Genomic DNA, 110,177 nt, shown 5'->3' with positions numbered 1-110,177 from the left:
CATTTTGGACCTGTTGATCGCTGAAGGTCACACTAAGTAGTTCCTTAGCAGCTTTGTTGTTTAGGAGAAAGGCAGTTACCAAAATTTTTGGGAGGATCCATTGGGGCAGAGTTCCCAATATTTAAAAGTATTCTGCCATTATCTTGATGGTGAAAAGGATGTTGTTGATGATAGTGAGGCCTTTGGCCGTGTACCACAAGAGGAATGTCATCAGCATAAATCAATGTATGTGAAATTGTGTAACGTAAGTCACTAATATAGATCTTGAATAGTGAAAGAGCCAGCAGGGATCCTTGAGGTTATTGACGATGCATGCTTTGCTGATCTGCCTTTTCAAAAGGGATGCAATATTTACAGTTGCTCCACATTGTGGCCAGGAGTTGCACAGAACTATGGTATTTGATGACCCTTGATACCTTGAGCCATAGCCCATCTCTTCATACCATGTCATAGGCAGTGGATAAATCTATTAGTGCCGTTCTGGGATTTAGATTCTTCTGGATGTAACTTAACGGTGAGAACCTGGTCACAGCCACTTTGTCCCAGTCTGAAACTGGCCTGTTCCTTTGGCAGGATGGCCTTAAAGATAAGGGTGAGATGGGACAGTAAAACCCGCTCCATTAACTTACAGGTTGTGAAGAGGAGTGATATTGGGTGATAACTGGCACCATCATTTGGTGGTTTCCCACGTTTGAGGTGGCCAATAACTATTGCCTCATGCCAGCTTTTTGGAATCTTCTCTGTTTAAATACATGGCAATGAATAGGTCTGTCAACTATACTTGTCCCTTTGGTCCCAAATTCTTAAGGAAAAATCAGGATAAATGCCATCCTTGCCTGCAGTTTTTCCACTTTTGGAGGCCATGAAGGCCTTGTTTATTTCTTCTGCAGTATAAGGAGATGATCACAGCAAAGTGGCAGGGTTTTGTTTGATATTTGAAAAGAACTCTTTCCTCAATCTTTTGTCTAGTCACCTTGTCGGTTTTGATCTTTGAGTTACAGAGAAGGTATGCGGCAACAGAATTGTAATTTTTGTAATTGTAATTGTAACTGTAATTTCCAGTTGGTGGTGTTTCACTAAGTCAGCAGCTCCAAGCTTATGGAGGAATGCCTAGGCTTTGCAACTGAAATGAGTGAAGTCAAGATCCTCCATGGTTTCATTCAATGTCTTCAGGCGAGCAGAGTTCAATGACTCTATTCCTGTTTTTTCGGTGTCTAGATCACCACTCTTTCCATGTTCTTTGAAGAGTGCTTTTGTCTCCAGCTGCCAGCAAGAAATATAGACCTTGCAATAGTTGTGAGAAATGCGTTTAATAAGATGATGAACAAAGCGGTCAGATTTCTGGGATTGGTTTGATACGGTGTATCCAGTCTTCAACTTCTGCAGTATATGCAACCCAGTTTGTTTTGCAGAAAAATTCTTGCATGGTTTCGGTGCTGATTCAAATAAATGGAACTCCAAAGCAGATGTGCAGAATAATGCATCATTCTTGGCTGCAAGGAAATTTCTAAGGACTGTTCCTGAAGCTTACAGAGGAACACCAGTATTGTCTTTAATCAGAAAACATAGGTCGAGTATTCCATCTGGCCAAGTGAAAAGTCAATAGTTTTAGGGTCAAAAAAGATGGACATGTGCAAACAAGACCCAACCTGTGAGTTGCTAAGCAGCTGCATCGTTTCTGCTATAGCCCTACTGTGAGTGGTCGCTATTAAAATCACCAAGATACACAGCTTGGTGAGGGGGAAATGGTAATATTTGCTTCAGCTATTCAAGATTTGGAAGTCTGTAGACATTAGTTATGATCAGTTGTCTGAATCTTTGTGCAGCAATAGAGATTCCCACGGTCTTGGACTCCTCCAGGACTGAGACATCTTTAAGACTGTGCCTAATGTACATGGCCCGGCAATACGCTGTGTTGTTCATGGTGGCAATGAGCTAACAGACAGGAATTTTATCTCTTGCTCTTAATCTGCAGCTTGAGTGATGATGTTGCTCTAAAAGAAAATGTCAGTCTCCTTAAGAACTCTTGACAGGTAGTCACGCTTAGCATGTGACAGCCTACTAGAATTCAGTTGGTACACACGTGGAGCTGGCCCAACAAGGACTCAAATTTCACATTGCTAAAACCATACCTGGAGATCAACAAATGGATGTCTCATAGCCTTTTGACAACAAACAAACCACATGTAATGAGAGTACCACATGAAGGTTTTTGTCTTGCAAGAGATGAAAGCAATATAAAAAAAACTAGTAAATATTTCAAAGCAGTCAATTTTTGGCAAAGTTAAATATACTACAACTAACACTGTAGTATTGGTTCCAACTCAACTCTACTATCCTATAACTGTTTGAGGATGCTTGTTTGAAAAGACTTATTACAGCTTGTTAAATTACAGTTGGTTATTTCTTCTTTTATATAGTCATTGTATATACACATTTTCCAGTTTTCTTTGCACTTTCACAGTTTATGGTTGTTGGATCTGGGATTTTAATTTGGCCTATTAGTGTAGGTCAACACAGTCCACAGCAGCAAGCCTCTGAGCTCAGATCGACAGACTTGGGCCCACATGGTGTCCCTAGCCTCTGTTTGCCAGAAGCTGGGAATGAGCGACACTCATTCCCTGTGGGGCACCTGGCACTGGCCACTGTCAGAAAACAGGATACTGGGCTAGATGGACCTTTGGTCTGACCCATTAGGGCCATTCTTATGTTCTTATTACCACACTACAAATAGCTGTGTAGACATTTGTCAAGGTTCCTTCCCCACTCTGAACTCTAGGATACAGATGTGGGGACCTGCATGAAAGACCCCCTAAGCTTATTCTTACCAGCTTAGGTTAAAAACTTCCTCAAGGTATAAACTTTGCATTGTCCTTGAACCGTATGCTGCCACCACCAAGCATATTAAACAAAGAACAGGGAAAGAGCCCACTTGGAGACATCTTCCCCCCCAAAATATCCCCCCAAGCCCTACACCCCCTTTCCTGGGGAAGGCTTGATAAGAATCCTCACTAGTTTGTACAGGTGAACACAGACCCAAACCCTTGGATCTTAAGAACAATGTAAAATCAATCAGGTTCTTAAAAGAAGAATTTTAATTAAAGATAAAAGAATCACCTCTGTAAAATCAGGATGGTAAATACCTTGCAGGGTAATCAGATTCAAAACATAGAGAAACCCTTTAGGAAAATCCTTAAGTTACAAAAAGACACAACAACATGAATATACATTACATCCAGCACAGTTTATTTTACCAGCCATTAAACAAAAGAAAATCTAATGCATTTTCTAGCTAGATTACTTACTAACTTTCCAGGTGTTGTAAGGCTGCTTTCTTGATCTATTCCCAGCAAAAGCATCAGACAGACAGACCAAAATCTTTGTTCCCCATCCCCAGATTTGAAAGAATCTTGTCCCCTCATTGGCCATTTTGGGTCAGGTGCCAGCGGCATTACCTTAACTTCTTAACCCTTTACAGGTGAAAGGGTTTTGCCTCTGGCCAGGAGGAATTTTATAGCGTTGTATACAGTAAGGTGGTTACCCTTCCTTTTATATTTATGACAACATTGCAACTCAAGCTGGGGCTCAGGCTCTTAAACCTGGGGGAGGGGTGGGGCGGAAGATGCCAACCCACAACTTAAGCTCTGTCTATAGAGCTATTTCTAGAACAGTAGCGTGAGCTCGAGTCTATCGACTCGATCAAAAGCTCACTCCTATTGGCTGTGTAGACATACCCAAAAAGAGCATGAGATAGGGCTCTCCTTGGAGTGTGAACCTGAATTTTCAAGAAGTCCCAATACTCAGGAGTGTTCTGATCCAGGATCCAGTGAGGCATTTTGTTTTGGCCCTACCTATAAGTTAGAAGTCACTTCAATTAAAAAATAAAAAATCCTCTCAAGTTACAGAAAGTGTCATCTCGTCCAGTGATACTCAGACCTCAGTGGTTCAGGAGCCAAAGTAGCAATTGACATTATCCAAAAGAGCCACAGTAGTGTGAATTCATGGTTTCAAAACATTCAGATTTAAATAGTATGACATACAAATATATAGTTTATTATATGTAGTTCTCACAGCAAAATGACTGACCAAATGACAACTGTTATGGTTAATAACATAGTGAAAGCATCCTGATTGGTTAATAATTAAATCACACAGTTTTAATATCTAGTGCTGCAAAGAGCCGAAGCAGAAACATTAAAGAGCCACTTGTGAGCCTTAGTCTGAGTATCCCTGTTCTTGTCATTTCTAACACTCTTCAGCAACATAGCATTTAGTCACCATGTTTCTTCATACAAACATACAAATCACTTAAATCATTTAATGCTTCCTTTAGTATTTAGTTGATCACGTCCTTCCTTTTATTTGGCAAGTGTATACACAAAACACTTTGAGAACATAGTGACCAAAATGACACTTGATACTTGTAAAGCGTCATGTGTTATTTTGGTCCTTTGCCCCAAAATTAACGTTAGCAGATTGGGTAACTGTATCTTAAAGAAATAAAAAGGCGAAGAATATTAAATTGGCTGACATGCTCTCATCAAGTCACTTTTGGAATTCAGCAGCTAACCTTGAGTTACTAGTTCATAATCAAGGAATGTTCACCAATCATTTTTATTGAATATGTTTTCATAACTTAGAATGATAAAAATATAAAGCTAAATTTGCTAATTGCAGTATCTCTTCATTTAGTCTTTTTTGACATTTCTTCATCTCTTCAAAGCAATTATATTGAATGGAAATGGAGCTAAAGTTAGACCAAATCTTCCTTCCATGGCTGGTTTTGTAGCAGTCTCAGGATACAAAAAGATGAAATTTTGCATGAGATTTACAAACATCAAGAACAGCTCCATTTTTGCCAGCTGCTCTCCCATGCACACACGTTTACCTAAAGAGAGGTTAGAAAGGTAAATATTACTGATCCTTATAACATTGACTCATTCAATTTCCCTACAACCTTGTTCCAAGCAGAGAAGGACTCAGAGCTGAACTTTCTCAAGTTGGGATTCAGAGTCTTGGTTTGGATTTCACTTGCTTTTATTGCTTGACATTAGAAGCACGTACAGTCTTAACACTTTATGGCAGTAAAACCACTTTAACAGTATCACCTGATCCATCTTGGGGAAACTACTGGGAGAAGGTTGCACTTATTTAAACAGGCAGCTGGAGTTGGTAGGAACTAAATTACTAGGTTTAAAAAAAACCCATAAAAAGCTTAAGTAATCAATGTGCACCATATATGTTTAACTTTTATTTTATTTTAAAAAATGAATATTTTCTATAATGAAATGAGAAAACAGCAAATAATAAAGGCTTTTCGGAAGTGTAACTCTTACCCCAAACTTTAAACAAAAAAGCCCATTCCAACTATATCTAGATATTTTACCAATTCCAAAAGGAATGAACGTTTCTCTTTTGATTAGCCGGCCATTTTCATCCAGAAATCTTGTTGGTTGGAAGTCATCTGGTCTCTCCCATACGTTTGGATCTCTGTGCACTGACCACAAGTTGGGCACAATCACACTGCCCTTAGGAACAGTATATCCCCGTAGCACTTCAAAATAGGAAGAGACACAGAAGATTTGATAGGCGTTTGTTAGGAGCAACTGTGAGAGATTTCACGCTTAACGAAAGAGGGACTATAGTAATTAACAAGAGCCCAGATCCTCAGCTATGGACAAGGAACACCCACCACATCTCAGGACAGAGGGTGGAAGCCTGGGTGCAACAGTCCTTGTGCTCCCCTGATTCTGGGCTGGCTGTGCTCCAGCTTATTCTCTCAGCACAACTTAGAGCAGCCCCAAGTATACTAAATTATGCTAACAGTCAGGGATCAACAGGGTGTGGGAAAGTCCCAGCCATGTTATATTTCCTGAAAGTCTCATTCAACATGCCAGCAGCAGACAGGAAGATTGAACAGAAGATGTTGTCCCACCAGAGGAACCCCTTACATTGGGATGATCCTCCCATGACTAGCTAATGCTGATAAAACTAGAATTCACTGGAGATGCACTGCAAAGCAAACACTGCATGATGTGCACGAATCCCTTTAGTTTACTAAAATAATTTACCATTATCTAGAATAGCAGAGACATTTCAGATCTTCTACTGTTGCAACCATTAAGCTAACCCAAAAAGTTTCGCAGGAACACAGATAGGACCAGGCCTATACTGCCAGCATTTTGAACACAGGATTTCCTCAGAATGTATTCCACTTCAACAATATTCCCCTGCTCACAAAAATCTATCCATTCCAAAAACCTGGCCCTCTCCCCAATGTCCATTAATTTCATCTTCCCTTCCCCATCCTCACACATGTGATCCTACCCAATCTCCAGTCTAGTAAGTCTTGGCCTATCATGTTTCCCCTTTCTGGTTCCTAGTAATTCACTGAGGCTCCCCTATCTGGCAGCTGTTTATCAGAGCTGGCAGGCCATCCCACAAAATCTGACTGCAACCAGCAATTTGTCCTGCAGTCTGTCTGCAAGCTATTCGACTGGATGGGGATGATGTCCCCTCTGATATCCAGTTCAGTGGTCAGTTGGATTCTTTCTGGCTTTGTGCTGGAGGTGTCAGACCTCCAGGCCAGAGCACCCAGTGTCAGCTCGTAAGACTCTGAGGGGAAGGCAAATGTCGGCAAGGAGAGGGTCTGCCTGTAACTGCTACAGGAATCCCACTCAAAGCAGCAGTGGTTTGGCATCAGCTTTCCTCCTCTACATACACTGTTTTAGAGTCTAGCAGAAGGATGCGGTAAAGGGAACTATGTAGGTCATCTCTCCATGACCACCTTGAGACACTGCTGGCGGACGAAAGGAGGGAATTCTCCTTGAAGCAGCCAGCATCACTGTAGCAGATGTTAAAAAAAATTTAAAAAAGGATGTGCTTTTGGGTGGCTTGCAAGATGATTTTTTTGCTACACCTCCCACACAGGTTAATCCATTCCCATCTACCACCATCACACCCCTGACAATAGGGACCAGCAATAGGATTTTGGAGGAGGGTGAGATTACAGTTTTCTGTAGAAATAAAAACCAGCAGCACATTCCTTTCCATCTTAGCAATTGGTTTACATCATGTTAATATTTTCAAGACTCTTTGTGCCAGGAAAAGGGCTAAAGACTTTTTTGTTTTTGTAAAATGAAAGCGGAGATTCTCTTTACTGTTCCCAAAGGCCGAGTCTACCAACAAAGGCTCACACAATTCCTGTTCATCAGCAGACAGGACTAATTATGAAATACTTGGGCATCTTAAGTTAACCACTTTGGATGATCGGATGAACATTCCTAGCCCTTCTTTCTAAAGAGATGGCATTTTACACACTGAATTTACATCTGTACCTACATAACTGCAGTCTTCATAAAGTTCTCACCACCTGTCCCATCAGACATTTCAGCCACAAAATGTAAAAAAAAAAAAAAAAAAAACCCCAAACGAACAAACGTACAAACACTTACCAGCAGTTTCTGAGGCCATTCGAGGAACAGAAAGAGGAACAACCACAGTCATCCTCTGCACCTCCATGATGGTTGCCTCTGTGAAAGGCATATGAGCCTTGTTAGTGAGAGAAGGAGCTCTGTCACGCCCGATGACCAGTTCAATTTCTGCATGAACCTTTTCTATGCAAAAGAAGGGAGGAGTAAAGAAAGATTAAAACTATGAGCAAAGGTACTGTCGCACTTTCAGATTTACATTACACTCAATCATGATATAGTTGAGGAAAACTACGGGTATGATAATAGGCTAGCTAGAGACTTTCACTTCTAGGCAGCCAAGTGCATAGGAGTCTTCTAATGACTGTTCAGAGGTTGCTGATCCTTTAAAGGGAGTCAGTGCCCAGACTACCCATGAGGAGCTAAAATAAAGATCCCATCTGGCTAACGAGCACCTGGGCCAGTAAAAGGTCAGAGCTCAGTTATAGGTAGATGCTCACAGAGATAGAGCCTCTCCCAAAGGAAAGGAGCTTCCAGGACTGAGAACCACAGGCCCCCAGGAGGAGGGCTGTGCAAGCTCTGAGACAAGGGAAAGAGCCCTTTTAAAACCCAAAATAATCTGGAACTAAACTACAACCCCAAGAGGGGGATTGTGTTTTATACCTGGGTGGGCTGCGTGAGGTCTTAAATGTCCATCAGAGAAATGAAACCAAGGCAGGGAGTGCCTGCAGAGCCACACTAGCTCAGCGGGGGTGCTCCAGGGCAGGCATACCCCATGACATCTAGTACCAAAAGTGGGATTCTGAGACTCCCCTTCTTCCCTGGCCCTTCCATCAAGGAAGGATGACCAGGCACACTTCCTTAGCTGCAAGATGATTACCTTCCTTTACTGGCATATGGAGGGGCAGCCATAGCTGTGGGGGTTCCAGCTCTAGTATACGAGTACCTGAGTAGCAGCAATAGCCCTCTCAGATACACAGCAGACCTCTGTAGTAATGGACTGGGGTTCATTAAATCAAAAAATCAACTTGAACTAAAGTCTCTCCCTTTGGGCCTGGGGTTCTCAGTCCTGGCTCTCTAGCACTCTCCTTGGCTCAGGGATTGCACAGCCTTCCTCAGAGTTGTGGGGTAATGGTTTAACAAAACACACCACACCCATTACCAATACACAAAAATCTGTGACCAGCCACAGTGTTGGAAAGAGTTTCTACCCACTTTCTCTTTCCTCCTTGCCCCATCTCACCCAACCTACCAAAGGATAAATGAAAGCCAACTCTCTATCCTACCCAGTCATGTATATCAGGCCCAAAGTAATGGAGGAAGGTGCAAGCTCCTTCTTTCAACCTATTTATCATAGCATTGAGGGCGCCTCATATAGTATTAAGCTCACTACAGCAGCATTCACTAGGTGCTTTCCACCTAGCTATGAAGATGGAGACCCTGCCTAAAAGAACTCACAATCTAAAAAGACAAGCAAGAGATGAAGGGCCGGCCGGGGGGGTGGGGGGGTGAGAAACAAAAAACAACCAAACAACCCAGTTTGGATTTTAAGTAATAGCTAATATTAGTTATCCACAACTTCCCTGGAAACCCTGTGCCTGTAGTGGTTGTTTTGCTGGCCAGTTCTACCTTTCAGCATTAGACCTGCCATCTCCTCAGCTCCGATTTAAGGTTAATTATCTGCTCAGTCAGCATAAGAAAAAGTTCTGTGTATTATCACTAAGGCAGGGAAAGGGATTCAGCAATTGTCACTTGCTAAACAGACACGTGCTGCCATCTATGGATTTGCTAAGGAAATTTCTGCTCAAATGAGGAACACTAAGTAAAAAACTTTTTTGCAGTGATGGCAGTGGGTTACCCATTTGCCTCTTTAAAATACCACAGTTGCTTTTCACATTGACAGATTCTGATCCTTCTGGCATTTCCAGAGTGGTTCAATGGAAAACAGTTTTCAAGGGGCAGAAAATTTTATTTTGAGGATGAGCCATCTCCGGGTTGTTCACTTGTCTACACACACTATGTCACCAAAGTGTTTTATCCGCATGGCGCAGTCTGTGGGATCCTGCAGAGGTTTGTGAGACTGTAATAAAACCATCTAGATGCTTTGCTGTTTGCACTGCTGACTGCAAGGTGCAAGATTTCTTGACTTTTTAAGCTAATAGCAGGTCTAGTCTGCTACATTATCTTTGCTTAATTAAAAAAATATGTATCTATATATATATATATATATATCAGTAGTTAAAAGTCCCTCAGTTCCTGGACAAATATACTTCTCTTTGGAATCCAGATAGGACAGGAGCCCAGTTAGTTTTGATCATGCATGTCTCTTTCCTTTCCTCTCTCTCTTCCTCCTCCCCCATGTCTCTCCCTCTTTAGCTCCCACAAGAGGGAAAAGTGGGGCTCCTCCTTCCAGCAGATAGCGAGACCAACTCCTTCTCTCCACCTTGTCTCCCTTCTAGCCCAGCTTCTTCCTTAACAGGAAGAGTTTGCCCCCAGCAAGTGCTACTTCTGTGAACTGCCTGACTATGCCGCTTCCTCATAAGAGCTGAAGAAGCCTCATGGTCAGGAACAAGAGGTGGCACAGCAAGACTCCCAGGCAGGCCAAATGAAAGCAGAGAAGAATATTATGATGTATAAAGCATGAGATGGCAGATCACACTGGTGAGGAGATAGTGTAGTTATAGAAATCAATGTTGCACACTTCCCTAGAATACTATGCTCAGTTCTGGTCACCTCATCTCACAACAGAAGAAAGATGGGGTTCAGAGACAAGTGACAAAAAATGGTTCAAATCAACAGCAAGAAAAATTACTAGCATTTGTAAGTGGATAAAGAGGCTAAAGACACGAAACTCACAAAAACCTTCTACACCCCAGCCCATGAAGTGAATTTTAGAAGGTTTTTCATTCATATTATTGCTCTGTCAGCAGAAGTGGTAAAAATACCCCAACTCCTATTAGAGACACAAAGTTGGGGGAGGAAATATATTTTATTGGACAGATTTCTGTTGGTGAAAGAGCCAAGCTTTCATGAGGTACTGCTGATGATCCCCATCATACCCCTTCTCCTGCATTCCCTGAGCAATCGGCTTGCAGATGTCCACATTTCTACAGCTGGTCTGTAGCTGTGCCTGCAAAGTCTTTTCTCCCCACAGGCCCAAGAAATCCAATATCTCCTGTCTGCTCCAGGACAGAGCATGTCTAGAGCGTGCCACCGGCATGGTCAGCTGGGGAGTTGCACACAACAATGAAGAACTGCTAGGTATGCTCACCAACTTCCAAGCTGGACAATCAGGAAAATGCATTTAAAAATTTTGTAGTTTTAAAGGGGGAGGGGGGCGATTTCCACTCCCTGTGAGCCCTCGGCAGTGGAGTTCAGAATTGTGACCAGAGCAGTCAGTATCGGGCATTGTGGGACAGCTGCTGGAAGACTTAAGGTCAACACAGGTAATGCAATGGCTTGGGCAAGCCCCGGGCCATCCCGTTTTTACTTTAAGAAATATGGTCACCCTAGAAAAGAGTTTGTCCCTAGGTGATACGGTGTTTGGCTGTTCCTGTTCCAATCTAACAACAGGCAATCAAATGATGTTTTAAATTAGCACTGAGTGAACTCATTTATCTCCAAAATGCTGAACTGCTGTCCTATTGTACAATCTTTGCCTAAAGAAGATTTATTCTCCAATAAACTATTACCTTGACCTTTTTAAAGAGATTACTCTAGATTAGGAGGCACTGACAGAAGTGTTGTAGGCAACACTTACTACAGCCACGTCACAGTGCCTCGTACTTTAAACCTTCTTTGTCTAGTAGATATTGCAGCTTGGGCTGGAATTCAGGCTCTGAAACCTAGAGAGGGGGTTCCTGGCAAAAACATCAATATATCAAAGTTTGACATGTCAACTAGCTGCAATACTTGCCTTAGATACACATCTAGAAAAAACGTACATGGCAAATGCATAGTATGGCAGGGATTGCGTGGGCAACGTTAATGCCATTTGGGGCACTTATGTTTTTTTGGGAGGGGACTTGTATTTGATTTTATTACATATATAATGAAACTAGGATATTGAGGTAGTCTACTGAGTATTAGCCCTTTAAGTTACTTATACTTATTTATAACTTTAATTTCAGATTAACACAATTTTGGGTTACTTGGTCTGTTTGCCTTCCTGATAAAATACAGCACTATATAAAAACAACAACACAGTCTTGTAGTCCAGTGTAGAATAAGTACTGTTAGAAAAGTCTCATTTACCTTGTATTTCTGGGTAGAGCGACATATAGAGCAGACACCAAAGCAATGTGTTGGTAGTGGTGTCAGTGCCTGCGATGAAGAGGTCACCAATGATAAAAAACAGGTACTCTTCGTTAAAGCTGCTCTGACTGTTGCTCTCTCTCTCTTCTTCCACTTGGAGGAGATACATATCGATGAAGTCCCTGGGATTTTCTCTATCCAGGGTGTCCCTGTGCTGTGCAATTATTTTCTTTAGAAAAGCTGTGACATCCAACTCAATTTGTCTCAGTTCTCTGAAAGGGCCAAAGGGAAGATAATACAGCCAAGGACAAATATTGACCAGAAGTACACGGCTGTTTACACTAATCTCTAGCGCACGTGACATGAGATTTAGCATGGTCTTAAACTCAATGTCTTCATAGTCAAAGCGCCTGCCAAAGGCCAAAGAACAGATAACATTGGACACAGAGTTGCTGATAATGGGAAAGGGGTTAAATGGATCCTTTCCATATCTTAGCATTTCTTCCTTCACATACTTTAATTCTTCAATGATTTTGGGTTCCAGGCTATGCTTTCCTAATCCAAAATGACGAAGAGTTGAGTGAGAAAACTTCCTCTGTTGCCTCCAGACTGGACCATATGGTGCAAAAACAACACCTGAAAAAAGAAAAGGTGAATCCCAAATTGAGCAGCTATATTCTCAAGGTGACACATTTAATTCCACTTCCCCCACCCAAAAACAAAACACAGAAAAAAACCCCTCAGAACCAGATCAGGAACTTTCCAAAAATGAAGGCGAGTCATGTGATCAAGGCACAGAACTATGAGCCAGTGAAAGATGACTCTGTTCCAGCTCTAAGACTTTTTATATGGCCTTGGGCAACTCTGTACCTCAGTTTTCCAATCTGTAAATTGGATATAATGGCTACCTCAACAGGCTTAATTAATGTCTGTAATACGTTTTGAGATCCTCAGTTGGAAGGCACTACAGAACTATTATTATTGCTTACCATCTTGTAAACATTTCACAGGAATGTCAAATTTTGGACATACATTAGCAGTAACCCTTTAAACAAAAAAAAAGAGAAAAGAAAAAAGGGGGACCTACTACACAAATGCCATGAGTAAGATGGAGAAAACCAAATATTCAAACACAATTTGTTCTGCACTGTAACATTACGGGACGACTCTCTCCATGGTACACACCTCCCAGTACTGTCTGTGTGCATGCAACTCCCATCAAAGAGAAAATTCAAGTTAACCCCTAAATTTTTATGAAACAATTAAGCCACAGGATATAAAAGCTACAAACAGACTGGGAAGGTGACTATGTATTTAAAACTTCTTGGTAAAAATGCCCTTGGATTTGCATCACGAGGGAGTTTTCAAAACATTAGATACACGCTCTCCATGGGTGTTTCTTATTATGAAATCTACCCCGAGTCAATACTTTAAACTTTTTTTGTTCGTGGGCTTCTTTGGAGTCAGCTATAAATATTAATTTGCATGTAAATAGATACATCTTGTTGGATTTGACAATAGACACTGTACACATATATAGAACTAACTATATAAACCAGGGGTGGGCAAACTTTCTGGCCCGAGGGCCACATCAAGGTGCGAAACTGTATGGAGGGCTGGGTAGGGAAGGCTGTGCCCCCGGGCCCTATCCACCCCACCCACTGACTGCCCCCCTCAGAACCTCCAACTCATCTAACCTCCCCCCACTCCTTGTCCCCTGACCGCCCCCCTCCGCATGCAACTCCCTTGCTCCCTGTCCCCTATCCACACTCCCACCCCCTGACAGGCCCCCTGACCACCCCGCCCCAGAACCTCCGCCCCATCCAACCGCCTCCTGCTCCCTGTCCTCTGACTGCCCCCCGGGACCCCCTACCCAACCCCCTTCACTGCTGCACATGCACACTGCCTCTGCTGCCCCCTTAACATGACGCTCAGAGCGGCAGGAGCTCACAGCCCCACTACTCACGCAGCAGCGTAACTGCGGGGGAGGGGCCAAGGACTTGCCTCCCTGGCCAGGAGCTCAAGAGCCGGGCAGGATGGTCCCACGGGCCGGATATGGCCTGCGGGCCATAGTTTGCCCACTTCTGATATAAACAAAACAAAAAAACAACTATCTACAGTCACTTAACCAAATTAATCTAAACCTCAGAGTAACTTGGAAAAGTATTTTAAGCCACCAGAGCAAGAAGCAATATTTTAGTGCTACTTATGGTGAATTCACATTATGTTTTCTTAAAAAGAGCAGCTTGTTTCACAAAAGCTACATGATAACCACATCTCACTATTAACGTTAAGTTTCAAAGATTTTTTTTTAAGTTAATTGATTTGTGAAAGGCAGTTTGATAAGAGTTTAATACCTAATCTAACATATGGCCAGATATACAACACAAGAGAGAAACTCAGTGGCCATTAGAAATTGGTAACAGAAAGGTATGTCTTCTTGATACTGGATAGGCATCCACATTTTGATAAAAGGACCTAATAGTAGAAACTCTAAACACGAAAATGAGTTATAACCCTAAAATAAATCCAGAAAAGTTATTTAAAAGAGTGGGTATAATAATGTACCAAGAGTAGTATATGCCAAAGAGAATGTAAACTATTCAGGGTCAGGACAATCTAAGAAATATGAAAGGGCAAAATAAAGATTGGTATGTGGTCTTCATGATTAGATTTTCTGACTGAATTATCTATTAAAGTGACCATATTAGGCTGAAAAATCTGAACTCATTGTTTAGTTCCAAAGGTCTTGAACAAAGCAAGCATTATGATCAGTCCTTGATTAAGAAAAGTCACTGTACTATACCGAGTGAACAGGTGTTCAAATGAACCTCATTTTGTCTTTTATAAATATTCCTTGAAGGACAGCTTCTCAGCAATACATTCTCTGTACAGAACACTTGTTTTTGTTGGTTTTCTTAGCTTGTCAGATTACCCTCCCCAGGGCAGTGTTTCTAGGTAGCAGCAGTAACATCAATTAGGACAGGTGAAAAACTAAGGCACATCTGATACTGAAATTGACCAAGAACGTATTAATCATTCCAGTGAAACAGAACACTTCTATCTTGGCCTAAAGCAAGTACTACAACAAAACAAAACCACAGCACAATTCAGCACAACCTTTTCCTGACTCCAGAAGGGGCGAGGGGGAGGGGGGAAAGAGTAGTTTGAGGACATGAATACCATCCACAGGAGAAGACAGTCTCAATCTTTTAAGGGAGCAAACTCCCTTCAATTTATGCATTAAAAGCTGATCTGGCGAACTGAGACTGTCCCAATTTCATATTATAGTAGAACCTCAGAGTTAGGAACTGACCAGTCAACCGTACACCTCATTTGAAACTGGAAGTACGCAATCAGGCAGCAGCAGAGACAAAATAAAATAAAATAAAATAAAATAAAAAGCTAATACAGTAAACGTGCTAAACATAAGCTACTAAAAAAATGAAGGGAAAACAGCAAGTTTCAAAGCTGTATGAAGTCAATGTTCAGTTGTAAACTTTTGAAAGAATACTGTAACGTTGTGTTCAGTTACGCACAACCTCCATTCCCAAAGTATTCATAACTCTGAGGTTCTAGTGTAAAAAGTCTTTTTAGACATTGTTCCACAGAGAAGACTGTCATATGAGATCATCAAAAGTACAAAAATCCCAGCTCATTTGGGAGCAGACAACTAGCTTACTATAGGCAAAAACTTACAGAGATGGAGAAACAGATTAAAATAGCACTAGGTTAGAGCAATAACGGAGATCAGAGAAGAAACCTGAACGCATTGGCTGAGTGCCAAGTAACAATAAAAAGGAGTAATTGAGCACTTTTGTTTATTAACAGAAGATCACTGAAAAAAGCAGCTAGGGAAAACAGCACTTGCTCTGTACACGAGCTGAGAGCCAAGTGTACCCAGGAATGGGTGTTTACAAGGAAGAATTTGAAAAAGCCATAAAAATGCATCAAGCAATGAGAATTAGACAGTCTTATTAGGCTTCTATGTTCATAATGCTAGAGCTCACACCATTGCTACCTCTGTTGGAATTATATCAGTGAGAGGTTGGGTTTTTTGGCCAAAAAGCCCGAACCAAGAAACCTCCACATCTATAGGCAAGGCCTACCACTTATGACAGAAACCCACACAACCATTCAGCTATTGGCTCAGAAATCTCCCAGTATATATTTCTGAGTTATCCAAGATGTCTTCCAACAGCTACTACAACAGTGGGCAAACTACAGCCTGTGGGCCACATCTGGCCTGTGGGACCCTCCTGCCCGGCCCCTGAGTTCCTGGCCCAGAAGGCTAGCACCCTGCCCCTCCTCTACTGTTCCCCTCCCCCACAGCCTCAGCTCACTGTGCCACTGGCACAATGCTCTGGGTGGCAGGACCGGGCTGCGAGCTCTTGCCACGCAGCGCAGCTGCTGAGCCGCGGCCTGACCCAGTGCTCTGTGCTGCATGGTGGTGTGGCTGGCTCCAGCTGGGCGGCATGGCTGTCTGTCCTGGTGCTCTGGGAGGCACGGCTGTAGCACCACCAGCGCTCCAGGCAATGCGGTAAGGGGGCGGGTGGGCTGGATAGAGGGCAGGGAAATTTGAGGTGGTGGTCAGGGAGTGGGGGTGTGGATAAGGGTCAGGGCGGGGAACAGGGGGGTTGAATGCGGGCAGGGATATTGGGGGGCCACTCAGGAAGGAGAGGGGGAGTTGAATGGGGCGGCAAGGGGCAGTCAGGAGCAGGGGTTCTGGGGGCGGTCAGGGAGAAGGGGTGGTTGGATGGGGCAGGGATCCAGCGGGGCAGTCAGGAATGAGGACGGGTTGGATGGGGTTGGCAGTGTTCCCGGGGGAGGGGGTGTGTGTGTGGATGGGCCAGGAGTCCCGGGGGGGCCATTAGGGGGCAAGAAGCAGGGGGGTAACATGGGGCGGGGCTACACCTGGCTCTCTGGGGAGGCACAGTCTCCCCTAACCAGCCCTCCATACAATTTCAGAAACCCAATGTGGCCCTCAGGCCAAAAAGTTTGCCCGCTCCTGTACTACAACATGGAAGACCATATTTGATGTTGCCAATATTTCTACAGTGATGGGAGAAAGGAGAATGTAACCATACAGCGGGGGAAAATCTTCTCTCTTCTTTATACACCATAAAGCTGCAGAAAGGGGGACCCAAGCCTAACCACCCTTTGTAGTTTACACTGACAAGATAAGGTAAAAAATGGAAACAAATGGAGAAACTGTATATTTTCTCCCTTATTATTTCAATATATATGAGAAAGGTTTTTCACACAAGTTAATATCAGTGCTAGTTAGATGGGTAGGTTTAGACTCTCTGTGTGGAGCCCCAATGGCTTCAAGAGCGGTCCGCCCACGTGGGCCAGACTTCAGGGTCACGACCTTAAATTGCCTTGATTTATCTGGAGTACAGAGACTAAAGACATCATTGCAAGCTAAGAATATGTATCAAAACCTTTGTTCAGTGGGGGTCAGAATTTCAAATACTGGCACAAAGTCTGGTGACCTCCCATAAAACACAAATCTATGTACATTAAATTATGTCAACATGACTTGTGGGTTAAATCCAGTAATGAAGTAGTAAGAGTTACCACAACAAGTTTTTAGACGAGATGATAAACTTAATAAATTATTTATGGTTTCAGGATTATAATTGATCTTAGATAAAGGTATCAGTACATAGAGAAGCAGGAGAATTGTTACTTTTTGGTGGCATTTGTCTATGGGGAATGTGCATTACAAAAAACAATATATGTATCATGTTTACTTTCCAGGCAATTTGCATCATGTATTTGTTTATGAAATAAAAATGTAACTCTTTATGGTAATGTAACTAGACAAATACAGTAGTTACATTCAACTGAAAATGTAGGCTCTTTTTTAAAAAATCTGGATTGGATGAGAGGAGAAGCATGGAGAGTGGGGCGTCAGGGATGATAGCTAGGGATGTGACCCATAGAAGTATTTATTATGGGTTACCTGCCCAGATTTTCCCCAAATACACCAGCTATCCTATTGAATTAAGGTGTATGGTAGTATTAAAGAGCTACAGTCCAGCCTTCGTTTTGTAGCAGAAAAACTGTAGAGGACACAACACAGACCTCATCTCACCTTGTTGACAAAAAACTAACAGCTGTACCTCTAGGCCTTGTTTCCACTAGCATTTCTCATCAGCCTTCTCATCATTGCATAGCCATTGGTGCAGCTTCAGTGGCCACAGCAATTGTGCGAATGCTAGGATGGACTTGCTGCTGGTGCTTTTATCACCACCTTGTCTAACACTGCTCAGAGCAGGTCTGGATGATGTGGTGGTTAAAACAGAGGTTGCCAGAAGCTGCCAGTCTACATTAATGCCCCACATTGCTGCCACGGGTGTAGCTGAGCTGTGGCAGTTTACTGGTGGAAAGCATGAAGAAAAATGTTAGTGTAGTGTACATATGGGCTAACAGAAACAGTTTCATAGCTTCTATTCAGAACTTGGTGGGTTGCAGTGAAATGGTCAAAGATCACTCCATTGTCTATCTGCTGCTGCTGCTCAAGAAAGCTACAGACAGCAGCAAAGGCAGGCACTGAAGTTATTCATGAGAAGACCCAACAAACAGAGGCTGGGAAAGCAACAGACACTCTCTATCCTAACAGCAGCCAAAATTTTCCATGCGAGGGACAGTTGATAGTTTTCCCTCAAGTATTCATAGCAACCAAGAGGTCCAGAGAGGGGAAAAGATGCTACCATAGGCCTTTAACATTCTTGCCCCAATCTTTCACATCTGGTTACTAGGAGTCCAGTGAATTTTTCAGCCCTGGTTCACAAGGCATCAGAACTTAAAGTCTGATAAAAATCAACAGCTGGTTAAAAATGCAGCAACTTGCTTTCTAGCCCACACAACCACGTCACGTTGAGACGCTGCACATTTCACTGGCTCCCTCTGAAATACAGACCAAATTCAAACTTTTGGCCTTGACATTTAAAGCCCTCAGTGGGGCCACACCTGGACTACTTCAGAGATCAAGAGCCACTAAATTTATTATACTCATTAGAAACAATGAAAAACATCAATGGATGAAATTCACAAGAGATAGGGAAGAGCTCTCAGAAGCCCGCCCTCAGTCATGGAGCTCCATGTCTGGATTGGATTGCAGAACATGCCAGTCAGGACAAAATACAAGACTCCCCCTCTATAACCTAGATTTCCCAAAAGTAAGATGTGCCAAAGCCTCAGAACTCTAACACCTACTAATAGAAGGAGAGACCCCCAATGTCAGGAAACCACTTATTTAATGTAATTGCTGCACACTCAGATACCAGCATGATGGACATGGAACAGATTAGAGGTCACTGGCCCCTCAGAATGATAGTGATATTCTAGCACTGATCTAGAACTAAATATATCAAGTCTTGGACACTAGACTAATAATACAAAAGAGTCCCTGTTCTTCTCATTCATCCCCACTAAGGGCTTGTGTACAGTTTAAATGCTAGAGAGAGACAGCTGCACAGTTGCAGCCATACCACTGCAGAGCTTGCTGATGGCATAGGTAATTCATCTCCATGAGAAGCAGTAGCTAGGTCAATGGAAGAATCCTTCTGTCGACCTAGTGCTGTCTACAGGGGTACTTAGATTGGTTTAACTATGGTGCCCAGAGGTGTGGATATTTCACTCAACTAAGGTATTATAGAATATCAGGGTTGGAAGTGACCTCTGGAGGCCATCTAATCCAACCCCCAGTTCAAAGCAGGACCAATCCTCCAATTTTTGCCACAGATCCCTAAATGTCCCCTTCAAGGATTGAACTCACAACCCTGGGTTTAGCAGGCCAATGCTCAAACCACTGAGTTATCCCTCCCCCTAGTTAAACCAACCTAATTTTCTAGTATAGACCAGGCCTAAATATAACCAATTCCCATCCAACTTTTATCTATGTAGGTCCCGACCCATCATTGTCGTACCAAACATCTTGCAAAAAAGTAATGAATTTACTGTACTACCTCCCCGTTACGTACAGAAATACTGTTCTCCCAATTTTAAAGATGGGGAATAAAGAGGGAGAGAGTCTTGCCCAAGCCTTGCAGGAAGTCTGTAGTAGATCTGGTCATTGAACCCAGATATCCTAAGACCCGATTCAGTGACTTAGAGCTTGTCTGCACTTTAAACACTACAGCAGCATTGCTATAGAGCTCATTGTAGACACTCATTACAATGACAAGAGGGGTTCTCCAGTCGGCTTAGTTAATCCACCTCCCCAAGAGGCAGTAGCTAGGTCAAAAGAAGAATTCTTCCATCCAATCCATGTGGATTTTTCACAGCCCCGAGTGACGTGGCTGGGTTGACTCAACTTTGAGTGTAGATGAGGCCTCTGCGACACCATCCTTCCTCCCTGCAGGCAGGGCCTAAGACTTTTGGGAAAGGTAAGCAAGCCGGTTCTTCGGGATACACCCTACACCCCGACACATTTTGTCTTATGCGTGTTTGTACCGGAATACATGGGGGAAGGGAAGTGACAACAGCCACCACAGTCAATGGCTATTGACCCTGGCTGCCATGGGACCTTTAATAATCTGACCCATGTCGACTGACTGGGGCCAGGAAATAAAGGCCAATCTCTTCCCCGCGCTGCGTCTCAAGCCTTTTTTGTTGTGAGGATAAGGAATCCATCCGGCCGCCCCTTTAGGCTCCATTACCAGGGCTAGGGGCTTCCCTGTTTGGAGAGATGAGGTTTGCCCCTTTCTTGGCACCTCCTCCCACAAGGCCGGTTGGGAAGACCTGCCTGGAGAGCACGGTCCACCTCGAAGGGAGCCACCTGTCCACATTTCCCTCCTGCAGGGACCCCCAGGCAATGCAGGGGAGGCACCCCTGGATCTGCAGCCCCGGCTGGCCGGCCGGCGCCAGGACAGTGGCCGAGCCGGGCCGGGCCGGGCCGGGCCAGGCCAGGGGGCTCGCTCGGCTGCTCCCCCAGCCCCTGCGCTCACCCTTCTTCTTGGTGAGCATGGCCACGATGGGGATGCTGGGCCGGTCGCTGAACACCTCGGCCTGGCTGACCAGCGCCTCCCGCACCGCCTCGAAGTCGCTGAGCACGATCATGGGGCGGCTGCCCACGAAGAGGCTGAAGACGCTGCCGTAGACCTTGGCCAGGCCGGTCAGGAGCAGGTGCGGGGAGAGCGTCCGGGAGCCCCCCTGCCACTTCTGCAGCAGCGGCCCGGGCAGCAGCGCGAAGCCGAAGTTGCCCACCAGCGGCCAGGCTCTGGGGCCCGGCGGGAGCCCCCGGGGCGGGCGGCTCAGCAGCCAGTAGAGCCCCAGCAAGAGCCCGGCGGCCGCCAGCAGCGCCCAGCAGACGGGGTCCCGGGGCGGCCAGGGCCAGCCCGCCAGCCCCACCCAGGCCATCCAGCCCCGGGAGCGCGGCCGCGCGCCGCTACTCGCCCCGCCCCGCTCCGCGTCCGGGGATTGGCCGCCTCCGGCTGGGGGCGGAGCTCTGGCCGTCGCCACTCGTCCCAGAGGCCGGGGAGAGTCCCAGACTCCGCCCCCCAGCTGGCCGCGAGACGTCCCCAGCCTGCGGGGGGCGGGGGGGGGCGGTTCCCTCTCCTCGGACCCCCGCCCCCGGCCTTCTCCTTCGTCCTGCCTCCGCTCAGCGTCCCCTTGCGGCAGCAGCGGCCCCCACCCAGCCCCGCAAAGAGATCGGGGGCGGGAAGAGAGCAAGCAGAGCAGCGCAAGGCTCTGGTTGAATTGAGGTCCCCGCCCCCAAACGTTGCTTTGCAGTTCCTGCCCCGGGCGGCGGCAGGCAGAGGGGAAAGAAGGAACTTGGCACCTGTCTAATCCATTCAGCGACTCCTAGCTATTCACATACTGGGACTGTCTATAAATAGGGTCAGTAAATATCCTCTTTCATTTTTCTCTTGACCTCACCCACTCCGTGGGTGGCACCTGGGTGGGCTAATAATTAAAACCAGCATAACAGTCTGGGGGTACCTCTGCTCAGAGACCCTCGGGAACCTTAACCCAGATTAACGAAAGGCACGAATTTAAAGTGCATTAGCTAAAGTGCATCAGCCCCCTGTGTGGATGCTCTTTTTCAGAAGTAAAGAAGCCTTAGTTTCTTTTAGTTTAAATCCCTTTTAAAGGAATAAATTAAGCACATCAACCTTAAGCATGTGCCTCAGTCCATTCCTATTTACCAAAGCACTTGCATGCTGTGCTGAATCAGCGTGAAGCTCTGGTGGGCCGCCAGTGATGACTGTGTCCCAAAGACAGATATAGTTTGAGGAACAGCAAAACCAGAGGTGGGAGGAATGGGGGCTAGCGTCTCTGCAGTGGAAATATAGTGTGGGGGGGGGGAGGGGGAGGGACTAATCTATATTTCTGCCCCTCTGTCACTGCCTATGAACTGCGCACAGTTGTGCAAGGTGGGATGGAGGCAAGAGCAGGACCCTAAGGGGCGGGACTGGTTATCACGTCTGGGATGGGGATGGGGAATAGGTTGCAATATCTCTCCCCCATGCTGAGTGTCTTTAATGCCCCTCACTGAGCACCACCCCTTCCCTCTTCTATCCCCAACACCCCAACCTTCCCCTCTGCTCCTACTCCCCATCTAGAGCACCATCCTGCATCCACAACAAGCTTCCATTGGCACCGGATCTGTGCATTTCTGGGCCTATCCTACACTGTCGTCTATGATGCCATAAACTATAAATATCAGCCAGTCATGACAAGATTTGTCATGCACAGGTGCAACATTTCACCAAGGAATATCACTGGTTAACTTTTTTGTATATTTCAAGTATGATTTACAAAATTCCTCCCCACGCGCACACACCCTCTGGTGTGTTTGATGCCAAAAGCCACAAGTAATATGAGATGGGCCAAAACCACAATTTGAAGTCCAACCTATTTCAAATTTCAGGAGGAGGTTTTGATTCAACTTCCCAGGTGTGAACCTGTCCCTGCTGTTTTGGTTCTGGGTTGGATCTACAACTAAAAGCGTATGTTCCCACTCTAGTTCACATGTGACCAAAATCTCATAAGAACTTCCATTTTCATGAGATTCTGGCACAGAACTGAAATCTTGTGAGAACTGCTGGACTTCAACTAGGTTGCATTATTCATGAGTATAGAATTCTCATTAAATCAGCTGAATTGGTGAGTTTTCCATCATTTAGGGGCAAAATCTCACAAGAACAGTTTGCAAGTTTGCAGTAACATTAGACCTTCAAACTCGAGCTATAACTCCCAAACCATATTGGGGTGTAGAAACAGGAAAGAAGATCTAGTATGTTGTTAATGAAGAAGAGGCCAGGATGCCTGAGCAGTGGTTAGGACAATGTCCAAACCTCAGCCAAGACCACCATGGTTCTCCTGTTTTTATTATGAATAATTTGCACAACTCAGAATGCCGCCAAACTATTAAAAAGGAAAAAGTCCTTCTTTCCTGCTCAGTTTCACTAATTGTTCAATAAGAATTGATCCTCTTTTTCATTTCATTGGTCAATCTGATAGCATGGAGTCTGTCTTAAGCCATTGCTTTTCTCTTCACCCCCAAATTATTCACCTTCGATGCCACCAATGTAGACAAGAATGTAGGAATGATGGAGAAGAGGAGGGGTGAATTCCTAGTTAGCAATGACAAATGTGTATTTTTTTTATAGAACTTTGACCAATTTCTTATCTTAATTATTGACCAGGGTGTACCTACTATCATCTGGAATCAGCCTGGATTTATTCATTTGCAATGACTGTAACTATGTTATAGATGCTTTTCAAAGCCTTCAGGAGGACAGTCCTTGTTTTGGGGAGATTCCACTCTAAGCTTGTAATTGGAGCCAAAGAAGTTCTGATGAACAGAAGTGTATCTTTCTTTTCAGAAATATTTTCCATTTCACCTATCTTTTTAATTTGTGATGCTCTAAGACCCTGCTGTTATAATGGCCTGCTCTCTGAGAAGGAGGGCTTGATGTGGATCTTCCATGACTGGTCATCACAATTCTGAGCTTCACATGCAAAAAGGCCCTCTTGCACCTCCCATAACACCCACTGTGTGTTTTGCCCATCCTTGGACACTGTGCTGGAAGACATGTTACTGCACAACCTCATTATGTTATGAAATTGACACATTATTTTTTAAGGCAGAATATCAGTAGCATTTACTAAACAAGGTTATTGATAAAGGGAATATATACACTAGCACTGTAGCCTTAATTCTCCAATAAAGCAGCTGTAAAGGAGGAAGTGGGTTGCTGACGACCCCAAATAGTTTATTTTTTCAGTATTAGAATGTCTCTAACTCTACAGCAATTTACCACAAAAAGCTCCATGACATTAGCTGAGCTATATTTAAAAACAATTTATGGTGATTATAAAGGAGTCTATTGAAGTGGGCATAGTTGAAATTTCAAATAGTCAAGGCCAATTTTTCTTCAAACAAATATGAAACTGTTAGATACAGTCTCTCTCTAATCTGCTTCATATAAGGGGCTGATATATTTTATTAGCTGCTGCCATACAATGCAATATAAAAGAAATGAAGTTCACAAAGACAAATTAGATTGAAAAAGAAGCCTAATGCAGCCTTTTTCATTGGATTTGCCTGAAACTCTCAGTACTTTAATGAGAACAGTCAGCAGAAAATATGTTTCTATACATAGGGAAGTAACATTTAAAAAAATGCAGATAGCTTGGAACAATATGAAGAAAACATAGCATTAGACAGTGTGGGCATGCAGCAGTTTAGCTGAACCAGGCATTTTATCAGAATAAGGAAAAATTACAGTATATTTTGCAGTCTTTATTCAGAAAGAGAGAGACTAAAGCATTAAGAACCAATAAATAAAGTACTGAAGAATTCTTCTGTTTTTATGGGGGGGAAACAGTATCAGAGGAATGTGCCCCCTCTCCTAACCTCTTTCCTCTCCACTCATTGTAGTGGCATTCACTATTTAAATTAAACTTTTCCACCATAGAAATTAGAGATGAAAGGTATATAGCACATAGCATAGTAAGATTATCCCTATATAGCCCCATATTTATAGGGCTCCCATTATGTTAAAATCAGAGTATCTCCCATGTCTTTAAAAATAGGAATAACCTCTCTTCTTCCTTCTTTCATAATCTGGTGGAGAAGTAGCTTGAGCAGTTTATAGGCTTATTTATTTATTTTTCTGTGGGGGTGAGTGTGAGAAAAATTTATTGATGAAAAAATTATTTACAATGAGTTTTGCATTTCTTCTGAACAGGATCTGTCCTTCATTTTTCATGATTTCATTTTAGGTGACTGTGAATAAAATAGGGTTTTCACATTAAAAAAAAGCTAAAATTCAAATTATGACAACATTAAAGTTTACAATTTTGAAATCTTGATGCCTTTCCCCCCCTGAGGAGTGAAAGAGCTGCTAAGCTCTCCAGTTTCAGAGGACCAGGCACCAGACATGCACTTGCATAGATTCCAGTAATTGGCTCCTTTCTGTCACAAGTAAATGTGGTAGTAAGTTATTTCCCTCTTCATTTTCTTGTCTCCATCTAATCTGCCCCACTCCCACTCCAAGCACAACAGATTAGGATGTCTTTGAGTTTAGAGCACACTAGCAAGGGAACAACTGAATGAGGAGGGTGACTGCATCAGTCACTGGCAGCAGAGCCTCACCAGAACTCACAAGAGGGAGCGGGGCACCAGCTTCATTGAAGGGAAGGCACAAAAATCACAAAATCTTAGGGAAGCTTAGGTGGACAGGAATTAGAGGTAGAGAGGCTGGCAGAGAGTCTAGAAGGCTTGGGGAATGGAGATTGGAAATGTGATGGCAGAAATTAGGGTGTCAGTCATAGCACTGGAAAAATAGAATGGCTAAAACAGGCCTGAACTTCCCTTCTATTCACTTTCCTGCAGATGTAACCCTTTCAATACTAGTGTTAATGTATTGGCATCAGCTTCCCATTTACTTCTTAGCTGGTATAACCCCTACAATAGCACAGACAATACCTCTTCCTTTCATTCTCTCACTTACAGAAGTGTTTCCCTTTCAATGCCAGAGCACTGGCACCAAACCCATTCCCAACACTCTCCCCAGCCTCTAGAACCCTTTCAGTGGCATAGCACATGCACAATTTACCTGCTCCCCCTACTCTGGGCAGACAAAAATAGAAGTGCATTAGCATCATAATGATCCATACACAGTTTTTAAAATAAGGAAACATCCAATACATTCAGAACAGTCACTTATTCTGTACTTATAAAAAGCAACTGAGAACAGTTACAAAATTAAACTTGCAAAACTTTTGAAATTCTATTAATTAGTAAAAAATAATTCTTAACTTACTGGTAAATTTACTATCAAACTCTTTTAAACTATCCAGATCTTGGTCTTTTTCTGTTTCAGAACTATAGTACCATTGTAGTTTATGGATACAAAGGACTTCTTAGGTTCCAATTCAGTTAATGTTACCACTTTTTGCATTATTGACTAATGTAAAAAGTGTTTGAGTTAGATTGTAGACTTTTCTAAGCAAGGATCTTCTCTTTTTATTTGCTTTATAAAGTTCATTTCAAATTGTTGACAACCATTTGCATCTTTGCTTTCACAGGCACTTTATTTGGAAAAAAAAAAAAAAAAGCTGTTCTAGTGTTACATGTCCTTTCAAAATATTACACATTTCTCAGAATAAAACCTTACCATAGATAAACATAACATCTTCCATAAGTTACAGAATAGTTTAAAGCCTGACATCTGTGATCCATTAAGCATGAAAGTACTGAAGTGTACACCAGTAACTTGGACAGGTAGCATGTATTTATAAATACAATGATGTATTCCTGTTAAGTGAACTTTTATCTAGGAAATAAAAAAAACTAAATCTACTTTTTCATTTACCATACATGTAGTTAAAGACAAGTTGTAAGGGCAAAATTCTGCTTTTGGCTCTGCACTGTGGCTTAATAACAGTGTGGATCTATATTATGTAATTTTCAACTGGACTCTTGTGCAAATCTCTCACTGATGTCAATAAGAGTTCCATACAAGAATGGCTAGACAGGTGGTGAGCTGAGACTACTGCTACTAATCAGAAGTATTTGTTTCCATTAACTAAAAAGACCCCACTTCTTCACCTGGAAAATGTGCGCACTATCCAATGCAAAAACACACTTCCCCTCACTCATTTTTCAACCGTTACCTTGTCTTTTTTACTATGATTGTAAACATACAATAAAATATCTATGCCCAAGTAAAAAGATCTATAACATGACCTGTAAGGGGAGTTTTGCCTAGCTGATTCACAAGGGCAGCATCTTACAACACTATGTAAATGCCCAACAGAATACTCAGATGTTTGTGTAAGATTTTAAGAGTTTTCTAAAATGTATGGCAAAACAAGTATGCAGCCTGACTCAGTATATGTTTGTGCACACATTCCATCAGCAAACTATGCACCTGTGTCCATAATCAGAATGCGTTCTAGAACTGTAAGATTTTTGAAAATAATTGCTTGAATCAAAGTTCACTATACCAGGATTTCAATACATATAACTGACATTTTATTTTATATATAAGCTTTTGTGCAAATACAAGATGAGGGATTTTTAAACAGTGAAACTCTTACTTAAATATCGGCCTTGCATCCTCCAGGAGATGAGTAGTATTGCCTTGAGAGTTTCCCTACTTTGCTCAGCCAGAGCAGCACGACTTTAATCTGCAGGAACTACTTTTCTCAAAGCTGGACTCGCTGGCCAACTTCCTCATGTTTTTAGTCTTGAATAGAGTATTGCCCTAGATTACATAATGTGTGACTGAAAAAAATACTTTTCCTCCTCAGGTCTAGCAGAAGGCACAGAATCCATTTTTCTGGTAGACGTTTGTGCTTGTGGAACTTAAGCATTAGTAGAACAGGAAATTGAAGTTTTTGGTTGATAATCCAAGCAATCATAATGTAAGCTTCCTTAAAACAAAACAACTTTCTTATATTCAAGGCAGTGACACATATCTTGACATGGAAGACCCAGCTCAAGAGAGATTAACTACAGTTAGGCCACAGACAAATTAGCTCCTCGGTAGGCCTCTCTTGAGACTAGATGGTCAGATATGCCAAGTATGTTATCATGTGACCATATTTCTGATTCTGCTTTTTAATGGGAGCTAAAAGGCCAGAGATTTTACTCAGTAGTTTTCCTCCTCCAAAAATCTACATTTTAAAACTAGAAAAGAACAAAAGAATGATGTCCAATGTCTCTCTCTTTTTAAACAGGCTTTTATCTATTCCTTGATATCATTACTGAAGCATTATTATATACAGATGAAACCGAATAATTTTTTTTTAAACTCAGCCATTAGTCCATACCATAAACCTACCTAGTGGCATTCTTACATTTTTAGATCAAGTTATATCTAAGATTTTCTAAACCAGCTCCTCTTTCCTACCTCATACCATGATTTCCTGTATACCATCTCACAGAAGTATGGTTTGTTTAAAATTTATTTAAAATTCATGAACTATCCCTATTTCCTCTTGCAGCACCCTATACATAATATTTTTTCTTTTTGTTATACTTAAATATAAAGCTGCAAATTAACAGTAAAATTGAGAAACTAAAAGCTTTATTTACAAACAAAAATATTCTAACAGTTTTCAAAAGAACAAAATTTGTTCCCGATTTATTTTTAAAGTTGTGATACTTATGGTCACAAAGTCAATGGCGGTTCTGCATGGAGCTCCAAGGCAAATATGTGGTCCCTAACTTGCAAATTTCAACATGACACATGGGCAAAGTAGGGATTTGGAATTAGACTCTACCTTATTTTACAGCTGTAGGTGTGCAGACCCACGCACACATCTGTGCCGTATACTATGGCTATTTAGCCTTCACATTGCACGTTGAAGAGTTTCAGCTTACGTATGTGTTTCAACTCATAGGATGGCCTTCTTAGGCTATGTCTACACTTATGGTGGTGTACAGAATACACACTGCCTAGCATGAGTATAAATAGCAGTGTAGAAGGTGAGGCACTGATTAGGCGAGGACAACACCCCATGAAATGTGTAACCAGGAAATGCTACTGATTATTGCCCTGATTCTTATTTTCAAAGCACCAATATTACAATAATTTGATCATGTATATTCTGCAACACTTTGTAGTAGAGGATGCAACATTTCATAGCACGACAGGCCACAAAGCAGCAAAAAGGGGGCGTTTATTATATGGTTCACTTTACTGAGAGATCTGCCACAAACAGCTACAGCCCCCTTACACATTTTGCATTCTGTGGACCAAATTCTGGCCCATTATGTTAATGGTTGGACACAAAATAAGAATCCTGCATACATTTAGTAATAGGCATAGCACTTACTAATGGGAGCAGTCTCACTGACTTCAGTGGGACTCTTCATGATCGTAGCGCTATGCCAAGCGGTCAGTGTTCAGCTAGGTACTTAAGCATGTATTTAATATTAAGCATGAGAATAGTCCCACTGACTTCAATAGAACTACTCACACGCTTTAAGTCCGTACATACTCAAATACCTTGCTGAATCAGGACATAGGTGCCTAATAACAACAGCTCTTTCGAGAGAAACAGAATTATGAACTCAATTAGTGAATAGCAAAATACTTAGTTTTCTTTTAAAATGAATCTGTACTTTAGGGCTACTCACAGTTTTTTAGAACCTCATCCTGCAGAGGGATGTGCCCACATATAGCACGGACTTCTGTACAGCCTTTCATAGGGCTCTTAATGATTTGATTTTAAAAAGAGTTTATAAAGAAGCAATTCAAGTTCATCTTTTAACATTTTCTACTCACTGAACGTTTTTTCTTTGAAAAATTTTATAAAGGTAATTAAAAACAAAATTAACATCAGCTAAATACATATTCAGGCAATTGTAAGATCTATCCAGAAAAAGTAGTGTTTTGGTATGAGGGCTAATTTTGACACTATAGATTGCTGATGTTAATCCCTGCAGCCTTACAGAAGTTAACCTCTCAGAGCCCTTATTTTGCATTGGACAAATACAAAATACAGGCCCTGAATTAACCAATAGTACATTTGTATGGCTTGGAACTAGACATTTTTTGATTTTTCTAGAATCAAGCCCATATACAGGCACTTTAAGAAGTTGAGTTTCCATTCTACAATAGTGACTGTGCATTATGTCTAGCTTTACAATATTTTAATTTACTAAAAACAAACCAGATTGTGACTGACCCTGTGCAAGTGCATAAGGGAAGGGGAGGAGGTTCAACGCCCCTCCACTACACACAGACTCTGTACAGTGGCTGGAAAGTGCACCTGGGAGCAAACTGACCATACAGGGTTAGCAGCAACACTTATCCCAAAAGTGAAGTGAAAAGCATGTCAGCTGTGGAGGTGAACATGTGCTGCACCTTCTCCTAGGGTGGAATGCCAGGCTAGCATGTACTGAATCAAACAGTCAGCTAAAATTCCTCCTGGTGGTTCTGGGTGCAGTGCCTTATACTGTGTCCTCAACTGTAGGCGCAAGTTAGCCCAAAGCACGCATCCACTGAAGACTGCTATAAAAATCGTGTATATGATTCATTTAGATTTAAAGTGTTCCCACTGAAAGCAAATTCAGCCATCTCCCACCCAAAGGCACATAAAATCTCACGAAAGCTTATGCTCAAATAAATTTGTTAGTCGCTAAGGTGCCACAAGTACTCCTTTTCTTTTTGCAGATACAGACTAACACGGCTGCTACTCTGAAACCTGACATTAGAAGCCAACATCCTCAACCTTTGAGCTTAAAAATGAAGCAGAAGGATTTTTTTGGCAGGGGGCTGGCGGGGGAGGAGAGGTTGTTATAAGAGATTAATAAACAAACATTTACTGTAATATAACTAACTTAAACAGAACCCCCCCGCCCCGCCCTCAGGGCTGTCCTTAGGATTTATGGGGCCCTATGCAGTATGATTAAACTGGTGCCCCTTATGCCTGATGGCAGTCTGGGCTTGCATGTGTATTTTAGTAAGAGTGATCTTTTGAAGGATTTATTTAAAAAACTATATGTCTGAAGAGCCAAGCATTTAAAGCTAAAGATGAATACTCAGATTATGCATCTAAAAATCTATGCAAGGATTTTTTTAGAGATGTGATTTTATAATCTTCAGCAACACACTAGTGAAATATTTTTAAAGCAAATTTTAAATTAAGGTTCTGTAGACTAATATGTTTGAGTAAATATTACAGTAGTGCACAACTGTTTGTCAGTAAATTCAGAAACTGGCAAATACCTGGGGGTTGGCAAATGCCTGTTAAATGGCTTCATGACCACTTGAATGGCTCTTTAACAGTTTCAATGTTGTGCTAGGTCTGGCAGGCTCCTTCGCTTTTAAGTACTAGATCCCCTCTGGAGGAAGACTCACCAGGGTGCAGCAGTCAGCTGTGGTGGGAGCCTGCAGGAAGGGTCAGAACATGGATAGGAAGAGGCAGAAGGGTGGACACTAAGACCCAGGGTGCCCCAAATTTTCAGGTGCCCTACACAGCCTTGTATGCCTAAGGATGGCTCTCTCCCTCCCCGCGCGCGCACACACACACACACACACACACACACACACACACACACACTTTTGTTGAAGTATTTGCACTTGGCCTGAAACCCTCACCTGCTACATTTCAGCCTGGCATGAAGTTAACTCAGGAGCTTTTGAGCCAAAGTGCTAATGCACCCTTAGAATAGGAGCACACAAGTATAGAAGCACAAACAGTGTTTCTGTAAGGTGCTGCTCTGTTATATGGTGCTGTTAATGGCAGTTTGAAAAGGAGTGGTTAGTGTGTGAAATAAAGAAAGATTTTAAGTTACATTAAGATTTGATTAAAACCTGCAAGCTTATCCGAATACAACTATAACTTAAAATAGCATACACTGTGTGCATCTATCTTATAGCAGAAACTATTGAAAAAACATTTCACAGTATAATACATATAGATGTAAAACTGAACAATAAGGCACTTAACATGTTAAAATAGTATACTTATAAAAATACAACTGGCTACCTTTGAACCACTAATACATTTTCTGCAACGCACTCTCATGTTATGTAGCATTAGCAATTATATAAGAACGTTGATTTAATTTGTGTTTATGGTTTCTTCTAGTCTCTCCTTTTGGAAATCAACAATACAATCATCACATGCTATACTAAAGGTTTACTCTTTATTCCTGGATTCATTTCTAACCCTGATGGATGCTATTCAGCTAACCGAAGCTGACAGACTATATAAGCAATTTGTAGGGATGTGTGGAAGTGTATATTTGCACGAAATACAAGACTAGATTATTTTGACTTTGTTCCCAAGGGTTGTTAAAAAATTCTGCATCACTGCTTTGCAGCATCCATATTACTGGCATTTATTTTATAACAATGAAATGGCATTAATACTGTGCTGGGAAGTTATTTTCAAATGCAATTAAACAGCAATATTGATTTGGCTGACTATCAAATTCAGCCACTGAAAAAGGTGGGTTAAAAGCTGGTTTTACAGTGGTTTTTACAGTGCCTGGTGCAGCCATGTAAGGGCTTGTCTACATTGGCAATTTACAGTGCTGCAACTTGCTGTGCTCAGGGGGGTGTTTTTTTTCACCTGCCCCCGAGCGAGAAAGTTTCAGTGCTCTAAAGCACTAGTGTAAGACAGTGCACTAGTGCTGGGAGCTACGACTCTTCTGGAGGTGGTGTGGTGTTCTTTAAAAAAGGAAAAAGAAAGAAAGAAAGAGCCACACAAGCCATGTTAAAGCGCTGCCATGGCAGCACTTTAGTCTTGCCAGTGTAGACTAGTCCTAACTCTCAAAACATACCTCACATGACTTAGTTTTAAAGGAGTGGTTTACAAAAAATAAGATAGTTGCACTTGTATAGCACCTTCCATCCAATCATCTAGAAGTTCTTTGCAAACACTAAGCCTCAGTAGGGTTAGAAGATAGGAAAGCAAAGCAGTCTCTCTCTTTTACAGATGGTGAAACAGACACAGAATTTTCAGAGGTACTGAGCTCTCAACTCCTAGCAAAAACAAATGGAACTGTGGTGGCTCTGATAATCAGGAAGAAAAAGTTATGGCTTCCCATATCCACACAAATCAGTAGCAGAGCTGGGAGCAGAATCTGAACCTGCAGTTTCCCAGCCCTTTCCTAAAGGGCTCGTCCTTTGCAATAAATGGGAAGACTCCCCACTTCAGTGAGAGATGGATCAGATCGTTAAGCACTAGACCTTGTTTCATATCTAGCATAGTAAGAAACAGATCTTGATTGGCACTATGTGTACTTTAAACAAACAGGACAAGTCACCTGGTGATGAAAACTCTAGCAATGGGTGAAACTCAAAGTTTGGAGGATTGATTCGATTTGAGATGATGATCCCACAGTATCCAAATATCTTGTCTGCAAGTCTCATGAATTTTTTTTCCCCCGCCATTTCTTAGTTCTCGCTGAGTTGCTGATAATGCAAGACCACCACCACTTCATATTAGCATATGTTATTTCTGGGTCCTGGCCAGAACTAGGTAATGTAGAAACATGTACAAATAAATAAAAACAGTCAACCTAACCACATTCATTGGAATATTAAAAAAAATCAGTTCTAGTGTTGGGGAATGTTTTATTTTCTCTGGACTGGCTGCCCAACTCATAATAATTACCCTAAAAATACCATTTTTACAAGTCAGTGAGTGATATTGAACACATACCATTTATAGTCACAAGGGGGCATTAAGGACACACCATGGAGATAAAATCTAAAGTGGTTGAACAAGGCCAAGTTTATTTGCTAATGTGACCGATCTGTTGCAAACCAGCAGTACAATGAGCAGAACACTATCATATTACCCTTTTAAGTAATGACTATGGCTGAGTTTTTTGTTGTTGTTGTTGTTTTTTTTTTATAATATGGGTGCCTAATTTAGGCTTCTAAATCCAGTTAGACAAGTAGATGAGACACCTGGATTTCAGAAGTGCCAAGGACCTAGCAGCTCCTATGTTTTCAGTGATGTGGCAGATGCACATAAGGAACTTCCACTGATTTCAGAAGGGCCCATCCAGGCTCTCTTCAAAAGACAGAAATTGCAGCTCAACTATGATTCTCTGTCTCATGGCATAGCAGCAGATACAGACAGTATTTAAATCAAAGAAAAGTTTCAGGAAAAATTACATAACATAAAGGTATATAAAAAGGCATCAGAAATAGGATGACCAGATAGCAAGTGTGAAAAATCAGGATGGGGGCATGTGTGTGGGGGTAATAGGCACCTATTTAAGACAAAGCCCCAAATATTGGGACAGTCCCTATAAAATTGGGACATCTGGTCACCCTAATCAGGAATAAAATCCTGCACTCAACCCTGTGAAGGTTTATGAACGAATTCCAGATAAGCTGTTTTACTTTTGGATTGTATCCACTTTACTCCATTTCTTCCCATCTTGAAATTTTGTGGAACTGCTTTATATTCCAACATTTATCACAATCGCTGTCAATTCTTTAAGCTCATTTTCATATATACTGACTGTAGCCTATACCCGATTTGTTAGTGCAGTGTGGTAAAAGAATAGGCTAGAATTATATTGTGTGAAAATTCTACATTCTTGCATAGACTTAAGCTTAAAATGTTTCTGAATGAGATGAGCACTTTTAAAAAATTGCTACAATAAATTTACTAATTTCTTTGTACCAATAAGAACAACTTTTGAGATACTCCGTCTCTATTGTTTAAAGGCAAAGTATGCAAGTAACTTGAGTACCCTCAATTTCTGTTGACATATATGGGAATGGAGGGAATTTGAGCACATAGCAGGCCTAATCCAAAACTACAACTGATTTTGTTTTGTTTTTTAAAAAAAACAACCAACACTACTCACTCAATTTTAATTCTCTCCCCTCTAAACAAAATGGGACCTAAAAAAAAATTGTAAAGAATAAGGATATTGGTTTTGAGCAGAGCACTTGATATATACTATAGGTCAGTCATTAGCTAGATACCCTTCTAAATATCTCGGTGGAACTTTGTTGTAATCTATTTAGGCTATCAACAGATGTGTTATTCAGTAACCTAACAGGCTGACAAGTGAAAAGCATAGTTTCTGATCCTTCCTAGAATGCTCTGACCAGTGCTTATCTTGAAGCAGGTTTACTAATGAAATTCACCCACATTTCCCTCCATAGACTTTGCTATTAGAAGTGGTTCAACTAAAAATAACTAACATGTTAGTTAGGAGATTAACCATACTAGTCTGGTTTAACTTCAAAGACATTGTGGTCCACGTAGATGAACTCAAACAAGAAATAAAACAAACAACCACCACCAACAACAACTTTGGGGATCTGCAAAGGCTGATATTGTACTAATAGGATTGGTTAGCTAATAACTGAAGGAACAGTTCTTAAAATGTATGTCCTTGGTTTCAGTTTGTGAGCCACAAAAGTTCTGCCAAGAACAAGACATTAACCTTGTGTCCATAGGCACAACATCAGACCCGCAGTCAGTGAGGAGAATTTTTTTTATTTAAAAAGAGCTTGGATATCATTACTTTGCTATGTTTTACCAGGATGTCCTGTAAGAAATGCAGTTTGTTGTATTCTGCTTTGATAATGCACAAAAATCTTCTGAAATGCAAGTTAAAAAGATTTTTCTGGAGTACAATTTTATAGTCATTGACCCTGTGAACTGAAAAAGAAATCAGATCTGGGTACTGTATATTGCATTTTATTTGTAGTAATTTTTCTAACTGGATATTTTTAAAATGAGAATGTCATTATTTAATTTTCTTTTCAGTGTTCACACTTGTCAAGACATTCTAAAAATTAGAGCAATTTTTTCCACTCAAGTTGCAGGTTAATTTAACTATTAATGCAATTACCTCCTCTGTAATCAGCTTTTAATAAAGGTTTCAAAATAAAATACTTGAGTAGCTGAGGAAATGAATACAGAACAAATAAACTGTTAGACTCTGGGCTGCCCAGTATCAATTTAGCTTCCCCAAGAACAACGTTGACCAGGTAAGCTGCTGATCTGCAGTTCTGTTGTACACTAACTAAGTTGTGTATTCCCACATACTAAACCAACATACTTGTTTGTCCAACCAAAGTATCTACACAAGTCCCGATAGGAAGGAATAGCAGTTCAGTCATGACAGTACTATTTAATAATAAATATTGTTAGTTAACAGTGGAAGAAGTGTTGCTGTTGGAGTGTATTCGCCTTGCACCTTTTTACGAGTCACTGAGATTTGTGCCAACTATTTATAAGGGAAAAAAAACCCCCAAAACCTCTAAATACATAACATCAGGCTCTCAAGCACAATAGTGTCAAGATATAGTAACTAAAAATTTAAAATGTTTGATTTTTACATTTCCCATTTGGGGACTGACTTTGCAATCTTGAAGCAGGTGAAGGAAATCAGTGGGAGTTTTGCTTACAACATATTATACACAGCTTTCTCTTCATTTATCTAATATTGGTTAGTGTGTGTGAATACACAAAAGTATGTATATATAGCTATGTAATGCATATAGGTATATATACATAATACATACAGACCCAGGCTAACTTGCCATTAAATGTTTAGACTTTGAAATAATTTTCTTCTTGTTATATAGATATAGGTTTTAAAAATAAAAATACTTCCATGCTTGTAGAGCTCCAATGATGTTAGCAGGTATTATTTCTAATTTGCAATGTCATCACATCACAACAGCTTTCCTTTTCCTTTTTTTAAGTTTTTTTTTTAAAAAATATAAAATTACCAATACAAAATGTAAAAACTGGTATATCAGAGTACATGGGCAGTGGGAGTACTTCAGGGTCATAGTAGATTCATTCCCATAGAGCATAAAATGTCAAGGCTCACTTCCGGCTTCACCAGTCATATATCATAAGTCTTACCTTCATTAGCAAGAAGAATACAGTAAACCACTTCCCACCATTGTAGACAGATATTGTAACTTTAAATTTTAGTATGCGTTTGCCCTCAAACTCCAGAACTCTAAAGATGATATTTTGTGGATGAGTGATAATTAATAAACGAAAGGTGTGGTGTGTTCTTTGGCACCTCAATCTCATAAGTAAACCAAACTACGGCTTCTTTTCTTTCTCAGGGAAAAATCCTATCTGTGGTGGACTCTTAGTACTGACGAGTAGAATAGCTCTGTAGAATGTGATGAATAGAAAACATATCAAGGGGAGTTATATTTTGTCTACAATTGTCTTGTATAATTGCACAAGAATTTGGTCCACTTATTCTCTTACAATTTAGTCCTTTTAAGAACTTTGGTTATCGCATTAATGTTTTGGTAAAATAAAGAGCAGATGCTTTCTTTCCTTTCTTCATCTTTCTTTCAGGTGGATTTTTCATTGTCCTCTCCTGTCTTCTGAACCCGTGAATATTTTTTGCATGAAGACTTGAAGCAGCTGGGAGGCCAAGATATTGGCCATGAGAAGCAGCAAGGAACTGAGCCTTGTATATTCTTCTCAAAGAAATAAAATATCGGATACCACCATGCTCGAGAGAGAAAATTAGTCTGGGAAGAGACCTTCAAATTCTATATTGGGGAGAAAAAGAGTAGAACAAACAATTTAGACAGTAGAACCAATCACATTAGCTGGATCATAAAGAAGTGTATGACAATTACAGTATATTTGAATGAAATTCTGCAAATAGTAAGTTTATTTAACCTGGAAAGGAAAACAGTTTGATGTGACTTGGGTATTCCATATTACAAATGGCAAAGTGAGAACTGAACACTTCTTTCTAACGTGTCACACAATAAAAGAATAAAGACTCAAATTGAAAAGAAGTATATTTAAAGCCAACAGAAGATTTAAAAAAAAAAACAAAACAAAACACACAACACACACACAGGATATAGCCAACCTTTGTCCAATTTACTGTAGGAAATGTAACTGGAAATTTTAAAAAGGATGGGTAATTTAAGATCTCTAATAATGTTAGTAGCTACTATCAATCAATTAAGATATGGTGTAGCCTATCCTAGCTACCTAAAACAGTGATAAAATATTCATGTTTAGAAAGAAGTAAGATCTTAAAAACATATGCATGCCAGAAGTGACAGACTACTACTTCTTAACATAGGCACCCATTCAGGAAAGCACATAAACATCTGCTTAACTTTAAACTTGTGCTTCAATTTCTGGGGAAAAATTCTATTTTTGCCCCAGATCTAATCTACTAATTTTAAGGCCATTATGACCTTTTTTTGTGGAATTTGCACGGAGAGGCCATTATTGGGTTTACAGCAGTTTACATATACATACATATTACATATACATACATATCCTTTGCACTCACCTTTTCATTAGCCATTGAGTGGTACCACCAGAAGAGCCTTGTGGTGATATAATAAGCAACAACAACATCCACAGTGTAGTGTTCATGGGCGACGAGAATGCAGATTATACCAGCGGCACTCATCAACCAGCAGATCAAATGATACCACCAAAAACAACGAGGTGAGTCTGTCAAAAGGAGAGAATATGTTTCTATAAATATCCAAGATTAACTTTAGGAGTTTAATTTGAATCTGTGTGATGTGCGTGGGTATTTTATACATATATATTAATGGAGAGAGAGAGAAAATCTCTGCTGTAGTAAAAATGCTCTTTGAACAAGTAAGAAAGCTTACTGATGCAAAGGTATCATCTGCTGAAATATGGCCATTAGGGCCCATAGACCTTCAGCTGAGGGACCTATGAAGGCTAAGACTAATCCAAGTTTTCATTTTTAAAATGGTTTTTGTTTATATTACCAAAGAAAGGACAAAAGTTGACCACTAAGACTCAAAAGTGTGTCACTGTAATTTTGACCTAAAAATCATGGTCAATTCAGAGTCCTTCTATTATTTTGTGGACAGAGGACCAAGGCAAATTCACAGCTCAGGATGGTTGGTGCTGTCCAATCTCCTGTTTTGGATGTTAATTGCAAGATGCCTCCCAGCCAGCTACCTTTAACTGAAACTGCTCTTCTGCTTAACATCCAAAAGGGCTTCTGGCCACAAGAGGTATAAGCTCAATAGGAGTTAGAGGCAATCTATTCTAATGAGTTAGACGTGGAACTGGGAGCAAGGAACTTCAGGCTTCTAATTCCAGCTCTGACACTATCTGTGGTTTTAGTCAAGTCACATAACCTTTTTTCTAACTTAGTATCCTGGTCTGTGAAATGGGGCTTGTATGCCACATATCGGAGTACATTGTGATGATTAATTTGTTAAATGTTTGTGAAGCAGTATGCAAGTGCTAAAGTCATCCAGAATGCCGACAACTCTCCAGCAACTGGCAGTCTTGCAGTTTAGCTGGAAATTTTTCCTTGAAAAATGTTTTTGATGTTGGCAACTATGGACATCATGACAGGCAGCTGGGCTCCACTTCCCCTGTAGTCGGAGGCTGGTGGTGGATCCCCTAAAAAGTGGGGTGGGATGCTTATGTAAAATGAGTCTGTTAGGTTTGGGATATCGTAAATACTATATCAGTGATCTTACCCAAAAAGGCTGGCCCTGTGCATAGTGTTATCTAGTTACTGTAGTCAGGACTCAGTTATATTCTGGAGGAAGGTGGGGGAAACTGAAAAACTACATCATAGAATCCCCCCAAAATGCTAAGGCTGAGTCCACTCCACTGATTTATGGACCAGGATTTGGAGTCCTATCCTGTTATTTAGTCGAGGAAGCAGGCTCCAGACAGAAGTGATACTCCACACTAGTATATCTTCCCCTGTTCTGAGAGAAAGAAGCATGGGGAAAGCCCCTGAGTAAAATGCACTGACAATACCCAAAAGATGGGAGGGTAGGGAGCAGCGGGGGGGGGGCGGGGGGGTGGAAGGGAAACTACACGAAGGGTACATCTACACTACGAAATTAGGTTGATTTTATAGAAGTCGATTTTTTGGAAGCTGTTTTATACAGTCGATAGCATGCGTCCCCACTAAGTGCAGTAAGTCAGCGGAATGCATCCACAGTACCATGGCTAGCGTCGACTTTCTGAGCGGTGCACTGTGAGTAGCTATCCCACAGTCTCCACTGCCCATTGGAATTCTGGGTTGAGCTCCCAATGCCTGATGGGGCAAAAACATTGTCGCAGGTGGTTTTGGGTACATCATCAGTCGCCCTTCCCTCCCTCTGTGAAAGCAATGGCAGACAATAGTTTTGCGGCTTTTTTCCTGGGTTAACTGCACAGACGCCTTAGCACTGCAAGCAGGAGCCTGCTCAGCTCACTGTCACCACTGCTGTTGCAGGCAAGTCTACTGTGGGGGCTGCTGTGATCCAAATAGCTATTGCAATCATTGACGTTCTGTTACCAAGGGTAATGACTCTGGGAAACATGCAAGCCTTTTTAGATTTTAGGTGTATCATATTCCTGTCCTTTGTCGCTGGTGAAGAAATCTTGCAGCCGTACAGTCCACATGTAACAGCTCCAGGGCTCTTGCTCTTTTGCCTGGGCCACACAGTAGCAGCTCCTGGGTGCCTTTGCGTCAATGGTGAATGGCTCCATCCACTTCTGCTGCAACTCTGCTATCCTGATCTGGGCAACTCTGCAGGAGATGGTGCAGTAGGACTGCTAGCCGTCCTCTTCAATGGTGTTTTGCTTGCTCCACCACTTCAGCTGCAATTCTGCTATTGTGATCTCCTGCGAGTTGGAGGCTTCTGCCTCAGGCCGCTCTCCCAGCCGGCTGCACCACGTGGTTACACTTACCCCAGCCTACCCCTTGCTCCCATGGCTCATGAAGCCTGGACAGTAGTAAGGAGCAGTTCAACTACAGGCTGAGCAAATACAGAATGGTGGTAGAATGTGCCTTTGGACGTTTAAAAGGTCTCTGGTGCTGTTAGTCAGACCTCAGCACAACCAACATTCCCATTGTTATTGCTGCTTGCTGTGTGCTCCATAATATCTGAGAGAGAGTAAGGGTGAGACATTTATGGCGGGGTAGGAGATTGAGGCAAATCGCCTGATGTCCAATTTTGAGCAGCCAGACACCGATTAGAAGAGCACAGCAAGGCACGCTGTGCATCACAGAGACTTTGAAAACCAGTTTCATGACTGGCCAGGCTATGGTGTGACGGTTGTTAGTTTCTCCTTGATACAAACCCACCCCCTTTGTTGATTTTAATTCTTTTTAAGCCAACCACCCTCCCCCCCTTCAAAATAAAGTAACTATTGTTTTGAAACCATGCATTCTTTCTTATTAAAAAAATTGAGAACGGACAAGGTAGCTGCGGGTGGTTTTGGGTACATGTCAGTGACCATTTCTTCCCTCCCTCCCTCTATGAAAGCAATGGCAGACAATCATTTCTCACCCTTTTTCCTGGATCGCCCGCGCATACGCCACAGCACTGCAAGCGGGAGCCCGTTCCAATCACCGCTTCAGTTGTGAACATTGTAAACACCTCGCATTTGACCTTGGAGATTTGGCATATATATTGGCATTATGTCTTTTGGAATGGAGTTCTGTTAGCACGGATTCGTCTCCCCATACAGCGATCAGATCCAGTTCCTCCCGTTCAGTCCATTCTGGAGCTCTTTTGCGATTCTTGGACTGCATGGTCACCTGTGCTGATGAGCTCGCCACACAGGCCAAACAGAAAATGAAATTCAAAAGCTCCCGGGGCTTTTCCTGTGTACCTGACTAGTGCATCTGAAAGTGCTGTCCAGAGTGGTCACAATGGAGCACTCTGGCATAGCTCCCAGAGGCCAATACCGTCGAATTGTGTCCACATTACCCCAAATTCAACCCAGCGATGTTGATTTTAGTGCTAATCCCCTTGTCGGGGAGGAGTACAAAAATAGATTTTAAGAGTCCTTTAAGTTGACAAAAATGGCTTTGTCATGTGGACGGGTGCAGGGTTAAATCAACCTAACGCTGCTAAATTCGACCTAAACTCGTAGTGTAGACCAGGGCCTAGAAATAAACAATGTCTCTCACACAAGAAAAATGCCTGATCAAAGAGACCAGAAGAGCATATTTTAAGTAACCTCTAATTCAAAACAATGATATACTATATGCTTTTGCTTAGAAAACTACATTTTCCTAATTACACAGGAAATAGAAATGGGTAAATTATGCACTTCTGATGTACACAGCACTTTGACTACAAAGCAGAGGAATTCAGATGGGATACACTGCCAATTCTTAGGCAGCATTTACAAAGCTTATTATATGTACAGTCTGTTGTTATTCTCCCCCACCCTTATCCTGCTATTTAAAGACATCTGAATTATGCTACTGTATGAAAAAAATCTTTAAAAAGAAGAGTTAAATATATCTTGCCTGTGGCATATATTACAGATAAGATTTAAATGACCACTGTTAAGCTGTAATAACAAACATACATGCAAAATTAATAAAAACAGAAAGCAGGAAATCCTGTTGCCACCTACTCATGGAACATTAGGCTGACTGCCATCTGTTCTTCTAGCAGGTTTGATTTATTAATTACACACAATACAATGCCAGAAAATTTTGTAGTACAAAGACTTAGACTTAATGGTCACCATGCTATACTCCTTTGTTGTTTAAAGAAATAAAGGTCTTATGTCCACATGGAAGTTCTCCGTCTCTCTTTACACCGTCAAGTAACTGTTTGCCTCACCAAGTAATGGGACTTTTTTGTTACAAAAAAGAATGTTTTAAGTTATCCTGTGTGCTGAAGTTAGATAAATAATTTAATGAAGTCCAACGCCTCAGTCAAAGTGCTCAGGAAATCAGCAATGAAACAGGGACAGATTCTAATTTTAGATACATGCCATGCTGTGAATTTAAAAGAAAAATGCTGCTGCACTAACATATGGCCAAACAAGTAACCAAATTATTGAGGTCCGAGTGGTGCATGCTGCATATTACATCTTACTGTCTGGTCCTCAGTTACATAATCTTGAAACTCATACTGAGAGACTCCAGAAGCCACAGAGTTCCCTACTTCCCTCAAGAACTGGATTTTTGACAGACCATTGTAAAATGAGGTTATAAAAAAGTATCCTCCATTGTGCAAGCCAAACTCAGCACCAAATTCAGCATTGGTATAAGTGGGCATAATTCCCATTGATGCAAGGGGAGTCATCTCTCTTTCTCTCAAATCATTAACTAGAGGATTATTTGCTGATTACGTCAAACAGAAGTTATAAGACAGATAATCATTTTGTGCACTGAGCTGATTCAGCCCCTCTCTCAACCTTACCACACCCCCCTCCCACATCAGTCTCCCAAAACACACAGATGTTTTCTAAAAACTCTGAAGCTCCACACCATGTACTAGGATATTATTGTACTTGCATACTATGTATAAGCATGGCAGATTCATTCCAGAAGCCACCCACTGGGGGGGGGGGGGGGGGTCAAGGGCATTTTGTCAAACTGTGTATTGCAATTTTGCCATTTATTTTATGCTGTAAAAAATAAAACGCGTATGAATGCAACAAAGTGGTTTTAGCTTAAGTGCTCTTCTTGTAACACAGGCATCAGCAACACAACTATATTTAAATACTGTAACTTACATTCCTTGATAAACAGGTAGGTGAGTGTTAGCACTACTGTGTGACCGCTGAACAGGAAGTCTCCACATAGGATGTGAGATCCAGTTATGGATAGACCACCACCAGAAATCAATCGTAGGATCCTCTGCACCTTAGCCTGAGAATCTCCATTCAACTGCAAAATGAGAAAAAATTCAAGATGATGAAGAATATATGTTTGGACAAGAAGTTTAAGTTAACTTGTGCTTAAAAAATAATAAAATTTAAAACTCTCTCCTAAACCTCTGAATCTTCTTTGTCTATTGTCTATGTATTTCTCAAAGATAATAGCATATTTACCAGGAAAATTTGTCAACAACCAAGGCTAGGCATTACAGGATTAGACTAGCGTAAGTGTTGCTGGATTTTAGACCTTTTTGTTTCTTGTTTTCCAATCAAAATGTGCAGGTCCTTCATAAAAATAACTGCAAAGCTTTCTGTATGCATTATATAATATTGATCAGGATGAGGTACAGTATATTTCAAAAGGGTGGACATATTAAGAATTGTGTAAGTGCATATTACATATTTGTCACTTGTGGCACGTACCACAGAACTCTCTTTCAATAATGGTGTGACAGATATGACAGTATCCTGCAATTTCCTGGGACAGCCTTATGGAGTTAAGTTAAACCTTATTGAATGTTTAGGAGGAACAAAGAGATAACATGAACTTTAAAAGACAATGTTAAACAATATAGCAGACGTGGCAAAGAGTCCCATGGCACCTTATACACTAACAGACGTACTAGAGCATGAGCTTTCGTGGGTGAATACCCACTTCGTCAGATGCAGATCCAGACTAACACGGCTACCCCTCTGAATATAGCAGACGTGATTGATCTTTTGGGACAATGTACGTGAAGTAGAATTTCGAGGACAGGAGCGGGCAAGCTTTTTGGCCTGAGGGCTGCATCGGGTTTCTGAAATCGTACGGAGGGCCAGTTTGAGGAGGCTGTGCCTCCTCAAACAGCCAGGCATGGCACAGTCCCCGCCCCCTACCTGACCCCTGCCCCATCCACCCCCCCTCTGTCTCTCCTGGACCCCCCACCCCATTCACCCCCCACTGCTCTGTCCTCCCTGACCGCCCCTGGACCCCCTGCCTCTAACTGCCACCCACCACCCCATCCAACTCCCCCCCTCCTTCCTGACTGCCCCCCAGGACCCCGTCCCATCCAACCACCCTGTCTCGTTGACCGCCCCGGACCTCCTGCCCCTCACTACTCCCCGCTGCCCCCATCCAACCCCCTCTCTCCTTCCTGATGCCCCTCCACCCCGGGGGACCCCTGCCACATCCAGCCACCCCTTCTCCCTGTCCCCAGACCACCCCTGGAATCCCTGCCCACTCCCGGCTTCCCCATCCAATCCCCTTCTCCTTCCGGACTGCCCCCCTGGGACCACTGCCCCCATTCAACCACCCTGTTCCTTGCCCTCTGACTGCCCCTTCCCCATCCACACCCTCACCCCAACCACCAGCTCCGAACTCCCCTGCCTGCTATCAAACCCCCAGCTCCCTGCCTCCTTACCGCGCTGTCTGGAGCGCCGGTGGCTGGCAGCGCAGCTGCACCAGGCAGGCAGCCATGCCACGCAGCACAGAGCACCGGGTCAGGCTGGGCTCTGCAGCTGTGCTGCCCCAGGAGCTCGTCGCTCTGCTGCCCAGAACATTGTGCCAGCAGTGGAGCGAGCTGAGGCTGCGGGGGAGGAGGGGGAACTGCAGGGGAGGGGCCCGGGGCTAGCCTCCCAGACTAGGAGCTCTGGAGTCGGGCAAGATGGTCCTGCGGGCCAAATGTGGCCCGCGGGCCGTAGTTTGCCCACATCTGTTCTAGGAATTACCTATGAACTCGGCCTTAGAAGCTTCATTCTGAGCAGGAGACTGTCTGCTGATCACCTGTTGCTCTGAGGACAGTTCAAAGACCCAGTTTGGATTCTCCAGGGAGCAGCAAAGAAAGGACTTTTGGATAACTAGCCTGAGTTTAAGCTGACTCACGGCTTTCTTCCTGATCCAGCAAACAAGACAAGAACTCTGGTCCATGGAGGGCCCAAATCCTTAGGGAAGGGTTGGTAGTACTTGGACTACTGAGGCCTCATAAGACTGCGTACTAGTTCTCAGCTAAAGCTGTTATGAACTTGCGACCACAAAAGAGAACCCTTTGGTAGGTTTGAAGGACCGATCTGCCAGAGCCCATGTTGGAGGCAGTTGGAGTGATCTCTGGTAAGCTTATTAGCATGTGTGTAGTTTCTTTTATTATTTTAATAGGTTTTCTCTGTTATGCTTTTACCCTAAGAATAAAATGCTTTCATAGGAAGCGTTATGTGGTAACTTACAACTGTTGGCAATTACTCTGTTAGTAGTCTCTGACGAGAAGTCAGGAGAAGCCTGCTTAGGCAGCTTATCTTTTGCTGGGGATATCACAGCATAGTCAAGGGACTGTGCAGCCTGGAAATGCCCTGGTCAGGACGGAGAGAGACTCAGGTCTCTATCCAAGAGATGCAATGGCTAGGGGTCTGGAAGCTTGAGAGCAGGGGCCCTTGCTGGACCACTATGGGGAAATACAAGTACAGTTGCCCTGAACTGTGAGAAATGGTTCTAAAAGAACCAATATAAATTGTGTGAGGTGTTACATGCAAGTCACTCACTCTTTGTGCAGAGCCAAGTAAAATGTTCACAAATAAAAACTTAAAACTACACGAAATTTGCCTAATTTGGGGCTTAGTTGAATAGTCAGAAGTCAGCCTAGGTTTGTTGACATGTTTGTAGACTTTTTAAATACACTTGGGCTGATTGCACAGTATCAGTAAGAAATTTTCAAACTCTCAGTCAGTTTCATAACAGTTTTCACCAAGATTAACTTGTTGGGAGCTTGCGGGGTGGGGGAAAACGAGGGACAAGTTCATCCCTGGTTTAACTCCAAGTAAGAAAGACAAAGCAATTACATCAAGAATGAATATGCCCCCCCCATCTCTAGAGTAGCCCTGAAATATTAATTCATTGAACCGAGTTGCTAGGGAGAAATTCTGTTCCTCCGAAGCTGTCTCCTGAGTGGCTCCAACGTTTGTTCTGTGATACTTGGTAGGTAAAGACTGTTTTTAATTGCAGCATTCAGGGATGGGATGAATATTGAAAGCAAAAATCAGAAATATGCAATTTAAAATACAAAAAGTCTACTGTAGGTGCTGCAACGTGCCAATGTTAGTATTAGAAAAAATTCCAAAAAGCAACAATTCAACCGTCCTTAACATGTCAGTAAATAAATCTTTTTAAAATGGCTATGGAATCTTAGTTTGGCGACCTGGAGCAATCATATCAGAAACCTAAGCCAATTCTTCACCATCACCACACACGCAATTGGACTGACATTTAGAGCACTCTATCATTTAGTTCTGCAGTACCACTGGCAAATACAATAAAATTTCCACAAGTATTTGCTCAATTTTTTTTGGGGGGGGAGAATTTGCTTTTCCCATGTTTACATACATCTTTTGCCATGAGTGTCAGCTGCCCAAACTGGATTTAAAAGCCCCAGACAGCCCTGGCCAAAACAGCATCATTGGCAAACGTGCTTACAGCAGGCCACCATTCCCTCTCAAAAAATCTAACTGCAATGCAAGGCTTCACTAGCTTGTCCTCCAAGTAGCTGTATGTCAGCTGACAAACTACAGGAAGGTATATTTATTATGTAGGTCTCAGCTGAAAAAAAAAAACCTCTGAAGATATGAACCTAGAGGGCTTTTAAAAAAAATAAAAATAAAAATAAAAGTCTAGTCTGGCATAATCCTGACGTATCTATATGTACATAAAACCAAGAACAAAATGGGCAAACAATCAATCTGCTGTAGTACTACTCCCTTGTACTCTCTACTCCTAAAAGATGCTCACTGTTCACAAAATCCTGCCTTACTAACAGCAATATACCAAAATAAAATGAAAAACTTATCAATCACCTGCCAGGAGCCACACTTCTCTCTGAAGAGTATCATATAGTATGTGGAGAAAACATTAACTTTATTAAAATAAATGAATGTACCAAGATGTCTTTTTCAGACTCCGTATTTGGTGTAATACTTTGGCCAATACCAAGATTTCTTACCTTTGGAGCACACTGAAAATGCATTCCAGGAACAGGTAGGGTGGTAACATACATGGTAATACAGCGATACAGGTACAAAGTTCCAATTATAAAAAAGAACCTGCGTCCCACTATTGATCTGAAAACAAGAAGGGAGGGAGAGAGAAGAAAGTAAGCGTAAACTGAAAGGGAGGATATATTTACTTGTCACGAGGAGAGAGGGTGGTACGGTGCCTCCAGCGTAGCTGTAGCCTCATTAAATGGTTAACACCCTAAATTTTAAAAAGTTATTAGAGCTTTTAAATTGTGATCTAACCAATATGAAAACAAAGTTTCAAAAGGTACTACTTCCATGTGAGATTTGAGAGAGAGACAATATTTGATGTCTGGACACATCTTGCTGGGTCATGTCACAGACAGAGAGACAGGGTCACAGACAGAAACTGAAACATGAATGTGCTGCAGTTAGAGAGATAAAGAAATTGCTGCAAATGTAATGGTTTTGTTTCATTTAACCAATAGATGGTAAGTAAAAATTCAGGCCTATTTAATAGCACTAGTGTTCTCCTAGTGTTTTTATTTTGCTTGTAATTATTTTGTAATTTCATTTTCAATCCCATGTCAAATAAAGTTTGTTTTCCTTTAAAGCATCTGTAGAGATTGTTTCTTGAGGAAACAGGAGATGATCTGGAGGGAAAGATAGGCTGATGTTCTCAGAGATGTGACTAGCTCAAGCATCCAGTCTAATGTTAGTGAACTGTCTAGTGCCTTGTCAGAAATTTAAAAAAAAAAAAAAAAAAGTTTAATTGAAAACTTTTCAATAAGGTCTACTTAGGGCTACTAAGGTCTCACAGCACTTTCTGTCAAAGACTGCAGTTTAGTCAAAACTGATACGTTTTGGGGAATGGTATCACTAATGAAAATTTCATCTATAAGGTCTCAAATCCACAATGGAATTTCTAGCCAGAGTTTTCATCTCAGAATAGACAATCGCCTGGTGGTTAAATTGCTCTGTGGGGATGAGAGAGACTGAGGTTCAGGTCCTGCTCTGAAAAGGTCTTGTTTTTATTCTGCATCAGAATGAAAACAAAAAATTTTGAAACCTCAACATTTTTCATGAAATGTAATTGTGGTTTTCAAGACAACTCTACTCCAATGTATGGGTGCAGAGTCTAGCTGCAAATTTCCTTTAAACATTCTATTACCTGTACTCATTTTGGGAAATCCCTGTAACTACTCATGGAGAAAAGTGCTACTCAACATGAATAAAGGTGGCAGAAGCAAATTCTGTTACTAAATAGAAGCAGAGATAAATATAGCTACTTACTTGTATCTGAGAAATAACCACTGGATTAGCCATAATCCAACTAGTATCATTCCATTTATTTCTGATACAGAAAAAGCCCATTTCACACGATCAAAATAATCAAAAAATTTATCTGGCAATGGAGGACTGAGCTCCTTGGGAGGTACCCTCTCATGAACCACGGTGATCATGACAGTTGTTAGAATTAAATTGAAGAGAGCATACACAAAGGCAATGCCTGTTTTCCACCATTCCAAAGGAAATTTGCTCCTAGATTCAGCAGGCATAGAAATTTGAATATAGTCCGGATATTTCTTTGTGCCTTTTCGCAAACCATTAGGTAAACCCTTAGGTTTGCCATTGCCATTTTCACTCTCTTCACTGACAGATAGGGTAGGTCGAACGTAACCATTTGAGGTGTCATTGTTTTGACTTTCCATGTGCTCTTCAAGCTTTGCAGTCTCAATGGTATCCATTATCCCAAGACCTTGAGCCAAAACAGGGAATTACCAGTTTCTGGATGCTTTTTAAAATTCTTTACTCCTTTAAGTCCACCTTGTATGTTTCCAATTGATTTTTGTTCTCTAATACAATTTTCAGAAGTTGTCCATTCTGCTTTCTCTTTTCAGTTGTTCTGCAACAGATCTTTGAGACAAAACTCAGTTTTTTTCCCCAAAAGCTCTTACTGTATCATCTGTAAAACAACAAAATCATATTCAGAAACTGTACAGCTGGCAACATGACAACGCACAAATGAAATACCAAAATAGCTTAGGGAAATCTGCATTCTAAATAGCAACACAGTTTGCTTCACGTGGAAGTTGTGGAAACAAAGCAGACAAGTATTAGGTAGTATTAAAAATGCTTACTAGTTTAATCCAAGTAGATGGTGTTAACTTTTAAATTAAAGTGGAATAACTTTATTTTGATCTGGAATCAATCAATCAGTTTAGTGGGTGGTATCAACCTAGGCCTTAAAAAAAAAAAAAAAAAAAAAAAAAAGAGGCCAGTATTAAATGGCTTCAACAGCAGCTGACATTACAGTGTTGATTTTCTGAATTGTCAACAGCAGAATTACAATGAGTCAAGATTTTCTCAGACATTGATCATATTAAATCTAAAACACTCTGAACAGAATTCCATGCTGGCTTACACCCCACAGCAACCCTACTAAATTCAACACAACTGCATGGAGATTACACCAGGAATTAGTCAGTTATGTCCACAAAATCGACAAATGGCCTACTTAGCCCTGGGGATGGGCCAGAAACTCAGAGCAAAACATCCACTATTTGGGCATGATCCTGGCAAGGTGCTGACCATGCAGTACCAAACTAGCAAGCACATAAAACCAAGTGTAAGTTTAAGCATGTGAGTAGTCTCATTTACAGTTCGATTTTGCATTTAAAATCATAGGTATAGTTTGATTTCTATATTTGGGGGGAAGGCAGCTCCAGTGAGGCCAACTGGGCCACATGTTGCGGGGGAGCAACAAATTCTGCACTTGCCCAAGGCTTGCAGTTTGTGGAGGACATCCCCCCACAATCCCATCTGCTGCCCCCCAAATATGACCCTGCTTAAAATGAGAATTCAACGTGTGTTTATGAAAAAAAATAGTGTAGCCACACCAATTTTTCAGCAGCAAATCTGTTAATTAGCTTCTGATATGTGTTCACATTTTGAGAATTTCCTCAGCAGAGCAGAAGCAGGCATTGACTCTGTATTGAGAAAATACAAAAGGAGTTCAATATTTACTCCTAGGTTTATGCAAGCTTTTTGCTAGTATGATTGTAACGCAAGTACCGGAAGCATATTTTGGTACTATTGTAAAAATGTTTCTGGCTGCATTTAAAAAAAAAAAAAACTTCAGTAAAACTCCTACCGTTTATACCTTCATTACACAAGTATGGGCTTTTATAAGGAACTTTTACAAAAAGAAAAAAGGAATGCTACTCACATCTATCTCCAGGACAGTAGTGCTCAAACGGCTGAAAATTTCCTATGGATTTGAAAATCCTATGCTACTGTATGCTCATATCATAGCTATGGCACATAAATTTGTATGACTCTTAATTTGGCTCAGATGAAGCTATGAATAATAGCCCACTTATCTGCAAAATGTTTACCTTCAACTAACAGTGTGAGTAGGTCATAATGCTCACCCTTTCTGGCTTCTTTATGGGCAGAGGCACAGCACTCATCACCTCGTGTTCCATCATACTGAGATAGTAGCCACAGCTTGGATGGGTAGCATACTTTTTGTACTATATCATGATGGAAGTAGAGTTGCCAGTCTGTCCCACTGTTATATCATCACCTGGCTCTTCTATAGCCCTTTACATCAGTAGATCAATATGCCAGAGTTCTGTTATGTCAGAGTTTGATAAAGAAAAACTACTTAAAAATAACTTCAGGGGGATTATTGAGCTTTTGAAATATGATGAAAGACTTGAATGTGTTGGACTTCTTAAAGGACTGAAGAGTTTCCAACACCTCATATGAGGATTAAAGCGTCTTAACCTGGGAGAAACCTATGCTGTCATATCCCCAAAGCTACCCTCCCCACAAAGTCATACCCATTTAATTATATTGTCACATCTTAACTCCCCACCAAAAACAAACATCTCTGACAGATTGTCTCCCTCCAATAAATCCATTTAACCAATTAATTCTGGCCACCACTGCTACCACAATCGACTCAATTAATGATTCCCCACATCAAACCAACAACAGATGCTGGTTCCTACCACTTTGCAGAGCTCCTCTGCAACTACTGCCCATACTGCTCTTTTGGATGCACAGAAGGGCCTTGGCTTTCAATCCAGTTGGATCCTCTGCTCCTTTTCGTTTCCTCTTAAAGGAGTAGTTCTTAGAGGCAACACTGCTCCTTTCATTCTCCCTACCTTAGAAAGGCCCACCTAGTCTAAATTTCCTCCAGTCAAGTGTATGAACAGAACAACTGGGCATATTCATTGCCTAACTAGGAGATGAGGCCCGTAGGTAATGAATGCCTCCTCAGAGATACTCGGCATATGGACTGTTGGGATTGGGCTCTAGATAACTTTCATGATACAATCTTGTAGTATTTGTAGCAAAGCGCAAAATCATTTTGCACAATTTCATTACAAACCTAAAACCTGGGATAGGTTGTTTATGCAGTCTGAGGAATAGTGTTTGTAAGTTAGCAAAATAAAAAAGTGTGCTTTACTTATGTCAAAACAACATTTCTATTTTTCTTCCTGCTTCACTGACAGAATGGTGGTTTAAAAAAAAAAAAGTCATACTGTGAATCTCCAGTCTAAAAATTGTATAAATACAGCAAATTTTATGGACAAGCAAAGCATCTGTTTTTTAAAAATGAACCAATTAAATTTTCCTTCTTCTGAAAATAGGCTCACAGGGGAATATTTAACATAGGCAGTTTTAAGTCCCATCATCCACCCACCACTTTCTCTTGTCAGAGCTGGGTCTGAGAAGTGGGCAAGGCCTCCAAAACACACAGCAGACTGAGATCCGTGGGAATAAGCACAAAATACATCATGAAAATCCACTCTACTTGATGCTCCCATCTAGGCCTCTCTCACAGTAACTGCAGTACATCTAGCAAACTTGGCATGCTGCCATTGGCTGGCTTTCCCCCACAGTATTCTTCTGGCAATGTCTGAAAGCCACAGAGAAAAAATGAGGGCAGCAGTAACTTCTGAGGCTTTATTTTGAATTGTAAGTTCTGTTGCCATAAGAGGCTTCACAGAGCAGCTGCTCATCTGACTTCTCTCAGCTATGCCTCCTACAGCAGATGAGAATGCATCTGCATAGCAGCTGCAAAAGGGAGAGGATGAGCTATGCAGTAGTGTTATAAGAACATTCCTCTTCTCACCCCAAGTACTCTTCTGTGGGACTTGGACTGTTCTGCCCCTCTTTATGTCATAATAATGGAGGCGAGTCTATGGCCTTAAGTTAGAAGGCAAATGAATACACATACAAATGCTTCTGATTTAATTTACATTAAAAACAACAGACTAAGAAAAAAAGGAGAAAGATCTAAAATTATGTCAGTATAATAATTGGGTGAATTTAATCAAGAAAGGAAAAAAATTACAATCTGTACTATTAGATTATTCTCTTAGGTTTGAAGACTGCTTACTTTCTCATAAATTTAATTGAATTACTAGCAATGAACAGTATTATAGGTGGGGCTGAAAGTAAGATTTCCTTACACTTTCCATAGTAAGACCCTGTTTTCAGTAGCTTATAACTAAGGCTAAGATTTTGTCAGTTATTTTTAGTAAAAAAAAAAAAAAAAAAAAAAAAAAAGTCACAGATGGGCACTGTGAATTTTTGTTTATTCCTAGTGACCTATGACCTGTCCGTGACTTGACTCAAAATAACCGGGGCCAGGGCTAAGTAAGTGAGGGAATGGAGTCCCATGGGGAGGAGGGGACTGACAGGCAGAGACAGCTCTGGGAAGCCACGAAGGGGGCACATGGCTGCCACTGCAGCCACCAGGCAGGGAAACACGGCCCCAGCATAGTCCCCATTCTGGAGCTGGCCGCAGCTATGGAACAGGGGTGCACAGCCCGGCTGCAGTCCCGGCTTCAGCTGCTGACAGCTTAAGTGGAAGAAGTCACTGAGGTCTCACAGTAAAGTCACAGAATCCATGACTGCTGTGACTAAATCATAACTTATTTATAACTTTGCAAAACTAACCATTTGAGCCACAACTGCATCTGCCTCAGGCTGTTCTGAGGTTTTTTGGGAGGGGGGGCATGGAGGGGGAAGAAAGGACTTTTCAGCCAAAACGAGTTAAGCCGTTTCCAAGAACGAGGCAAGGGGCAAAAATATATTTTTCCATGTTAAAAAAATTCTTGAGACTTTCTTTGAAATGCTTTAGCTCCCATATGCTTTAAGGAGGGACTTGAAGTTTGGCAGAGGGTGGACTTGGTGTCCAGCAATACGCTTTTTGCCTTCACCATGAAAATCCGCCCAAGAATTGGCCAAGCAATAAGGTTTTTAAAAGACTCACCTATGTACAGTAGAGACCTCTTATTTTAACAGCTAAAATCTCCAGATAATCCCTCCGCAAGAAGCATGCTCCAGCCTCTCACAATTTCTATGTGTGACTTAATTGTACATGGGGGATCAGAAAAAACTTTCCTTGTAATTACTGCTCCTAGCTGCTCTGGGTCGGACACTGGAACCGAAAACAGGAAACCTGTCTCTTTTATGACCCTTCTCCTGGCATCCAGCAGCCAGGGAGGAAGAAGCCATCCAATTTGAATACAGAAGAGATAAAAGTTGAATTAGGGGTGAGGGGAGGGAAAAGAGCAGTTTGGGACAAGAGGTTTGGGGAGACTTGGAGTTGGTGAGAAGGGGAGACCGGAGAAATAGAAAAAGCCAGTGAGGGAAATGGGAAGCGGGGGAGGGAGAAGTAAATAAACCCTGGAACACATTGAACAATGGAGGAGAAAAGAAAATATTAAATAGCAGGTCCTTAAGTGAGCACCATTTTTCCTGTGCTCTGAAGGAGACAGGGGTCCCGTAGAAAAAAAGATTAATTTATGATCATGAAATTAAGGTCTGTACCATAATGCATAAACACTGCACAGGCAAGCTTAATTCTTGCCTTATCTAAGGCTGTCTACATTACTACGGTAAGTCGACCGACACTACACAACTAACTCGATGTACCTTAGGTCGAGTTACCGCAGGGTCTACACTGCCGGGGTAGGAGGGGTGTCGATGGGAGAAACTCTCCTGTCGACTTGTCTTACCCTTCTGGTTGGGGGTAGAATACAGGGGTCATCTGGAGAGTGATCTGCTGTCAATTTGGCAGGTCTTCCTTACACCCGTTAAATCGACCACTGGTGGATTGATCTCAGAGCGTCGGTCCCGGATGCAGCGTAGATGTAGCCTAATGTTTGAATGCTTGACTTTGCAACCTTAATAATGCCCTTTTAATGTAATGGTGTGTATAATGATATTCAGGTTAGGGCAGTAATAGGCTCTTTGTGGTAGCTCCCTACTAGCAACAAACATTAGCAAACTTCTTGCGTACGTTCTCTAAAAACCTCACAAGAACACTCTATATATAATGTATTTGCACAGATCCTTCCTGAACAAACTATCACCATAACACAGAAACTAGTCATACAGCATTACTCAAAGTGTTTTTTTTAATTAAAAAAAAAAACAAAACAAAAAAAAACTTCGCAAGGGACACTTCCACCTTTTAACTTTTGATCCAGTTAAGACCCAATCCTGAACACACAGTAGTCCTCTCTATAGAGTCTTAGCATTGAAATCAGTGAGAGCAGGATCAAGCCTTTATAGTTTTAAGCATATACTAATGGCATATACTAATGCCATTGTATATTTCAGTATTAATAATCTGATTTGATATGTTGCTTTTGAAATCAGTATGTTTTAAAAATCAAAAGCTAGTTTTCAAGAAAGATTTTATTGTTCCACGTTTTGTACACTCCCAGTATTATGTGAGAAATTCTAAGTTCCAGTAGAAATGTCAAACGTGTCATCATATAGTAGATTCATTTATGCCATTCTTACATACTAGTCTGACTCACAGGACACCTTTGTTATCAGTAGTTTAGATATAACACACAGTGTTAAATTTCCTATGGCAAGTATCCACAGATTAGCAATGGAAAGCAAATTGTTTAACAAACTGATGTTAATACTGCTACTCCAAGAATAAATCCAAGAAAGAACCAGTATCTAAACAAAATGCAACAGAAAACAGACATTGTATGACAACCTGGATGTTTGCTATTAGCTGCCACTTACAGCAGATGAATCCAGAAACAGGTTATATTTAATATATATTAATTATTCTCTATTAAAAACTATAGGTCAGATTGTACCTCTCCCCCACCCCCCATGCAGATACAAGGAGAAGAGAAGTATGTAGCTGTTACACCACCAGACCAGAGTGTTATTTTAAACTAAAGAATTTTATTAAAACTTGTCAGAATCCAACACATCACAGCTTGCATGAGAGCTTTCCAGGAACACCCAACTCTTTTGTCCACATCTTGCTCCCCAGACTTTCCCCCCCTCATTGGCACAGTTCCAAACGTTAAAAGAGATAGGGCACTGGAAGATATAGCCTTGGCTGGCATTCCACTAAGTTCTTGCATCAAAAGAGTTACACTTAAATTACAAAATGTATGTTAGTGTGAGTGCTACACTCAAAGCATTATTGCCCCTTAGTGGGGTCTCTGTAAAAGCCAGACAACTCAAGGAAGCAGTGAGACTACATACTACCCAGAGGTGCACAGTGTCCCTACGAAGGCAGAGGCATGGACTTGCTCCATCCACCAAGCTGCTGAGTAAGCCTGCAGATTGCAGAGCTAGAACAATATAGAGGTAGAGTAGGTTGGAATGTGATGCACTCTATAAAAGGCTACAGCAACAGGTGTCCTCCTACCATGCACCAAAGAGCTAAGGGAGGAATCCCTTACTATGAGCTATGCCTAAATGGTACGACTGAATTATTGATAGGACACAATACTGTACTCAGGAAAATGCATTAGATTGTCTGTAACAGGGTGGCTTGTTCCAATGACTGCGGGAGGGCCTGGAGTTAGTCAATCCAGATTATTAAAGTGGCAGAGACTGCAGAGAGAGCATGGAAAGGCTTCTGCAGGAAAGACCTTGAGACCAGGGAGATTCATGTCCTAGCTAGGAGGACTGTGAATAACCTAAGCCAAGCCAGGAGAATTTGGAAGTCAGAGCCTGAAGGCTGAGGTCCAGCCAGTCATGTAAAGAACTGAGAGCTGGTGAACCAAGACCCTGCTCTAGGTAGGAAGGCTGTGGACTCCCTACCTAGGGAAGAGGGAGACACTAAACTGGGAATGGGGCCTGGAGGGCCAGTGTGTGTAAAGATTAAATAAACTGGACCCCAGAAGGGGAAAGAGTTTTAATTACCTTTCGGATGGTGATGTGGAGTTACTGAACAGCTAAGAGGGGAAACTGAGGCAGGGGCTACAGCATGACCTCTAGCCACGAGGCAGTGATCAGTTGGAGGACAACCCTGTTACATGGTCTTATAAGCTGGTGAGGAATTTTTCAACAAAATGACGTTCTCAAAAAATTATGGTGTGTCAAAATGAAACTTTTTTCAGGAAAGATTTCTCAGGTCCAGGATGGAATTTCTGGTGATGGCCACAGAACAAGACCCACTCTAGAAGAGCTACTAGCTCAGTGAGTAAGGTACTCACCTGCGACGTGGGAAATGCAGGTTCAAGTCTGAATCAGGCAGAACAGGGACTAGAACCTGGGTCCACACATTCAAAGCGAGTGCCCTACCCCCTAGTTTATTGGTTATTCTCTGGTTTTTTGTTCCCCCCTCAAAAAAGTGCCAAAAGGCCTCAGGTTCATCCCAGAGCAGAACATGAAAATTTTCAAATCTTAAAAATTTTCATAGATGGGAAAATAATTTCCTGTCCAACTCTACCCAATACATTTCTACATCTGTGAACCTATAAACCTATGAAAACTAAATGTTTCTCTCCATTCCAACTCCCAAAAGTAGAACACATCTTTTAAAGTGAATTTGGTGTTAGGAAAGATACCATGCAACCAACCATGCTTATTCACAGAACAGATACTGAACAAAGAGCAGCAAGGCAAGCTTCCTATACGTAGGCCCACTAGAGTTACCAGACTTTTAGGGGCATTGTTTTATATATTCAATTATACCCCACCCCCCCCAAAAAAGTAGTGTCCTAATTTTTCCCACTTGCTATCTGGTCACCCTATGCCCCACTAACTCATCTGTTTCAGAGTAGCAGCTGTGTTAGTCTGTATTCACAAAAAGAAAAGCAGTACTTGTGGCACCTTAGAGACTAACAAATTTATTAGAGCATAAGCTTTCGTGAGCTACAGCTCACTTCATCGGATGCATCATGGATGTAGCTCACGAAAGCTTATGCTCTAATAAATTTGTTAGTCTCAAAGGTGCCACAAGTACTACTTTTCTTTTAACTCATCTTTGTTCTGCAGAAACCAGTCAAGACCTACCGGGACTGCTAACTGGTTTTATGATGCACTTATTTATCTTAGCTATTTATACGACCCCCCGCCCTTATTGTTGCGTCCGAGTACCTCACAATTTTTAATGTGTTGATCCTGACAATACTCCTGTGAGGAAGGGAAGTGCTATTATTCCCATTCTACAGATAGGGAACCGAAGTACAGAGATACTGATCTGTAGAAGCTCATACGGTGTGTGGCAAAGGAAGGTTTTGCACCTGAATCAGCCCAGGCTAGCATTCTAATCACTAGACTGTCCCTCTCCTTTAAGGGCATCACCAAAACAACAATCATAATGACATGGACACAAATCCAATGACAACTACATTACATCAACAACTTATTTAAAATATCTTGTAGAACTATTAAAGAGAGACTAAGTTTATAGTCTCATTGAATTTTTTCCCCCCCCACTTGATTTTCATATTTACCTAATATGTGCACACAAAATGGAACAATTTACATAGCTGAATTTCTTAAAATGAAGCAAAAGCCTTCTGTTTAAATACAGACTCTTCCTTAGAAAAATTTGTTCCAAGATACTTAAAAACTACACTTTAGCCACCTCCTTCATGCACACACTCTCAAAATGTTTAGTTAGCAATGATTATTATGAACAGAAAAGTATAAATATAATTGTGTACAAATTACAGCAGAAAATCATATGTAAACATTTCCTATGAAATTAAGAAATATAAATTGTAAAATACCATAAAACTAAAGGAATTCTAAAATTTCTACCAATGCTTCCTTTGAAAGCTGGCAAGAAAATAAGTAGCACCTAAATATTATAAGTTAGTAAGTTGCCTTTTAATTTTTCTTTAATGATATCTGCATTGACAAATTTAATGAAGTACAGTGTAACAGTGAATTTACATCTATACAAGGACAGAGTATTTAAAAATCTAATTAAGGGCCTAATCCTACAAACACTTATTACCAGGTACTCTTACTACTGCCACGAGTACCTCATTTTAAATGAATGGTCATTGTCAATCACTAAGGATCTAAGCTGAAGTCCACTGAAATCAACACAAAGACATCCATTCACTTTAATAAGCTTTGGATCAGATTCTAGGCCCCTAAATTTGCAGGTCAATATTTATTAAGTAAAATATTTTACTATATCTTAAATATTTTGGACAAAGATTTTTCCAGTATGTATTGCATTATTTTGGTTCTGATTTGTTAATCTAGATATTGACAGATAAGAACCAGATTAAGTGATATATATTTGTCATGCAACTAAACAGTGGATAACATCTCATTTGGAAGAGTTCCTGCCCTTTCTCTTTCTGATTTTTTATAATAAAGATTAGTGGGTTTGAAACTAATCCCCAACATGTTAGGGTATACAAAAAACTTGATACATTTGGAGATAGTCTCGCAATCTATAGAGAAAGGCTTAATAGACATGGATATAGGAAACGTGAAAGGAAGCCAGTGAGTTAGACTGGTTTCCTTCCGAGTTTTGCCAATTTCTTATGAATTGGCAAGTGCTCTATACTTCAAGCCAACAAAGCTGGCTGCCCTCAAGGCCTGGGCTGAAAACCAGAACTTGTTGCACCTCCCTGACCTTGTGGCACTTTTCTACAAGCTGCCTAGGACCTATGCACAAATTACACCCAAACTCAGGAAAAAAGCAACCACAGATTTCTACTTATGCGCAGTTGGCTGCTGTGTCTTTCATGCACAGAAAGGCTGGCTTCTATTTTGTGTACCAAATGGAACTTTGTGAAACATTTAATATAATAATGAACACCTGGCAAAAATAAACTGCTTTTGGGGTCATCTTACCAACTTGAAACTCAGGCCAACACTGTAAGGTGTTCAGCGAATCTGACCAGTTACCATTTTGAATTGAAACTATGAAAAGCTAGGCCATCTCACGATATTTACCCCAAACTAGGTAAAAGTTGGTGGTTCTGTTTGAGTTTTGATTTCTGTTTTTAGGTTCAATAATTAGTACCACAAAAGACAGAGTGAAAATCAGGGAATATAAATCCACATGAACAGAAAACAGAAACAAAAAAAGGTCTGTACAAATTTCTATGACCCAAAACTGCCAAGTTTCAGAGTTCAAATACTTAGTCGCACGGTTACCAAGAGATTTAATAGTGAATAAACTTCTGGAAAGTGTTCTAATTAGTCTCAAAAAAATAGCAAAGCACCTAGATCAGAAAAGGGAGGAGACTCTGAAGTAGATTCACCACCCTGGACATTTATCCTAAAAAGGTGATGTCATAAGGTTAGTGGTGATCCAGCAGCATTGTGTCACAATGCTATGAGAGATGCAAAGGGATTTTCTTACCCAAATTCAATTTGTGATTTTTATGTCTGTGTGATGTGGGACAGACCAAGGCTGTAGTTAGTATGCTTGAAGGATACAATTAAGAACCATAGCTACGTTGCCTGATGGAACGATGTTTTTACCATGACAGGGGACAACTATGTTTTAACCAAGTCCCCTGACATGGTTGTTTTTACAGTGCATATAAACACAGTTAAGACTGGGTAATCAATTAAGAGCAGGTAGCAATCTTGATTGAAGGAAACCCAGTACATCTGAGGAAAATCTGCTTATGAAGAGGAAGATGCAGAGTCCTCCAAAGCAACTAGTCCCACGTTCTGCCCATAGTATCCCCTTTCACACTCCTTCCTTTCCATTTAACTGTGTACAAAGTACATAGATTAAACAATATACCATATTTCTAACAGTTCAAAATCCTCCTTCCCTTTAAAAAAAGGCAATAGTGTTTCTTACTGTGGGAAGCAGAGATTATGAGCAGAAGATTTGTACAACAGCAGAAGCAACAGACCCCTCCCAACAACATAAAACTATAGCACTGTGAAATTTATTACACCCAGCCTCCGAGGCTGTTGAAGAGATTCACCTCTTTTTGAAAAGCAGCTAGTGAAAGAAATTCGGAACAAAAAAAAAAAAAAAAAGGCACTCTTGGGTAAAATACTGCTTTCCTAAATGAAAGACTAGCCATCTGAATGGCTCATGCCTACAAATGATTGCTCCTCTGTAACTGTAGTGAAAAGATGCATAATTTTGTCCTTCAATAAAATCCATAATTTTCCTTTTAAAGGAGACTCAAATTAGGGTACAAACAATCTACGTGGCCCATTCTCCCTGCCACAAATGCTGTATAATTCCACTGAAACCACGGGATATACATCAGCAAAGAATCGTGCATCAGTCTTACAGTGGTTTACAGTGTGATGGGAAATATCTGTAAATATCAAATCAAAGTCTGTCTTTCCCAAATACATTATAACAGCTATTGAGATCACAAAAGAGCCTTTCCATACATCTCAAAAGTGTTTAAAAAAAAAAAAAAGGAAAGAACCATTATCCCCATTTTACCAATGGGGAAAATGGAGGCACAGTGCTTTAGAAAATTCATTTGAAGCAGAATTAGACCAAAGCTGAGCACTTTTGAAAATTCCACACAGACAGGTGAAGCGACTTACTCAAGGTGATACAGCAGGTTAACGGCAGAGCCATATTAGAACCCAGGACGATACTCGAGCCACTGAACCACAGTGTTTCTCCCACTCCTTTTTGGATTTGTTTATCTATAAATAGAACTTTTTTGAAACAATCCTCTCTTGTTCCCCTTGTATGGATTCTCTATCCAACAAGTACTGCTCCCAGAGCTGTACCTGATGGACGTCACTAAGGATGACAGAGCCCTTTTTTTTAAATGTATACAAAATGTAGCAGAAGCACTCTGTTTTTATGGTGATATTGTATATGTATATTAATAAAGACCAGCATAAACAACAGAGTGAGCTGCTGCAGCATTACAAACAAAGGAAAAGACAAATAGAAGAAGGACAATTGTCAGTGAATGGGATTATTCTATAACCTTCTAAAAGGCATGTAGAGTAAAAAAAGATGCACAGATATTATTTAAGTAGCTGACAGTATAGTTCAAGATGGCATATTAAAAAGGGCATTGCCAGGTTGTTTAGGCACATGTTTTACATGTGTATCATGTCAGTAAAGGTTCCACTTCCATCTGTTTTAACTTTATCTCTGAGACACTGATTATATCAAAAAAGCAAAATGTTTTTATTACATAAAGGCAATTGCTCCTACCATGATAATGTATATCGCAAAATAGAAGAGCTATTGCTGCACAGAAAGTAGACTGATATCATGCATAGATGGAGAAAATTGATTTTTCCACCTCTAACTCCATTTTGTAACAATGAGAAAAATCTGTTTCCAAAAGTTGAAGATTAGCTGTCAAAAGTAACAAATTTTCCTCAAAATGTGAAGGAAATTGAAAAAAAAAAAAAAAACATTTTTTCAGTTGAAGAAATGACTGTTCTGAAATTTTTGAAGTTTCTAGCATTTTCTTGTTATCAAGCTAAAGATTTAGGCCTTGAACTTGCATTGTGTGGGGGGCATAGGGATCTGCTCACGAAGAATAGATTGCAGGATCAAGACCTTCCTTTGTAAATAATCTTCTATATAACCTTGTACACAGGATTGTTTTCAAGCAATAAATAAGCAGTATTTTTAGCAGCATATTTTTCTCTCCAGTCCACTTCAATGAAGCGACTCACGTAGTTAGAATTTTCATATCTACAATTTTAAGAAAAACTATGAACTGTAAGGGTATTGCAATATTTATCCTGGTTTCCTTAATTGATCATTTCCATACTTTTTATTCCATAGGTCCTATTAACAGGAATGTTTCTGGTATTTTTGCAAGGTGCACATTACTGTAGCAACTAACTAATAATTTTTTTGTCTGGAAATACGTGGCACCTAAGTGTATTGGTTTTAATTTATTTTTAAATATAAAGCCAAAAGGCAGCCAGCAGCAGCACATATATATATATTCCCCAAATTTTTCATATTTTGTATTTTAGGTTACAAGATTATTTGTTTACAAACTGTTACATTCAATCACATACTGAAATAAAGAATGGTGCCTGGAAATTACTCCAGAAGAGTCAAATGGATCAGTGGAATACAGCTCAGAAACTGCCATTATATTACCATCTCATATAAAATATTTTGGAATCACAGAACTGCTGGGCTGTAAGGAACCTCAAGAAGTCATCTAGCCCCAGCCCTCTTCACTAGGGCAGGACCAAATAAATCTAGATCGTCCCTGGCAGGTGTTTTATCATCCATCCAGCCTGTGCTTAAAAGCCACCAATGACGGGGATTCCACAACCTCCCTGGGAGCCCTATTCCAGCGCTTAACTACTCTTATAGTTAGAAAGCCTTTCCTAATATCTAACCGAAATCTCCCTTGATGCAGCCCATTACTTCTTGTCCTACCTTCTGTGGCCATGGAAAACAATTGATCACCATCCTTTTTATAACAGCTCATAACATATTTGAAGACTTATCAGTTTATTCTGATCTTCTAAATCTGTAGGGCCCTGATCCTACAAACATTTAAGCATGTGCATAACTTTATTCATAGGAGTATTTCTATTGACTTGAACAAGACTTCTCATACACATAAAAGTTAAGCATGTGTGCAAGTATTAACAGGATTTGGGCATAAGTGGGTATTATATATATATATAAAATGCACATTCACCTATACAATCAGCCACCTAAGCTCTGTTTGTGCTGTACTCAAATTGTACACGGATAATAAAAGATTAACTCTGTTCTCTACAAAAGCCCTTCAGGACATGGCTGCTAAGGCTCCAGAAGTAAAGCAAGACTGTACTCTAACACTGTCGGAAATTATATATTCAGACTTTGATATATTAGCAAGATTAAAAAATATAACTGCTTGAAAGGTTTACTGTCCTACTCAAGAAAAATATTACCAAATTTAACAATAAGGATAATATCTTTTTGTCATTTTAGCCTCAGGAAAATTAGCTGTCTTGAGCCCATAATGTTTATTCTAGGATAAATGTGCTTCCACTTACCTGAATGTTCTCCTTGCTCTTTATATAAGCAGATCCACAGATCCGCCAGTAGATCTTTAGTCTACTTGCAACTCTGAAAGTAATTCTGGGCCCCTCAGTCAGTAAGAGGCCAAATCTTTCCCTTTGAATAGCTTTCCACAGATTCATAGATATTAAGGTCAGAAGGGACCATTATGATCATCTAGTCTGACCTCCTGCACAACGCAGGCCACAGAATCTCACCCACCCACTCCTGCGAAAAACCTCTCATCCATGTCTGAGCTATCCTGAGCTAAGTCCTCAAATCATGGATTAAAGACTTCAAGAGCAGAGAATCCTCCAGCAAGTGACCCGTGCCCCCAGCTACAGAGGAAGGTGAAAAAACTCCAGGGCTTCTTCCAATCTGCCCTGGAGGAAAATTCCTTCCCGACCCCAAATATGGCAATCATACAAGAAGAGGAAAGATGGTTCAGTGGTGAGGACACTAGCTTAGGTAATGGGAGACTATAGTTTGTCAGATAATGTAATGAGAAATTGTGCTACTGCAGAGTGACAACTCTCCATGAGTCCCAAATTGATCTTGGGTGGATCAGATTTGTGGACCTGCTGATTTGAAGAAAAACAATTTTAGGTTAAAAAAAAAATTTTCTATTCTTCATGATAAGAAAGTCCACAGATTTTCACTGTAGGATTTTTAGGAGATGTGTACAACTGTGGAAGGAAAAATTGAAAGTTTGATCAAAATATACACAGTTAAAAAAAATAATTCCTCAGGCATGCAATATCCTTCACCCAAATGAACCATTTGCTCAGGACTTCCTTGGTATACAGTTTTCACAAAATACTGCATACCAAGGATCACCTTGTCACTTAACATATTTCTCCCTTGAATCACCCTCATCCTGTTTCATTGACTTTCTCCTCTTTTCGTATTTCCTTGAGGAATGAATACGTTCAAAAAGATTACTTAATTTTGTAATATTATACTATTCCCGGTATTACCAAGTGTGTAGGAGAAATCTTTTAGTTTCTTAGCCTTGTCTAATAGATCCTCAAAAAGTTTATCTCCCAATAATTTTGAAGCATCCAATAGCTGCTTTCCACTTCCAGACCCACATGTGCTTGCGAGAGAAGTTATTGACCAGTCAGGAATGTAGTGTATCCGGGGAATGTGTCAAAAATAAAGAAGCCCAGAGATCTCTAAATTTGCCCCTAGGCTTGTGTTTTCTTGATTTTACATGGCAGGGATACTGATGAGGTCACCTCTCCATGTCAGAATAGCTCTTGCAAAACAAGTTGGAGCTGCTGAAGGCATTTTAGTTTTACTAGGGAGTCCCATTCTGACTCAGTTACATAATTTCTTAAGCATAAAGATATAGCATAGAGCCCGGGGGAAAATATTTTTGCATGATTTCTCTGCCTTTCCTTTCTTCCTACTTCTAACTCTTGAGTGATTTATCAGTAAGAGAAAGAGTCAAGAGCAGCTACTGCCCTTAATAGTTTCAAAATATTCCTAGGGAAGAAGCCTGTCTTGTCTCGATTGAGTGCGTAAAGAATCCTATTTATCTTAATAATTTTGGTCATTTCCTTGTGTGATTTTGCTTCTATATTCTGGAGTTGACAAAGAAAGAGGAAGCAAAAAGAGAAGGGCGTTTCCAGTTTTTGCTGGGCTTCCCTTTCTTTGAAAAGGCCCTATGCAAAAACTATTTATAAATCCTCTTTTATTCAAGCTTTTGAGCTATACAGAGCTCTTCTTCAGGTCTGGGTCCTTTCCCATTTTGTTTTATATTGTACGTATTTAGGCACGCATTGTATTAACATGTAAGCAGAGTCAGGATGAGCTCTACCCCAATATCTGGTGGCTAGTCATGGTGGGTTGTGGAAAAGAACTTCAGGGGTTGATCTCATTTGCATAGGTACACCCACCCTGCCTAGATGGTCACTTTGGCTACTGTAGGAGCCCCAGTTTCTGTTAGTTATTGGGGCAGGAATAAACTGTTATTACCCTGATTATGTGAATCAAGGAGAGTGGAACTGTACTTGGCCTTTTGCTATGATGGAGGGACTCGCCATCAACTAAGCAGCACTTGCTAGGCAAGGGTCATGGGTTCCAAAACCCAGTGAATAAAGAGAGGCTGGGGACAGGTATTAATACTTGGTGGTATAGGCCCCCTGGTGAGGATCTTACATGTTAATTGCACTTCCTCTTCTCTCCACTGTGGAATATCAGAGCTAATTTTTATTCTATTAGGAGTCTATTTACAGGCTGCTGAGCTGAATTCATTTTGGGCTAATGGTGCACTAGCACTGAGGCTCCCCTACTACAAGCTGAAATCACAAAAGAGTTAAACTTACTAAGAGCTGAAATCACTGCGTGTTGTGTTAAGTAGTAGGGGAGCCTGAAGATATATTGCAGAGCAGTTTGCGGGATGGCTGGCAGAGCAGAGCCCCATGGAGAGGTTGGGGCAATGAGCTTTGGACCATGTAAGGTGCCCCTTAAACCCCCACCCTCCAATCTCTACCCAGGTTGGAGGTAAAACTCTGCAGATAAACTTTCAAACTCTGGGGCTACCCTGACCAGGTACAGAGACTTTTGGATTGTTGGACTTTTGGGACTTGGTGATTTTGGGTTGCTGGACTCAAGAATCAAAGGGAAAGGACACACCACAATTTGCTTGAGGTGGGTTTTTTGCTCATGGGCTGTGTTATGAATCCTGTTTCCCCAACATAATACCACACCGATTGTAGCAAAAAGCCTTTTAATAACAGAGAGAAACAGACTCTGTGCTTGCGAGAGTGGAAGTATTGCCTCTTTGGAGGCGTACAGCGGGGGTGGTATATATTTGTCCCAGGTCACTGGGTGGGGGCTCGAGCCGCTTTTGCATTGTTATTGGAATGGAACCCCTAGATACTGAACCCGGCCCTTGTTGCTTACAACTCTGATGGCCTGAAGGGTTACAAACCTATGTGGACAAGATATGTAAGTAAACTTTTAAAAGTTCTATCTAAAGATGCTCCTGTGACTGAGATCCAAGCAAAATGTAGCAATCTGAAAAAACCTCTAAGCAGTCAGTTCACTTTAACATGGATACATAATGGGTATTTTTATCAGGAAGCTACATGAGTAGCTCTATACTTAATTTCGTTTGTATTAACTGAAACACTCATACTAAGGAAGAATGCACATAAAGATCGCTGTGTTATCTAATATTGAACCTAAAAATCTATTTTTTCCCAGGATTTAACGGTCTCTTTCCCAGTTAGTGACATTTTAAGAATGTATTCCACATCCTGCCTTGTTACACATAGCAGTACCACCTCAGATTACCAGACATATGGTGACTGAAATTCACCCTCAACTGAAGTTTTTTTATGTCCTCTGGTATTGTTTTGGAGGAGATTGTACATGGTCCTTTCAAGCTAGCCAGACAACTATAATACACTCTGGGTGGAGGACCCCAAGTGTAGCCTTCTCAAATCCCCTTACCATTCTTCTGAAAGTCTTGCATGTCCTTTTGATAATACTCTGAAGAGCAAAGGTCCTAACCTTTTAAGTTGTCCATACAGAGAACACCCACTGACTTCAAAGGTGGCCAAGCAGGACTGAATTTAGACAACAGATTTCATTGAACTATAAAAGTATCTTAGAAGGGAACACTCATCTCTCCCCTTCTCCCCCAAGCTAAATCCAACTCCTAATTAAGAAGAGGAGTTTCTGATTACCAGAGTAGATTGGGGACAGATAGCTAATGGGCTGATTAGTCCCTTAACTAGGAGACTGGAAAAGAGCACAGGAAGGAAGTGCAAGGGGAGAAAAGCAGGAGAGAGAGAGAGAGGCTAGTTGGGCCTGACAAAAGGGCATTCTCTGAGAGGAGACACATTTTCTCCCCACCCTTCGGAGAAGAGATAGTAAAACTAAAAGACATCAAATACTGTGACTGCACTTGTATGTAGAAGGTGGTAGAGTGTAACACTGTAAATAAACTGCATGGTGGAATCTACACAAAAGAAGGTCTCTGAGCAGTCTGTGCAAGGCAAAGAGAAAGGGAACTGAAGGTTCCCCATCACAGAGCCATGCACTACTGCAATCCCACTGAAGTCAATGGCTTTGCACAGGTATGATTGAGGGTGGAATTTAGGTCCTTGTATTTTTTTTAATTTAAATATACCCTACATATGAAGACCTGAATGCATTCCTAGAAAATTATAATTTTACTACCAGTAAAATGACTATTTAAACTAGTTCTTCTGGAACAGTCCAAGACATTTATAATTAACCTGGTTAACCAGTAGATAAAGAGAGAAAAACTGTACTTGAAAACAGCACCTATATCTCCTCCTCACATTGCCTATCAAGGTCATCTATAAAATATTTGTTCTTAAAGACACAGTCAACTATGGGCTCCAATATGTAGTTTGAGAGTTCAATAGACTACTTACATAATAAATCCCCATACTTATTAGCTTTGGGCATTGTCCTATATAAAACCAAACAAACTGGTCAATGACTAACCCAGAGACCCCACCCCCCCCAATCAAAATTCTCTCTCAAATATATCTATCCCTTATGATACTACAAGCATTCAACAAGGATTAGAGGACGATATCTGACCTGATGAACACATCTAGTGGAGCTATCCAAGAACTCCATTTTCTAGGTCTTCATATGAAGCAATATAAGGAAAATTACCAGCTTTAGCCTGCCCTTGATTCCCAAAAATATTTTTACTTAGAATCTACCTACATATTCACCTGAGAGGATATTATAAAGACCTCTATTCGCATCAAATTACATCCACAAGATTTGGGGAGGGGGGGGGCCGCGCGCGAAGAGCTCTCTTCTATACCCAGAATGGTCCCAGAGAAGCGGAGAAGTTTTAGTTATGAAAAATTACATAAGTGAATGTCCATCATATACTAGAAGGTCCAGACAGCAGTTTTTCCTTTCTTCCCTCACCTCCACATTACAATTTAGTTTAAAAAAAAAAAAAAAGGTCATCAATGATGTGATGACGATGCTTTGGCCCCAATGATATTTGATTTTTCAGGACACTTGATGATTTCGAAGTGTAGCTTCCAGGACATAGAAGATCACCATCAAAATAAAGGATAACCCTAACTCAAACCAAACTTATGGGACAGTCAGGCACATTTACTAACTGCATATTTAAAACAAAAGTTACTCAAAGTTTATGGGAGAAGTGCTGGTTTCTTGAAACTTTACTGGGGAAGTTAAAGTATATTGATCTTCCATTTCTCTTGCTTCATGTATAGCAAGATCATTTGAAGCAAAGCATGCTTTGTGGTCAAGGTTTAATTTAAAGCAACAGCCACTTTAGGTAGACTGATAATGGTAAGGGCTCAAGAACCCCAATTATCTTGTTTGAAATCTCTTTTAATTCTCTTCTTTGCCCTATTTCATGCCATTATCATTGTCACAGAGTCTGCTGCCCAGTATCTGTAGCCCAAACAAGAATCCTGAGATTTTGGAGGCAGTTTTGATGGCCTAAGAAATCCCCCCAAACCCTGTATTTATGCAAGTATGGCAATATTGCTTTTTAACTAGTTATCTCAGATGTGTAAAGTAGAGGAAAAGATTATAAATATCTCATCTCTATTAATATTACACTGGACTATTTCAGCTATAACATCACAAGATTTAGACAAAGTCTTTATATTTTTTAAAATCTATAGGCTATTAATGGAAACCATGAGAAATGCACTTTGTGCTCCCCGATACTCACCATAGGGCAAACTCAACTAATGACAATGACAGCTTTAGACTTATACCGCAGGGATGCTTACACCTTCTAAGAGACAGGTAAATGGAACAGTGAATCAGTAAGCAGTTACTCTGTATATTTAGTACTGCTGAAGATTAATTGACAGCTGACAATCCATTACAGAATATAAACTATCGCATTCTTTCAGAATTGCTTGTTTTCAGAATTTCAGCTTGCTTCTTAGAACAATACAAATATTTTTCCAGTTGTGTGAAGGATCGGTACAATGTCTGTATCAAACTAACTTTTAATTGTTAGTTGCACCATTTTTTAGAATGTGACCTACATTATAATTACTTACCGGTCAAGGACAGACCAACAACAGTTTACTGTAATGCCCGACAATGCTCTGAACGGCTACACAAGAGTAATCAACTTTGATTGTCTTCCAAACAAAGATATCCACCCCTAGATCAATGGTTTTGCTACAGAAAGTGGCCAGACCAAAGGAAACTGGTTTTCCCAGTTTGGAGTTGGGATAAGGGGGGCCAGCACTTGCCAGTTAGCCACCTGATTGGGGTTCTGAAGCTGATCAGGTGGTCACATGAGAGAGGTAACTAAAACCTTATTTAAGAGCAGAATCTGCTCCAGGCTCTCTCTCTCTGTCTGGCTGACCATTCCCAGACAACAGAAGGACTCAAGAAAGTTCTATTCCCCTAACCTAGGACTCACAAGAAGAGGTCAGGGAGCCCCAGGGAAAGAGTATATGGTTTTCATAGTTTTTCCTCAAATATCTGTAACTTCCATAGGCTTTAAAAGGTAAAAGTTAAAGGTTTAGTCTGTATTCCTTACCTTACCTACCATGTAGTTCCCAAGAGTTAAACTGTTACTTGGTGAGATGAAACTCTGGGCAAGTGTTTATAAATGACTGGGGAGATTTGGGAAGTCTCAAAATTGGTTTCAGGGTCTTGGGCAGTTGGAATGCAAAGTCCCACATCCCAACAGAGGGCAGCAGACAGGTAATCTACACCTGGGACAGTTCCTTAGAAATCCAGAGCTAGAAACAGAGTCTGGACTCTGCCCTGACCAGCTGGCTTGAAAGCATGTGGGATACAGCATGTTGAATCCAATTACAACAGACTGAGGACTGTCCACTAGGGGGATGCAGCCAGGTCATAACAAATGATCTTTGTTAATCAGCATTCATATAAACCTAAATTGCACTACTGGGATAAGGCGACCCCCACCTGATGTGCATTCCTGCTTCAAGCTGCAGCATGATAGGTTCACCTGCCTCAGTTTCCCACCTCCTTCTGCCCATGAAAGGGCTAGTCTTTCAGCATTTGACAAAGCCCACCTGTGGGTATAATACATTCACATACACCAGTGCAGTATTCCCCCCAAACCCTGTAGTAAAATTTTCCAATTTCCACAATTAAACATACAGCAGGTGTTTCCCATTCCCCTTTCCAGGGACATCAACAGCAAGTCACGCACCCAAGAGTCAATAGCAGCACTTCAGTCTCGGTTCCTTTGGCCCCTGAGCCAGGCATCTGCCTTCTCAAGCCTGAGAGAGTGACCAGTCTTCCCACACCCCTTCACTCAGGTCTTCATCCCAACAGCTCCCCATCTTGCAGCGTTCCACTCCTCCATGGCTCCCACCCTTTGAGTCATACCCCTGTGCAGAGGCTCTACCCTTCTTCAGCAACCCTCTTGTTTCTGGGCTCAGTTTCCCTTGATCAAGCTGGATCTTCTCCCTTTCCTAGGGGCCATTGTCCATGCCTTCTGCTTGTCAGGGGACCCCAGCTTCAGTCAGCTCTCACCCAACAGCTCTCTTCCAAGCTCCTCAATGGCAGCTCACAGTTACTGTTTTCCTTCCAAACTCAGCTCTCCTCCAAGCAACTCCCACCACCATTTCCTTGCTAATTCTCTCTCATCTGGGTCTCAGGCATCTCTCACCTACCTCTCTCAGGCAGCCTCATCTGCCTCTTCCTGACCCCTCTCAGGCTCACACTCACCAAATCTTTTCCCCTCTAGGGCTCAGTGTCCTCTTTTAAGCCCAATTGAGTCACATGTGCACTGGCCCAACTGTTCCCTCTTAAAAGGAACTGGTCAGCCTGTGACAACTACCCACTAAAGACAGGTTTCAGAGTAGCAGCCGTGTTAGTCTGTATTCGCAAAAAGAAAAGGAGTACTTGTGGCACCTTAGAGACTAACAAATTTATTAGAGCATAAGCTTTCGTGAGCTACAGCTCACTTCATAGTAGCTCACGAAAGCTTATGCTCTAATAAATTTGTTAGTCTCTAAGGTGCCACAAGTACTCCTTTTCTTTCTACCCACTAAAGTTATCTAGCTGGCCAAACTTTAGTTTTGTTTTATTAATAGACTGCACTGCAGGAAGACTGAAATGGAAAGGTTCCATTGTATCTATAGCAACACTGGAAGAAGCCCAAGAAAAAGCAGAACTATATCATCTTTGCATCATTTTGGGATCCAGTCCTTCAGACTTATGCTTCGTATCTATAAGAACATATCACTGTGGTATGTTGCCTTCTACAATATGGCTGATGAGATTTTAGTTTCCCTAAATGAGCCACTTAGGATTGAGTTGCAAAGAATGAAGTAAACAGAATGACATTCCTGTTAATTTTAAAAACCCCATCCTTTTCAAGAAGCAGAGTTGCTTAGCCAGTGATGTTGTCTTAAGAATAGGAATTACTAATGCAATTAACGTGTTTCAAAGACGACAAATTTGGAGGAAAAAAGCAAGTATAAAACAAAAAGGTAAATGGCTGTAATAAACTACAAGCAGTTTCTAAATGTGTGGTAGCAGAATGTTCTGACCATTCTTGGCAAACAGTCCTCTCTTGACTGTTACAGGCAAGAAGTCTTCTCTGGGCTGTATAACCAATCAATTATTTTATTTTAAGAAAGGTTTGGTGTGAAGAGGTAAGTGCATAAGACCATATGCAATTTATTCAACTTCTTTGTCAATCTCAAGATTTTCATGCAAGGTTCATTCTCTCTTTGTGCTAGTTATTTCCAAGATTTGAAACATTTACACTGATTTTTAAATATTTAACCAACATGCATTTCTTAAAATACATACAATAATCCTAAAATTTGTATATCAGATTCTTTACTGCAGAAGCTTAGAACACCTGCACAGAATTTCTGAATTTACAAATTTCTTTTAAATTTTTAATTATACTACCGTAAGCTAGGATAATCAGGTATTCCTGTTACAATGATAAAAATGCCCTTGGAGAGGATTTTAAAACAATTACTACTATTATGGACATCTTTTCATTAGTTTCCATGTTAAATATGTGCTGTTCTATAAATTTAGATTTAAATTTAAAATCAATTTCCCAATAATTTTATTTTCAAAGCAAAATTGCTTTATTAGGGCTTGTGCATAATTATGAAAACAATTCTAAATAATGTGTGTGTGTGTTTTATATTTGGTGGTTGGAGTGTATTGAAAGGAATGCCAGAGACAGATCAATATATGTACTGTTTGGAGATAGTTAAGAAATAGCTAAGCTACTTTACTCTGAGAGATCAGGTATAGCACCAATAACCATCTTTTATATAATGTTTTCTGATCTTCGATCATACAAAACATGTGTCAAACTGTTTGTTAGTTTCTCAAATATTTTTAAATGTTTACTTATCAATACATTATAAATCATACTTCCCTACAATGAATATGATCTAGGATGCAGCTGGGATCAGAACACAAGTAGTACTGCGTGCCCCCCACTCCCACTGAAGGCAATGGAAGAGGACAGTGCTCAGCACATTGCCGGACAGGGCCCTTGAAAGTTTTCAGATCTGCAGTGCTGCCATTCATGTCTAGTCTAGAACTCATGTCTGTGAAAATAAAATGGTCAGACTTGACTTGAGCCAAGATCATAACAAAACATTAAGTGTGGACAAATTTATTTGCAAAATTCTCAAATATTTTCATAGATTTACTTATTACATAAAATACTATCCAACAGTGAATATGCTCATCAGTACTTCACTTGAAAACTTTCAGAACTGCAGTACTGATGCTTGTACCCACACCTGTATAAACATATGTCTATGAGAATAAACTGATGTCTTAACAGAACTGTTTAGGAATTGAGAGAAATTCCTTGATACCCTGCCTGTTCAGCTGTTGCACCCAAACTAAAGCTCAATAAGAGACTTAAGATTATATTGCAATGGTGCACAGTTTCCCTGGAACGTAACAATGGTTTTCTTCAGAATAGAAGATTGTTTTTCAGTGCTCCTTTCCTTAACGAAGGCCCAGTCCAGCAGCTACGGAAGTCAGTGGAAAGATTCCTGTTGATTATAGTGGGAGTGGGACTGAGCTCTTACGAGGCCAGAACAGCACTATCCATAAATGGATATAGTCTTTGAACTTGACCCTGCATTTATTGTGCATTTCAGAATAATAATAAGTTCTGACATGCACACAGATGCAGAACCTCATTATCATGGGTACATTCCTAAAGAGTTATTTCACTGTGAAACATGACTTTGCGAAAAAGATAGTTGGAATTCTACATTTGTCCCTCAATGATTCACAGAACAAATGCTGTCAGTTTATATAAGTTGGATAATTTCTTTCCCTGCTCCCATCTAGTTTTATACTCTCAATCTGGGATTCAGTCTAGCTGGGTTCTTTTGTTCTTATGCATCATCACTAGGTAGTAGCTCTGCAGCACTGGGAAGTGTCTTGCAACTTCGGTGACCCTCTTATTTGGCAGCCACATCATACTTGCCCATGTTCCAGCTGTGATCTTCCTTCTTACATTGGGTTGTGGGTAGATACTGCAGCTGCTCCTCCTGCCTACCATGGAACTCTGAGGTCCCTGTCTTCAAGCAACTAGGAGGACTTTATGCCTCTCCCTTGTGGAGACACCAGGAAGAAAGGGAGCAACAGGGAACAGGAACCTCCTTCCCCCCTAAACACCATCAAATATCAAAAGACTCAGTCCTTGGCAATGGGGTTTGCACTTCTGTAGACCCCACTGGGAAAGAGGCAACAGGGCTGGAAGTAGCGATCACCTGTGTTCTTACATGAGCTCTGATAGTTGCAAAGGGAATAACTGTTCGGTCTCTGCCTAGTTTCCTTGTCTATAAAATAGGGACAGATCTCTACCACCCTGCCAATGCTTCTACAGCTCTCCAAAGATGATCAGCACTATCAATAGTAAGTGTTACCTCTCCTCATCCTTTCAGAGGATGAAAAAAAGAGGTTAGCTTCCAAAATTTGGCCAAAATCATAGGTTCATTTATAATATCTTTTTGCATACAGAGCACTGTCTAAGAGCTTGCCAGATATTGGTAACTTTGTACTCAGGACTTTAAAGGATAATAACAATGCCCTCAAAACTGCTATTAACAAAACTTTTGCACTTTTGTTATCTAGCCACAAATTCCCTGGTCATATAAAAGCTACTAAAAGCATTTAATCCCACATCCTAAAGAATCTATCCTTTACTGGGGTCAAAGGAATTTCAATATGGTTAGATCTAAACAGAAAAATGCAATAAGTTAAATTTAAAAACTGCAGAGGCAAAGTTATGACTCACTCAATTAACCTCTTAATCCAGAGGACTTTCAATCAATGCAAAAATAAATAAGGATTCTACACTACAGAGAAATATTACAGTTATCTTGCCACTCACAGAAGCATAGATCTTACTCCAACTAGCCTTATAGACTTATGGTGGTGAGGTAATTTTACTCTGCCTGAAAAGATTTTAAAAAGTCAAACAAAACAAGGAATTACAGCCACAAGAAAGTCCAGTAATCTTGATTTGAAATGGCTTTTGTTTTGAGGTACTGAAGAAAGTTTGTACATAATATATGTATTTTGACTAAACTTCTTCCATGGATGGTACTGAGAATGGCTTTATAGGGGCTTTTTTCCCCCCCTCCCTTTTCTGAAAAAAAAAAAAAAAAAAAAAAGAGTGTGGAGGCTGAAGTTTGCACATAGGCAAGTTTATCTCTAGGAGGATCCAGCTAGCTGGCAAGCCTCCCTGGCATAAAATGCTGAGGAGGAATATCTGGCATAATGAGAAGAGAAAAAAAATCACTATTTTTTTTAAAATAAAAAGGAAAAAAAAAATCTCTATGACTAGTCCAATGGGTCCCACTTTTTATAGGGGTCTGCTGTTTCATCAACATAGTCATGTTTTCTGACTCAGATTTTCTACTGCTGCTGCTGCACTGGACAGTGTCAGTGCAGTATTATACAACAAGAGATTATCCTGTGAAAAACAGAATAGTTGTCAAGGTTTCTTGGCAACCCAAGCACCACAAACGCTTACCCAAATGCCCACTCTCTCCCTCAAATAAAATGAAGAAAAACAAACAGTGATCCAGGAGAGAAGAAATTCCATGTAAAAGGGACTGAACATTAATAAGAACATAAAACGGCCATACTGGGTGAGACCAAAGGTCCAGTCAAGCCCAGTATCCTGTCCTCTGACAGTGGCCAATGGCAGGTGCCCCAAAGGGAATGAACAGACAGGTTATCATCAAGTGATCCATGCCCTGTCACACAATCCCAGCTTCTGGCAAACAGAGGCTAGGGACACCATTCCTGCCCATCCTGGTTAATAGCCATTGATGGACCTATTTAGCTCCCTTTTGAACCCCATTATAGTACTGGCCTTCACAACATCCTCTGGCAAAGAGTTCCAGAGGTTGACAGTGCGTTGCATGAAAACAAAAACCACCACCACTACCTTACTTGTGTTTGTTTTAAACCTGCTACCTATTAACTTTATTAGTGGCCCCTTGTTCTTGTATTATGAGGAGTAAACAACACCTCCTTATTTACTTCCTCTATACCACTCATGATTTTATATACCTCTATCATATCCCCCCTTAGTCGCTTCTTTTCCAAGCTGAGAAGTCCCAGTCTTATTACTCTCTCCTCATATGGAAGCCGTTCTATGCTCCCAATAATTTTTGTTGCCCTTTTCTGAACCTTCTCTAATTCCAAATCTATCTTTTTTGAGATGGGACGACCACATCTGCATGCAGTATTCAAGATGTGGGCGTACCACAGATTTATATAGAGGCAATATGATATTTTCTGTCTTATTATCTATCCCTTTCTTGAGATTCCCAACATTGTTCCCTTTTTTGACTGCTGCTGCACATTGAGTGGATGATTTCCGAGAACTATCCACAATGACGCCAAGATCTCTTTCTTGAGTGGTAACAGCTAATTTAGACCCCATCATTGTATATGTATAGTTGGGATTATGTTTTCCAATGTGCATTACTTTGCATTTATCAACATTGAATTTAATCTGCCATTTTGTTGCCCAGTCACCCAGTTTTGTGAGATCCTTTTGTAGCTCTTCGCAGTCTGCCTGGGACTTAACTATCTTGAGTAGTTTTGTATCATCTGCAAATGTTGCCATCTCACTGTTTACCCCTTTTTCCAGATCATTTATGAATGTTAAATAGTACTGGGCCCATTACAGATCCCTGGGGGACACCACTATTTACCTCTCTCCATTCTGAAAACTGACCATTTATTCCTACCCTTTGTTTCCTTTCTTTTAACCAGTTACCAATCCACGAGAGAACCTTCCCTTTTATCTCATGACTGCTTATTTTGCTTAAAAGCCTTTGGTGAGGGACCTCGTCAAAGGCTTTCTGAAAAAAATCTAGATACACTATATCCACTGGATCTCCTTTGTGCACATACTTGTTGACCCCCCTCAAAGAATTCTAGTAGATTGGTGAGGCATGATTTCCCTTTACAAAAAGCATGTTGACTATTTCCCAACAAATTATGTGTCTGACAATTTTGTTCTTTACGATGGTTTCAACCAATTTGCCCAGTACTGAAGTGAGGCTTACTGGCCTGTAGTTGCCAGGGTCATGTCTGGAGCTCTTTTTAAAAATTAGCTTCACATTAGCTATCCTTCAGTCATTTGGTACAGAAGCCGATTTAAATGATAGGTTACAGATGACAGTTAGTAGTCCTGCAATTTTACATTTGAGTTCCTTCAGAACTCTTGGGTGAATACCATCAGGTCCTGGAGACTTATTAGTGTTTAGTTTATCATTTTTTTCCAAAACCTCCTCTAATGACACCTCAATTTGGGACAGTTCCTAAGATCTGTCACCCAAAAAGAATGGCTCAGGTTTGGGAATCTCCCTCACATCCTCAACAGTGAAGACTGAAGCAAAGAATTCATTTAGTTTCTCCACAGTGGCCTTATTGTCTTCGAGTGCTCCTTTAGCATCTCAGTCATCCAGTGGCCCCACTGGTTGTTTAGCAGGCTTTCTGCTTCTGTGTATTTAAAAATATTTTGCTATTATTGGAGCATTTTGCTAGCTGTTCTTCAAATTCTTTTTTGGTCTTTCTAATGATATTTTTACACTTCATTTGCCAGAGTTTATGCTCTTTTCTATTTTCCTCATTAGGATTTATCTTCCACTTTTTAAAAGGATGCCTTTTTGCCTCACTGCTTCTTTTACTTTGTTTAACCACAGTGGCTCTTTTTTTGGCTCTCTCACTATGTTTTTTAAATTGGGGTATACATTTAAGTTGAGCCTCTATTATGGTGTCTTTAAAAAGTTTCCACGCAGCTTGCAGGGATTTTACTTCCATGTTAAAGTTGTCACATGTAACACTTACTCTTTTCTTTCCAATTCAAAATCTTTCCCCTAGTTGTAGAGGGGTAAAGGTTGAAAAGAGTGTCTCAGTATGTAAAGAGAGAGTAAGAGTTTAGTCACTGTGTCTAAAGGGTGGAGACTGTATTGAGTAAAGTGCCTCCGTTACAGAGTGTGCCAATGGGCAGTTAATTAAAAAAAAAAAAAAAAAAAGTCATGCACTTCCTGATAACAGTTCACCCTGTGCGTGAGACATCCTGAAAATATGCAGTGTAGTTATAACTGTGCTGGTCCCAGGATAGAAGAGAGATAAGGTGGGTGAGGTAACACTCTGTATTTAGCTGTATGCTCAGAGTACCTTTCCCAGACCTGAAGAAGAGTTCTGTGTGGCTCGAAAGCTTGTCTCTCGCCAACAGAAAGTGGTCCAATAAAATTTATTACCTCAGCCACTGCATCTAATCCTGAAAATATTTCAGTAAAATATATTTCAATAAAAGCTACCCACCTAAAACTTCAAGAGTGATGGACAAAGAACGAATATGTAGCCTCTTTGATCCCAAAAGAGTCCGAAGTGCTTCAACAGCAGAGTCCATCTTTTGCACCACTGGAATCCCTTTGCCTACCACTGACGCATACTTCACCTCCGAGGTTGAACGTGGCAGCTCCAACAGTTCACAGTAACAATATACAAGGTAGGACAAATGTAATAATTCAAAATGGAATTTGATCAGAACATCAGGAACAACATCCATACTCTTGCAAAAAGTGTCTTTAATAGTCAAAGCCACAAATAATCAGGACCTCCATTTCATATTTTACCTGCAAGTCAGAATTTCCAACTGCACCTCTTAGCACTATACTAAGAGCTTGTCTACTCAGCAGCTCTCAGGGAAACTAAACAATTAGCAAAAGGTGCAAATTTAAAGTGAATCAGTTCCAGCACATTACACCTGCTGTCTGAACTCTCTCTTTCAGAAGTAAAATGGCTTACTTTGTTTTACCTTATTCAGTGAATTAACAGATACAGAATTGGATAAAATTAAACCAAACTCAGGCCATTTCACTTCTGAACAATAGGTTTCAGAGTAGCAGCCATGTTAGTCTGTATTCGCAAAAAGAAAAGGAGTACTTGTGGCACCTTAGAGACTAACAAATTTATTAGAGCATAAGCTTTCGTGAGCTACAGCTCACTTCATCGGATGCATTCCGATGAATAACCGAATTTGTTAGTCTCTAAGGTGCCACAAGTACTCCTTTTCTTTTTCTGAACAATAGTATCCACACAGGGGTTTAAATGTGCTTTCATTAACACACTTTAAATTCACAGCTTTTGTTGATTTGGCATATCCTTCCTGAGCATTACCTGTATAGAGAAGCCCTAAAGATTCCTGTTCATTATTTATTTGGAGGAGTTCCATTTACTGAGGGCAAGTCTACACTACAGCGCTACATCGGCACAGCTGCACTTATGGTTAAGATGCACTATGCCGATAGGAGTGCGCGCTTCCATTGGCATAATTACACCACCTTGTCAAGAAACAGAATCCATGTCGGTGGGAGAGCATCTCCTGCCAATGTAGCAAGGGTGCTTACAGCATGAAACTTGCGTTGTTCGGGGAAGGGCAGTTTTTTCACAACCCTGAGTGACAAATTATGTCGACTTAGGCTGTTGTGTACACCTGCCCTGAATCATTAACTCCATTCTCCATTACTAAAAAGAGTATAGCAGTAGGTATACACTACTGACTACCTGACCAGGATGGTGGTGGTGATTGTGAAATGCTCGGAGAGACTGGAGAGGCTACAAAGGCTGAAAATGCAATAATAATGGGGATTTATACTATCCTCATATTGAGTAGGTATGTGTCACCTCAGGAAGGGATGCAGAGATAAAATTTGTAGACACCCTAAATAACTGCTTCTTGGACCAGCTTTTCCTGAAACCCACAAGGGGAGAGAGAATTCGTACGTTCTTAGGAAGATCTTTGGAAGTCTTTCATCCAAGTACTGAGTCACCACCACGTGCCTTAGTTAGTAAGATTCAATGAAAAAAAGAAAAGGAGTACTTGTGACACCTTAGAAACTAACAAATTTATTTGAGCATAAGCTTTTGTGAGCTACAGCTCACTTCATCGGATGCATTTGGTGGAAAATACAGTGGGGAGATTTATATATATACACACAGAGACCATGAAACAATGGGTTTTATCATACACACTGTAAGGAGAGTGATCACTTCAGAAGAGCTATTACCAGCAGGAAGGAAGGGTGGGGAAGGTGATAATCAAGGTGGGCCATTTCCAGCAGTTAACAAGAACGTCTGAGGAACAGTGGGGGGTGGGGTGGGGGGAGAAACAACATAGGAAAATAGTTTTTAACTTTATGTAATGACCCATCCACTCCCAGTCTCTATTCAAGCCTAAGTTAATTGGATCCAGCTTGCAAATTAATTCCAATCATCAGTCTCTCATTGGAGTCTGTTTTTGATTCCTCACTGTATTTTCCACCGAATGCATCCGAAGAAGTGAGCCGTAGCTCACGAAAGCTTATGCTCAAATAAATTTGTTACTCTCTAAGGTGCCACAAGGACTCCTTTTCTTTTTTGCGAATACAGATTAACACAGCTGCTACTCTGACACCTCAGATTTAATGGCATCACTGCTGATCTCAATCAAGAGAATGAAGGGCTGGATACTTGAGAATGCCACATTAAAATGGCACCGACACAGGAAAATAAGTTTTCCTTCTCCCAAAAGCCACCCCATAGTTACTACAGCCACTCCCCATTATGTCTGACCTGCTACCAATGCAGGTTACTTCACTCCACATCTTTTTGAAAGTGATGTCAGAGCTTCATGAAGCAGTGTGCAGAAGTGAAAGACTTACGAGCAATCTTAACTACCATCTAATCCATGTTCTTCCTATATACACATGCCTGAGTGGGAAGTGTAAAAAAAAAAAAAAACAACGAAACAACTTACATACAAGGAATGAACTCAAAGGCAATATAAAAGGATTCCAACAACATCCTGAGAACAAAGCTGGAGGGGTTTGTGACATCACCAGAACTTGTATGAAAACCCTTATTCAGAGTTCTTTTGTTGTTTTTCATAGATTTGGTGGGTGGTATTTTACATGAAAAAAACAATTTTTTAAATCATCTAGTCAAATAGTTTTGTAACTTCCTACTTGTCAAGTTTTGCTATTAACAGGAGAACAGTCTTCTCCTTTCTCTCAACCAGGTGTGAAGAATTCATTTCCTCTTTTCATTCAAACTTGTAACAATGTGTTCTCCTCTCTACTGATACCTTTTCATCCGATGAAGTGAGCTGTAGCTCACGAAAGCTTATGCTCTAATAAATTTGTTAGTCTCTAAGGTGCCACGGGTACTCCTTTTCTTTTCCTTCCTTGTCCCCTACAATTCTTTCTGACACAACAGTTCCCTTAAGACAACCTGTTCTCCTATCCTTTGTGTTGTCTTCCCTAGACAACCCTAGACATTACTGTCATTATCTATAATTAGCTTGCCTCGGGTACATTCCACAGTCCTCTAAAGTCTGCCACTGTTAAGTGTGTTTTAAATCCTGATACTAAGTTACTGACTTATTTCCAAAATTATCTTTGTCAGCAAAGTCCTTGAGAAAGTTATTGTGTCTCACTCTTCTGTCACTACTGAAGAAACATCCTTCACCATTTTCTATTGAGTTTTGTGCTGGCCATAGCATAAAAGTCATTCATCTCCATCTTCAGCTAGCCATTCTCTGTGTTGATAAAGGTCCATTCTACATCCTTATTCTCTTTAATCTCAAGACAGCCTTTGACACTAGTATAGATCAGATACTCCTATCTGATATCCTCTTGTCATTTCTGCTCCTACAGTACACTGTGTTTCTTCCTCTGTGCCAATACCTCCTTTATGGAAGCAGTTTAAAATTACTATAGGACACTTCAATCCCTCTTAACTAGCATTTTGATTAGCTAACATGACATGGCAACTATAGCCATTTTAGAGGGCACCTAAGCTGAATACTTTTTTTGTATTTTCAATTTCTTTGATGAAAAGTTTAATCCAGAAAAAGAACAGAAGTAGTATTTGTGGCACCTTAGAGACTAATTTATTATGGTATTGACATCACTTTTTCTTTTGCAAAGTGAACGTATTGACTCCATAGTTAAATTATAACTTGCTTTCAATTTTAAGCCTGGTTTTCATCTGCACCTGTGGAAAAAAAACCCACTTTTTAGACAGGGCAAAGTGTTTTTGGGAAAGTTTGATCAACTAAGGAGTTTCAGAAATGAGATTTTCAGGAAGCAGAATTTGTTTTGGAAAAATATCTGGTTTTGTTTTCCCTTTAAAATGGCTAGATCTAGGAACTTCACATTTATTTTATTCTTGAATCCTAGATGTCTAAGATCAAGTGCACAGGAATATTTTCAAAGGATAGGCTGTACACATTAATCATTCTTTCCTAAAAATATTTGAACCTTAAAACTCTCCATTAGTTCCCCACAGACTTCAATAATCTGGGGGAATTTAGAAGCCCCACACAGCCCCATCAGCTGAAATTCCCTGCTTCAGGTTGGTTACATCCAGATGAATTTGTAAATTCTACAAGCATGAGTTTAGAGAGAGTTACAGATTTTGCTGGTGCATCAATCAAAATGTTAAGGTTCTGACTCTGCTGGCAGCACATTTGATATGCATACACCTTTGCAAGCTTTGCCACATCTACAACATTTTCCTCACTGTTTTTAAAAAAATTCTTTTATGTTCTAAAGAAGTTAAATTGAAGACAACAGAACATTTTGGTTATAAAATATGAGTCTAAAAAGTCAAAGCTAAGGTAACAAAAAACAATGCTCTTAAAATTCCTACCCTCTTTTACAACAAGGCCTAGACCCTCAAAGGTATTTAGGCACTTAACTCCCATTGATTTCAATGGGAGTTGGGGCCAGATCCTCAAGGCAATTAGGTGTCCAAGAGTCCTGGTACACTAAGCCACTGTACAATTAAACTACTCTTCCCATATGGATCTCATATGGATATTTACAGTAGGGTATCTGTGAAGAACCAGAGCTATTGCGTTACTTTAACTTTGGAGTTACTGTACAATATTTTGACTCCACTTAGTATCACCAACACCATAATACAGTTTTAAGTATACAACTTGTCCAACCTGTGGACATTATAATGGGTGTAACAAAGTCCGCTAGAGAATAAATATTAGTATGCAAAGTGCTTTTAAAATCCTGTTATCTATCAAAAGTGATGAATCTAGGTTAACAGTTCTCATACAACATTTCTGCCCGATACAAATAAGTGTTGAATTTTTAAATCCCCTTCAAAATAAAGGATTTTGAACAGAAACATCATCACTTACAGCAGAATTACTGAGTCGATCCTTTGGTAATTCAACAGATAGTCATGTATTTTACAAAACAAGCAACTTCTTTTTTAAAAAGAAAACCACAATGAAAAAGTAGAAAATCCCAATTTTCTGCATTAGACTTCATGGCAAACATGAGACAGCTGTGGGGCTTCTCTCTGTTCCCTTATATTGCAAAGTTACAACAGAAAGTTTAAAAACTTCAAACTTACATTTATAGACATGGAAAGAGAGACAGGCAATTCAACGTGGCTCTTTCTGAACTGATGTACGGTAGAAGATTATTCCCTGATAGGTCTGTAAAAAGAAGAAAATATGATTCAGTTCACTCTTAAGTCCTCCACAGTTTTGTTTAACCCCCCCCCCCCCAAAAAAAACACAAAAAAACAAAAAAAAAAAAACCAAAACACACTACTATAGGATACCATATTAACTAAGGCATTTGTCTATGCTTTTGGAGTTGTTCTTTTGAGTTGTCTTTTATAGGAGAATTTTCATTTAAATTATATTATTTTGATATCCTGACTCCGATTTAAACAACTGGCCCTCCTCTCTAGAGGTACTTTTTGCATTTTCTGTATAGAGAAATAAGTGTAGGCCCATGGCTTATTTTTTTCCCTGAACTTGTCCATTTTGCTGCATTCCATGAAGGTGATGTTTTGGGTTTTTAAAAAAATATTTTCTTTCCCCCTTGAATGTTGGCCCTCCAATGCTGCTTCCGAGTGTGGTAAAGAAACTGGGCTTAGGGAGTACAACAGAAAAGTTTCAGTTTAATCAGGACTGTTCCTGCCCTTTAATACGGTGGGCTTATCTCCCCTGTCACTCAGGGAGGGGGTCATTCTGGGTCTCTCAAAGAGTGGGATGTGATTCAAGAATGGACTCTCCACAAGACTGATGAATCTGCATTTCCCCTGAAGGCCCTACCCTGGAACATCAGCAGAAAAGCCCTGGAAGACTTGTTATAGAAGTGATAGGGCTTGATGACCTTTTAATGCACTTAACTAGCAGCATCCATGCCAAGTTCAGTAACCTTCAACTATGCCCTGACTAGGGGAAGTGGCTGAGCTCTGTAATCAGGAGCATGGCTGCTGCTATGGGTTCTAGGGATTTAGATGCAACCTTCTACCTGGCATGCTGCCCTTCATGGGGATGGGGAGCCACTTGTCCATGCAGCCAGCTTTTCCACACCTGCCTGCTTGCCTTGTTTTCTGCCTAGATTGAGGGGAGTTTGAGGACAGCAAGCAAGGTAGGTGACCCTACTGGGACTGCATCTCCTCTCTCCAAACCTGCCCAGCGTCTTTCCTGCCTGGCTGGGGAAGGGGCACTGTCCAGGCTTGGGCTCCGAGGAGGATGTTGTCCACAGAGATGGTCAAGCTTCCTAACAAGACACTTGATAAGAGGGAGGTGGAGCTGGAGACACAGACCTTTCCTTTACCCTTTTGCTAATTAACAGTTGTCAGCATGGTCCATTGAACCAACAAAAAAGTGCTTTAAAAATCCCTTCCCAAGTTTAATCTTTCCACACAATACAGAATTGATAACAGCAATAACAAAAAAAGATGTAGTACAGTTGTCTATCCAAGAATTAGCTGATCTGTGACAAATGGAGTTTGGGGAGAAAACGAGAGAAATGAAAAGAATATCTGTAATATGGATGAAACATATTAGTCATGACTGACATGAAAGGGAGATGACTGGTGTACACAAGTAAAATTTTTCTGTCCACAACTAAAAGCAAAATTATGGGTCTCAATTTACTGAGCCACATCGTTACACAGAGGCATCACCACAAATACAATCCCCTGCTATTTACAAGATGTTGGCCTTTTTGATGAAGACAACAAATGAACAAACTTCTGAAATGGACATTTTACTTGAAGAGGGACTTTCACACTGACAGTTTCTATCTCTGAAGAAATATTGTAGTACTTTTGTACTTTACTTACAGTGTCATAACTGTGTTAACAATTGCAAGAGCTCCCTAGCTGGTAGGCCAACTTTTCCTTCAGCTTGATACCCCAGTGAAGTCACACTTGTGTTTATGTCTTCATAAGACAGTCTGTTTTTCCTGGAAAGACTTGTGATACCAAAAGACCAGCTTTATGACTTGAGTGTAGGATGAAATAAGATTAGGATGAATCTGTGGAAAGCACACACTGTTTAATCTGTTGACCCCAGATGGGTACAGCTCTGTAAACAGAGGAGTGCAGCACATGGCCCTCCTTCCCCTCAAGAACTTCCTGCCCAACACCCAGTTTCACCCTGCACATGAGCAATAATTCAAATATATTCATTGGTGAAGGAGTAAAATACAAAGTTAGCTTCCAACTAACCAATATATTAAAAAATGTCATGTATAACAGCATTTGAGAGGCAGGTGGATTTTTGTATGCTTAAATGTTCCCTTTAGCATGAGAGAACTATATTTTAGTATGTCCATATATTCAAATTGAAAGACTACAGAAACCAGTTACGAAAAATATCCATGCTGCAATGCAAGTTAATTTCCTAAAATTGCTGATTACTCTATGCTTGTTTATAAAGTCTTACAACCATAATAGTATAAACCAGCTGTAATTCGACAGATTACTCTAGTCCTTGCAAAACATCTTCTCAACATGGGGAAGGGCCTAAATGTTAGAGGAAAATTTTCCTACAGAATTTTCAAATAGAAGTGTGATCATTTCAAAACTATTACTCCTGTAGCTAAAATGATAAGCAAACACAAAAGTTCTCTATTTAAATCTTATTTAGTTTGTACATTTGACAGCACTTTGTGTGAAATCTATGCATAGTACCACATCAAAAACTAAATGGTTCTTAGTATGCCATCTTAATTTTAATTAGCGTAATTTAAACCAATTCTTATTCTGATACTAGATTTTAGTAATACTGATTGCAGCCTACAAGCAAGAGTTTAAGACTGCTGAAATAGTCAGTCAGTCTGATAGTCTAATTTCCTCAGTTCGGAGGGGTCTTTCATACAAAAGGGAGGTGAAAAAAAACATTGAGCAGGAAGAAGTTACTGTAAAACCACAATCACTGGCAGGAGCAATCTGAATCTACTTTTAACTCATTTAAAAAAATTGAGTAGATTTCAAGCTAATGTTCTCTCTAAGATTAAAACTAATTACCAGTTTTAAAGGTAACTCAGAACAGTGTGCTTGCAGGTGAAAGATATTTGACATGAAACCTCATCTGAAGTTGAATAAATTGACTTTAAGTTGGGTGCACCTTATAAAATAGCAACAGAAATGGAAAAAGACTTATTATTGAGCACAACTGCCTACAAATATAGGATATAATCTCAACAGAGGACATCTTTGAAAAAACACATCATACATTTTGTCAATGATTCTTCAGTAAATGGTCTTGTGACATAATATCTAAGAGCGTCTGAGAATCTTGAAGGAAGAAATTCCTTGAAGCAATTCATTATATTTCAAAAGGTAAGGGACTTACTTTGGGTTTGTTTGTTGTTGAGACTGCAGTCGAATGCGAAAGCCCAAAGTCCTTCTAAATTGACCTGGAAAAATATATTTTTTATTTTTCCAAGTAATCCTGCATTAAAAACAGAAAAGCAAGATTCAAAACAATGCGTCAGCCTTAGGCTCTTTTTCAGGCCGTGAAAGAAAGAACTGACTGACTATTTTCCTAGCTGTGTTCTAATTTCTATCTTATTTTGAAGAAAAATACCAACATGGTAGTTACGACATCTTATTTTTCATTTGAAATCTTTTCTTAATTTTGTATCACATTGCAAAATGTTGTAATTGATTTTACTTTCCAAATCACACCTCAAAGCTCCATGCAAAGCACACCTACACCTAAAAACAAAACCACTCTGTGCGGACTGCAGACCCTACAGCATCTGCACTTCAGTAACTTTAACAGCGCAACTGCATCTTTATTTGGCCTTGTTACCTAATAAGCTTGTAAGAGCCAAATTCAATCCTCATATACAACCCCTGTTAAAGTCAATAGAAGTTGCATGGGTATGCTGGAGGACAGGAATGGGCTCTTATGGTCACATTATGCGGTTGGATTTGAGTGCAAGCGCGTAGTGAAGTCACCAGGAACCATGCTCATGCTTCCAAAAATAGAATTTAACTTTACTCATCCACAGTCATTTAAATAGCATTCTTAGTGTATGCTTAGGGTACTGGCCCAAGCCCCGTGAGCCAGAATTGGTTGACATGGGACAGGTTTGTAGTTGCTGTGTAGACATACCCTTACAGTCTGATCCAATTCCCATTGAAGTCAATGGAAAGACTCCAGTGGGAACTGGATCAGGTCCTCAATACACAGCACCACAAAAGAAAAGTTATATGGGCACATTTTTAAAAGTTGATGTAGTTGGTTAGAAGTAAAATCTAAATCAACATCCCTCAGAATGAGCCCTACAATGCTAACAAATTATCAGCAAATCTGAACATATGTATGTATTAAGCCAATTAAAACTGTTGCACTTCATGTTTCTCGATGTTAAATTTAGAACTAGAAAACTTGTATCTTTTAAAGTTACTTTAATTCTTTAAAATTAAATATTTGTATGGTATTTAAATGGGAATAATGAGAAGAGATCAAACTACATAATTGAACAATATTACATTCAGCATGTTTTTTTTTAGCACTGCCAAGGCAAGAATGTGGTATTGCAATTTTAACATGTTCTTTTGAGGCTGTGGTGATGGGAACACTTTGCTTCAATACTGCCTGTGTTCAGACTAAGACGGACACTGGCTGCAGCATTTGGCATCCTAATAAAGCATCTTCAAACAGCAAGTGCTGTTTCCCTATTTAGGAAGTGGATGTGGGGGAGGGGCAAAAGCAAGCTGGAATTGCTGTGACAGGAAATATACAGAGCCACCTACCAGGTGTTTGACTTTTATTGTGCCCTCCCTAAGTAAAAAAATTACCATGGGAGCACGACCTTTGTCCCTGTTGTCATTCCACTTTCACAGCTATTATGTTCCTTAAGATAATACAGGAAGTCTGTAGAATTGCTCCACTTCTCAGCACCATTGAACTTCAATGTGTCAATGTAAGCAGGATCTTGGAGTGTGGGTAAGCCAACAATTTGTCACTGGTTTATGTAAATTAAATGCAACTGAAACTGAGAAACAATTCAGTATTCCTTGCTCTCTCTGTTAATTAATTGGTTGGCAGTTCAAGGTACTTTGAGTCTTAACAAAAATAAATAAGTTAAGTTTTCTTAAAGCACTCAACACCTGAAAATCTGGGTAAACATTTCATGTGGGAAACATACAAGAAGAGCAGGTGAACAATAAATAAATAACTCTACCTGTATTGAAGTATAGGGAAAGATGATCTTATATACTTAGGTGACTAAACTGAGAGTCAGGAAATCTCAGTTCTATATTGTTGCTCCTGCCAGAGATCTCCTGTTTGACCTCGGACTAATCACTTAAACTTCTCTATCCCTAATAATACCTCCCTGATGTTGTCAGGATAAATTCGTGGTTTTGTGGTGTTCAGATACAATGGTGATGTATACCAAAGAAATGTATAAAAAAACAAAACAACACACAAATAACCTTAAATAATATTTTGGGTATGTAAATTGCTTTTAGTTTTGAGGGAACACAGCTTCACACTATGGCCTAAAATGTATTCTACTTTCAGGCTTTCTATACCTAGTTAGTTCAGCAATAGCAGAAAAATCAGACATCAACACCAAGCTGATGATGTATGTAGATAAGTTTACAAATTACCAATTTTGGAAAGCAAAGGGGTCAAATTTAAAGTGTTCCAATAGCAACAAGATGATATATCTTACCTGGAAATAAGGTATCACTAAACTACGCTAAATGAAAGGAGTTTTTTCCACTTGAAAATCACCAGAATTTGTAAAATAACCTTTTACCATTTTCAGCAGCGATACATTGGCACATTGATGGGAATGACAACTGAACCATTAACTATGGAGTTAGCTACCTTGCTAAAGTGTTACACTTGTCTAGGCAAGTTCCTTCTGACAGCTATCACTCATTCAGTTAATCAGAAAATAATTCTGAACTGTTTCAGGCAGTTTTGCACAGACACAATGAAAATGAAGTGATCCGAAATTAGATCATGGATTGAGAAATAAATTTACTTTGGCTATGTCTACACTGCAATATAAGCCCAGGGTTAATGGAACTCAAGTCAGTTGACCCTTGTCAAGGAATCCTGGGGCTTGAGCATCTACGCTGTATTTTAACCCTATGTTAAGAGACTTTTCTCATCTATGCTCAAACCTAGGGCTCTGATGTCCACTCTGCAGTGCACAAAACTGAGTCTAAGTAACCATATCCCAGAGTCCATAGCACCCCCTACTCCCAAAATGTGGATGCTCTAGCACTAGGACCATGGTGCACTGTGGAAAAACTTTTCTGCCCACCGGGCACATTGCCAGGAAGCAACTCATTTTGCAAAATGCTTGATCGGTTTGCTCTCCATTGGAAACCCAGGAGGCTCTCCAACAGTGTGCTTGCAGATTAGTGATCAGAAGAAAATGGGTAATGCTGAACTGAGTTGCTCACAGAAGTGCCCTTAATCAGAGTAAGTCTGAACCTATGAGGATCTATTATGTGGAGACTGAAAGACTGATGAGGACTTGAGTGGAGCGGGAGACTGACTTAGCAATACATGGGTAAAACAGGGCAGCAATATTTTGGTTTGTGATACAATAGTGTCCAGAGGCCTCATACAGGCTTGAAGTTCCATTATGTTTGTACAGTGCCCCACATAATATTAAAAAACAATTCCATGCCACAAAGAGATTACAATCTAAATAGGTACAAGATGCAACAGGTGCATAGTGGGGAGTAGGTAGGAACAAGGGCAACAGTTCCAGGAATGCAAAGCTGCACATATTAGTTAAGTGTACACTTTGGAAGTTTCATAGTTCACCTGAGAGTGATTCATTAACTTCTCGTTTACCAATTTAAAAAAAAAAAATATCCTAGTTGGGAGGTCCTTGACATTCACATGCGCTTTAAGACAGCCTCTTGTCAATTTCAATGGCTCAACTGGCCAGAGTGAAGAATATGTAGTCACCTGAACAACCACTTTTTTTTAAAATAAAGTGACTGGGACAGGCCCTGAGAACTGTGACATCTCCCATTTTCATGAGCACATGGGTCACCATACCTGGTAAAGGCAGTTTCACTAAAACTAGATTGAAATAATTACTGTAATAGCAAGAAAGCATGGCAGTAGCTCTATCGTCTCCTGCCTGGTCATAAAAAAAGGGGCATGTAGTGATCATACCTACACTTTTGCAAAAGGGAAAATCAAATACAAGGAATCCCCAAAACTCAAAAATTGTCATGGGTCCTAAAACTGTTGAGCTAAAAAAAAAAAAAAAACAAAACAAAAAAACCCTTGCAAACAAAATGTAGCATTTACAGGATTTCTCTAAGAAAACTGCCCTTTGGGAATTTTTAAAAACTGAATACATTTTCAGCATTGATACTGGGGGACCGTTCTGCAATCCAACAACACATACTATAAAAATTATGGAGAGGATCTATACATTACTTTGTATCTAGTGTGAGGAGGCAGGAATCTGTCAAGACCACAGGCATCCCCAGGGTGAGAAGCCATAATGAATGACTGCATGGCCCTTTGAGCATCCTAGAACCTTTGGCAATACAAATATCCATCTTCCAACAAAATTAATACAAAAGGACTTACTAATGAACTTGGGTAAAGGACACTTTATTTCACTACAATGAGGCTTAGTTCCACTGAGCTTTGTAACAGTGACCATAAGGATTTGTTAATATAGGTATTTCCCCCCCACCCCATCCCCGCCCATTAGCTACACTATTTTCTATTAGTGTGAATGTTAGACATACTAACAATCTGCAACAGTGATAGTGCAAAAAAGATGTGCACTTTTATGGGACAGTGGGGCCTGCTGTCATTAAAATATCATAGCATCTGCTGGAACAGTAATGCCCAGTATGGTTAAGCAGCTCTCTCAGCAGATACAGATCCGAGAAGACAGTAGTATCTGTGTTACATAAACTTTCCCATGAATGCCTGTTTTAGCTCCTGAAGTCTCACAGCATCTTCTGGGACAGTAGTGTCCATGGTACAATAATTCTCCCAGCAGACACAGATCTATGAAGACAGTAGTGTCTGTTATATTAATCTTCCCAGCATCTGTTAGGAGTACTGTAGTATTGTATCCACGCTAAATAAAGCATCATACCATCTGCATCGTCTATCCTGTTTTAATATTGTGAAACTATCTTGTGAGCTGATAGCTTATAGAAGTATAAAACAAACAAAAATATGTATTGGTTACTAATAATTTCAGCTTCACAGTAAAGTCTTGTATTAGATAAGAAAATTTAGAAGACTAATGCTCCAGAACACTGTTCCTTAAGAAAAATCCTGACTTGTGTCAATGACTAGGAAGAATCTAAAAATATAATTGTTTCCTACTTTTTTCTGTTTGTGTACTTTATGTACGTTTCGCAGCACAGATAATGAACACAGGATTAGTCACTTCCTTTGTGCAGAAATTACTTGGCAAAATAGAATAAAGTTCTAGAAATAAAAATTGGGTTTATAGTTGTGGACCCACTCCTGCACTTCCTTCTCAGGTAACTCAACTTGACTTTTGTCCAAGTAATAAGTTTATACTAGCCAAGACGACAGGCTCCTTACAAGGTGTGACTATATAGTTTTAATGCCCAAGGGTGTCAATTGCCTCATAATAAATCATAGCCTATTAACATGTCTTCCTATTGTAAGAGAACTTTATTGATGGGGAAATGGTTTTATGTTCACAGATATCAAAGCTGAGAGTTTAGGCATTGTTTAACCTTTGCAGTTTGAGGTGGCAAATAGCTGGTGGTATGGTAGATCGTCTGTGACACATCAGTGTACACTGTCAAAGCAAATTCCTCCTAAAACCTCATAACATTTGCAAACCTAAGCGTAAGTGTGTGGCCTCACAGACTGCCTCTAAATACATCTATTTAGACAAAAAAAGTTACAAATTACAGTATTCCTGGTATATAATTTGGGTCTCCAGAGAAATATTCTATTCTGTGACTGATAAGAGAACAGTCTTTCAGGAAACTGTGTTCACATGATTGTCTGCTGTTAAATTTTACTTAATACAGGCACTCTTAAAATCTGAGGCATCTGGCAAAATTCAGAAAAGAAATAATTTCTGTGAAAGTATATTGATACGTAATTACTGTGCCCAATCAGCAATCATTTTGCACACAGAACTCCCCTCGAAGTCGATGGAAAATTTCAATCAGTGGCGATTGATTACAGGGTGAGTCCTAAAATAGTGCACAAGTGATTTTATATAAATTATTGTTTTTTCAGGACAGCAAACAAAATGACAGGAGATGCTGATGGAGAATACAGTGTATGCAGAAATCCAAACTGGCAATGCAGAATGTAATTTCGAAGTCTTGTAATGAGGGCCACAGTAGAATTACATTGTTGAATATGTTCAGAGTAGCAGCCGTGTTAGTGTGTATTCGCAAAAAGAAAATGAGTACTTGTGGCACCTTAGAGACTAACAAATTTATTTGAGCATAAGCTTTCGTGAGCTACAGCTCACTTCATCGGTAATACCTTGGTTGAAATTCTATTCTCAGTAGTGCTGGTGGAAACAAGGAATAACTCCATTGTAGACAATTGTTATCAGTGCAACCTAAACTAGCATTTGGCCCTTAATTGTGAGAACTAGCTTGTTTGTAAGGTTAAACAATAACGTTAACCAGAAGGAGGTGTTATGGCCTGGAAAGGGACATTTGCAAGTCAACTCCTCAACCAAAGCTCAAAAATGGGAGTTCTTTCAGAAAGCCTGTGAAAACTCAAGTTGCGTACAGACTAACTAACGTTTTTATTTTGAAATGTTACCGAGTGTCACAGTCCTGTTTTCCAGTCATACTTTTCCTCGCAATTCTTCGTGCCCTAACTACTGTCCTCTCTGCTCTGTGAGCTCATTTGGAAGATTTTATTTAGTAACCAATTAAGAAAACCAGAGTATTGCTATCTAGAGACCATCATACTCCCTAGATGCCCACCAGGACACGAAAGCCTGGAAGACTTGGTTGTTTCTTCATTCTGCAATTCTTGGGCCAACATCATAAAAAACTTACTGAATACAGTTGGGAAAAGCCCCATCTCCATTAAAATGTTACAGGTTTTTCCAAATGCCATCGCTTACTAAGCCTACCTTGTATGGAACATTTTTAAAATGTCCTTGGGAAGAACACAAACATCTCCATATATATTTCTTAGGTATCAAGGGTCTTGCCCAACAGCACTAAGGACCCTATACCATGCCCACTGTAACCAATGGAAAGGAAAGACTCCCATTGACTTTAATTGGCAATGGATCAGGCTCTAGATCAGCTTTTATTTAACTTACATATCTAAACCTTATCCTAATTTTATAAAGGTAAATGAAAATAAAAATTACACAGATATATAATAATTCCTAAAAAATATACTAAAATAATCTCTCAACAGCACCTCTAACACCATAACTACACTATAATGCTTAATATCTAGCTCTTACACAGAGCTACCACCTTCTATAAATACAAGGTCCAAGAGGGAGAATGAAAACACATAATACTTTCTATCACAACTCATTCTTTAATTTAACTCAAATATGAGGACTACATTTTAATTTAAATGTGACCGCTAATGCTACTGTAGGCCCCAATCCAGCAAATTTCAAGCACTTGGTTAAATTTTACACCAGTAGTAGTCCCACTAAGATATTATAATATTAACATTTCAAATTTATAAAATCTATTTATAGGGTTATTATCTGATAGGAAACTTTCGTTCAAACAAAATTTGACAGACATTTTTAGAATAGAATTTTCTTTCCAATATCAAAAACAAACTGTTCACTGGTTCTTGAGTCCTGAATATAAAAAAAGTTGGCTGGCTTGAGAAGTTTGGGTTGTTTTATTTGATTTTATAAAGCTCAAAGCATTAAGAAAGACAGTTTCATTTGCAAAAGAATTGAAAAACAACTAGTCCATAGTACGATCTAATCACTTGGGTTTTGGGAAAAAAAAAAAAAAAAGAGTTACCAAGATTCTGCATTTCAATCAATTTCTCCTGTGCTGTAACTAAATTCATAAGGATTTTTAAATTTTATTTTACTCTGCAAAGGGTGCATCTTAAGCATGCATTAATCTAGAAGGCAAGTTCATAAAGATTTATAGACAGACTCTGCTCCCACTGAAGCCAATGGCAAGACTCCCATGAGCATCAATAGGAGCAAGAAGCTGACCTTTACAAAGCCACTGTGGTCTAGAATGTACAAACATTTTAAAAAGTTCAAACATTTAAAAGTTCTTACAAACCATTGCTCAAATACGCATGTAGCTCAGCTCCAGAGGGTCCCATTATAACTCTTGGGTAACGAATGTACATTTTAAAAGAGACATAAATATGTTCCCCATATTAAATAGGTATTTACTAGAGAAACAAAAGCAGCCTATGCATCTGATGAAGTGAGCTGTAGCTCACAAAAGCTTATGCTGAATAAATTTGTTAGTCTCTAAGGTGCCACAAGTACTCCTTTTCTTTTGCGGATACAGACTAAACAGCTGCTACTCTGAAAGCAGTCTATAGTATCACATACACTTCTTTAACAGAGGAAAAATAATGTAACAGGTTTTTTTTTAAGTAAAAATTATTTGGCAGAGGCAAAGCAGGGAAGCAAACAGTCTGTAAAAGAAATAATACATCATGTTAGAAATGGAAAAGACCTATTGGATTACCTTGCCAATGCAGGATCGTTCTACAGTTGCATTTCTAGTACTTGTCCATCTAATTTTAGACATCTTATGTGAAATACTCAGGCTGTCGTGGTACATGTCGGTACAAGCCAATTCCATCATTAACCTCTACTCTGAATACAAAGTTGTATTGATTTGTGTCTCAACGTACCACTCTATGCAGAATACAAGTTGTATTGATTTGTGTCATTCAACGTACCCACTGGTTGTATATGGAAACATGGAGCTGAAGGTAGTTCCGCCCCAAAGGCAGCAGGGAAGTCTCCTTTGCAGCCTCAGGACTCTTTGACATTTGGGCTTTGCAGCTTTATGGCCAAAGACACAGACACTCCCACTTCTGGGGTGGTAGCTGAAGCAAAAGCAGCTAGAAAGTTTGTCCACACTTTATCTTTCCCTGCAATTCTCGTCTCTCACAGCTTCTTACTCCTCTCTTCTCCTTCCAGGCAACAGGGACTGGCCTTAAGGGCGATGCGGAGGGCTACACTTCTTAGTAAGGTTTCCTTGAAATGATTGCCAGATCCGTATGCTCTGTTACCTCAGCAGTGCTACAGCTGGAGAAGCTCTCCTGATTGAGGGCGGCTCCAGGCAGAAGAGAGGGCGGGGTAAACTCCAGGCAGCTTTTCTGCGTGCTACGGCTGTGTTTACACTCAGTTTCATGCTCTTTGCTCCCCCCGCGAGCCTGGATCTTGCCTGACATCATTCATTCTCACACACTCACACACGCCCGCCCACTCCATTTCCAAATAGTGACTCACCCCAATGCTGCTGGTATTCAAAGGCAAGGCTAGAAAAACTGGACACGCCGGTAAAGGACCCCCCCCCCCCACTAAGGTGGAGAGAGAGCTTGGCACCGAAATAAGGAATGAGTTTGCTCAGTGCCTGCCTGCTTATTTGCTACTGTGGTTACAAGCTCTTGAGGTACAGAGCTGTCGGGCAGGGACAATGTGAATGGGTGAAATTGCATTTGTCTGACTAAAAACGCACCGCAAAGCTCTTCCGAACGTGTATAAGCTGCCTTAAAATTAATACCCAACAAATGAGCTCAGTGTGTGAGCTTTTGGCAGACCTCCTTGCTTTCTCCCTATGCTGAAGTCCACTCCCTATCCCAACCCTCCATGCCCACGCCCTCTCCTGATTAAAACAGTTTTCTTCCAGGAGTCATCTAAACCCGCCCCCTCAAAACCATATTCAACTGGCTGACAAAAATACATATATATTAAAAAAAATCCAAACCACAGAATATCCAAGACTACAGAACTATAACAAGATGTGTGTTAAACTTCATTGCTCAGTCACGTTGGCCCTGATCCTGCAGAGGTGCTTAACTTTAGGCATGTGAAAAGTTCCACTGACCTCCAAGAGACTGTTCATGTGTGCAAAGCTAAGCTTATGCCTGTTTGCAAATTGAAGCCACAGACTCTCGGGGCAGGCACCTGAGGATAAAATTTCAAAAGTGCTAATGCGAGTAGTAAACCTAAGTCTCATTTTCAAAAGGGAGTCCAACACTCACTTAAAGTCATTGGGATTAGGCACTTTTTAAAGTTTCACCTGGGGCAGCTTTAGCTTGGGTCCATGCTGTGGGTGCAACTGCACCCACAGAAATCAGGCCTGGATTAACAATGTGCACTTGTACAGGGCCCCTAGCTCAGGTTTGGCCCATGTCTTCTTATATTGTGGCCTTATCTACAGTAGCATTTTTCTTAAAATGTCCTGAGATTGCACTAGCAGTAGTAGCAACAGCAGAAATGCTAGTATACACAGGTTGCTGGTGGCCATCAAAGTTGTAAGTACTGCATCTTCTAAAGTCAGAGCTAGTATGGGCAGCACTGGATGAGAATGCTTTATGCAATGGCAACTGATCTATACTAATGCTCCTCTTGGTGCTATCACTAATGGGGTCCATTCCTGCAACAGTGAGAAATATGTTTATATTTCCATCTGTAAAGTGCAAAATGGTCTTTTGGTGCTGTAAAAATGATCTATTATTTTATAGCATCCAAAGTTTGTTAGTTCCTTTACAGGAATGGAACAATTAAAACAAATGCGATTCAAATGTAACAAATTGAGGTTACAGGGACAAACCATCCCGATGTGCAGAAAGAATAGTAAATATGACAGGTGACCAGCTTGGCTGAACAGTGAAATCTTTGCTGATCTTAAACACAAGAAGTGGAAGATTGAAGAGTATAAAAATATTGCTCAGGCATGCAGGAGTGAAATCAGGAAGGCCAAATCACACTTGGAGTTGCAGCTAGCAAGAGATGTTAAGAGTAACAAGAAGGGTTTCTTCAGGTATGTTAGCAACAAGAAGAAAGTCAAGGAAAGCATGGGCCCTTTACTAAATGAGGGAGGCAACCTAGTGACAGAGGATGTGGAAAAAGCTAATGTACTCAAAACTTTTTTTGCCTCTGTCTTCACGAAGAAGGTCAGTTCCCAGACTACTGCACTGGGCAGCAGAGCATGGGGAGGAGGTGACCAGCTCTCTGTGAAGAAAGAAGTGGTTCGGGACTATTTAGAAAAGCTGGACGAGCACAAATCTATGGGGCCGAATGCGCTGCATCTGAGAGTGCTAAAGGAGTTGGTGAATGTGATTGCAGAGCCATTGGCCATTATCTTTGAAAACTCATGGCAATTAGGGGAGGTCCCAGATTTCTGAAAAAGGCTAATGTAGTGCCCACCTTTAAAAAAGGGAAGGAGGAGGATCCTGGGAACTACAGGCCAGTCAGCCTCACCTCAGTCCCTGGAAAAATCATGGAGCAGGTCCTCAAGGAATCAATTCTGAAGCACTTAGAGGAGAGGAAAGTGATCAGGAACAGTCAGCATGGATTCACCAAGGGCAAGTCATGCCTGACTAATCTAATTGCCTTCTATGATGAGATAATTGGCTCTGTGGATGAGGTGAAAGCAGTGGACGTGTTGTTCCTTGACTTTAGTAAAGCTTTTGACCCAGTCTCCCACAGTATGCTTGCCAGCAAGTTAAAGAAGTATGGGCTGGATGAATGGACTATAAGGTGGATAGAAAGCTGGCTAGATTGTCAGGCTCAACGGGTAGTGATCCATGTCTAGTTGGCAGCCGGTATCAAATGGAGTGCTCCAAGGGTCGGTCCTCGGGCCGGTTTTGTTCAATATCTTCATTAATGATCTGGAGGATGGCGTGGATTGCACCCTCAGCAAGTTTGCAGATGACACTAAACTGGGAGGAGAGGTAGATACACTGGAGGGTAGGGATAGGATACAGAGGGACCTAGACAAATTAGAGGATTGGGCCAAAAGAAATCTGATGAAGTTCAACAAGGACAAGTGCAGAGTCCTGCACTTAGGATGGAAGAATCCCATGCACCGCTACAGACTAGGGACCGAATGACTAGGCAGCGGTTCTGCAGAAAAGGACCTAGGGGTTATAGTGGACGAGAAGTTGGATCTGAGTCAACAGTGTGCCGTTGTTGCCAAGAAGGCCAATGGCATTTTGGACTGTATAAGTAAGGGCATTGCCAGCAGATCGAGGGATGTGATCGTTCCCCTCTATTCAACATTGGTGAGGCCTCATCTGGAGTACTGTGTCCAGTTTTGGGCCCCACAAAGGGGCCACTACAAGAAGGATGTGGAAAAACTGGAAAACGTCCAGCAGAGGGCAACAAAAATGATTAGGTAACTGGAACATGTGACTTATGAGGAGAGGCTGAGGGAACTGGTATTGTTTAGTCTGTGGAAGAGAAGAATGAGGGGGGATTTGATAGCTGCTTTCAACTACCTGAAAGAGGGTTCCAAAGAGGATGGATCTAGACTGTTCTCAGTGGTAGCAGATGACAGAATGAGGAGTAATGGTCTCAAGTTGCAGTGGGGGAGGTTTAGGTTGGATATTAGGAAAAACTTTTTCACTAGGAGGGTGGTGAAACACTGGAATGCGTTAACTAGGGAGGTGGTGGAATCTCCTTCCTTAGAAGTTTTTAGGTTCAGGTTTGACAAAGCCATGTCAAGGTGGACGTTTGTGTCAGTGTGGAACCCCTGAAATCACTGAGGCTCCGTGTGAGCACAAAGATCCATCCATGCAGATCAGCTTGCAGGATCTGGGCTGTAGTTGCTTTTCTCTGATTTGCAGGTGTCTTTCACACAACAAGAAAGGAGAGGAAAAACATTTTAAAAATAAGTAAATAACTGTGAAGTTACAAAAATTGGCAGGGGGACTCAGGGACAGTAGAGATCTGAAACGACCCTAAATTTGTTACTTGAAACTTATTAGATTTTAAGATGAGACTGTCCCTTTAAAATAACTATAGGAGAATGTGGCCCTTTAAGATCTTCAAAGGATATTATCATTTTAAGGAAAAAAACTGTTCTCCAAAGTGTTGGTCTCTCCAACATGGGCAGATCAGAGTATATCATTTTTCCCTAAGCATTTTTGAGGGTGGGGAGGAGAGAAAAAGAAAGATCAGAGAGAACTTACTGTTCATGTCAGCTGAAGCGAACCCAAGCATCTTTTTCATTACTGTTTTTTCTTCCATGAGATCAATAGGGATATTATTGGAAACAGTAATACTATAAATGGACAAAGCCATCTTGTGCATTAAAATTGTAATTACAGTATTTCCAAAAAGATGCCAGGCAATTTTCAAAGGCAACACCGCAGCTAGAATGCTGCACATGGCCCATGGGACAGAACTAACGCTGTATCTGTGATGGAGGTGTGGGGGGGGAAGCATCAGAATACTGAATACGTTTATAGGAATTTCTCATTCAAACTGATCTTACAGTTTATAGTCAAGGTAAACAGGAGTACAAACTATGGCCTGCAATAAGATACAGGCAGGCAGACTTTGGCAGGTATGTGGAAGTCAGTGGGGCTCTGCATGGACACAGGGGGCCACCATTTCAGAGAATATTTCAGGATGCAGACCTAATGGGCAGATCCTACAAACATGCATGAACATGTTTAACTTTTTGTTTAACCTATTTGTTCAGTCCCATTGAAGTTTTACAACCATTGGCCTCCCAAGCGCCACACATGCTACACTCCTGCTGTGTAGCTGCACCAGTGGGAGATTTAAAGACAAGGGTTTTTTTGTAGCATAAACCCATCCTTGGAGCAGAGCTCCTCTTTCATCTGACAATCTCTAGGTGCTTTAAAAACTAAGATCCTGATCCAGCAATGCGCCACACAAACTGGAGCTAGTTCTCACAACAGCCCTATGTACAGTAGGTACACATTATTTGTTATTCCCAATTTAAAGATGGGTAAACTGAGTCAAAGGGAAGCTAATTTTCTCTGGTCATGAAGCAAAGAGTTTAGAATGGAATTGACGTGTACTAGACCATATTTATATAAAAAACCAGCACATTAGTAGATTCCAGCTCAAGTTGGTATGTGTGAAATGCCCATTTTCTACAAACCTAAGTAAATGGTAAAATTTTAGAATCAGATATATAATGAACAGGAATGCTATTTATTCAACACAATTTCAGCTTCATCTCTCTAACTGTTATCCCTTCCATAGAACAAGGCTCTTATAGTTTCTTCACACTCTAGATATCTCAAAACATTTTACAAAAAAGTCAGCCTAATTGATTTACCAGTAAATGAAATCTTATCCTCTAAAAAGGGCTAGAGTAGCCTAATGAATATAGCATTTAAGAAAAGATACTCAGAACAAACATTCTAATTTAATCAAATGTTTCACTATCGGTCTGTAAACTATAGTTGTGATTTGCACCATACAAACATTACATTGCTACGCGGATTGGAAAAACTGTAAGAAACAGAGATGCTTATCTGCTATAGTAATCAGTACAGGTCCTGGCTTGTCTAAACTGTTTTGATGGAAAGCCTGACTTTGCATTTCCAGAAGCTGGGACACAAACAAACATTCAATAAATCATTGTTACTGCATGGCAACATATTAAGAGAACAGCTAGGATGGGTTGTGCAAAAAGGAAGTATGCAGAGAATAAAGATGAACTATTTGTTCAGGAGAGTTCATTCAGATACTGTTGTGACGTTGCACCCCATAATGCTTTATGGGAATATGCTTATGAATGTATATATGATATAACTGGAACATGTTTTATGCAACACATGCCATGTAACATATTTCTGTAAAGGTTATGATCTACTGAATACATTCCTCCTATTTGTATGCATGTATCATTTTTGTACTTGAAGTTATGAATATTGGCTGTATACTTGTTTGATTTTAAGTAGGTTTTAGTAAGGTATTTGGTCAGCTTCTTTAGAGGGTAATGTGCAAGCTAAGTGCCCAATCAAGAAACACTTAATGGACAACGGATCTTGGAAGGCTCCAATCCACATAAGAAGTCTACCTGAGGACGTTCAAAGTAGAATGTGAACAATGAATGCTGCCTGTAAAAACTGAGTCATGCATGGACATTTGACTTGCCCATGTGACTCCAAAACTCCATCTTGGAGCTGGACTTTGCATAGGAGAGAGGAGGGGGTCTCCACCCACAAGAGAAAGTCTATTTAAGCCCCTGGGAGACCCCTCCATTTTGTCTTCAGCTGGCTCAGGAGGTACCCCAAAGGATACCTGAAAGAAACTGGAACAAAGGACAGTAACCACATAGGGTGTGAGTGATTGCTGGACCCAGACTAGAAGGAGACTAGTCTGTAAAAGGAAGCTTATTGGAACATTTCTGAGAGTGAGATTTTATCTGTATTCAATTTCTTAATGTATTAGGCATAGACCTGCGTGTTTTATTTTATTTTGTTTGGTAATTTACTTTGTTCTGTCTGCTATTACTTGGAACCACTTAAATCCTACTTTCTGTATTTAATAAAATCACTTTTTACTTATTATTTAACATAAGAGTATGTATTAATACCTGGGGGGAGAGGGGCAAACAGCTGTGCATATATCTCTATCATTGTTAGAGAGGGCAAACAATTTATGAGTTTAACCTGTATAAGCTTTATATAGGATAAAATGGATTTATTTGGGGTTTGGACCCCATTGGGAATTGGGCATCTGAGTGTTAAAGACAGGAACACTTCTTAAGCTGCTTTCAGTTAAGCCTGCAGTTTGTGGGACGTGGTTCAGACCTGGGTCTGTGTTTGTGATTGGCAAGCGTGTCTAGCACAATCAGGCAGGGTTCTGGAGTCCCAAGCTATCAGGGAAGGCAGGGGCAGAAGTAGTCTTGGCCCATCAGTTGGCAGCCCCGGGGGTTTCTGTGATCCAACCCATCACAACAGTATCTAGTTATGAAGATTTTTTTAAACCTAACTTCACTTCTAAGACTGATAGACACAAGGAGTCTAATTCTCAAAGATGATGAACATCCAGATATTCCATCTGATGTCAGCTGGAGATGGTCAGCACTTCTGAAATTCAAGCCAAAACTAATTGCCTAAAGCCAGAGAATGAATTAATGAGTTCAATCAGAATCTGAACCCAGGTTCCTAATCATTTGATGCACATGAAAACACTTTTGCTCTGAATTTGACAGTGTTTCTACATAACTGTCAAAACTTCAGCTAGTAGTGATGACCCATAGCACAATTACCAATAAGTAACTATTCCTGCCGGAGTCAATTTTCATAAAAAGCCAAGGGTCTGGGTACTACTAGCTCCCCATTTGTAACTGTGTGTACTCATTCTAGTGAATGTTAGGATTTTTCTTTTTAGAAGGTTGAGAGGAAAAAAAGCCTACCCCACCAGAATAAACTAAATGCCCTCCCCCTACTGTTTATTTCACAAGCTATCCCTCCAGGGAAGGAAGGCACATTCCCATTCTACCACCAGCACTAATCTCACCTCTTTGCCTGCATTCCGCACAAACTCCTAAACTGGTCCTCTGAACTGGCTGCCTCATCTTCTGCCTACAACAGGGGGTGGAGCTGGCAGATAGCTTCCTGCAGGTTTACTATGAGGAAGGAAGCTAGCCATGGGGGGTGGGGAGATTGAGTAGGTGGGACGGGTACTGGCTGTGCTAAGAATGCAGAAGCCCAGATTCTTCTATTGCAATCAATGAAAGTTAGGAACCTAAATACGTCCAAGGCTCTGGGCCACAACGGCTTGTCACACCACACATACTCCATTCACAGTATTTCTTATGTAAGCTTTTAACCTTTTAGCTACCCCATCCTCTCCACTCCCCACCCGCCCACACAAACACACACAACCAGTAGACAAGAAGCTGCTAATTGTTTTCCTGGAGGTAGGGTAGAAGCAGAGTACGGAGGATAACTGTTGCTACTGTCCCCGGCCATTGGTAATAACACCGGTTCAGCTAGAAAAGTAGTTTTACTTTGTGTAATGACCCATCCACTCCCCCCAGGCTCTATTCCAGCCTAAGTTAATTGTATCCAGTTTGCAAATTAATTCCAATTCAGCAGTCTCTCGTTAGAGTCAGTTTTAGAAGCTTTTTTGTTGAAGAATAGCCACTCTCAGGTCTGTAATCGTGTTACCAGAGAGATTGAAGTGTTCTCCGATTGGTTTTTGAATGTTATAATTCTTGACGTCTGATTTGTGTCCATTTATTCTTTTACGTAGAGACTGTCCAGTTTGACCAATGTAATGGCAGAGGGGCATTGCTGGCACATGATGGCATATATCACATTGGTAGATGCGCAGTCGGAGAACACTTCAATCTCTCTGGTTACTCGATTACAGACCTGAGAGTGGCTATTCTTCAACAGAAAAACTTCAAAAACAGACTCCAAGGAGAGACTGCTGAATTGGAATTAATTTGCAAACTGGATACAATTAACTTAGGCTTGAATAGAGACTGGGAGTGGATGGGTCATTAAACAAAGTAAAACTATTTCCCCATGTTATTTCCTCCCCTCATCCCCCACTGTTCCTCAGATGTTCTTGTCAACTGCTGGAAATGGCCTACCTTGATTATCACCACAAAAGGTTTCTTCCTCCCCCCTCATTCCTGCTGATAATAGCTCATCTTAAGTGATCACTCTCCTTATAGTATGTATGATAAAACCCATTGTTTCATGTTGTCTGTGTGTGTATATAAATCTCCGCACTGTATTTTCCACTGAATGCATCCAACGAAGTGAGCTGTAGATCACGAAAGCTTAGCCTCAAATAAATTTGTTAGTCTCTAAGGTGCCACAAGTACTCCTTTTCTTTTTGCAAATACAGACTAACACGGCTGCTACTCTGAAACCTAAAAAAGTAGTGAAAGCAGTCCTGGCCAAACTGGGACTGCTGGAAGTAAAGTGTATGGTTAACATGAGAGTTCCTTCATTTGCTTTTTAACAGAAGTGGGTTTTTTTCATTCATATCTGATACTTAGCAGATCTGTTGTCATTCTTCCCTTCTAATAATCATAGTGTTGTATAGTATATGTTTGTCCATTGGATGTTCTTCAGAGATTGGGATATTAGTCACTTGCATTATCAGGAGTGTCTTAACAGGGGATATCAGAATTCTCCCAATGCCCTTCAAGTCTAAAGAGATACATGTTGAATTACTGAGGATATTCCTCTTGGATAATTATTGGTAAAAGTTGCTGACGCTTCACTAAACCTGCATTGCTCAATACGACCCATGAATAATTGTGAAAAAATGGCCTGATATTGACAGCTATGAAGGATTAAAACAAAAAATACAGTTCTCAAAAACAAACATCCCATTTTCTTCTTCAAATTGCAATTAGATAAGTAACAGGAGACAACAGAAACTACAACCCATTTCAGATGGCTTTTGTATTCTCTGCCTGAAAACTCTCCTCCTCCCCACTTTTTGTGTTATACCTTTATTTGCTTAAAAATAAAAATGCTTTCCCCAAACCTCCCTTATATTGGGAGCAACACAAACTTTTTTGAAGCTTGGCTTGTTTAATCCCTGCAAATATACTCTTTTTGGTCTGTTACATTTAGCCAGATTTACAAGAATTATTGACTCCAGCTTTGTAGTTCTTTTAGGTATAGAAACATCTCTTGAAAAAATGCTTTGGCTTCACATGCGGGACCACAAGGTTTTGTAGTGCTATTAAATCTCAGCTATGACATTTTGAAAGGAAAACAAATCCTAATAGCAAGAGCCCTGGCTGAAAGGTTTGAGAATAGGAAATGAAGGGGCAACACGGGATCAATTCTAAACTTATTCTCTGCATTGAGAAGTTTAAAGATAGACATCCCCACAGAAAACAGTTTAAAGAAAAAGGTCTAGGGGAAATTCTCACCCTCTTTGAGAAAAATAAAAAACTATTTTTGGAAATAACTAGTAAATCAAAAGGATGATGTCAGGCATCAGAAAGCAGACTATGAAGGTGATTCCACAGCACTCACAATCATCTTCTAGAAATGACATGAAATACACCAGAAACAAGAGAAGACTACTGAGCTGTGAACAAACCTTCCAACAGCTGGAGTAATTAGCTCACCTTCTCCTACTTTTATCCACTCCTTCCCACCCTTTTCTTGTCCCCATGCTCCAAGATAGTCCCCACCCAAACAGAATTCATCCTCAATTCCTTCTGAGGCCAGACCTCCCTGTGATGTTGAACCCCATAATGCTTTATAGAAATATGCTTATGAGTGTAAATATGACGTAACTGGAATATGTTTTATGCTAGATATGCCATGTAACATATCTTTGCAAAGGTTATGTTCTACTGCATGTATTTATCCTTTCCATGTGTATGTATCATTTTTATATCTGAAGTTATAAGCGTTGGCTCTATGATTGTATTTAAAGTGTTTGCTGTAAGAAGCACATAAGGCAGATTTGGTCAACATAGTGTGAAGGGGAGTACTCAGTGAATAATGAACCTTGAGACACCAGTTCACATCTGAGCTTTCCTGGGAACGTTCAAACTAACATGTAAACAATAGCTTCGGCCTGCAAAAAGCTGAATCATTCATAGACATGTGACTTTCCCAGGTGACTGCAAAACTCCACCTCGTTGAGGGGATTTTACACAGGAGAGGAGTTGAGTTCCACCCACAAGAGAAAGACCATATAAGCCCCTGGAAACCCTTCAATTTTGTCTTCAGCTGGCTCAAGAGATAGCCTCTCCACCCTAAAGAGATGTGGAAAGAAGCTGCCTTAGTCTAGGCACGTATCCCATGCGTAAACCGCAGTGGGACCCTCAAACTATGCATTCCCTTGTGGGACCTGATCAAGTAGGCATTTTCAAAATAGCCAGAGGAAGAGAGGTTGCTATCCACGCCCCTGTTTAGCCCAATAGTTAGGGCATTCACCCAGGAGGGATTTTAACTTGGTCATCCTCCATTCTAGGTGTGTGTCCAAACTACTAGGCTACAGAGTATTTTGGGGCAGGTCTCTCTGTCTCTGCCATTGATTCTTAATGAAACATTCATTGGAGCAGGGTGTCTGTACCCTGAGTAGTTGATCAGTGGGGCCACCGGTGGGAGGTAAGTGCCCTAACCCTGGGCTAAAGAGTCATTCTCTCTCTCTGGCCCAATTTTGGCAAAATTTGTGATATTGATTTAATTGTGTGCAGAAATGTAACTAGGTTAAATCTTTACCTTCTCTCTTATCAAAATGGCTTAAAGAAACATCAATTTGTTTTTTTCCCCCCCAACCAGGCAAATCTTGATTACTGTATTATATTGTAACTGATGGGTAGAGAACTCTCCACGTATGCAGTCTGCCATAAGTTTCTGAGGTTTAAATAGAAAGCCGCACAACTAAAACCATTAATTCTGGGTGTGTTGTATATGTAATACATTTTCAGAACATGTTGCTATTTGCAGATACTAACCACTCTAGTTCTGTCATCATCCTCACATTGGGATGTTCTGGTATTAAACACATGTCATTTAGAGTAGACAGTAAACTTCAATTCAAAGCTTTATTTACACACTGATGACTCACAGTACTTATGGAACAAATTTAGATATGTTCTTCATTCTGTTGCATATATTGATTGCTTATGTTCCCTCACTTATGGGTCTCAGCCTTAGAAAAGAACTTCTGAATCTGGCCCAAATGATCTAAGACAGGACTGCATAGCCCCATTCATACTAATGCTGATTTTGGAGTCTATTTACGACAATAAAAGGGCTGATTTTATTTTTTAAATTTGTTTTACAAACCCCCCACACTCCCCCCCAAAAAACCCAGATGCTCCCTCAAATGCATTTATGTGCAATTACCCAAGCTGCATGTCTATCTCTGAATAGAAGGGCAAGCGAATGGACAGTAGGGCACCTAACTATTTGCACTAATAATATCCAATTTTCAAATGCACTTCTGGGTATTTAGCACACAAATGTGTTGCTATGGTATTGCACATGTAAAACACCAAGCAACCTGCATTTTGAAAAATCAGGCTCTAACTGTCAACATTGTTACCATTTTATTACTGATCTTTTAGGCAGAAACATGGAGCTCTCTAGGATTATGGGCGTAGCTAGAAAAAGTGAATGGCTCTTCAGAAGAGCATATACCTTTTTTTTGTCTAATCTGAACATTGATAAGAAACATCTTTCTTCTTTCTTGTTACCTGGCAGTATAATTAGTAGAAATGCATAAGAACTAACAGTCTTTACATTCACTACTAGCTCATCTGATGTATGTGTGGGTAGCCCTTTCCACAGAACTGTCATGAATTTCAGTTAGGGATTGCATAATTTAAGGAAAACCAAAAATCCACATTATTGTTTGTAGTTCATTCTGGGAAAAGAACAGCATGACATTTTGCAATTGCTGTTGTTTAGGAATTTACAAGAGTTGATATATTTTATATATGCATTGATCCTTGATGGTGTTTTGTAAACAGTCTATAAATTATGCACATCTAAGATAAATGAGGTACTTGAAGAGAACTCTACTGCAATCCATGTAAGAGCAACAGAACTGTAAAATCAGCTGGCTTTTCTATAGTGATTTCTGACAACCATTCAGTTACTAATAATATTCCACCAATTATATGAAAAGCTATTCTCAAACATTGAAAAATAAAGCTATTGATGCATAATGAGTACAACTGGCCAAGTAGTGAGAATTTTTTCCTGAATATTTTTGTGATTTGTGAATCATTTTCCAGTTTGCCATGTTTGCACTCCTTTATGTTCACATTACCAAAAATATTTGTGTGGGAGGATTTTTGCTCACATTAATGTTGAGGAAAGCCTGTTTGTGCAAATGCCTATATTTACATACATAGGTATTTGTGTGCATATATGGGTATTCTCTATTTGTGCCAAAAGTGCTGGCCCTCTTTCTGTCTCAGGGACCAGAAACAATACCATGTTGGCATGTGACTTAAATAAATTAATCACATGGGGCCTGATTCTGTCACTCTTAATCACATTGAATAGTAAGTACCTCACTACGTAGCAGTCTTACAGAATGGGACTATGGGCCTAATCAACCTTCAAGGGGAATTGGATTAGACCCTGACTTTGTAGTAAGATACTATGCAGTGTAAGTAAGGGTGGCAGAACTGAGCCAGCATTGAATAACTAGTAGCAAATACAGGTTTCATAGTAGCAGCCGTGTTAGTCTGTATTTGCAAAAAGAAAAGGAGTACTTGTGGCACCTTAGAGACTAATGCTCTAAAAATGTGTTAGTCTCTAAGGTGCCACAAGTACTCCTTTCTTAGTAGCAAATAGTTTCAAAAGTGACTAGTGATTTGGGGTAAGGGTTATCAGATTTCCCATTTTATAGGGACAGTCCCAATATTTGGGGCTTTGTCTTATATAGGCCTATTTCACCCTCCTCCCCCAGCCCCGTCCCGATTTTTCACACTTGCTGTCTGGTCACCCTATTTGGGGTTCCTCAGTTTTTGGGTATCCAGCTTGAGACACTTTAAAGAGCCCTGATTTTCAGAGGGTTTATGCTGAGCACTTGTTGAAAATCTGGGCTCTTTAAATTGTCTTAAACTCGGCACACAAAAATGGAGGCAGCCAAAATCACTTGTCACTTTTGCAAGTCTTGATGGAATTCAAAAGTTCACATACGTTGAATAATGCATAGGTTGAAATAAGTTTACATTGTACTAAATCCAAATATTTGTCTTTACTCACCCTTCATTTTAGTGCAGCAGGTCTGGAAAAACCTGTAAAAAGAGAGGAAATCAGTAAAATGCTGTTAACGTTTTCTTTTACCCATTATGGAATTATCCTTTCTAATTATTTAGAATTAGAAATTGTCATCAAAAAATTATTAATTATTACCCTGCCCCTCAGATCATCACATCATTTGTCATTCATTCAAATGGGCCTCTCCACATATCAGTTCATCATGTTTGCTTAAATGCACTTCTGTAAACTTCCTTTGGCAGCCTGATCCTGCAGTCACTGTGAACACAACCCCACTGTTTATTTCAGTGGGAGATTTGTGCATGTGGACAAGTGTTGCAGGATCAAGCTCCTCTTGGTGCTCTGGGAATGCAAGGCATGGATCCAATAATGTGTAGCAATAAAAAGTATAAAGTACTTCCTATTCAGAAAATGAAGTGGACAGATATTTTTGTGATAAGTAGTGATAGCTTGAAATTGGTAGCTACAAATATATCTTGTCTTCAGGCTATTTGCTCCAGAAATCTGAGCTGGATCCTGTAATCTAAAGAGATGACAGGTAGCTATCATTTGCTTTTTCCATTTTGAAAGGATGGTTATTGAGGTATTACTTAAAGTTAAAATAACTCAGTGGTAGCTGGAAAATCTCTCCTTTTAATTTACTCCAACTGGCTTTCCCTTCAATCTGCACACACTTAAATGTTGGCATAGGGTGGGGTTTCTTAGGAATTCTGGATTGCAGCCATTGACTTGGTGATTCTTGGGAGTGGGGGGAAGGTCAAAGCATGTGTCTTGAATATTTGTAACTGGCATAGTGTGCAGCTATGCCACTTTGTGTTATGATCCCATTGGATCTTAAGCCAAGCAGATGGACTGGCTGAACAGAACCAACAACAGGCCACTGGATTCCTGTTCACATTGGGGCGAAATTATCATAGATTATATCACTTCACGTAGACCTGAGCTAAAGACCTCATTGAAAGCATTGTAATCCCTGGTACAATCTACAGTTGTAAATAATGGTGATTACATTTGTGTGTGGTCACATGCGATTGTATAGCATTGCAGGCTCAAGGTATTCCAATTAATGGTTTGTTTCAGTTGCTTTTTACAGCATTTAAATTGGACTTTCCACTTATGATTAAGAATCACCATACTTTCCTGAAAGGTC

General features: G+C 40.5%; 2 protein-coding genes across 13 annotated transcripts; both read right to left on the bottom strand.

Annotated features, from left to right (window-relative positions):
* Positions 1-3,225: 3,225 nt before the first annotated feature.
* LOC119854634 (cytochrome P450 2U1) lies at positions 3,226-21,111 on the bottom strand. Of its 4 annotated transcripts, none has more exons than XR_006280995.1 (6): positions 20,642-21,109; positions 11,685-12,320; positions 7,455-7,616; positions 5,387-5,554; positions 4,637-4,888; positions 3,226-3,851 (listed from the first exon to the last, which is right to left on the bottom strand). XR_006280995.1 is itself a non-coding variant. In XM_043513639.1 (6 exons), exons 1-6 carry the CDS (start codon positions 21,051-21,053, stop codon positions 3,848-3,850), a joined length of 1,539 nt encoding a protein of 512 aa, XP_043369574.1. In that variant the 5' UTR covers positions 21,054-21,111; the 3' UTR covers positions 3,226-3,847. The 4 variants fall into 4 exon arrangements, 3 of the variants coding, with proteins under 3 accessions (XP_043369574.1, XP_043369573.1, XP_038255347.1); XM_043513639.1 differs by having other exon boundaries at positions 4,637-4,793; positions 20,642-21,111; XM_043513638.1 differs by having other exon boundaries at positions 3,226-4,793; positions 20,642-21,111.
* A 13,367-nt stretch (positions 21,112-34,478) lies between these two features.
* Positions 34,479-96,182, bottom strand: SGMS2 (sphingomyelin synthase 2). 9 transcript variants are annotated; one of them, XM_038400464.2, is made up of 12 exons: positions 95,198-95,756; positions 95,029-95,154; positions 86,699-86,797; positions 85,183-85,376; positions 83,449-83,533; positions 78,355-78,511; positions 49,400-49,503; positions 48,552-49,224; positions 47,246-47,363; positions 43,140-43,293; positions 37,948-38,114; positions 34,479-37,180 (listed from the first exon to the last, which is right to left on the bottom strand). In XM_038400464.2, exons 8-12 carry the CDS (start codon positions 49,004-49,006, stop codon positions 36,977-36,979), a joined length of 1,098 nt encoding a protein of 365 aa, XP_038256392.1. In that variant the 5' UTR covers positions 49,007-49,224; positions 49,400-49,503; positions 78,355-78,511; positions 83,449-83,533; positions 85,183-85,376; positions 86,699-86,797; positions 95,029-95,154; positions 95,198-95,756; the 3' UTR covers positions 34,479-36,976. The 9 variants fall into 9 exon arrangements, with proteins under 9 accessions (XP_038256392.1, XP_038256391.1, XP_038256390.1 ...); XM_038400463.2 differs by lacking the exon at positions 78,355-78,511; XM_038400462.2 differs by lacking the exons at positions 49,400-49,503; positions 78,355-78,511.
* Between the last annotated feature and the right edge of the window lie 13,995 nt (positions 96,183-110,177).

The sequence above is a fragment of the Dermochelys coriacea genome, chromosome 4 (assembly GCF_009764565.3).
Source record: "Dermochelys coriacea isolate rDerCor1 chromosome 4, rDerCor1.pri.v4, whole genome shotgun sequence".
In the NCBI taxonomy this organism is placed as follows: Eukaryota; Metazoa; Chordata; order Testudines; family Dermochelyidae; genus Dermochelys; species Dermochelys coriacea.
The sequence above is the reverse complement of the archived record's forward strand: the minus strand, read 5'-3'. Positions and strand labels throughout refer to the sequence as shown.

Bases quoted from the DNA above. Each gene is read 5' to 3' on its own strand.
- LOC119854634 (XM_038399419.2), bottom strand. From the start codon at position 21,053: ATGGCCTGGGTGGGGCTGGCGGGCTGGCCCTGGCCGCCCCGGGACCCC. The intron at 12,321-20,641 runs GTGAGCGCAGGG...TTCTTTTTTCAG, and splicing joins CATGCTCACCAAGAAGAAGG to GTGTTGTTTTTGCACCATAT. The intron at 4,889-5,386 runs GTAAAATATCTA...ACCTCTCTTTAG, and splicing joins GTTCATTCCTTTTGGAATTG to GTAAACGTGTGTGCATGGGA.
- SGMS2 (XM_043513299.1), bottom strand. From the start codon at position 49,006: ATGGATACCATTGAGACTGCAAAGCTTGAAGAGCACATGGAAAGTCAA. The intron at 47,364-48,551 runs GTAAGTAGCTAT...TCTTGTTTTCAG, and splicing joins TGGTTATTTCTCAGATACAA to ATCAATAGTGGGACGCAGGT. The intron at 38,115-43,139 runs GTAAGTTACAGT...TCCTTTTGACAG, and splicing joins CTACCTGTTTATCAAGGAAT to ACTCACCTCGTTGTTTTTGG.